We start from the raw sequence: 124,968 nt of genomic DNA, 5'->3' as shown, positions 1-124,968 counted from the left end.
GGTTGAAGGTCTGCAGGCGATGGGGGATTTGCCAAAGATTGCCTCAAAATTAAGTACCACTCAAAGAGCTTTCTATCAGCAGAGGGCCACTATTGGAGACAACCCTTCATGTTCCACAATATAACCTAAGCTGGGTTTGGAAAAGAGATGTTTAAACCATTTGCAAGTAATAAATAAGCTTTATGTTTGCAGGCTTAATCCGTAACACTGATTTAGTACATCTCATATTTATGGTACGTTAAATTTGGACCGATACCTCTGACTTAAACTAACTTCCTTCTGGGTTCTTGTACCCAGTACCACATTTAAATTCTGTGTTTCAGTTCTAGTGGGAAATTGGTTACTACTTTAGTACGAGACTCCAATCCAACCTTGATACCAAGTGCAGATTTGTCCTAAATTTCAGACTGTTGTTACTTGGAACAATTCATTTTTCTATAGTGGTCTTAAGGGTTGTTAAAACAAAATTAAAAAATTCCTTCCAGTAGCACCTTAGAGACCAACTAAGTTTGTTCTTGGTATGAGCTTTCGGGTGCATGCGATACAGCTGCAAAACAGCAGCTTTCATATGCCTCTCCATTTTTTGAAAGTGCTGCTCTTACCTGTCAGGTCATGGAAACCATCTAGGATCTTAAAGGCCTCCATATCCTTTGTGCAGTTGTGTTGCTGCACCTACTACATTTGAGCTAAACTCTGATCAAGAAAAGAAAGAGACACGGAAGGCTCAAATCTTGACTGGAAACAGAACTTTTGAGAAGCATGCTGGACCTCATAGCCATGTATGCAACAAGCAGTATATCTTGCAACATGTACAAAAACCATCCTCTAGACTAATACTGAACTCACTCTTCCATCAACCCTTATGTAGTCACAACAGCATCCTCCAACCACAAGCAGGGAGGGAGCCTCAAGGTCACATACTTATGAAGATTCCTCTGCACACTCAATGATCATGGCACACTGAGTGTTGGAGCAGGGGCAATGGCGTATCCTGGCAAAGGATGTCGCCGGTTAGTACCCTGAACACAAACCTGCCACACTGAAAAACTTTGCTGCAAGCCCTCCTTAAGAATATGCAGACTGCCTTTCCTTTATCACTGACGATTGGCAGTCTGTTCCCTATACACATAGTGTTAAAGAGCAAAGGTGCTTAGGAAAAGGACGAATTGGTGCCTAAATTCAAGCAAGTCCCCGTCTCTCTAGTTAACTACTTCTGAACTCTCCCACTAGCCAGCAAGTCCACCAGCTCCCCCTCGGCACACAGTTTAGACAACACTGTTCCCATCTCCTTGTCCCTCTACTCTGTAAAACCAGAGCCTTTCCTGCTGTCTCAAGGGAGACTTATCAATAAGCCAAACAAACTGTCTGTGGCCTCTTTTACTTAGATCTTGCCACCCTTCCCCTTGACTGCTTCCTGCTAGTCCTTCCCACCCTTGATTTCTAGGGAGTGTGGGGGAAAGGCATTCCTTAATATGGACTACAAGCATCTCATGCTGCAAAGGCTGTTTGGCGGCCTACAAGGCAAGAGCGGTTTGATCAGGAAAGGCAACAGTAACCACATCTTCACATTTCTTGTGCAAATTATTTTATTGTTATAACCTGTCCTCAAAATAGCCGAGTAAATCCTCTTTCATCTATCTATAATAGCCATTCATCAATTTTGAAATATTTCCTTCTGATACCTCTAGAGTAACACTTTGCCTGAGACAAAACAGACAACATGCACACATTCCTCCCTAACAATGCCTTGAACATTGCTGTCTTGACATCTGGCCCCAATAATAAACAACTCTGCTTCACTGGTGCTGCATGCAGAGGGTGAAAATGAAACCCCTAGATTATTTTTGTATAAATACATAATATACATCCCCCCCACACAGCCAATCTCCCAGCGTCACCCACTCCTCACATTTCGCCAAATTTAATCCTCAATTTTACACGCAGCTAGCTCATTAATAAACAATCCCTCTGTCTGAAAGTCTCAGAAGCCATCAATATGGTATACACTGTGGTCCATACTGTCACTTTCACTGTTCCTATTTCCAACTTCAAGCTTGGAGGTGGTAGGCTGATTTAATCTCAACAAAATCCATATTTCATCTCCATCCTGCCCCCTAAACTAATAAATTTTCCTGCAGTACATCCTGCCGGTCCTCAGTTCCATTACATCCAACTCCACAATTTATTCTCTTCCGAGCGCTTAACAGTCAATCCAGTTATTACCAATCTTTTTCTTCTTTACTATTTTTATTTCACAATACAAAGTTCCAAGGGGTGGTTCAAATTCCCTCAAAAGTCCCTCAAGGTTGTTACTCTCCATCCTCTTTCAGGCAGTCCTTAGTTATAAAATAAATCCATCGTAAAGAGGTATCTTTAAAGTCCTCTCTTCCCAAAAACTTTACATTCCATTGCTTTAGGGGAAGGTAAACAACGCAGATCCCCCCCAAAAAGACATGACTTAAAATATTGCTTCCCCTCCACCACTCAAGCAAAGCAGAAATTAGCATCTTTCATTCTTTCCAAAACTTTCCACCTCACCTTTTCCACCCCTGCTCACAGGCCAAAAAAGGCATTAACAAATGACCACACGTAGTGCCCCTTCAGTACCAGAGGGCAGCTTGCTGGGTTTGCTGCAAAACAGGAAGTCTGGTAGCCACGTCTTCCTGCTACTCAGCTTTGATTTGCACACCTTAAGGTCCTGGCAGGCTATAGCAACAACAAAAAAGCACCCAGTAATACAATCAATGAATAGACCAGCAAAGAAATGGAAAATGCTCTCCACTGGCATCCTATTTTTCTCCATCTCTTTCCAGGCAAGTAGCAATTCTGGTTTTAACAAATGCATTTGTGAGACTTACACTGAGATTCAAGAAGAAATCCCAATTATGCTTATGTGAAGTTAACCAAAATGCCCTTTAGACTGGAAAAGCGAGAAACCAAGTACAGTGGTACCTCGGGTTGCGGACACGATCCATTCCGGCGTGCCGTTTGCACCCCGAAAAGTCCGCAACCCGAGCAGCAACATCGTGCTTCCGCGACCTGTACAGAACGCTTCTGTGCAATGCACAGACAGCTGTTGCACGTGGCGGAACCCGGAAGTAAAAACTTCCGGGTTTGCTGCGTTTGTAACCCGCAGTGAACGCAACACGAGGTATGACTGTATGCCCAGTCTTACTTGCTTCCTTACCTCATTATCCAAGGTGAACAGTCCTGCAACTTTGTTCATAAACTGAATCAGAACTGAATGGAAAGGTCCATCTTTTCAGAGCTCAGATCCACCTTTAGCCTCATTTATATAGTGGTAAATGCTGCTGGTAGGACCCATCTTGGGCCTGGTCACAACTTGCCTGTTCATTATACACAAGTCTCCCAAGTCTTGTTAATACAATGCCTGCAGGAGTGAGTGGATGTTTTAGCAATAATACTAGCTACATGCTGGCTCCATTGTGGATACTTGTTTCCAACCCACACAGTTATGTACGAGCTGAACAGACAGCGCATCAGAATCAATAAATTCAAATAAAATTTATTGAGTGTTTCGTTTGTGAGTTCAGTTCACAAAATTATGAAAGGAAGGCTAATCAGAAGTGACTGCCAGAGAATTGGATCTTAAACAAATAAGTATAAATTCGTTTACGAACAGTTGTGTTTAAGAAAAAATTTGCATAGGTCCTACAGCTGTGCACAAAGGTTAACTGCAAGAACATCAAAATTTACATTACCATTCAAAGTGTACAGCATCTACACTGAAAAGAGTCCTTCAGTTGCAGGTGCAAGACAAACATGAAATAACTTACAAATAAGGCATGTTACTTCTTCATATTCCAAAATAATCTCTCGTAATAGTGAAATACAAGGAGCAGTACATAAAGTTGGAACACAAAGGGAAAGTCCACCTGGCTTCCTGTTTGGAATCTCTTGTTGATTAACTTTATCCAAATACGAGCCTGCACCTCTTAGTGTTGGAAAATAAAATTATGGCTGATTTCAGTAGAGGAAGCAGGTGTTTAACCAACATGAGGAAAGTAAGGTATTTACTAGAACATTAAACGGTGTTTTTTAAAACCATGCGGTGCTAAGTAGAAAAGACTCTTTAATACACCAGGAATTGTAAAGTGTTCATTCAAATGTAGCTTTATCCTGCAGTACTGGTAACCATTTTCAAATCAGAAAAGGAAAATACAACCTAGACATTCAAATTAACATTAATAATGTCATCTGAGGATGTAACAATTTCTTTGGCGAATGAGCAAAATAAAGTACTGAGAGGTGATACTTTCGGATTTCAGGTGACACTGAGAGCATTTGTTTACTACTTGTGGTTTACCAGAGACTTAACAGCTAACCTCTTTAAAACAAGAGTTTATACAAGCAGTGCAAATCAGGTTCTGCTGCAACTAGAGACCACTCAGACTTAGAATTTGAAAACAGAAAATCTATAAAACTTTCTTTTCAAAACAAGATTTGTATTACACTGAGGATGTACATTTCCCCCCTTTAAAATATAGTTTAAACACATTTAAGAAAAAGTTGCCTTTATAAATACAATGGCTTTCATATGCTGATACAAGTATACAACAAATAGGGACAAAGGTAGAGCTTGATTCATAGGTATTCAGGTAAAATGTTTGATGCTCTTCAAAGGCAAGAGCTAAAAGCAAGGATAATGCAAAGTTGTAATACATTCCTTTATATATAGATATATGTGTATAGTTTGGACTGCCACCTTAGATTTCTGCTGAGAAAATTATTAAAAAGCTAACTAATGTATCTTTCCTTTAATATACAATCTGTGAGTAGTGAATCGGAGCACACAAGGCACAAAAATAATACAAAGAAAAAAAATCAGCATTCCTAACTAATACGTAGAATGATTTAGGGGGACTGGACTGTAAAGATGATTTCATGGAGTACGCAGAGAACCTTCTACACTGATCCATTATTTTAAATCAAGCCTATTTAACCATTAGGATATACGAGCAACTGTGCTGCTACAACTGAAGCACAACTAGAATTCCTTCCTCTAACGATCTCAAGGCAAATTCACGCGACCCTTTTCCTACTCTGAAATGGATTTTGCAAATCCTTCCCAACAGGTTTTCTTCATGCACCCCGATCGCATCTATGAATGGTTCAAATGTATGTATGTGAGAGGGGGGGGGGGGAATGGCTGCTGGCTCTAACAGAGCAATTACCTATTGAAACATTCAGAGGAATACATATGCTCCCCCATCACCTCAACATGGCTATGCTTAGTCAAGCATCTGTAACGTGTCCAAGGGGCTGATGTGCAGACAATTCTACTGCCCAGTGCTTCTTGGGTTATTCCAAATCAACCAGGAAATGAGAAATTAGGGGCGGGGCTGGGTTTTTACTCTCCTGTTCTATCTTCTCACAGCAGCTGATAAACAGTATTCCAAACAACCAGCTTGGACCATAAATTTCCTACAAAACCCCCAAAAAACTTAAGATAGTACTCTGACAACCCTTGGCGTCACTTAACACTTTAGGACATCTCTCTTACACTACAAAAATTAAGATGCAAGATTTCCCTCCCCACCCCCCCCAACCTTCTAAAGCCCTTAACTTACGCCAAGTAGTATAGTCCCAGCATCTAAGTTAAATCTCTATTGTAAAGCTGATATTTTCTTCAGGGGCTACACATACGCTCCCCCTATATGGACAAGTATCAAAGCAATTAGTATCACAAAAGTATGGTATACAGAAACGAGGCGAAGCTACTTACAACTTGAAGGATCAATTAAGTGTCTCTAAAGCAGGCTTCCTCAACCTCGGCCCTCCAGATATTTTTGAGACTGCAATTCCCATCATCCCTGACCACTGGTCCTGCTAGCTAGGGATCATGGGAGTTGTAGGCTAAAAACATCTGGAGGGCCCCCGAGGTTGAGGAAGCCTGCTCTAAAGCATAGAATAACACATGTCTCTTCTGCATCAGCTGGCAAGTGACTCACCAAGGAGAACTGGGTCCTCAAAAGAAAGAATGACAAATGGGCACACACAGCATACATTTGAAAGGATGAGGGCAACAGATGAACAAGGCTGCTTAGGTATTCCTGTCTTCCTACAAGATGTCAAGAAATGAGTGCTTGAGAGTGAATCACCAAGACAGAAGCATTCTATTGTATGGATGCACAAAGGAAATTTTCTTGTGTCAGACAAAGCAAGTTGTTTAAGCCACAGGCCTGACCATGAAACTCCTGTCAGTGTCAAGTGGCCTTAAGTGCAAACCCCTCCCCCTTTTTTGGCAATGTGAAAAACTGAAAATCTCAGCTATTAATAATACTAAAAGTGTAATTACCAATATGAAGGCTGATCCTGCAAGCAGTGTGATGGACATTGTGACTTGAGTGCAAAAGAACTGAGTTTTAATCATCGTGTATTTTGGGGCGGTGTTGTGTTTCTATAATAGATGTCTATATATCAATACACTGTAAGTGCATATATCTAATATGAACAGAAAATGGCTCTTCAATAAACTTGAGCTCTTAGCTGTTTTGAACTGCATAATTCACAGTATGCAGTTTTTACAGCAAGACTAAGATCACACCTGAAATTTAAAAAGTGCATCTTTTAATGCCTTAGAAAATGGGCTCCTTTTGAGTCCAGGTGAGTTGATTATCAATGAGTCTTCCAGAGGGGATCGAAGTATATCCACCCTTCACCCTGTAAAGAATCACAGAAATTGCAAGTCAGTCTCACTTTAGTGCTGTACAACAAATTTTTCAAAAAGTTAAATACTCTGCGAAGTCCAGCATAGCTTCTGCAAAGCTTGCATGTACTGAGTCGTGATCCCAAAGTCACAATTAATCTGGCAATAAGAGCGCCATCCACACAGAAAATATTTCCTTTGATAGCCTTCTCAGACTAAGAGAGCTTGCCCCTTTGAAGCTGGATCTACAACAGAGAAAGATTTAAAGAAATATTCCCCTTTTTGATAAGGTGCACTTACAAACTTGTAACTGCTGATTAATACAGCAGTCTGCCTTGTTTCATCTCAGTGGCAGGGCAATTTTCCTACTGGGGTGCCTCTAACAGGGAATATATTCACCAGAGAATATTATCTCGGCTCCTCTTGTTTTCTGTCTGCAAGGCTAATTGCACCTAGTGGCCAAAACTACTCATTTGTTAACCTTACTTTAAACCAGGGATGAAGGAAAGTAGACCTTCAGGTGTTGGATTAAAACTCCCTGCATCCCTGAGCAGGCTGGCTGGGGTTCAAAAACATCTGCAGGGGCACAGATTCCTACCCCCGCCCTAAATGTTCTGTCTGAACGAAAAGATAATAGACAATCTGTTTGGTTTCCAGAAAAATGGTTTGCAATAAAACAGTCTTCTTATTGAGGAACCCTGATTCTAGATCAAAACAAAAATAAAAAATAAAAAAAAATCCTTCCAGTGGCACCTTAGAGACCAACTAAGTTTGTTCTTGGTATGAGCTTTCGCGTGCACGCACACTTCTTCAGATACCTAGATATTAGCTCTTCCACAAGCCATGGAAAAATATCAAACCGAGGGGGAAATCAATGAAAGGAAAAGGAAAAAGAGAAAGAAAGATGCACATTTGGCCCTGAGCTTATTGCTTTAAGTTTGTAGTGGCTCGTGACATTTCATAAAGTTGTGCAGAAGTCTCCCTATAAATAACTGAATAATTTATTTATTGTGGTAAAAGGCATCTAATAGGTTCCATCTCGCCCATTCTATTCATATCCCGGCTTCCTGCGTTTAAGCAGAATAGCCTGAAAAGTAACTTTAAATGGCATCCAAAAATAGTTTGTCAAAATTTGCTCCAGTGTTGCTGAATGGAGCATTTGTCATTCCTCCATGCAGAGAAATCTTTATCTATATTGTGTGAGTCAACATCGGAGCACTTTTCAACAAGGCATGTTCTATGGCTAAGACAAATCTTAAAAATCGACGGTCCTCGTGATCCTAACAATGCTGGCAGTGTTCAGATATCACGCTGAAGGATATCTTCCTTTAGTGAAGGAAGCTAACTGCCTCCAGGGCTTGAATGCTCTCCCCCTCTCCTTCCACACGGGGCCAGAGATTTGATGGAATGCAGAAGCAGTTACTCCCTATTTTAGTAAATATCATACGCGCTTAATGTTAACTATGGTTAGTTCCAGCAAGCCACGGTTTCTGAAGTGGGTTTGCTTAAACTACCAAAGTTAACGATAATCACGGTTCCAGGTACAGGCAACACAGCAATCTGTGGTTAACAAAAGACATAAAATCCTCCTGACCACACATGAGGAGAGGACAAGAGAGAGAAGGGGAAGGAGACGCACGAGAAGAAGAGTTTGGATTTGATATCCCGCTTTTTACTACCCGAAGGAGTCTCCAAGCGGCTAACATTCTCCTTTCCCTTCCTCCCCCACAACCAACACTCTGTGAGGTGAGTGGGGCTGAGGGACTTCAGAGAAGTATGACTAGCCCAAGGTCACCCAGCAGCTGCATGTGGAGGAGTGGAGACACGAACCCGGTTCCCCAGATTATGAGTCTACCGCTCTTAACTACTACACCATGCTGAGCACACAGGGGGATGCAAGGTTCATTCACATCTTGCTAACCCTAGTTGAGCATGATGTCTGAACACAGTTGTTTAATGCATTGCCATGGTAAAAGGAAAAATTAATAGCTGCCTGCCACTTAAGCAGTCGTCTCGTTACCTCTTTGATGAAATATTTTGGTTTCCAGACCGTATTGCTAATTACTCGCTGCCTCTCCTCTACTCGCTGCCTCTCCTCAAGAAGCTGTTTGTGGTCTGTTGCTGCGCTGATGTTGCCTTCTCTCAGGGCGTTCGTAACGTGTTGCCAAAGGTGCCTGTCGAGCAGATCAGACCAGGACATAAAGGGAATCGGAGAGAATTAAGAAAATCGCCAGTCCACTTTTTGGAATGGAAAGGAACCTCCTAACCAACAGGTGGAAAACAATTGAAGCCTAGCAGGAGGGACTTCCAAGGAATAGCATGCAACTCTAGAACCATCTTCTTGTTGTTGTTTTTACTTTAATAATTTTTATTACATATTTTCTTGGTTTACAACATGCCTTGTCTCTTTTTCGGGTTGTATAGTCTTTCTTACAGATCAGTTAAATTTGTTATGAGACATTAGTGTTGAGTCGGGGAAGAAGAGGGGGGGAAGGAGGGGTGGTGGTGAAACCTATTTTCTTTTTTATAGTGTGCGTGTGGGGTTTTGTGTCAGCGTCAACTGGACAGGTTCTCTTTCTATTCACTTGTTACATTTCCTTGGTCATGAGAGGGACTCGGGGCCCGGGGTGTGGTTGGTTGTCTGTGGTCGGTTGCAGTTTGGGTTTGTTTACATTTGGGGGAGGGGCTTGTTGGGTCAAGAAAGCCAGATTGATTCGTATGCTGTCAGTGGGTTCTTGTTGTTGTCTTGTTGGGCTGTGCATGTGATAAAGGGGAGCCATACTTGGGGGGGGCGTCCTCTTCTATTTGTCCCCGTGTCAGTTTCCGTTTGTTGGTTACCTTTTCTAGCAAGGCCGTTTCCCATAGAATTTGGTACCAGTGGCCCATGTTCACTCCTGTCAGGTCTCTCCAGTGTCTGGCTATGAGGCTTCTGGCCGCTGAGAGTAGGTGGGTTATAAGCTCTGTATAATGTGAGTGGTCATTATGATCTTGGAAAGATGTTCAGTAGGGCCAGTTCTGGGGTTAGTTCTAATACCTGTTTAGTTAATCTCTTGTTAATCTTGTTTGCATATCTCTTGTTGGACTGCTGTCCAGAAAGGGTTGGATTTTGGGGCACGTGGAGGCACGTGCCTGTGAAGGTGCAGCCTCTACAACATTTTGGTTAGCTTCCTGGGCGTACCAGCACCAGCTTCCGTGGTGTTAAGTACAGTCGTACCTTGGATCTTAAACGGCTTAGTTGCCGAATGTTTTGGCTCCCGAACGATCGAACACCGGAAGCGAGTGTTCCGGTTTTAGAACTTTTTTTTGGAAGCCAAACATCCAACAGCTTCCGCGGGTTCCAATTGGCTGCAGGAGCTTCGTGTAGCCAATCGGAAGCTGTGCTTTGGTTTCTAAACATTTTGGAAGTCAAACGGACTTCTGGAACAGATTCCGTTCGACTTCCAAGGTACGACTGTACCACCTGTAGGTGAGCTTAAACTCTAGATTCCTCTCCTGAGAGAAGTTCACCTAAGCCCAACAGTCCAGATTACTGCTGTGACGATCCCCCCCCCTTTTTCTCTGGGCTACCCATCATTCTCCATCAGTTAGTGAGAAAAGGAATTACATCTGAAAATTAGTGCAGGGTGGCAACATTTGGGAACAAAATCTCTGTGAAATTTTCATGGGTGGAGTGTGCGAATGTCACTGAGCTTACCTATAACTCTGTTTTGTCTGCACTGACTTGGCAGCAGCTCTCCAGAATTTCAGACAGGGAGTTTCTTCCAGCCCTACCTGAAGATCCCAGGGATTGAATTTGCGACCATCGCATACAAGACAGATGCTCTGTCACTGAGCTATGATGGCTCTTCCCTAAACTACAGCCCTTCCCCCCAATGATATCATTGTTTTACGTGACTTTTCTTCTTGCTTGTTCTGGGCCGTCCGTATTAGAGGGGATAAACATTCAACAAATAAAAATAACATCTACGGGGAAGCAGCTTCCAAAGAGCCTTTGCGCAACAGCAATTAGCACAGTGGGTGGAAAAAATCCCCATGCGAGCAGAATGTCAGTCAGCACGCTGATTCAGCATACAAATCACTGGAAAAAAAACCATAAACTTGGAAACATCCTTAGGGAAGCAAGATAGTTATGTTGCTCTTTCCACACAAACAAGGACAAGTGCTTCGATATATCCTTTCTTTTCCTGCTTCTCTTAAGTGCAACTAGTCGTGGTGGTTTTGCAAAAGCGCCCTCACCTTGATTCAAATGGACCTTGTTTTGCTATCGGCCTGATCCTCTTGTGGATGACGGGTAGCTTGGTGGTGTCGATTATTTTGGTTTCTCCGTTGCTATACGTAAACTCCAACGTGCCGTTCCACTCCCCTTGTGCTTTACACACTATGGTGTTGGTGGGGTTATGCTTCACCTCGGCTGTAACCCTAAATCAAAATGATAAAATAGGGAGATTAAGACACAGGTGATTCCAGAAAGGAAATCACCTGCATGCACAGCAAATATTTCCACTGGACTCAAACTCAGAAAAGGAGGCCAAGAATAATCATTTTGTTTTTTTAGAAAAACAGCAACAAGAACAATTCAGATACATTTCTGAGCTGGAGAGCACTCAAGAAACTACATTCATTATGTATTTACCACATTCTCATAAACTTGATGTCTCCATTACAAACAAAATACCAGGGACCATTGCTCTATGCAAATGCATTGCCAATTCTGCGACTCCTAGCTTAGCACTAAAGAACTATCCTGTTCTTGCACAGTGCCCTTTCTTTTCATCTGAATTACTTCCCTGTGGTTGGTGCATCACATTTCACACAGCACCCAGAGTTAGAATATGGTGATTAGGGCTGGGCGATATGGCAATATATCTCCCCAAACTGGTTTGAAGTCAATATCGTGATATCGGTCTCACAATTTTTGACCTGGTAATATATTGTGAATCATGATGTGTGTGCATGCGCTATGCAAAAATCATGATGCAGGAAAAACTGTGAAGCTAGCCAACGCTTTCCACCCTTATTTCAAACATTGTGATATATCGATATGCTGCGATATTTACTCGGTGGTTATATCGCAATGCTGAAAAAAACACCAGATATCGCCCAGCCCTGCTGTTCACCTCTACACAGTTCCACATCCTTATTTCGGACACTGTGATATATCAGTATATCACGATGTTTAGCTAGTGATAGATCGGGATGTTGGAAACCAGGTGTCTCCCAGTCCTGATGGTGATATGGGTTCAAGACCCTGTGCAGTTTCAGCCACTGGAGTGCTTGGGAGTCTCCTTCAGTTCCCTACGCTGCAGGAAATGGAACAGCCTCAAATACGAGCACATGTTGTTGTTCTTATGAAAGGATACAGGACATTGCTTGCAAAGCACATTTCTAAAGTAGTATAAAATCACTAGCAACTGCAGCATTATAAACTGTAAGCAGTTTGGCAGTTAATATTGCTTGTCTTAGGCTTTTTTTATTTTTTTGCAGAGCAATCTTAAAAAAAATAAAAGGAAAGTATGCGAAATAGCAGTTTCAGTACCTGTGTACTTTCCCCCCGTAGAAAGGCTTGGTGTGGAATGTGACTGTAGCCGAATAGCCACTCTTGGCACAGAGAATGCTCACTTTGCCTCCAAGTTCCACCCAAGGAACGGTAAGAATGGAGCGAGCATAGGCACAAGGCAGCGTGAACACGTATTCCTCCCCATGTTCCAGCAGATAAAGAATACCTATGGGTGGGGGCAGAAATGGGGGGGGGAGAATACTTTTCAGCACTGAGAATTTGACAATATTCTTTCCAGAAGGATGGTCACGGTTTACCTGGTACTGAAAAGAAGCAACATGGTTTATAGTAAGTGTTATTTATTTTTATTTTCCTTGAACAGGGGGAGAAACACCAAGACTGATATAGCAGGAAAACGATCTCCACCAAGAATAAGATGCTTTATTTTATTTTATTTTAATTTTTTTTGCAACTGCCCTTTTGTAAAATCCTCATTTTCTTGGGGTAATTTGGTTTTAAAAGGCTACAATTTTTTTATTTTATTTTTTTTAAACCAGACATGACTGGTGAATCCATTCAAGCAACACAACCTGGTCTCCACGCTCAACATAGCTGCAAGTTTAAAAAAAATAAATAGTTGTTATATTCCACCCCCCAAAGAGAAAACTGCCTAACTTCTAAAGTCGCTCTCCTGAAAATTTGATTAAATAACGTATCTATCCCACTTCCTGCCAGCTTTGAATAAGCGGCCTACATGCAATGGAAGTCCCACCATGAGAATGACCTATTTGCTTAGATTCAGCCAAAACGTCAGGTGCTACCTGTCTTGCCTAAAGGTAAAGTGACCCATGACCATTAGGTCCAGTTGTGTCCGACTCTGGGGTTGCGGCGCTCATCTCGCGTTACTGGCTGAGGGAGCCAGCGGACAGTTTACGGGTCATGTGGCCAGCACGACTAAGCAGCTTCTGGTCAACCAGAGCAGCGCACGGAAACACTGTTTACCTTCCCGCCGGAGCAGTACCTATTTATCTACTTGCACTGTGTGCTTTCGAACTGCTAGGTGGGCAGGAGCAGGGACCGAACAACAGGAGCACACCCCGTCGCAGGGATTTGAACCGCCGAACTTCTGATCTGCAAGCCCTAGGCTCTGTGGTTTAACCCACAGCGCCATATGAGGTGCCTAATACGGCAAAGTGATACCAACTGCAGGTAGCCTGGCAGTGCATCTAACAAGGCTCCCCTAAAACAATATTTTAAGACCCAAGAGGAGCCTGGTGGATCGCACCAAGGACCCATCTAGCTCATCATCCTCACAGTGTCCAAACAGATGCCACAATTTGAACTCGGGCCCTTCTACATGCAGAGCATATGTTCTACCACTAAGCAACAGACCTTTAATGTAATTACTAAACGCAGAACGGGTTGCATGATATGTCCTTTATTTTTATTTTTTTAAGGGACCATTTCAGAGATTTTGTTTCCGAGTGGCATTTTAAAAGCACCTAGCAGGATCCAAAGTGGGGGGTTGTTGGTGGGAGTGGACCTTTAAAACACAGCAGTTGCAACGCACAAAAAAGACTGCAGTTGAAAGGAAATTTCCTCCCTTCTCCGTGCATGTACAGCATGCTCAGTCGGTAGAGCCTCTTAATCTCAGGGTCATGGGTTCGAGCCCCACATTGGGCAAAAGATCCCCGCGTGACGGGGGGTTGAACTAGATGACCCTCAGGGTCCCTTCCAACTCTGCAACTCTATGATGCCTGCCTTCTGGAGAAACCTGCAAGCAAGACTCAAGTCTTGAGTAGTCAAACCAAGAGACCTTTATACTATATCCACCATCAGTTACCATTAACTAGAACTAACAGTATGAATTGAGAAATACATTCAGCACACATAAAAATTAAAAACACAGATTTGAGCTGGACATGTATTCTGGGATATAGTCCCAGCATCCTTGATTTGGGCATTTAATGTGAACAAATGCTTCCAAATTCCCTAGCAGAAAATCTGAAGCATGTCCATGTTATTGTTATTGCTCATACGAGACAAGGAAAGCTCTCACTGCAATCATCCATTATATATACTGCTAAACATGTTGTTTTCTTCCCTCTTTGACCCCATGCTTTTGAGCAACACGTTTTCTGCAGGTCACGTTGATAAAATACACAAGATGACAATGTAGGTCCAAAAACTTGGGTCGCCAGCTGTATTTGGACTAAAACTCCCATCATCCCTAGCTAGCAGGAAAAGTGGTCAGGGATGATGGGAACTTTAGTCCCCAAAACCGCTGGAGACCTAAGTTTGGGGAACCAATTAAAGAGTTGGTGACAAAGTCATAAGGAGTCAGAATCAACATTCCCTTTCGATTCTACACAGATTCATGCAATGAATGGTGCTGGAAGACGTCGGCAGTCTTAAGTGGTTTCCTACAAGAGAAGGGTCCTCACGAACACCTCTTATTTTTCAATCACATGGTACTCGCTTAGGCCATAACTTCAGTCACTTGCGACAACCAGCAGCTACACTGACTTGCAGAACGAAAGTAACTGAGCAGCATGGCGAATGGAGCACATAAGTCATATGATGGGATGTCATCATCACATGAGTATTTCCCTTCAATCCTAACAGGGACGCGCGCCCCTCCCCTGCAAAAAAAAAAAGCTGCAAGCAAACATTAAAACCGAAATTCAACAAACCCAGATTAAAGAACGAAGCAGGAAGCATCTTACAACCAGGAGGAACGGAATCAAACTTTCACGTATTAAAAACCATTAAAAGCTTTGCAGAATAGAGGCATGATCACTCCCCACCTGTAAGCAAGCAGAGGGACTGGTCCCACCTGGGAAGACACTCATAATTTATTACAAACCGCTTGTTTCCAATGATCTTAAGATCGTGACAGTCTAATTGTATACACTGCTATCCTAGCAAATAAGGATTGGGCGCATGAGGGCTTTCCCCCTTAATTCAAAACGAAGGATTCTTTCACACGCTCCCAAGGAGAGAAGAGATGAGAAAATTCATACTTCCCAGCATGAAATTAATTTCTCAACTTAGGGAGGCTCGCCATAAAGAATCTCTCGTACACTAACTTCCAATCAGCATGTTTTGTGTGCGTTTTTCCTTTTGCGCAGACCATGAAGTAGTCTTGGCCTGGGAGCAGTTGCAGATTAACCCGTTATTCGAACATTCTTTCTATCAGTCTTCTCCAATGTATTACTCTCCAAATATTGCTGAACTCCAGCTCCCATCAACCCCAGCCAACACCATTAACGGTCAGGAATTATGGTAGTTGTGGTTCAGCAACATCTGAATGGCATCAGATAGGAGAGGCGAGAAAAGGCCCACAATTCTTAAGATGAGACTGAGCAATGGCAACTATACTGTAAGAAGTAACACACAGTGAGCAAGATCCAATGTTCAAAACCATGTTACAACCCAAAGCTCGGGACGTATTCCTAGGCTATTATGTCTGCCAGGAACCCAAAACGAGAAGCTGTGATTTACAACTTGTGTTATCGTTCCATTAGTATGTTTGTGCTATGTGCTTTGAATGGGTAAGTCGGAGTATGCCATATTTACTAATATTGTAATAATATGTTTAATATGTATTTGAAAGAAATATATTAAAATCAAAGCTGGGAATGTGGCATTTCCTCACAGCCAAGGTGTGTTGTAAAGCCTGGGGTACGTACCGTATTGGCCCAAATAGAAGCCGCACCTGCAAATAAGCTGCACCTTTAAAAAAAATTGGGGGGGAGCAAATATAAGCCGCTCCCTTAAATTTGGGTTACAGGCTGAAAATCGCTGCGGTTGGTAGCATTGTAACTCCGAGCCAATTTAAGCCTTTGATCTTGCAAGCCAGCAAAAGTTACCGTACAACCGCTAAAATCGCAAATCCCTATTCAATTGCTACAATTCTGCAGGCACTTGAACCCGTAAATGGCAAATATAGAAGAAAATCCTAAGGGTACTAGAGAGGACCCCCCGCAAGTGGGTTGAACACCTGTTCATAGCACCGTAATTGCAAATAAATCAATACTGCGTTGTAAAATACGGGGAAAGCGATGAATGACATTAGAATTAATTGCACAACAGTCTCAAGCTCGCAAATTGGCAATAAAACATTTTTTGTTCCGTTTTACCGCATGTCTGTTTCAGCAGCGATATGGTAAAAGCCAATTTTTGCAAGGTCGCGAATTTAACCCACGCTTTAACTTTTTTCACAGTCAGAATTTGGGGGGGGGGGAGTGTGGCTTATATTTAGGCCAATACGGTAAGTCAGTTGGGGAGGAATATGAAGATCCATAGATATAGCTCTGTTGGTAGAGCAAGAGACTCTTAATCTCAAGGTCGTGGGTTCGAGCCCCGCACTGGGCAAAAGATTCCTGCATTGCAGGGGGTTGGACTAGATGACCCTCGTGGTCCCTTTCAGCTATACAATTCTGTGACCACATGTTAAATTGTTGGGACTCCTGAAAAGCTTATATAAGGGACATTTCCACTAGTTTTGTTTTAGTGTCCAGAGGCTGAAAAGTACATAAAGGGCTTTTGCTGCTATTACTCACAAGTATGTTTCTTAATGGAGGGTGGTAGATTTCAGGGTTGTTGTGTGTTTTTTTGAGGGGTGGGGGACTTCCTAAAATCCTGTGCGATAAGAAAGCCTGCTATAATATATATTGTATCTTTGTGGTATGTCTTACCTTCACCTACCATAGAAACACCTATAGACATCCCCATGAACTTGCTTTTAGTCCACACATGAACATTTGCGCACATCTTCTTCTCCTTGCACTCGCAGTAAAAGCAGGAGACTGGTGGGTGATGGGATACTTGTTCAGCTACAAACCGCAGCTTGTAGTTTTCCGGCGGCGGCGGCGCCTTGCCCTTGGGGCTAGGAGAGGGAGAGTTAGTCCTCGACTGCTTCACTTTGTCTTTAGGCACATCCCAAGAACAATGGAAAGTTTCTCCAATAATTGGGTTGTAGGGCTTCTTGGCGACAGCTCCTTTCCGGCCTTCGTGAAAGGCTGTTAAGTAATACTCCACAAAGTAAATTATTCTTTCCTCGGGGGTGCTTCCGGACGAAACTGTCAAAAACAGGTCAGGGTGGGCCAGGAAGTTTGCGTACATCTCCAGCAAGGACCTCTTTTCCAAAATAAAGGTTGGAAGAACTACCTGTATCGAGTGCAGGGGGGAAAGCAAATAATCATTTCTTTTTCCATGACTGCAACAGGGAGGAGTAAACAGTTAAGGCAGCTGCAAAACTTCCTGTGCCAAAATAAACGTGTGGTTTTTCCCCCCCTCGCACTGCCAGAGAGCTCGCTCTCAGGACTGAGAAGTGCAAATAATGAATGAAGGCAACACTCATTGCTTTGGTCAATTCTACAAGTCACTATCTATTTTGCCAGAGTCCTCGCAAGGTCACGCTATTCAAACTGCCTGGACTCTTTCGTTGTCTTGCTCTGCTTAGCTAATAAGTGAGCCAATTGTTCCCTGACAGCGCCCCTTGTTCACAGAAAGTGGTACATCAGTTTGGTTCAAGTTAATTGAGTTCTACTAGTGTAAGGACGTTCAGTGGTTGCTCATGAGTAAAGCGCCAGACGCAGAACTTCTAAAACTAAGTTCTTTATCGTGCACAGCTATGTACAGTGGAGCTAATGATCAAACGTCCATCTCAACCCTCTGCAGAGTCCAGGAATGACCCCTTTCCGGTCCTTTGTCCAGCAAAAGAGGCGCGGGATTCTGAACCCCCGCCTCCCCCTTCCACGTCCTTCCTGCCTGCGACCTTGGAGTGTGGGAACCTGACCCCGTTCCTCGCTTTCCCTGCAGTGTTCAGGCTCTGTGACCCCATCAGAGCTCCTGCACCGCCTTCCTGCCTCTAACTCCCCCTCCCCGCCTGAGGAATGGCCGCTTCCGGAGGAGGAGGGGGAGGGCGAACTGGTGAACAGCACAGGTGGTTCTCTATACTGTAAATGCTCCCGCGATTCCCCCAGCCATGGGGAGGGGGGTTTCCTAACAACCAGAGACATGCCAACTTTGGCAGCTGGACACCGGTAGTTCTGACACATTTCAAATCAGAGCGAGGCAAAAGCATTGCCCAGGATTCCACTCATAAGAAAAGCAAACCTGATTATAAGCACACACTGTTTCACATTAATTTCCCACCGCTCTCTAGTGTTTGCATGTAATGCTTCAGCTGTGCCAAAGAGCAGGTGTTTTGTAATGATGGCGCTCTTAATGCCTCTCTAAAACTGACATGGGGCTTCACCCAGCGGGGAGTTTCTGATCCCACCTTAATTTTGTCTTTGCCAGTTGAGGACTGGCGTTATTTATTTTTGAAAGTATTTATGGGCTGTCTTTCCAGGTCAGACCCTCTCAAGGTGGCTTACAACATGCAAATCGCCATAACGACGAGCAGTTCTATGCCCGGGAACCAGAATTAACCATTAAAAAAACATTAAGCCCAGAATACAACACTAAATTTAAATCAAACGGCCGTACTTTAAAAAGCACCAAAGCAAGCAATGGCACAACCAGTCCTAGGTAAAAGCAATGTTTTAAACAACTGGGTCATTAAAGCGTCATATGGCCACACCATCATATAAGAGAAATGCTAGTGGAAGCTTGCAATGTTCTTTAGAGATGTTACAAAAGTAGGGATGGAGAAGATTTTCATTCAATCCACATTCTAAAGCAAACGGATCCAATTCACGATTTTGCCAGAATGTGTATTTTGGAATAAAGTACATTTAGAAATTCAGACAAAATGCAACCTTAAATACATATCTTGTGATAAAATCCTGAAAGGTCCAAAGGGGAGGGGGAGGGAGAGAGAGAGAGAAAGCGGAGTTGATTTTCCTCTCCTGCTTTGATGCTTCCAAAGATTTGCTTTAGAAGGCATATGAGACACAACTGCCAATAGTATAACTTCCACTGCACTTTACTATGCAGCGCAGGGCACCTTATTTGATTGATCCGGACCTTACAACAAACCTGTCCACATTAATATTTCAATTGCACAGATGGAAACACACAGTTCTCGGTTACTCTCTCTGCGTCTTTATGGTTTAGCATTAATCTGAACCTACGTCTCCGGGGCCAAAGCCAACAATGGTGGAAATAATTAGATGTTTGCTTCTGCCTTCTCAAAACACGTTATCACGATCTGCCATTCTTTCATCTGCACTAGCCATAAGGACACTAAATCAGGGTTGAGAGATATGGAGCAGTCTGTAGGAGCATGGGCACAAAGTTACTCTACCCCCCCCCCCTCCTTAGCCATGCTTCAGGATTTACAGCATGATTCTGGAGTTTTAAGAATGCCACTAATTATAACTGGCAATTCCTAATCCAAAGCAATGGCACAAAAGAACCAGGAGAAGAGAAGGGATTCATGTGCAAGAGAGAAGGGACAGAAGGGAGAAAGCATGCAAAGCAGCAGCTTGATCTGTATACCTAAACCACAGTTATGCGTCACAGCTGTACCTGGTCTAAGCATGCATACAAATATTCGTCTTCACAAATAATCTCCTTTTCAGAGACCTGCTGATACAGTGCTGTCATTACTCATAGTGCTGCCCATTTCTCCTGCTCACTCTGCTGTTGCCTCTGGATAAATAGGTTTAGAAGGTTTTTGAAGCACTACTGAAGCCCACTTGTGTCATTCGGTCCTAGGGCTTGCCGATCAGAAGGTCGGCGGTTCGAATCCCTGCGACGGGGTGAGCTCCCGTCCACCTAGCAGTTCGAAAGCACGTCAAAGTGCAAGTAGATAAATAGGTACCGCTCCGGCGGGAAGGTAAACGACGTTTCCGTGCGCTGCTCTGGTTCACCAGAAGCGGCTTAGTCATGCTGGCCACATGACCCGGAAGCTGTACACCGGCTCCCTCGGCCAGTAATGCGAGATGAGCGCCGCAACCCCAGAGTCGGACACGACTGGACCTAATGGTCAGCGGTCCCTTTACCTTTTTAGAGGTAAAATCTACTAAAATAATTCCCTATTCTAACACACACATACACATGAAGTGTATAACAAAGGACAAATGCTATTTTGTAGACTTCCAGGCCAGATGCAACATGGAGACAAGAAGCAGCATGTGGCGGGGGGGGGGGGGGTTGGTTGGAATCTGCACATCTACAATATCAATTTCTGGTAAGCAGACGCCTGGGATTTGGCAGGGCTGCCTGTGAAAATGGAATAGAAATTGCTGGGGAGAGAAAGGAGCATAAGTATCAGCTCTGGAATAACGCCCAGCGTTGCCGGACTGATCTGACTACTACCCAACGGCCATGTGTGTGATTGATGATACTGCTTGCCAAACAGTTCTGCCTATTAATGGACAGAAATAGCAGCTCTGTGCTGTAAGAATAGCTGTGTGTTTTTATTTTCGATAACAACAGATGCACTGAAAAGGCTAAGGAACAGGGAAGCTTCAAAAAGTTTGCTGCAGGCCGATTTATACAAACAGAAAAGTCATCTGCAAATCCAATACAGACCTGGCCCTCCCCACCCCACCAGTGATGCTTGACTTTGGGAAGGAAGGCTGCCAGTGTCATAAAGCACTTTCCAAAGGAAACTCAGCTACATTCCTCTTTAACACCTGTGCAACACTCAGGGCTAATATTGACTTACAGAGAGAACAGAGTCAAAACTGCATGTGTCTAGGGGCCACTACCAGCAATCTTTATTTACAGCATGCTAAGTGATCCTACTTTTGGAAGAGCATATGAGCTTACATAATGAGCAAGTCCATCAGGAGCAAAATGCCATTACGTTTTTCTGCAGAGGAGCTCTCTGGCCAAGTCTGCACCCATGTTGCACATTCAAATTTAACGAGGAAAAGACCCTGAGATTGAAGGTACCAGCATTTAGGTCACATAAAAAGGTGGCTTATACAAGTAAAACAACAAGTGATATTTTTTTATTTAAAAAGTGGCACCCCTTCTGTAATTAAATGCTATTTACAGTGGTACCTCTGGATGCGAACGTATCATGAAGCGTCATGTCTGCGCATGTGCGCGACGCGATTCGGCGCTTCTGCGCATGCGCGAATCACCGAACCCGGAAGTAACCCGTTCCGGTACTTCTGGGTTCGGCGCGTTCGTATCCCGTGACGAACGCAACCTGGAGCGAACGTATCCAGAGGTATGACTGTATCTCACATCAGTATCAGTGTCATGGGCTGGAGGGACGCAGAAGAATGGTGGGAGGAAGCAGCTGGGGAACCCCCAAGGGAAGAAGACTCAGAGCCCGGGGTAGTGGTGGTGGTGGGACAACAGTGAGTGGTCAGAGGAGAAGAGGGAGAAGCCTGGGAAGAGGAAGTGTCAGAAGCTGGAGAGGTAACAGGGCTTAGTGAGCAGGGAGAGTCTGCAACAGAGAGAAGTCCAAAACCAGAGGCAGAAACTGAAGCAAGTGAGTGGGAGGAGGGATGGCAAGAGGCAGAGGCATGGGTGTCTCACCCTCCTGCTATGACAAGCGCAGTCTCCGGTTACTTGGAGAAAGTCCTGTTGATTTTCATGGGGGAAGACCACTGAGAATGAGCCTGACACTCAACCAAGTCCAGTAGAGGTCGTGTTTTTGCTAATCAAGATTTCGCTCCATCTTTGAACTGTGTGATGACTGACCCAGCATGCTCCTGTGACTATCAGGATACCCAGAGGTGATGCTTTTAAAGGAAAAAGTAAGCCCTGTCACAAACATAGCTTTTGATCTTTAAAATGTAACTGCTTTTTATAATACATGCAAGGTAAAGAAGGACGAATGGATGAAAGCAAGAGCAGTCCGGTTCCACTTGGTTCTGTTCCCACAGTGGCCAACCAGTTGCTTGTGAGAAACCACGGGTCATGGGTGCAACAGCTCCCTCCCCACCTGTGATTGCCACCCAATGACATTAAAGGGCATGCTGCTTCCGAAAGGCAGAAGACAGCCTTATCTTCCATCAGCGTGTCCAAATCTCCTTTCATACCATTCAAGTTGGTGGTCATCACAACATCTTGTGGGAACAAATCCCATAGTTGAGTTTAGCTATTAGAAAGTCCCAAAATATAAAGCAGGCTATTATCTGATGCCAAGACTGCAGTCCTAAACACCACTATACACAATGGGATTTACATCTGATTAAGCACGGGTAGAAATGCACAGTGAATGTGTTAAGAGCTTCCCTCCCCAAAATATAAGTGGTGTAGCAAATAAAGAAGGGCCAGACCCAATGCAGGTGGACGCTACCAAAACTGTAAGATTGTGGTGGTGGTGATTTATTAGATTTATATGCTGCCCTTAATCATAAGAGCTCAAGGATCTTGGTTGGTAAACAGATGCAGGGCACACCTAGCAGCCAGAGGAGAATGAACCCCCTTTACCTGTCCCAATAAAAATCTCTCCTCATTGACTAGCTAACAGTAGACACCTTTCCATAACTCACCTGCAACTGAGAATTGTACCACCACCAACCTGGCAGCATTTTGCATTGCGTTTTTTGTTTTGGATTCTTAAAGAACTAGGAGACACACTCAAGTGGAAAGCCCCACGCGAGAGAACAGGCAAAGCAAGCGAACGAGAAGATGGGTGACCTAGACAAGGCTTCCCATGCTCCCTGTCTCATTGCGGTTGTCGCCACTGCTGGCGGGAAGACGCAAATGACACCTCGCTTCCAGTCTCCCTCTGCCACTGGGAGATGGAAGGCTGCATTTTGAAACTGCAGGCTTCCTTCCTTTGGCCAAGATTACAGCAGTCATTGCACAATTTGATACAAAGTGGATATGCTTAGACAAAACTGTGCAAAGCCTAGAATTCAACAGCGCACTGACTAAAATCAACACAGACATCACACGATTAGCTTTAATGCTCTGGGATACTCAGCTCTGAACTCTGCTATATTTACTAAATGATTAGGGTTGCAAAAAAACAAACCTCAAAAGATCAATCAGGGCGAAGAATGAACCCAAATGGACCCGATTACTGATGTGTAAAGAATGTGAAATTTAGTTCCAGCGCTTTTGAACAGACGAGAATACAGATAGATTCTCTGCTGTGTGGACTTCCTACACAAACCTTTTTGCATAAGAGAAGAGTTGTGAATATCTAGCATTTTATCACAATGCTGCTGGGGGTTTCCCTCTCTAACCCCCTGTTATCTAAATATTGTCTCTTCCCTTTTTATTTCGGCTATGTACCCAAAATGCTGAAACCCAATACAGTGGATGCTCAGGTTGCGAACACGATCCGCGCGGGAGGCGCGTCTGTAACCCGCAGTGCCATGTCTGCGCACACGCGGGTGCAATCCAATACTTCCAGGTTCGGCGTGGTGAGCAACCCGAAAACACGCAACCTGGAGTGGCTGTAACCTGAGGTATGACTGTAAATATTTTTCTAAAATACCACAACAGATCCTTCCATTGTTACCAAGGAAAAGAATTCTAAAACAATTTCACTTAGCCATATTTATTCATTCTAGCATCATCCTTAGATAACCATTCTGATTGAAAAGTTCTCCACAATGTCCTGAAACATTCAAATGAATATTTAATAATATTCTGTTCCATGACTGCCAATACATTTAATTCACGGGGAAAACACATATTTCACTAATGCCTCTGCTCCAGCTGCCCTTTATATTTTCATTTGGTCTACGAGGTCAAACTGAGAAACCATTTTCTTTTCATGCATTATTCAGGAAAGTACTCTCTTGGTGTATTAGGTTACGACACCAATCAAAGTCAGTGGTTTTTTGACCTTCCCATGTTCAGAAAAACGACATACACTCAAGACGACAACCCAATATAATGAGAGCTTTTTGCAGTACTCCTGCTATATTTCACAAGCTAAATACTCTTCATTATTTACATATAGGGATGTGGAACATTTCCCCAAAAGTGTGGACACTTGTGTATTGGCCATGTCACGAGTGTACTGTGTTTGACAACTATTAGAGGCAATTTTGTTTTCTAACATGTTATAAAAAGAATGATTTAATATTAAATAATTTAGCCTTGCGTGGTCAACAAATTTTGGTTGGATATGGTAGTCGGTAATTAAGTTTGGTCACCGATGCCTCACTTGCTTCCCCCTCCAAGGTATGGGGTCCCCAACACAAACATGAAAGACTGCTCTGGTCTTTACAGACTACTCGTGGGAAAGAGGAAGGTCTTCGCTTTGCAGTAATCCACTTTTTATGACCAAGCGATCCCTGTCCACGAACCACTGAGGCCAGCACACCATCCCAAGCTACCAGAAGATGCTTACAGCCATTTCAGCAACTTGGCTTTCAGAAACACACACACACACACACACACACACACACACACACCAGATTATGCACCTGTTCTTCAGAAGGAGTGCGGCCTATCTGGAACAGACAAATGGCCCCCATTCACAGAACCACCTGCCAACTCTCCATTTTACAAGGAATCAACATAATGGCTCTCTTCCAGCCTACCACCAACGACCAGACACCAATACTTGCATGGCCACACATGGTTCCAGATGTAATAAGAGTTAGGTATCATCTGCATACTTCGGGTGTGGTTAACCTGTGAGGTCCCTTTAGGCTTGTCATTAAAAACAACAACAACAACAACAACAACAACAACAACAACAACTGGCTGCTCCTATCCCAGCCACCCCTCACTGTTATGCCATGGTGTCAAAAGTTTTTTGCATCCCAATTATTTAAAATTCAGTTTAAAAAAGAAACACTGACTCCCTGCTCCCTGCTATGATACTGTAAGCTTTGTGACTTTCCAAGGCCCCTCAAATGTCCATTCTTTTTTTCTTTTTTTTTAATTCTCCTGTGGGGTGGGTTCCTGATACAATTCAGTGATGCCACACGCCCCTCAAAATGTGTCTCTTAACAAAATTAAAAACTGACCCCATCTACTTCAGCCATACTCACTTTAAATATGGCTCCTAGAGGGCTGCTGATAGGTCAGTGAAACCCTTGCCCCTCTCCCCCCCCCCAAAAAAAAAGGGGTTAGCCACACCCCTGCTTTTACTTCTCCTTCTGATTTTGCCCATGAAGAAGCTGGAAGCTTCAGTATTTTCAGTCATAAGAAATGGTGTCAAAGTACATAGTATGAGTCAGATTGAACTGCAAAACCTCCCACAAAAAGGAGGATCAAATTGGTAAAGTGGATCAAATTTCTTACACTCATTTAAGGGAGGCAACACTTGGAACAAACGTTGCCATAGCAGATTTTGTGGAGAGGTTTGTGGCAAAGTCCAATGAGACTGCCTGTTTAATAGCATATGACTCTTAAATAAGTTGGTTTGAGGAAGAGGAGGAGGCGATACATACCCTAGTTAGGTCCATTCCAAGTTTGAGTTGCGAGATGAGGTGAAGAATTACACTGCGTTGATCGTCCAGGACTCCTATATCTTCTTCTTCATTATCTTCAGTATCTGTCACCTCATCTTCAACTAGGATCAAGTCACGAGTGGAACACTGGTTTCGGGGTGGAAGGGAGAGAAGGAAAAATATATAATCAGTATCACCAGCTGGACACAACAAAGAACAATATGGCATGAATTCATATGAGCTTAATTACAGAGATCTCTTAGAACACCAGATTATTTCCAAATACTCACTCAACATTGCTAACTGACTAGCATAATCTTCAGCAAGTTATGAACAATTACCAAATCCACAGCCATAAGGAGTTTGCAGAATGAATCTGAGCATATACTATGAAGGCACCACTTTCCTTTTTTTTTTAAATGATACTGTCATCTTACTCTTTGAACATTTTGGATGCTACGCAGCAGGACAAATGTTCTACTATCACCTAGTAAATCAGAGAAGGATATACAGGTAAACATTTGCAGGGCTAGGGGTCAAATAATGAATCAGCTAGCTAAGTATTTCAAGCAGACTGGTTGTAATAGATGAAAATAAATGGATCAGTCACTATTTTAAGACTATGCATCTGGCAATAACAAGGCTGCGATGTTCAGGATGCCCTAACTTCTGGTGTTAATGTTGTTCATTTTTCAGACATATTGGTGTGTGTTTCAAATACCAACTCCTGTACTCATTCAAGAAGAAGAAGAAGAAGAAGAGGAGGAGGAGGAGGAGGAGGAGGAGGAGGAGGAGGAGAAACTAAAGGATTCCTTGTCAAAAAAGCAATAATCTGTACCTTTTTAACTAAAAGTAGCAGGATTCCAAATTTACTAAGATAAAGGCATTTCCTGTTTTCAGGAGGTTGCATGCATAGTTAGTTCTTCTCAAAAGTCTACTCACTGAAAATAAGAGACATGGCTAACTTAGGTCCATTAATTTCAATGGGTCAACCTGGAGTAGAACTAGGGTTACCATATTTCAAAAAGGGGAAATCCGGACACAAAAGTTGATGAGCTTTTTATTTTATTTTATTTTATTTTATGTTTGTTTTATTTATTTAGGCCAAAGTTGTTGAGTTCCCCCCCCCCCAAAAAAAAAACTTTTTCAAAAATGACATTTTTGAGCTATTTTTAATGAAATTCGCCAAAATCTACACTTCCGACATGGGTTGCCATATATCTGGATTTCAGCGATTTCCTCCCGGACACTGTTTTCAACAACCGAATCCCAGCTTTCCAAACATAACAGAACTTAGCTGGCCACAACTCAAGGAGTTTCAGGGAATGAATCATTTGGGTTAGGCCAGGTATTTCTTGAGGCTATATTACTGCTTTGGTATAAACTAGACACCATGGGAAATCTTGCCTCATTTATATTTCATTTCATAAAAGCTCAGCAACAGTTCCATAGTGGTAACTGCGAAATGAACCAATAAATAATTTTAAGCAGTTATAAGAAGCAGTGTGAGAAGACAGTTGCTCTCTTGGTATTATGAGGGAACTGAAAGAAAAGGAACAGATCAGAGAATTTAAGGTCCAGAAGAAAATAACATGTTTTACTGAATCTTTGTGACTTCACACAAAACTGAATCCATTTTTTTTTTTTACCTCCCAAAAGCTGCTTTCTGACGTTCAGTAACTTTCTAGTGGTCAAAAACACGGAGGGTTCTCTGATCTACATTGTACCCAGTTAGGTGTCATTATATAAGCAAGTTACAGAGTAGAAATTCACTCAGACCCCTCAATACCTTCCAAAACAATATCCTTGCTCTCCAATCAACATATACAGCCTTATCTGGCAATATAATTCCATTAGAAGAGTAGCTGTAACGCTGCCTTCAAAGATAGCACTGCATTAACTACATTAGCTATATCCATTTAAGCTTTGTACATTGCAGTAGCTCTGAAAGAGTAAAACAGCAACTGTTCTCCCCCCTGCCGCCGCCAAATAATGCAAGGCGTTAATAACCAAAGGAATAATAGTCTTTCGTACGGTTATTTTACCGTACTTGTTAACTTGAACGAGTGGCTTCGATTTCAACGGGATTTAAAAGTGAGCACTGCGCGCAAACTAATGGTGCAATTTTATCCTTGGGTGTAAAATAACATTCCGCCCAGAGTTAAACACAAGAGTTTAACCTGCAAAGGGGAGGGGAGGAGAAGACAGAAAGAACTTATTAACGGAGCGTCAAAACTTACAGAGGATGTTTCTAAAGCGGGTTTGTTTATCATCCAGCTCGACCTCATTGAGCGTCCCGAGCCACGTAACAGCGCTGCTGTTTTCGGTGGCTGCTGCCTGGCTCCTTTAATAACAGGCAAGCTGGAGCTAGGAATTAGTAGTACCAGGAAGAGTCAAGAGAGGCCTCCCCTCCCTGCTCTGCCCCCACCTCCTTTTTAATTTCCACTGAATTTGAAAAGCATGATGTCAATTCAGCACGAATCTGCTGCCTACCGTTCCAGTCATGTGACACGGGATCAGCGAGCTTAAACTACAAATCGCTTACAACGGGAGAAATGGTGCTGTGCTTGGGGGGGGGGACACCCTGGGTCTCTTCCCCTCTGGGCACAGGAGCTAACCTTACAAAAAGAGCATCTTGTTCGGTGCTGAGAACAGGGACAGATTTCAGCTAGCAGAATAATAATAATAATAATAATTCCCAATTACAAAGGGCTTCTAAAAAACAACAACAAGATGTCAGATTCCAAGTGCCTCTGCAGAAGCGGAAGAGCTACCCTATACCAGATTATAAGAAGCATCTTGCAATTTTGCTACAAATTTATTAGAATTAAAGGAGAAAGGGTTACAAAATCATCCACACACACACACACACACACACACACTCACCAGGGAAGGTTTACATCAGGCTTCCTCAACCTCGGCCCTCCAGATGTTTTGAGACTACAATTCCCATCATCCCTGACCACTGGTCCTGCTAGCTAGGGATCATGGGAGTTGTAGGCCAAAAACATATGGAGGGCCGAGGTTGAGGAAGCCTGGTTTATATGAATGAAATGTGAGTTGCTGCCAATGAAGATTAGGACGTGCATAGGCAAACTCCGGCCCTCCAGATGTTTTGAGACTACAATTCCCATCATCCCTGACCACTGATCCTGTTAGCTAGGGATGATGGGAATTGTAGTCCCAAACATCTGGAGGGCCAGAGTCTGGTTTAGGGAAATGCATATAAAGCCATCAGTTGAGAACCACTTCATACATGAAACTGTCCCCACAGACTTGTGTCTGCCCCAGCAGTAGAAAGCATAGAATCATAGAGTTGCAGAGTTGGAAGGGACCGTGAGGGTCATCTAGTCCAACCCCCTGTCATGCGGGGATCTTTGACCCCATGACCCTGAGATTAAGAGGCTCTATTGACTGAGCATGCCAGTACATGCACGGAGAAGGGAGGAAATTTCCTTCCAACTGCAGGCTTTTTTGTGCGTTGCAACTGCTGTGTTTTAAAGGTCCACTCCCACCAACAACCCCCCACTTTGGATCCTGCGAGGTGCTTTTAAAATGCCACTCGGAAACAAAATCTCTGAAATGGTCCCTTAAAAAAATAAAAATAAAGGACATATCATGCAACCCGTTCTGCATTTAGTAATTACACTAAAGGTCTGTTGCTTAGTGGTAGAACATACGCTCTGCATGTAGAAGGGCCCGAGTTCAAATTGTGGCAATCCCTGTCTGAAACTCTTGAGAGCCACTGACTGTAAGCATGGACAATACTGAGGGTCTGGCTCATAAGAAAGCTTCCTATGTTTACTTTGAGCCAAGTGTGTGATGTTCAGATGCATAAAGCAAAACTGAAGTTCAAGCAGGAATTAAATTTGCAGTCCTATACTCACTTACCAGGAGGTTAAGCCCCATTGACTCAGTGCGACTTCTGAATAGACATGTATAGGATGACAACACTGCACTTTGCCTTTTTAAAAATTACACTTAGGCAAGGTCTGTGCCTAAATATAACAAGGAACAACTTTTTGCTACCATATATAAACAATTTGATCCTAGAATAAAGGGTCAAATTGGGGTTGGGGTTGCAGCCATAGTCTGTATCCAACACATTTATCATGAAAAATATGCCCCTAAGCACAAACCTGTGAGGCTTCTGATGAATTATATATATATATATATATATATATACACACACACACACACACACACACACATATATATATATATATATATATATATATATATATATATGTAAAAGTTACACACACACACACACACACATATATAAATAATAATAATAATAATAATAATAATAATAATAATAATAATAATAATAATAAACTTTATTACGGTCATAGACCAGCAATATATATATATATATATATATATATATATATATATATATATATATATATATATATATATAAAGGTAAAGGTATACGACTCTAGGGTTGCGTGCTCATCTTGCTCTATAGGCCGAGGGAGCTGGCGTTTGTCTGCAGACAGCTTCCAGGTCATGTGGCCAGCATGACTAAGCCGCTTCTGGCGAACTAGAGCAGCACACGGAAATGCTGTTTACCTTCCCACTGTTTACCTATTTATCTACTTGCACTTTGACGTGCTTTCGAACTGCTAGGTGGGCAGGAGCTGGGGCCGAGGGATGGGAGCTCACCCCGTCGCGGGGATTCGAACCACCGACCTTCTGATTGGCAAGCCCTAGGCTCTGTGGTTTAACCCACAGCGCCACCCACGTCCCTAAAAGGCAGTATAAAAGGTAGTATTCCTTTTAAAAAATAAATAAATTACAAACCTAAAACTAAACAAGTTATGTATAACCAGATTTCAAAAACTACCTCCACGGCCACTAAATTGTGTTTGATGCATCAATTTAAGCTAGATTAGTTTGCAATGATGTCTACCAACCCACAGCTCATTGAGTTTATCATGAACACTGTATTAGTGTGTACAGAAAAAACATCGCAATGATTATCAGTATAATGTCACCTTTTCCAGAGGACACTCCAGTAAATGACTGATCAATTTACTATTATGCTCTATAGAGAGGGAAATTATTGATAGTTTTAATACACTCTGTCCTTGCTCTAAGTAACGATCAGGCAGTATGACCTATTGAATTTGTCAAAGCACATGGTCAATGGCTGTGTGTTGCACTCCCAAAAAGATCCTGTTGCACTCCCAATTAAGATCCTGTTAAACTCGTATCAGACAGCGACGGCACAATCCTAGAAGTGTCTCCTCAGAAGTAAGCCCTACTGAGTTCAATTTTACCTCCAAGTGAGCAAATACCACTCACAGCCCCAAAACACACACCTGAAGCAATGTTTGTTTTTTAAAAGAGGAGTTTGCTTCTAATTGTAATTACTTGCATGTAATTACTTGGCCAACAGCCAGGGATGATGATGATGATGATGATGATGATGATGATGATAAAAAACCGGGCTCAGGGCGGCTAACAACAAATAAGACAATGATTAAAACAACTTAAAAAACAGCATAAAAAACAAGCATCAGTGGTATCACCAGGGCTAACTGGCCAGGTTAGTCATGCTAGGCCAGTAGGGAGACCAGGGTGGAATTTGAATGTGGGGACCCAGAAGGTTTTCTTCTGAAAAAAGGGAAGGGGAAAAGGAATAGGAATAGGGGATCAGGCTAAATTAAAGGCCAGGCGGAATAACTCTGTCTTACAGGCCCTGCGGAAGGAGGTCAGGTCCCGTAGGGCCCTAGTCTCATGGGACAGAGTATTCCACCAGGTTGGAGCCAACACTGAAAAGGCCCTGGCCCTTGTGGAGGATAATGGGAGTCATATAATCAAATAAATAAATAAATTCTGAATGACCACAGGTTCCCCAATCCTTAATTTAATGGGACACATTCAAAGTTTTCTAAGTGTAAAGAAGATCTTCGGTTGGCCTGCTGTTCTTTATCTTCTTTTTCTAAGTTGACACTAAAACGTTTAGACAATTATAATAATAGATCATATATTTAGCACTCTTACAAAAAGGATTCTGATACCCTTTTTAGCATTACTTCTAACAAACAATGCTGGTGGCCCAATTCAAATACATGATATATTATGCTCTCAATTCTATTTTAAGTTTTCTTCCAGCATTTTGCACCAGTATTAAACTTCAACAAATGAAAACAACAGACAACGGCGCATTCTAGAGCAGCCAAAAAGGGGGAGAAGGGGAGGCAGTTCAGCCAAGCAAGTCTAGTCCCGTAAATTCTGCATGTAACCATGCGTTAAAATGGGCCGTTTCCTTGAAATCTAGTATCAATGCCCACCAGGGTATAAACACACAACACAGTGTAACCTGCAATTAAAATTTCGTGGTTATTATAGCCAGAATCTCCCCCAAAAAGCACACCTGCCTTGTTCCACTCTTTCAGGGAGCGGTAAGGGCTAAGTGGCTTCTATTTCTCAAGCAGCAGACTTCTGTGAAACATGGCAAACTCGTTTTTAAAAAACCAAGGAGACTTTTCAAAAGCAGTTTCTGATATGGGTGTCTGGTGTCAAATATTCCACGCGGATATGCTCAAGGCCTTGGATGCACCTAAAGTACTTCTTTGGATCCTGGCCAATAACATTTGGCAATGCTGGGATGACAGAGAGAGAAAGATCAAAACTAATTACAATGTTCGTTTTGAACACACGGTGAATCTCAAGGACAACGCATCTTAATCAGAGCTGCTATCAAATAAGCAAGGAACAGACCAGCACCAAACGGAGTTGATATGAATCAAAGCAAGCAGTGGCCCTTATAGGTTTGTCCTTAATTGAAAAGAAAGAAAGAAAGAAAAAGACTTAAAATTATTGCTGCAGCTAATATTGCTGGGTCTAGATTTTTTTTAAAAAAACCGACAATACTAGAATAATCCCCATGGTTCACTACAGGTTTTTGAAATTTGCAAACAGGATTGAACACTCAGAACCTTAACAGAGTGCCTTAACAGATCAGCCTTAAATGTCTACCCAGTCCAGTATTCTTTGCAATAATAATAATAATAATCCAGAATTAAACAGTTCACTATGAATTGGTCAGTGGTCAGAGGGGGGGCGACATCCACCTTTTGCCAAACCCTGATATGCATATGCCACATAAAAATCCCAAGAATCTGATCAAACATTGGGGTCATGGCTTGGATCTTAACTTTTTACTCTGTAAAAGGAAGGAGTAGCTGTTCATGGAAGGGGGAGCAGCCCTCATGGAAGTTGGGCGAGTATAACTCAACAAGTTAGCAAAACATTAGGCTCCAAGCTTATGCAACTATTATATATTTACATGGCGATGTGCATTTCCTGTTTTTATTGGAGAGATTGTGGAAAACACACATCTTATCCAGGGTGTTCCTCTTCCCAAGAGAAAATAAAGGCAGAAGCTTTGGCTTAAAAAGGCATTTGCTACAGTATAAAATATGTACGCAAACAGGTTTACCAGGGAGATTTTACTTGCGTGCACAATGTCTGTTGCAGCAAGCTATAAAAATCAAGATTAGTTAGATTGGAATAAGTCGTTTCTGTCAATGCTGCTGCAGCGGGCTTAATGTCATTTAATTCTACTTTTAGTGTAATTGTACATTTAATCATCTGAGCTAAGCATACCTTACCTGGGACTTTCCAATTGATTATGTCAGATGTCATATTTGGGTGGTCCGATACAGCAAATAAGCTTAGAACAGCAGCATTTTGCCAAACAGATTAATTTAGCCCTACGAATCATTAGAGGCTAAAGGCATTTGCAGTACTATGCAGCCTAAAAAAAGGATTTAATCAAGCATAATGGAAAAAGACGGGCCACAGTAAGAAATCCTTTAATGTCTCTGCCACACAGAGGATGTGCCTTGCTATGTAATACTGAACATGCTCTCGTCAAAGCTGAAACTGTTCACTTTCTGGTAAGCGCAAGCAACAATGGCAAGGTATGCTTATCGTTTAGTCCATGTAGGATCATTAAAAGCTTGCATTTCATTTCAAGTGCAAGGCAAAATGAAAACATCCCGATGTCAGGTAATTCCTGTGTGTGCCTGTGTATCTCTGCAAGCTTAGCAACATGTCTATTTTGTGCAACTATTTTTTTTATCATTCATACAAATCAAGATGCCATAAAGATCAAGTCCAATATGAAGTCACCTTGCATTAAATATAAACATTCAGAATATACTCTTTTTAGCAAACTAGCCAGAGCAGCAATGCGCTTCGAGTTCGGCACAACACAGCCTAGTGCTACTCACCTGGGAGACATATGAACTGGTCCCTGGGCTAGCACCCGAGTGCCAGGATGCCATAAAAGAAACTACCACCATCAGGGACAGGACTTGGCTAGATCTTTTCTCTCTGGTGTACTAGGACTGTACCACATGATGTTAGAATCTCTGGAGCATTGGTAGCACTTCTAAACTCTAGAAAAACAGAAAGCAGCGCTTGCAGTTCCTAACATGCAGATCGAAACACAAGGAAGTGATGGGAGATAGAAGGATGAAGATGATAGTCAGAGGGAGCTAGCAAGTGACTAAGAAAGGGCCTGAGTCTGCAGTAGGGGGACAACTGGGGCCCCTGCGGATCACAGCAAGGGAGAGACACAAAAATTCCATACTGGGTAAGGAGCTAATTATCCACTAACTCAATGAGATGAGTAGGGAAGGAGGAAATTAGGAGGAAAGGAGTAAGTAGGAAAATGGGAGGGTTATTGTAAACATGTTTTTTTTTTTAATAAGTCAGCACAAGTGCTGGAACGGGAAGCAGACTAACAAGGGGAAATTGAAACAGGAGCCAAGATAAAGGATAAGGCCTAGGAGAATGGTCTACCCACCTGGGGCAGGAAAGGAGCTGGTCACTTAAAGAAACATGACCCAGGACAAGTTGCACCTATGCTGTCACAATGATCCTCAATGATGTATGCAAGTCATAAGCCATTAAGTTCAGCTTGCTCAGGACATGGGTGCTTGGGATTTGAACCGCAGGGCTAATTCACTCATGGCCTGAAGTATATTAAATTCCATCACATCCAATGCGCAAATAAAAAAAAGATTCTTTTCAAGCCTATGTAAAGAAGGTCTGAAATGAAAGGGCTGGAAGTCTTCACAATCACCCCAGGCACCTTTAGAAAGTACTGTAGCACGTTTGGCGATTATCAGGTTTTGCTTGAAGAGGTCGAAAGTATTCCCCTATTCACAAAGCACTGCCCCACACTCCATCCACCCTCAGCTATTGATAATTGCATTGTTTACAATGGGATCCTCAATTAACATTCAAATTATGATGCACCAATGCAGGGATGGGTAATCTTCTCGCTACCACCTCACAACACCACATTTGGTGGTAAGAAGCTGCATACCAGGGGCCAGAAGTGAGCTAGGCCATTCACACATGCACACACAATGGAGAGGAGATGTACGGAGGTGGCTCTCTCCCCACATGCCTTCCTCCCATCAGAGTTTTGTTTCCCCCATCCTTCCAAACAGTGATTTCCATGGAGGGAAGGTACACAGGGATGAACTCTCCCTAATGCAGCCTTCCTCTTCATCACGATCACACTCCCCACCCTGACAAGCAGCAATATTTGGCAGCACGCATGGGGAAGCTGTCTGGGCACTCGTGCAGTCCCTGCATTGAAAACAAGGACTGAGTGTGGCTTGCTCAGGTGTGCGGTAATGAAAGCAAAGGGATGTCAAAAGTAGCATCCGAAATAGGCAGCAAACAAGACCTGAGAAGCCAAGGATAAAAATGGGTGTGTGTGGCTTATTGTGGGACAGATTTTCCCCCCTTTTGACCTTAAAAGCAAATTAAGAGGAGCACGTTCAGCAGAATCAGAGCATCTCCAATGGCTCTTATCTGAAAAAGAACTCCCCTCCACACACACACACACACACACACACTCACCTTCCAAAGTTTTGCCTAGATTCAAAATAAACTCCTGCACATGTTATCATCTCGAGTCAACAAGTTAGCCACTTAGCTAACATCTGCCCAAGTTGCCTTGGCTTTGCAATAGCCTACAATAGCCTATTCATCAAACAGTTTTATGAGGGGGGAAGGGGGAAAGGTTGTGGAGTTGAGTGAGAACTGTGGAATAAGCAGAATGCATTCTTCAGACAGACACTCCCATGGAAGAACAGTTGCTCCATTCATCAAGCTTCTTCTGTCCTTCCTATCAATGTGATGTCCCCTCCAGCAAGCATAGAGGCCTTGGGGAGAGGTGGGGTCTTGCATTACTTGTGTGAAGGCTTGGACACCTGCTGTTTCTTCTCTTATCCAAACGGCAGTGGAAGCGAGAACCTGTCTGTGATTTCTGGGAGTTCCTTCTTCCTAGAGGAGCAAAGACACTCACTCCTAGCAAGCAGAACTGTGGACACCTGGAAAAATCCTCTCTTAGCCACCTGTTATCTCACTCCAGACTAGGAATTTGCTAGCCCATATAATTTGTTTGGACACACACACACTGCCCACTATCTCCCTCTGGTATGAATACACACAAAACAGGGGGGTAATGTTAGCACATCCCAAATTCAGAATAGATGCTGAATGAGACAAAATCAATGGATACATTCCCAAACCTGAGTCTCCAGCTGTTTTCAGACTACAATTTCCATCATCCTTGACTGCTGGTCTTGCTAGCTAGGGATGATGGGCGTTGTAGTCCAAAAACAGCTGGAGATCCAAGTTTGGGAAACACTAAACCAGGGGTCCCCAAACTAAGGCCCGGGGGCCAGATGCGGCCCAATCGCCTTCTAAATGCGGCCCGCGGAAAGTCCGGGAATCAGCGTGTTTTTACATGAGTAGAATGTTTCCTTTTATTTAAAATGCATCTCTGGGTTATTTGTGGGGCATAGGAATTCGTTATTTTTTTCCAAAATATAGTCAGGCCCCCACAAGGTCTGAGGGATGGTGGACTGGCCCATGGCTGAAAAAGTTTGCTGACCCCTGCATTAAACTAAAAGAGCACTAATTTTTTACTACTGGTAATATTTAGCTGTGTCAGTCTGTTTCCTCAGGGGAAGGTTCGTTCTGTTTCAAGAAACAATTCAAACCTCATTTTATTTAGTTACTTGCAATGTATATTTTGGATGTTAGCCAAAACTCTCCCCCCCCCCGCTGCCCCTCCCAGTCAGTTCATGAACTCTAATTAAGAGAGATGCAATTTACAGCAACACACAGAAGTCAGAGGAAAGCCAATTACTAGACGAAATCTGCCTGTAAATACTTAAGTGCCATGCCAACACTCCAGGAAAAAGAAGCACCCTGCCATGGAAGTCCTCCTTTTCAGGACCTATGTAAGCTCGCTTGCCAGATATTGCAAAGTCAAAAGCATGCTGATAACATGAAGCAACAAACGTTGCAATCAATGCTATATTCTGTAATTGGGACAGAAGCCACAAAGCCTCTCAAACAGTCTGCTATCTCTTTGAAAAAATACAGTGAGAATCTAATAAGGCGGCATGTGTGTGTGGAAAGTGAAGCAGTTTTAAATATGTTAGGGGTTTTTTTGGGAGGGGGGATGTTTCAGTCTCGATGATGCCCTAAATCCCTTCCAATTCTTGGGATCCTGTATTCCATGAATGTTAGACTCTAGTAGAGAAGGTTGCCAAGCCAGTCAGGCAAGTTCCTTAGTAAGACAATGACCTAAGCTGGCAATTTGACTGCCCTGATCAGCATCTAAAAGAATGAGCTAAGTTGCAATAGCTGCAGCTGAAGGGGAATAATAGGCCCAAAGTGGGGAGGGCTGGGCTAAAGAGTGTGCGAGAGAGCAGCAGGAGGCATGGATTTTTTAGTTCTGTGCTGGACTTTGGGGCTCCCCTGGCAACCAGCTAGGGAAGCAAAATCTGTTGCGGTGTTAAAGCTGCGGTCTCATGCTCGGGTTGTGTACATGTACAAATAAAACCATATATCCTAAAGACACTGCAGTCTCCGCAGACCTTCATTTCGTGGAGACCAAACCTTGGGAAAACCTTGGAGCCTCTCACTGTTCAGAGATTGGGGTAGCATTTATAATCAGAGAACCAACCCCCTGCAATGAAGGAATATGCTGCTGTCCCATATGGGGGATTGAACCTGAAACCCTGACATCATCAGCACCACGCTCTAGCCAACTGAGCTCTCCATTTCTATACACTTCATTCAGCAGCTTATGTGCTAAACTGGTTTTTAAAGCTCTTTAGGTATGCCACTCCCTACCTATTCAAGGCTGCAGAAGTCATTATTCGTGGAGGATAAGACAGGACAACCCTCAGAACATTGGAACAGGGTGAAGCAACTTGATGATGGCAAGTGCCAGATGAGCGACTCGAGTCTCACTAGGCTAAGAGGGGGAGGGAGGGAGAGATGGGTGCGACCACGTATTGACGATGCATCACTCAGGATATCCCATACACCCTCCCTGAGCAGCTCCCTGTGGATATTAAACAGAGTAAATGACAAACTGCAACCCTGTTGAGACACCAGTGTTCATTCTATGAGACAGAAGAGATGGTGGCCATATGGGATGACTGAATGAAATGGATTTATACACAGTGGTACCTCCGTTTGCACACAGGATCCCGAGGAATTCGCAACCAGGGGTGCCTGTTCTGTGCATGCGCAGGGCACGTAGAGAGCTTCTGTGCATGCGCGGGCGGCGAAACCCGGAAAAATACTGTGCGTATCCAGAGGTACCACTGTATGTACATTACCTATGTACTGAGTAAAGTTGTAAGCCAAAATTGGGTCTTTCACATGCAAAAGACCCATTTTTTTAAGTGTGTGTGTGTGTGTGTGTGAGAGAGAGAGAGAGAGAGAGAGAGAGAGAGAGAGAGAGATCCCATTTTGGGCTACAAGTAGCATCTCTTTTGCTCAATTTAGGCCCAAAAGTGAAAAGACCCATAACATATTGAAATAAATTTTGGGAGCATCACTGAAAAGATGCAGAACAGACCGTGCAAAATCTGAAAACAATGCAAGGGAAATAAAATCCATTTTTTAAAAAAGATTTCGCTTAGGGTTAAATTTGTTCACAGCAGCAAATAGGTGGTCTCTCTTCTGCATAATACAACGGGGTAGTTGAGCTTTTTGGTTCCTCACTGCCAGATCGGACACGTGGGGGGACTTGTCGATCACATGATGTCACTGTAACGTCATACGATTGACAGGTGAGCAGAGCTGCTGCCTTCTCAATATCCCTTCTGTGGCTTTAAAAAAAAAATTGCCTTGAAGCATCCTCTCTTCTACTTTAAAGCAAGGGACAGGGGCTGTTTCAAACAGTGCTTTTCAGAGAGTGCTCAAAGGTAGTCTCTACACCAGGGGTCAGCAAACTTTTTCAGCAGGGGGCCGGTCCACTGTCCCTCAGACTTTGTAGGGGGCCGGACTATTTTTTGGGGGGGTGAAAGAATTCCTATGCCCCACAAATAACCCAGAGATGCATTTTAAATAAAAGCACACATTCTACTCAAGTAAAAACACGCTGCTTCCCGGACCGTCCATGGGCTGGACTGAGAAGGAGATTGGGCCCAGGCCTTAGTTTGCCTACCCATGCTCTACACTTCCACTGAAAGCACCGAAAGATTGTCTTAAAGGAGAAGAAGAAGAGGAGGAGGAGGAGGAGGAGGAGGAGGAGGAGGAGGAGGAGGAGGAGGAGGAGTTTGGATTTGATATCTCGCTTTATCACTACCCGAAGGAGTCTCAAAGCGGCTAACATTCTCCTTTCCCTTCCTCCCCCACAACTAACACTCTGTGAGGTGAGTGGGGCTGAGAGACTTCAGAGAAGTGTGACTAGCCCAAGGTCACCCAGCAGCTGCATGTGGAGGAGCGGAGACGCGAACTCGGTTCCCCAGATTACGAGTCTACCGCTCTTAACCACTACACCACACTGGCTCCGCAGAGAGAGAGAGGATCAATTGCTGGTCAGTGTCTGAAAGCAGACTGAATGAGGCAATGTGCCTTTTGAAACAGCCTCTCCTTCCTCCAGCTGCTGGACCACTTCCCCGTCTGCTTAAAGGAGAAGGCAAAGGGTTTTGTTTTTTTACTCTCCACTCATCAGCTGGGAACAGGGTAGCACAGCCAATACAGGATTAAACCCTGCCCTCCCGCCCATCAGCTGATGTCAACAGTGATGTCACGCCTGGCAAGCAAAACTGGTCCCCTGCTGATGGGCCAAGGTTGGCCCACAACCCAGATATTCCTTACCCCAGTTACACAACCAACATTGCCTCATTCAGTCTGCTTTCAGACACTTACCAGCAATTGATCCTCTCTCTCTCTGCGGAGCTGGCATTCCTGATATAAAACAATACTCTCTCTCCCCACCCTGCACCCCCAATAATCTGCCAGTTCAACTCCTTCCAATTATGTGGGCCATGAAATCAAGCGGTCGGCAATGTTTAGAGGAATCAAAACTTATTTTCCGTAGGCTGCATATCTAAAGCGTAAAAGATGGGATATAAAAAAAGTTTTACTACGTAATTTTAAAACTGAGTCTCTCTCCTTTTAAAAATAAATAAATAAATGGGAGGGGGTATATGAAGGGCAAATGTGCATTTGATTCTATAAATATCTAGGCCAAACCTTACAATTGTGTGTGTGGGTTTTTAAAAGGGGGGGGGGGAGGCAGGGAGCCTGCTTGCAGCCTGGGAGGAGGGCCAAGCCTGAGGGGTGAATCAATGCTCAAAAAAAATCAATGGAATGTACATCTGTTCTTTTCGCAGCAAAGGCAGGGAAAAGCCTAGCTTACCCACCCTAGGAGAGGAAAATCAATGCACTCCCTAAGTGGAGTTTTAAAAGCAGCCTGGGTTGGTGGTGAACAGAACAGCTAGAAAGGAAATTCACCAGGTTTTGGCGCATGGAGGGGGAAGAGAAACAGAGAAAGTCGGAGTCCTTTGAAAAAGAAAGGAATTGTCTCTTTGGAATACCTAGTGTTGTTGTTGGCATCTGATGTCTGTATCAAGAGACAGCTATCTAGCGATGCCTATCTTAAAGGGTTATTTTAAGGGTGACTAAAGTTACTGCTTTTCTGAAGTGGTTCAAAGCACCTTGCAGGTATTCAGATACCGGGAGCCAGGCGTTAACTACAAAAGTGATCCACCGAGACTGGCCTGGTTGGCACGTAACACTAAGCCAAGCTACGGCTTAGCAAGAGCAAACAACTGCAGGAGAGGAGAGGGCAGCAGCTGACCTCCTCCCCTGTTGTTTTGCTGCTGTGCTGAGCCAAGCCATGATCTGGCTTCATGTACCGTCCAAACCCAGGCTTATGGGTTAAGCTTTCTTCAGGCAAACCATGACCTGCAACTGAGATTTGCCCTATGGCTCTGCAGCTTGTGGTGTGTCTTGGGACAGCGAAAGCATGAGCAGAGGTGTAGATGATACTAACTTAAGGGGATTTTGAGCTGATTTGATGTTTCCGTGTATAGCTTCGCAAATGACACTTGGCTGTATTTCCCCCTTTATCCATTTTCTCATTTATCAGGTTTGTTGTTGTTGTTTTGAAAGTGCAAATTATACTCCGTGAACCATGGGCCATTTGAAAGTATAAAGTAGACAAAAGTTGAGCAATTTAAAAATGTCTTGCTCATTACAAATTTTTAACTTTCATATCTTTGGGTTGTATCCAATGAAGCCACCTGCTTTGAGGGTTCCCCCAACCCCCAGATACAGTCCTTGATGTTTCATAAATTAGGGTGCTATGATGGAAGAAGGATGATCCACAAAGGAAGAAAGTTTCATAGGCAAAATGTGGCCAGAAATCTCCACAATCAGGTACATCTATATGGTTATTTACTCTAGCTTTACTCACTGTTAGGCAAAAATCACCATGATAGATAGATGATAGATAGATAGATAGATAGATAGATAGATAGATAGATATTGCAATTCAAAAATTTACTTTCAAATGAGAAACTTAAGATTTACAAAAAAAAGAATATTAATGTCTTTGAACAAAGGGAGAGAAGTCTACTTTGTTAGTGCTATATTTGTTTCTTTATACAAGTCTGAACCTGTTGTTGCTGTTGTTTTAAATTAAAATAAGAAAACATGAGTTTTACAAGTGCCTCATTATGAAAACAAAATCCTGCAAAAGGATTTTTAATCAGCATAAAAGCAAGCAAGAACTAGTAAATTAGTTTTTACTTCAATTTATACAAAACAGGGTACAATTGTGTATTAAATTTTTTACTTAACATTTTTACACGAATAAGCAAACACATCCTTGTGTCTTCAGCTTTTGACCAACTACACATACAGGTGAAACTTGAAAAATTAGAATATCGTGGAATGGTTCATTTCTTTCAGTAATTCAACTTAAAAGGTGAAACTAATATATGAGATAGACTCATGACATGCAAAGCGAGATATGTCAAGCCTTTATTTTTTTATAATTGTGATGATTATGGCGCACAGCTGAAGAGAACCCCAAATTAACAAGTTCAACTTTGGGGTTTTCATCAGCTGTACGCCATAATCATCACAATTATAACGAACAAAGGCTTGACATATCTCACTTTGCATGTCATGAGTCTATCTCATATATTAAACTCCAGTAGCTAATGAAAACAATTGCTTACATAAATGGACTTTTCCACGGTATTCTAATTTTTCGAGTTTCACTTGTACGACTTGAGTGATGCCAGGTATTGTTAGAATCTGCCCGTAATATGTTCTAATTCTTGAAGACTTTTCTATACAGTAAAAGGTTTCAAAGCATCTGACCACTAGGTGGTGATCTATGGCAACACTACACTGCTTGTCAAGTATTCTCTTAGTGTGCAGCCTAAGAGGAAAGAAAATAAACTGGGATGTAAGTGGCACACATCCAAAGGGAATCTCAATAAAGTGGACCATGTGAGTTAAGGGGAGATGGGGAGCAGGGCTGGCTGCACGAGCTTTGATTGGCTCCCAAGGAGGCAGTAAACATATTCATCTTGTCTGAATGACTAGACCAGTGTTTTTCAACCTTTTTTGGGCAACGGCACACTTGTTTCATGAAAAAAATCACGAGGCACACCACCATTAGAAAATGTTAAAAATTTTAACTCTGTGCCTATATTGACTATATATAAAGTAATTCTCTTGAATTTTTCAATTTTTCCCACGGCACACCAGGCAACATCTCGCGGCACACTAGTGTGCCGCGGAACAGTGGTTGAAAAACACTGGACTAGACATTATGAAGCAAAGGGCATAGAAAGCAATACTGCTGACTTGGATGAAGATGAAGAAGAAGAGAAGAGTTTAGATTTGATATCCCGCTTTTCACTACGCGAAGGAGTCTCAAAGCGGCTAACATTCTCCTTTCCCTTCCTCCCGCACAACAAACACTCAAACACAACAAACTGAGGTGAGTGGGGCTGAGAGACTTCAGAGAAGTGTGACTAGCCCAAGGTCACCCAGCAGCTGCATGTGGAGGAGCGGAGACGCGAACCCGGTTCACCAAATTATGAGTCCACCGCTCTTAACCACTACACCACACTGACTTGTGAAAATGAAAATCATTAACAGGCTTATGATGAGGGAAGCTACGGTGTTTATTAAAGCAATTCCTTTGTCGGCGAGGTTACCTGTGGATTATGCGCTCCCTGGGTTGAAAACGCCATTCATCACTTTCGGAAGGTTTTCATTTTTTATTTTGGCAGAGTGACGACCGAGCAAAAGCTCCCAACTTCAGGTGTCGCATCCACAAGCAACACAAGACAGAATTTATGCAACCAATTCCCACTACAGCAGCTACCCAGTAGCCACTTCAAATATGCCACAACATTTCATTCTCAGTTCATAATTCAAGGGGGCCTTTGGAAACAATTCAGCACAAGAGAGAGAGAGAACGCATTCTGCTTATGCTAGGTATTTTCTGCGGGCATTTGCTTCACTGCACAGTGAACTGAAAAATAAAGGGGAGGACTCTCACAACACATATACTTAACACATATACACACACACTTAACCTGTTAATCGAAGGGCTCCACAATCTAATAAGACTGAAAGAACAGCACCCACAGCACTTGAGCAGAGGCACTTAACTCACTTACCCACAGTCTTTATATTCTGCAGCCTTTTTCTTCACCAAACATCTAAAAGGGCTATTTAAACCTCTCTGGTTACAAGAACCAATTAACTCCCAACCTATGTACTAATAATGTTTGCTTGCCCATGTGCTGATCCGTATGCAGCCAACATGTCTGCATCCATGCACGAGAGGGTGGTATCAGTATAAAACAGCTTCCTACATTTCTGCTATAATGGGGAGGTCTAAATGCACAGTATTAAAAAATAATCTTAAGAAGTTTAAGTTCTAGTCCTGCACAGCAACTTGCATTCAAATGAGTTCATATAAACCAGAACTCCTAGACTAGGGAGGAACCTTTCAAAGGTGATCTGTTCAACTACGTAACACATAACACATATACATGATACGCCTAGAACACAGAAATACTTGGGCCAAGTGTTTTAATTGCACCACACTCACCAACAAAGACGATATGGTTTGTGCCTCCTGCGGCTTAGATGGGACTCCTGGCCACGTAAGATTGGTACTAGCAACTGTCAAAGAACTAAGGGCACCATTTTTCAGCTGCTCTGTGGAATGTGACTTTGGCCCATGCCATCCCAGAAAGCTTTCTGAAACAGAAACAGAGCCAAAGTTACCAGCAATGTCATTCCCTCAATGCATACTCATTTTTTAGGGAATGGGATCTCTCCCAACACCTGAGGGAGGTCTCAATAAAGAACATCTCTCTCGGCCACTTGTACCCCCGCCTCCCATTAAGTCACTTGCATTTCAACCTTGTTTGCGTCCCTTCTTGCTACTCATAAGAGCCTCATAAAACAGCACCAGTCTTTTTTTTAGTAGTAGTAGTAGTAGCAGTAGCAGCAAGTGCGGTTCCATTGTTGAGCGAGCACCAGCATAACAAGAACACAGCTCTCAAAACAGAATGGGAGTTAGACTTGATTCGCTCAGTTCTGAAATGCGTACGGGCAATTTCACTTCTACCTTTTATACAGTACTCAGGTGTCAAATATTAACAGCTGAGTGAGAATCACTGACATTTCCCCCAGTGACTGCATATATTATATATATGTGCCCAAAGACACCATTGCACATAGACACCCAAGGGCAGGTAGCAGCACATCATCCCTTTTATTCAAGTGTTATTTAGCTCTCTAGCTGTGAATGCTGCTGAACATCAGGTTTACTCCAAAGATTATCTTAATGCCCATATTCAAGTTATTTAAGGCTAGAAGAAAGCTCTAGCATAAACATGTACTTGAGCAACTGGCCCCAGACATTGGGGGGCAGCAGCAGCAGAAGCAGTCCAAAACCTGCTTCAAGTAAAGGTGCATAGGCATTGATAGGCTAGTTGACGTTAGCTTCAAAGATGAAGACTTGAAGCCGTTTCCACTCCATGATCAAAGGGAGGACAGGCCTGTGTGACAACACAGAATTCTACTAACCCTGTTTTGCTCACACCCAGTGTTTGTGATGGAACAAAGACAGAATTCCAGAATTTGCACACTCTGTGACCCAGTGATATCTTCAGCTAAGGTGTTCGTGGTATACTTTTTGGGCAAACACCCTCTCCACAGGCAAATTTCATTGAAAACACGGCAACCCCGCCAATAAATTGAAGGCACCGTGGACCAGACTGTCCCATACAATCACGGACGGCGGCAATTCCTCACAAGAACAGCATGTAGTAGGAGATGCTCGTCGTTTTAAAAAGGTTCCGATTCTTGTTAGCTGCGAACACATACTTCGACTCAAATCAGAACCAGGGCAGCATCATTGCTTAAAGTTGGTAATAACTCAGTAGCCATCGTCTCCTGGTCACCATTGCTTTACTGCAAATGGCCCACAAAGTCAATGGGCTTGGCTCAAAGGCAAAAAAATCCCAGATTATCATACAGATGACAAATCACGCTCCCTCTAAGGTGCAAAGAAGCCTCTGGGTCAGCATGTTCGAGGCATGTGCCGCTTTGAAAATGACCAATGGCTGGCAAGCAAAAGCCTATTACTGGGCCATATCAAGTCTAAACTGGCATACTTTTGCTTCAATAACTGTCGATCTTAAGATGATGTTCATAATTAACTTAACCTAGGGGGAATTCACCCAAGTAGATTTGACACTTGATAATTTATGGCTATTTATAGATCCAAAAGGTTAGGTACTGAACAACATTCAATGATAATGACGAGAGTGTCAGAATGCAAAGTGTTAGTTGTCTTATATATTGGCACTTCCAATGCTACGTTTGTGGAATTTAATGGATTTTGAGGATGTTCTGAAACTGTAGCTCAGATAAAAGACTGTCTAGAAATTAACTGGTAAAATTTTCAGAACTTAAAATGCCTCTTTATGACCTGCATGGGCTTAATATGCTGAAAGGTCATTCCCATTTTAAAAAAAAACCAGAAACAAAATGTGACTACAGTTTGCATTATTATATTGTCACAGTGCATAAATAAAACAAGCTAAGCTAAATTTGCATCAGCCAAAGGATTGCAACAATTTGGCAGTGTGGCAACCCAGTCTTCAGTATCTGTACTTGGAATGCAAGATTAAGGCTATGCTTTCACAATGAACTGGCAAAGAAACTAGCATGACTTTCCTGGCTGTGTTGCAAGTCTTATACACAAACATTCCAGTTTGAAACCCAACATCAAAGCTTAACTGGCTCATTTCAAGAACACACAAGCATGCAGGTTTCTGGAAATGAGATCCCAGCTGCTTTGCAGCTCCCCAGTCTTTTAGATGCTGTGCCATAATTTGGCTTAGCATCACATCCAAACCTGGGTTCGTGATTTAGCTCTCTCCAGACTAACCATCAGCTGTAACCAAGGTTTGTCCCATGGTTTGCCACTCATGCATTGTCCGGGAGAGCTAAACCATTAAGCCCAGATTTGGTCAACATGGTAAAAACCAAACCATGGGTTAGCTCAGCACAGTTGGGGGAAAGCGAGTTCACATTTCTGCAAAGCCGTGGTTTGACTTAGGCGTGATGTAAGAACCCAGAACTGTGAAGAAACTTCACAGGTGCTCCCTTTTTTTACACTTGGGTTAAATGACTCGTGTGTTCTGGTAAGAGGAGAGTCTTCTTTTTAAGAAAGGGGGCGTTACGATACTATTGGTTAACTCCCAGGGAGGTCGAGAAGGTTAGCATCGCTCACCTGAAGACAATGTCCTGTTACTGTGTTGGCTCGCTTGGTGTATGCTCTGTTGTAGCATATGTAGGCATTCTCCAAGGCAGCTGAGGGTGGCAGCAGAGGTAGCTTTTAAAAGCAGCAGGTCTTGATCCAAGGCAGAAAGAGGACCAGAACCTGGGAGGGATTCAATGGCTTGCACAAGGCTTTTCTGCTGTCCCTCCACCTGGCTCATGATCTGCAAGTATATGTACATATTTTTTTAAAAATGCATACGCGCAGCCAATTTGTCAACAGGTTACTATTAACACCGCTTGCTGACTTCTCTGTTGTACAGTACAGCTGGGGGGGAAAAGACCCTGCTCCAATCCATAATTTAATACCAACTTTCATTCTACCAAATGAACACCAAAGGGACGTGGCATTACAATATATTTAGCACCTTTTCTTTCCCCCCTCAAAAACTAGCATTCTAACCTGAAACGTAGAATTTTGTCCTGAATGTGCATACCAAATGTCATTCTGGTATCTCATAAGGGTGTATCATTCTACACACAATCTTCACTCACCAATTAAAACTTTATTTCCAGTAAGTCTGTCAGTAGCTGAAAGCTAGTCTGTTAATACAGAAATTACCATTATTAATTATTATTATTATTATTATTATTATTATTATTATTATTATTATTATTATTATTATTATTATTTGTATACCACCTTATACCCGTAAATCTCAGGGCGGTTCACATATTAATGGCAACTGCCATTAATATGATAGCAAGTCTAAATAACAGAAAACCCCAATGAACTGTACACTGTCTATACATCTTCAGATGTAACACAGCGCCCCAAAGCCTATCCCACGGAGCCAGTGCAGTAGGAAATCACAGGCCCGAACCAAGATTGGAATGGGTTTAAAAAATAATCAGTACCATTCAAGAAAGTTTGCAGTTGCCCTACCATGACCCTCTCCACAACCTTCCCTAAAAATGGGGTATTTGTGACTGGTTGGTATCTAGTTCAAAAACAACAGATCTAGAGATGGTTCATTTAGCGTTGCCTCTTTCAGTACAGCAGGGAACAGTTCTTCATGTAATCAAGTGCCAATCGTGCCCTTTGCTTCTCTGAAAGCTTTCCAGTTCAAATTGCGGTTTTCTCCACACTCAAAAGGAACTTAGGGTTGTGGCCTAGGGAGTTCAAGGTGAGTTACTTCTTACTAGAATATTTTCCATGATTGCAGGTTTATTATTATTTCGGCTGGGATAATGGTAGAACCAGGAGCCAGGATCTATGGAAATGCGACCCACGGTGTATGATCTTTAGTACGTTTTGTACCAACCATGAATCTACAATGTGCTACATTATTGTTCCAGGTTTGTCTCAAAAGCTCTATTTATGCTCTTCTAAAGATATTTTAAGTTGCTGGTCAATAACCTCACAAGTGTTCTGTCTCTTATAGCAATCCTCCGACTTTGTTTACTACAATTCCATTAGCAAAAAGCTTTCGGTGCTCCCCCACCCACCCACCCACCTTCAGAAAATAGATCGCATTTAGCACGAGTATGGCAAAATGCTTGACAAGATTAGAATTGGACTGACACAACCAGCTTCCAAAGTTCCCCCAATACAAGTTTGGGAAGTCAGTGAAGCGTCTTTGGTTAAAATATACACATTTTTCTGCCACAGGCAAGCATATGGCTGAGCTACATGTTCCTCCAGTTCAGCCCTTTGCCCAATATTGAAGCTTACTCTCTTAGGATTACGGTACGAGCATCTAGCAAAGAAGGGCAAAGATTCATCTTCTTAAAGGCAAAGTTTAAAGACTGTGTAGCGCTCTCTCACACACACAAAACACACAACCTTGGGAAGTATCCAATCCTATATAGCTCAACCCTACGTGCCACCAGAAAGGATTCATTCAGAGCTTTCTCTGATCATGCCTACCCTCATGTATTTAATGATTTTGGTGTTAAATCCGTAATCTTTTTGCAATCAACAACCAATAAATGCTGGGTGCAAAATTGAAAATCTGAAGGTATAAGGTAAGGTGAAGGTAAATGACACCTGGGTCCAGTCAAAGGCAACTATGGGGTTGCAGCGCTCATCTCGCTTTCAGGCTGAGGGAGCCGGCGTTTGTCCACAGACAGCTTTCCGGCTCATGTGGCCAGCAGGACTAAACCGCTTCTGGCGCAACGGAACACCGTGATGGAAACCAGAGCGCACGGAAATGCTGTTTACCTTCCCGCCACAGCAGTACCTATTTATCTGCTTGCACAGGCATGCTTTCGAACTGCTAGGTTGGCAGGAGCTGGGACAGAGCAATGGGAGCTCACCTCATCACGGGGATTGAAACCACTGACCTTCCGATCAGCAAACCCAGGAGGCTCAGTGGTTTAGACCACAGCACCACCCACTCCACATACATAAAAATGATTATCACTTATACCAGCAGGTGCTAAATTCTCTTACTGGCATCCTTATGAAATAGTAATAGCCAAGGGGAATTCCTCTGGGCGGTGTTGGTTTCCACAACACACCATCCCCAACAGTCAGGAATTATGGGAACTGTAGTCCATAACATCTGAATGATACCACATTGGCTATGCAGCATTAAAAAAAGGCAGTAACATTTTCATTGTTTCATCAAGACCCCTTAAAAAGCTATGCCATAAGCTTAGTGAAATTTTATCCCTGCGTAAAAACCAATTATGGAGCATATGTCCACTGCATGTAATAAAATTCAAATAACCACCATGCACAATAGGAAATTATTAGCAAGTATTACTAGTTATTTTACCCTGCTAGATTTATCTCTCGGAGGAAGCAGATCTGGCATACAATTCCTCTCTCCACACATCCCCATAGTACCACTGTTACTTACTACTCATATTATCCATCAGTGCTGAATGGAACAAAATCCATCACAGCGGTCACAGAAAACAGGGTGCACACAGAGTGGTTCTGTCTTAGTAGCCCAACTGTGCCAAGTAAAAGCATTAGAGCTTTCAGAGATCTCTATTCATCTGAAGCCACAGCACTAGCATCTCTCTCATGTAGAAGACAGCTTTTATTAAAGCTCCCGCTTTCCTTATGTACTCCGTCTTGATCAAAGCTGTTAAAACCCCTAGTGCGGAGCCATCAGCAGATAGTGGCAGCTTTCAGCCACGAAAAGAGCAGAAGTTTGATTGCAGGCAGGTTCATTTAGGGGAAAGCTCTTTTCGCCCACAAAGCTTGACCTCCTAGAGTATCTTAATTGTAAATGCACAGGTTCATAAATAATCCCTGAGAAGCCTCCTCCCTAATACAGTCCTTTCATCTTCCCACTGCTGCTAGCAAGGAGACACCACCTGCACCCCTAGGATCACTGCCTGCCTGTGCAACTGAATTCCTGGCAAGCATTTTTATCCGGAAAGATTGCACACAAGAGACAAGCCCTGGTAGAGTTGTACCCTTAGGATTGCATGGATATCTCACCTTCTACTTGCAGCAAAGAAGCAGCTCGAAAAGATGGATTGTGGCCGACTTGTGGACCAAGACTATTAAGGGGTAGAGTCATTTTTCTTAGAACTTCATGCAGCAGAACACGGCTTGTCAAGATAACTCAATGCAGTTCCTTCCAGATGCTGATGGACTTCCAACTTCCACCATCCCCAACCATTAGCCATATTGGTTGAGGCTGATATGAGTTGCAATCCGAAACATTTGGATGGTACCACTTCAGCTTCCCATGGCTGAAGTGAACTCTTTACACTGCAAAGACAGGGCGAGTCCATGCAATGCTAACTGCACCCAAACGAGAACGTCCTGTTTCATCCTCTTTTCTTGATGCTTTTACAAAGAAAAGAATTTTTGCACCAACTAGGAGAGAGGAGTCTCTATCTGTACAGGTCAATTTCCATCCCTCTGGTGGAACTGGGTGGAATATTTTAAGCTTCCCCTGAAACTCTGAATTCACAACAGCAGCTCTCCAAATCTGAACTAAGTACAGAAAACTTTCTCTGCAAAATAGGTAGCATGCTAATCACAGAATGAAGAGGACTTGCTTCCGTGAAGACAGGAGAGACAGACAGAATGTACAGGTTTCCTATTAAGATTCATTTCAGTCAATTCCCCAAGCAGAACTAAAGTACATTATTTTGAGACAGCTAATCATCCATTTACTTTAGTCACACAAACAAACAAACACACACACACACACACACAAAATGTTGCACCAATAAAAGGGGAAATTAGTATTTATCTTAAACCACAAGGACTTGTTCAAGTTAAATATCTGCATTTTTAGAATTGGAAAACCCACTTATGTCATGCTTTGCACCAACAAGAAAGCTCCATCTGTCCCTTACCTCTCTGACTTCATTGAGCTGGCCAGGACACTGGTTCTTGGCTCTTCGGGCTGCTGCAGGTGATTTGTGATGTGTGATGGTGACAACTGGTGGCCCACTTTGATTCAGGCTTTTCTGAGAACTCGAAGAAGATGTGGAGTTGGATGTTCCAGGAGGCAACAAAGACAAGCTTTTCATTCGTGAGGTTGGAGTATTCTGGAATAATCAAGAAGTTAAAAGCATAACATGACAGCATAAGGAACTCTCTCAAATAGTGAGGAGATCATAGAATTGTAGAGTCAAAAGGGATCCCAAGGAAATCTCAGCTAAATCATACATCACAGCTGGCCATCCAATCTCTGCTTTAAAACTTCAAGGAAGGAGAGTCCACCACCTCCTAAGGAACAGCTCTTACTGTCAGAAAGTTTAGTTGGAATTTCCTTTCTTGTAACTTGACTTCACTGGTTTGGGTTCTAGCCTCCTGAGCAGCAGAAAACAAGCTTGCTTCATCTTCCATGTGACAGCCGTTTAGATATTTGAAGATGGCTATCATATCTCCTCTCAGCCTCCTTTTTACCAGGCCAGACAAGATGTTTGTAGACAGTGGAAACACTGCTGTTCAACTGAAGTTCAGCAGATTATAATCTGGAGATGGCCTGTGCACAGTAAGTCAAAGCTAGGCTATGGGTGTGTAAATTGGGTTGCAGCTGACACAGCTGGTAAAAGCCAGTCCTCCACAACACCAAGGCGACCTGCATCTTCAATGGTGAAACTGGATCAAGAAGCAGCCCCAGTTTGGAAACCCAATCCTTCAAGGGACAGCAACCCCATTCAGAGAAAGGTGAACACCACTCACCTAAGCAGATGAACTTCCCGCCAAAGAGAACCTCCACCTTGCCTACCTTCAGTTTCAGTTTATTGGCCCTAATCCTGACCATGCCTACACCCAAGAACCAATTCAGCAGTTCCCTTGCCTTGCCTTGATTAGATGAAGAAGAGGAGTGTGAGAAAAGAAGAACTGTGTGTCACCTGCATATTGCTGATCCTCACCCTACACCTGTGAATGATCTCACTCAGAGTTTTCATGTAAATGTTAAACAGCAAGGCAGCTAGAACTATCCCCTCTTACAAGGAGATGTTCACCTTGAGGTCAAACCCTCTCTGCTTGATGCAACCAAGCTTCATAGGTGAAGGTTGAGCACACAAATTATAATGTCAGACCTGCCCAAGTACATTGTTTGCATCTTGAGTCTTCCAACAAGCGAAATTCACCCATGAACACTAGACTAGACAGGGCTCTGGGCGCATCCATAGACCGATTAGTAGCATCTAAGTTGCAGTGGGTGCAAATGATTTTTACCCTCACAGTGTTTTGCAAACTGTCATGGCACAACTCCAAAGGTTAGCTGCTACACTAAAATATACCACGGGCAACTATTTGTCTATTAATACTGAGGCTCTCGTTTGCTTTCTCCTACAGAGTTGGCAGCACACATCTTTTGTTCATGAGGAGCTCTCACAACTGAAGCTGGAGGAGAGATTATTAGTGTTCAAGCAGTACTTAAATCACAGAGCCTGAATGCAATACAGATTGCCTTTGTAAGCAACCCTGTAGCGGTGACAGCAAACAAGGCTTCCCTCCCCCCCCCCCACTTCAGCTGTCAAAAGGACCTTCTAAACACTGAGGAGAGTGGCAAATGACCTGGAATATTCAGGGCAGATACATCTACCCCAAGGCCATAAACTCTGCTTCAGGAGCACAAACAAATTTATCTCCTATTTTGTGCAAGAAATTTCACTTATTTAACCAGGCTCTGGACAGTGAAGTATGGAGGAAACATTTGATATGCTCTTTGTTTGCTAGGGAAGTAGGGATTGTGCACAAGAAGGAGAAAGCCAAACAGACAGGGTGGGGAAAACAGAAGAGACAAATGCAGTAAAGAGGTCCCGTCCCCCGGAGCAAGTTGAAGCCAAGGGTGCCAAGCCATTCCTCACACTTTATTTGGCTGTGGTTGGTGGCTCCCAAAAAGGACTGCCCAAGCCTCACCAGAACCACACTTTCACCCCTACAGCTTTTAAATATATTATATACTATTGTGCGTGTTGGTATATAGGGTTTGTACGCTGCAGCAGATGTTAATTTTAGTTAAACGAATCCTTGCTTGGAGCACGCCTTTAGCTGAAAGGTATTCCAGACTGAGACTTGGTATAAAATACAAAAAGCTTACGTTTGCTAAAAGAAGTACATTCTCGGAATCATAGAACTATAGAGTTGGAAGGGACCGTGAGAGCTATCCAGTCCAGGGTTTCTCGAACTTGGGTCCCCAGCTGCTTTTGGACTACAACTCCCATCATCCCTAGTTAGCAGGATCAGTGGTCAGGGCTGATGGGAATTGTAAGTGAAAAACTGCTGGAGACTCAAGTTTGGGGAACCCTGATCCTAGTCCAACCACCTGCAAATGCAGGAATCTTGTTGACAGTAAACTAGGACTTTAGAACTCTTTCCCCCCCATCTAGCTGGAGAAACAAAGAAGCCACGAGAGCACTTTTGTTCTCGGAAGATAGAATCATCAGCTCCTCTTGCCTCGAGGTTCAGAGACCGTGTGTGAGGAGCTGGAAGTTGTAAACATAATGCAACCTAAGACTTACCACTCTAAACGGCCTCGGTCCTGTATACCTGAAGGAGCGTCTCCACCCCCATCATTCAGCCCGGACACTGAGATCCAGCGCTGAGGGCCTTCTGTCGGTTCCCTCACTGCGAGAAGCAAAATTACAGGGAACCAGGCAGAGGGCCTTCTCGGTAGTGGCGCCCACCCTGTGGAACGCCCTCCCATCAGAAGTCAAGGGAATAGACAACTACCTGACATTTAGAAAATACCTGAAGGCAGCCCTGTTTAGGGAAGTTTTTAAACTGTGATATTTTAAATGTATTTTAATGTTTGGTGGAAGCCACCCAGAGTGGCTGGGGAGACCCAGCCAGATGGGCGGGGTACAAATAAATTATTGTTGTTGTTGTTGTTGTTGTTGTTGTTGTTGTTGTTGTTGTTGTTGTAAACATCAAACAGATAGAAGTCAGCATAGAGATAAATAAGGGCAGGGAGCTTATTTTATCAGTCTTAACCAGGCACCCCCAACCTGCGGCCTTCCAGATGTTTTGGCCTACAACTCCCATCATCCCTAGCTAACAGGACCAGTGGGTCAGGGATGATGGGAATTGTAGTCCAAAACATCTGGAGGGCCGAAGGTTGGAGCTGCCTGGCCTTAACCCTGCAAGCTGTGTTGTACCCCAACTTCCAACAGTACGCCACCCTACAATTGTCAGATGAAGGCAATCTAATAATGAAATAATATGATCACTATATAGCCAAGACTTCAAGGAGCCAATTGTGGGTTGATTTCCTCCAACGAAGGGAAACCCAGAATGGGAATATATTTGTTTCACCATAAGGGCCAGGCGGATTAGGTGAAACCCATCCAGGGATAACTCTGGCTATAAACCAAATCTTTGCAAATCCAACTGGTGGGCTCTCTGGCATATCACTCCTATAGCAGGCTTAGAGAGAAGCAATCCCGAATACAAGGACTCTGTAATGAACACCGAGCCTCTGGGCCATGTGCATGATATATATGAAGCACCTAAAAACACACACTAAGTATTACAAGTCCTGCCCAATTGGACAAAAACAACAAAATAGCAAAAGGGGAAGGGGAAGGGGAAGAACTGTGGGAGAGAGACTAAAGAGAAATAAATTATTTTTCAGGAGCTGGATTTAGATGTTCCTTTACAAAGAATCAAACTCAGCCAGCTGCAAAAAGAATTTCACACAAAAAGGCCCATTTAGAGAAAAGTGTGCAAAGATACAATACGTGGAAGAAATATGCGGTTTAACAAGTAGCAAAGAACTAGAAAAAATGCAGAGACGGAGAATATAGATAATGAATAAAATAGCTTTCAATGAAAATATCTTTCAATGGAAGATCAGCAGGAGCTAGAGAATGAAGAAACAGAGTCTTAAATTGAATGTGAAAGAGGAAAAGGCAACCAGCTCAGAGAAATCATAAGCATGGGGGGGGGGGGGAGAGAGGAACCCTATCATATCTGCAAACGAAGAGGAGGTAAAACGCAGGAAGCAAAATAGACCCAAGAGGCTTACCGTGGAAATATAGAAAACAAACTAAAAAAAGTGTGAGAATAATCCACTGAGACAAGATAACAGACACACAGAAAATAATGAAATTTAAGCAATATTTGACAACTGAAAATGACAATATGTAGCTACTGTCTGAGAAAATAAAAACAAAGATCTCTACCTTGATGAGAAGATACAATTGCATAACAGTTTAAAAAAGAATGGGAAGACAAGAACCCAAAGTCAAAAAAAGGAAGTATATTTCAGTCTGGGGAAAAGACTTCAAAACAATGAGGAGGAGGAGGAGGGAGAGTTTGGATTTGATATCGTGCTTTATCACTACCTGAAGGAGTCTCAAAGCAGCTAACATTCTCCTTTCCCTTCCTCACCCACAACAAACACTCTGTGAGGTGAGTGGGGCTGGGAGACTTCAGAGAAGTGTGACTAGCCCAAGGTCACCCAGCAGCTGCATGTGGAGGAGTGGAGACGCGAACCCGGTTCACCAGATTACGAGTCTACCGCTCTTAACCACTACACCATGCTGGCTCTACACACAGCCATGAGAAAACAGTGGGAAGGAAGGAAGGAAGTAAGAAAGTAAGGAAGGAAGGAAGGAAGGGGTCAAAAAGAAAATAATATTGATTGTCAGCATTTACATGAGAATACGAAGAACTGAGAGGGGGATTACATGAGAATACAAAGAACTGAGAGGGGGATTCATGGCCTTCCAGATGTTGGACTCCAACTTCCATCACCCCTCATCACTGGCCATATTGACTGTAGCTGATTGATGCTGGAGTCATACAAGAAAAAGAAGGCCACACATCTATGAGTTACATTTTAAATCATGAGTTTAAGACATGTAAAATTTCTCCTCCGTTTATATAATAATTTATTATATTAATAATCAAGCCCGGTGTCCGAACATTTTCTGGAAGAGAAAGGAATAAGCTACAAAACCTGAAGCATGATCTATTTTGGTGGAATTCACTTGTTGTTGTTCAGAATACAAAGCATTTCACTTAGAATATATAGAAAGAGAGGGAGGGGAATACTGCCATTTTTTGTTTTCTTTTTTGTACAAGGAGTAAAGCAAGGATTTCTTGGACATTGCCTCAGACATGATAGCAGGATTATTGAAGTTGTAGTAGGTGATTACTCTGACTCATGGTCAAAATGACAGGCTGACTGTAGCAGCTTTTGAATAAATGGTTTGTACTGACATTGCTTCTATTAATAATAGTCTTTATGCATGTTAGATAAGACATTAAACATAACCGCTGACCAGGCACCCCTTTACATAGTAGGTTTTCTATAAAGATGAGGAATGCCGTGGCTATGAGACTGGGCAAAATTGGTACCTAGTCTAAAGACTAGGGCATTTTCTTCACAGCCCAATAATTTTTTTACAGTGGTTATTTTGTGTGGTTTAGAAAAGCCATTTCTTTTTCTACCACCTGCAATTAGAAGTCATTGGAAACCAGCTATTGGCAGTTGGTTACGGTCATAAAGAGCTCACTCAAACTTCACACCGAACCATCTGTGGCCCTTGCTTTTATTTCAGAACCTATGGCCTGAGATTCCAAACATACAGGTGAAATCACGGTGTCCCTAGATGAACCAAGTCCTTCTCTCAGGATTCAACACATTTTTTGGCTTGGCCCCTCAGCTACCAGAGCGCTATCCTAAACCCCTCACTGCCTTGCCCAACCAATGGCAAAGTGCTACCAGAGGTATTTGAGCTCTCAGTGTCTCAAGGTAGTTTACAGAATTCCTATAATTTTACATGTAGTGAAAAGGAAACAAGTTCTTTTTAATCCTCACAGAAAATCAACAGTAAAATCCCTCCTCATTCATCTCTCTCTTGGGTTAACCCTCTTGCATTTCAAATATTGCTTTCCATTAATTCCCTGTTGTGTGTTTTTCCATGCCACTTTCCTAGAGGAGCTCACCTCTTCCTTCCTTGCAAACAGTCATATTGTGATGACCGGCATTCCTTATGGAAGAAGAGTTTGGATTTGATATCCCGCTTTATCACTAACCTAAGGAGTCTCAAAGCGGCTAACATTCTCCTTTCCCTTCCTCCCCCACAACAAACACTCTGTGAGGTGAGTGGGGCTGAGAGACTTCAGAGAAGTGTAACTAGACCAAGGTCACCCAGCAGCTGCATGTGGAGGAGTGGAGACACGAACCCGGTTCCCCAGATTACGAGTCTACCTCTCCTAACTACTACACCACACTGGAACTCTTCTCACACCTTTCTGAAATCCCAGCCACACACTCTCCAGTCACAGCAGCGACAACTATGCAAAGTCAGAAAAGTTGCCAGCCACTGCCGACTCACCTGTAGCCTTCCTCGCATAGCTTGACCCCCCCCCCCCCCCGCTTCAGCTGGGAAGCCAGGTAAACCATTCTCCTATACTCTCCCTCACCAATCTTCACCTGAGCCTCTCCCTACGTCATAAGCTCTTCCCCCCATTCCATTCTGACTTAAAGAGATATCAGACATGTTCTGTTGGACCAGCATCTCCCCAAATGTCTGATGCAGCCCATAATAATGAACAAAGGAGAAACTTAACCTAATCAAAATGCAGCTACAAGCAGCAAAAACAGAACAAAACATGGTGGAGGGTTTTTTTTCATCCTCTTGCAAATTTCAGATGCAACATAACTTTCTTGTCCATCCATTTAGCGGACTTTTTTAAGAGAAAAAATTTCATGATTCCAATCAATACATACCTCCCAGGCAGTATTCCTCAAAATAACACACACATTCCCTTCAAAATAACACACATGAGAGCCAGTGTGGTGTAGTGGTTAAGAATAGTAGACTCATAATCTGGGGAACTGGGTTCGTGTCTCCGCTCCTCCACATGCAGCTGCTGGGTGACCTTGGGCTAGTCACACTTATTTGAAGTCTCTCAGCCCCACTCACCTCACAGAGTGTTTGTTGTGGGGGAGGAAGGGAAAGGAGAATGTTAGCCGCTTTGAGACTCCTTCGGGTAGTGAAAAGCGGGATATCAAATCCAAACATACACATCCAATTGCTTTCCAGCTATCACTTGGGTTTATGTTTTAACAGTAAGCAGTCCTAAACCATTTTGCCGTTGTCTAAAAATCTGGCAAGCAGGTTGTATAGAGACAATAAAAGTGGGAGAATAACAGAAGGGCTCCACCAACTGTTTTTGTTTTTTTTACTAGTTTAATATTTCCAGGCACGACCTTCACTTACTCCAAATGGCATGCAAGAATGCAATTTCCTGCCCTATAATTATTTACCTTCAAATTATTTTCCGTGTGATACTTGGCACAGGATCGGAGCTGAGTCACCCAGTACTGCCTCTCCTTTGCGTCCCCGGCTGGAAAAAGAAAACACATACAGAAAATAAATAAATGTGTAGTTTATTCTCATTTAAAAACCAACCAATTTTCCTGCTATGCACAGTCTCTTTTATCTCAAACTCTCCCTACAGAAACAACCTGGTTATTGAGATTGATAATAATTGACTTTTTAACTTGATGCATTTTAGCATACACCTGACACAATATTTTAAGGTTTGTTTGTTACTTTCCCATGAACCGCAACTTAAACCAGGGGTCTGCAAACTTACCCGGCCTTGGGCCGGTTCCTCCAGTGCTGATCGCACGGTGGGCCGGAAGGCGGAGGAGCACACGCCCATATGCGTGCACACACACTATTTCCGGCACACTTCCAGGTCGGCGGAACACCGGAAATAGCTTGTGCACATGCGCATGGGCCTCCTCCAACGCGGAAGTGTGCCAGAAATGATGCTTGTGCATGCACACAAGCTATTTCCGGGGTCGCACTGACCTGGAAATGGGCAGCTGTGCTGCACCGTGCCGGTAAGAGCGGGTGGTGGCAGCGGGGGTCGCCGCAGGCCAGATAATTGGCTCGCTCGGGTCATATCCGGCCCGCGGGCCTTAGTCTGGGGACCCCTGACTTAAACTATTACTTATCAACCAATATACCCTGGGAAGAGTGGGGGGGTTGCCCCATAGATAAATGAAATGGTGCTCTTCAGGGAAACCTAGGTCACACGATTCTGATAATCGCCTGAACTGTTCCCTTCGTTAAAATCAACAGACTTTTGGGGGATGAACCTTTTTTCTCTGTCCTGAAAGACTTTATTCTAATAAAGGTAAAGTAAAGGACCCCTGACAGTTAAGTCCAGTTGCAAACAACTCTGGGGTTGCAGCGCTCATCTCGCTTTACTGGCTGAGGGAGCTGGCATTTGTCCGCAGTTTTTCCGGGTCATGTGGCCAGCATGACTAAGCCGCTTCTGGCGAAACCAGAGCAGTGCATGGAAACGCCATTTACCTTCCTGCTGGAGTGGTACCTATTTATCTACTTGCACTTTGACTTGCTTTCAAACTGCTAGATTGGCAGGAGCTGGAACCGAGCAACAGGAGCTCACCCCGCCGATCGGCAAGCTCTAGGCTCAGTGGTTTAGACCACAGCGCCACCCGCGCTATTCTAATATGGACCTGCAATTCTTTGCAGGCTTTGCCAAGGAGTAAGCTCAACCGAATACAATGGGATTACATTCTGAGTAAAGGTGCTTAGAACTGCACTTTAAATAAGGCAATCTAAGATTAATCTACTGAATGCCAACATTCCAGTTCAGAATCAAGGCAACGTAGGTCAGCACAATCTTTAAATAGAACAGGTATTATGCAGTGGCTATTAAATTTTTAGTTGGATAAGGAAATTTGCACTTTGCACTTTTGAGATTTTGGGACGTTCTGTTTCAAGTGGAGACTAAAACCTACATCTTTCAGTTTTGCCTTGGTTCTGCAGAGCACTGTTCAAAGCAGCCACACATACAAGCAGCACATATCACCCTGTACTGACCTTAGGACCTCTTTTTACAGATGGAGAAATATGGGCAAGTTCCCATTAAGATAATCTTAAAGGAATTCAGATCTTGTTTTATTTCAGCACTGAAACATTTCATTACTGAATATCAATTAGAAATTCTCTCCTAAGAAGAGGGGTATGGATAACAGTGGAAAGAGCTTAGGTCTTTCTTGTGGGTTTCCCAGGGACATCTTGTTGACCCTTGCTGTGGAAAACAGGATGTTGGATTAGATGGGCCTTTGGTCTAATCCATCACAGCTCATTTTATGCTCACCCTCCTATGCTGGGGGCGGGGAGAGGAAGAAGAGGGCGGATTCTTCCATCCCAGCTATATTCAGGACTTCCTCAGTTTGGCCTTGGGGAACAAGGCAACCATCAGTAGACTATTTATTTCAGAGAGTAAGCTTCACTTTTTATAAACTGGCTCTTAGGTGAACCGCGTTGCCTGGCTGAGTATACTGCCTTAAGGTAGTCATTTCAACGTTTCAAACACAAAAGCATTACCTTCTCCAAACCAATTAAAAGCTTGTCACTATTAAACAAAGAGTAGCGGGGGAAATGCAACAGCTGAAGGAAAGGCAAGTTTAAATAGTACAATAAGCCCACAACTGACACACATTTAACTTGTGTGCATCCAGCTTTATGCAATTGGCAAAAAGGAGTTTTTCTTTCATTAAAAAGGGGATGGATGTCCAGGAAAAAAAGACATTGGCGATCCCACCCAACATTGAACCCAATGTGCTTTGACTACATGCAATTTTGGCTTTAGGCGAAATCTCCGGAATGTAAACCCAGTGTGAGTTGCGGACTTACTGTACACACACACACCAAAAACAGCAGTGGTGACAAATAACCATACCTCTGAGTTTATACATTTCTCCATTAGCAGAGTATACCACCAACATGTGAGGGGCTTCATCGCTGAGAGAAACTACTGCTCCAGCTAAGGATAACAGCCCTCGTGGCTTCTGGTTTTTACTTTGTTCGTTCACAAAATATTGTAGGATTCCAGTCTCAAAATCCAGCATGAAATACCTGTTAATAGAGAGGGAAATAAACACATGTATGTAATCTCAATTTCCTATGCAGCACCTGAAAAAGTTCTCATTTTTAATATGCAACTATGTAATGCATATCAAGATAGAAGTGGACTACCGTACACATTTGTTCCGCATTTACATTTTTGCTGTAACGCTTAGAAGTGGACTAAGAATTTGGCTTTTCAAAAGAATGCAAGCAATACAGAGGATCACAGAGTTTGAAGAGACCATGAGGAATGCAGGAATCTCCATGACAGATGGCCACCCAAACTCTGCTTAAAAACCTCCAAAGAAGGAGAGTCCACAACCTCCTGAGGGAGTCCGTTCCATTGTCAAACGGTTCTTACTGTCAGAAAGTTTTTCCATGTGTTTAGTCAGAATCTCCTTTCTTGTACCATGAAGCAACTGGTTCGAGTCCGACCCTCCAGAGCAGGAAAAAACAAGATTGTTCCCTCTTCCATGTGACAGCCCATGAGATATTTTAAGGTGGCTATCACATCTCCTCTCAGTCTCTTCTTTTCTAGGTTCAACATATCCAGCTCCTTCAACCGCTCCTCATAAGGCTTGGTTTCCAGACCCCTGGTCATCTTGGCTGCCCTCCTATGCACTCGTTCCAGCTTGTCAACATCCTTCTTAAATTGTGGTACCCAGAATTGGACACGGTATTCCAGCTGAAAAGTATTACGTTATCTCCCTATATTGTCCCCGATAATAACCAAATACTGCTCAAGTTACTTTATGCCTTTCACTTTAGAAATTAACTAGACTGAGGCATATATTGATGGATGGATGAGTTCACAGAGAGAAGGGCAAGGTTTGCTGAGGCCAAGCTAGAAAAGAGCTCTCTTTCTATGCAAGAACCAAGATGGTGAGTTAAGCTTAGAAGACAGTGCAACCGGTGGATAACAGGTCCTATGTATCTCCTCATTTTCCAAACCCTGAGCAAAGACAGCCCCATGGAAAACACACTGTAGTCGTTTATTCTTGAAACTGTGGAGAAGCAGGCAATTCAAACCAAAACTCCCAAAACAGAGACTGTGCAGCACAGATTTCAAGGAAGCTGCTTGTACACAAACATTTGTAGACTAAGGCAAAATGCCAGGAACTCAATGTTAGAAATTCAAAATTAATTGGCAAATAAAACCAAGTCAGCCTTTTTCTTGACATTTTAAAAATACAGACCTGTAATGAAAATCCTGATACCATAAATGGGCTTATTCATTAAGGAAATCTTGCTTCTAAAGGTATTTTAATCTCTCGGCATTCCAGCTAAAGCAGCTATTATTTTATTTATTAAATCTGTTTCCTGCCCTTCTTCCCAAAGGGTGGCAAATATATAAGCAATAAAACAATGAAATTAAACCTCAGGCAGTGGAAACAGGATGTGCCGCCCTGGCTACGGCTCCTTCTTAGTGGTGGCACCAGTCTGCTTCATAGTTTCCCAGAATTAGTTAGCTGGCTACAACTCCACGCGATTGCTTTTCGACTGGGAAGTACTGAGGCCGCTTGAATCTTTGCTCAGGAACCTCAAAGGTTATTCCAATGGAAGTCTCAATTCTTGCACCTTAATTAAGCTAGCCAGCGCAAAACTCACTGAAACAATAAACAGTCAGTAGCGGAGCTTCATGCTCTGGGACCGGGGGGCGGAGAGCAGGCAGGGGCAGGGCGCACCGCCTGCGGGGGTGTGGCACCCAGCGTGGGCGGGGGACAGCTGTGATGGCACCCCACCGGGATCGCACTGCCAGGGGCAGTACGCTCCCCCCGCACTCCTCTTCCTCTGCCAGTATAAACAGTGGCTTCTAAACCATGAAGTGGGGCTACACCAATTTGAGTACCCTGAAGAGATGTGAGAAATCTGAGTAGAAACTGAGGGGAGAAGCAGGCAGTCACAATGATCAGCGGCCCATTAGCTTGATGCCAGCTGTAGGTGGCCAAGCTGAGCCAAACAGCTACCGTAATCCGAATTAGAACGTTCCTCAGCCTCTTTCCCATTCACTTCTGCCACAGTTTCACATTTGGATTCAACTGCTGTTGTCTTCGCGTAGTGTCCTACCCCCTTCGATTAAGCTTCTTAATCCGTAGAACAACAAACCCAAAACGTAGCCCGCATGAATTCTGAACACTATTATCATATAAGGTCCGTGCCCTTTCTCCATTGCAGTTCAAATTACAGGCCCAAATACGTTTTCCATGCTCGTGCATTATCTTGCAAACCAGACTTTGCTGGGGGTGGGGTGGGGAAGGAGGTAAACATGCATACTGCAATCAGTCCCAGAGAGATAGACTTGGTTTACATAAATACGTAAATAAATTAATAAATGGGTCATTTGGTTCTGGCCGCCTTAGTAATGTAAAACTCTCCTAGAGCTTATTTTAATGATAAAATCCTTCAGCAGCTTATTGCTAAGAAATGGGCATGTCGCACTGCAGCAGCGTAGCTCAGCTTTACAAGAATGAGCCAGTATGCGCACTGAGCTCAGGCCTTCCCCACTACCTTTCTCCTTCTCCGTCTCATACACACACACAAAATTCAAAGCTCCCCATTTTTGTTCTAAATATATTGCAGTCCTTACATCAAAACTTGGTATATTCCAACTGAGGTTTAGTTAACAAACCAGGATCTGGAAGCATGCATTTTATCCAAGTTGAAGCTTTCTATCTCCTCCTTTGGGGCAAGTCCAAAGCTTGCTGGAACTTATTGATCGCAATGTTTGGCATTATGAGGATATCAGCTGGACCAAATAGATTGATAACGTCTGTAAGCAGATACAGTCAGCTAACAGGAGATAATAGCACCTTTATCAGAACTAACCAGACTATCTCAAAGTAGTGAGCCAAGCTTTCAGGTTCCCTGAAACTCCTCTTTGAGATAGATGTTAAGTAGCAGGGGGAACGCAGAAGAAACTGCTGTTCTCCCTGTGAAAATATAAGGAACCAACAGCTATTCGGATTTATTTGTATCAGAGCTCATGGGTCCCTTGATAAGTCAGAGAGCAAAATGAAGTCCGTTAGCCCTTAGTTTTCCCAGTAGTGATGTATAGAAGTGAGAGCTAGACCATAAAGAAGGCCTATCAATTCTTAAGGAAATCAGCCCTGAGCGCTCACTGGAAGGGCAGATCCTGAGCTGAGGCTCCAATACTTTGGCCACCTCATGAGAAGAGAAGACTCTCTGGAAAAGACCCTGATGTTGGGAAAGATTGAGGGCACACAAGGAGAAGGGGATGGCAGAGAGATGGTTGGACAGTGTTCTTGAAGCTACCAACATGAGTCTGACCAAACTGCGGGAGGCAGTGGAAGACAGGAGTGCCTGGCGTGCTCTGGTCCATGGGGTCATGAAGAGTCGGACACAACTAAACGACTGAACAACAACAATACAAGCTCTTAGTTTAGCAAACCTGATAAAAACCAAGTTGGGTAGTATTATTGTTGGTGGTGGTCATGTAATCCCCATAAAATAGCCCCACATGGGGATTATGTACCCTCCAGCCACTAGGCCCCATGCACACCTAAGACAGACAGCCAATATACTCTCCAAGATCAACAGAACAGTACCATTAATTTGATAAGCCTGGGCAGTGTGACTCAGTATATGGGAGACAGATTTGGCTCTGGATCTGCCAGGGCCAAGTTCACACTCCTCTGGATCATGTTGGCAATTAGCACCATGAGGATGAGCCTCAATTAGCTTAAGCAAAGCACCATGACCCTCTCCTCTCTGTGGTCAGAAGAAGGACTTCTGATGAAGTGCTTTGTGCACCACATGAACCAGGGATCTTGGCTTAAAACAAATTCTGGGTAGTTTGATAAACCAGCTTCATAGCGCATGGTGTGGATTAGCATGGAAACTCACCAGAGCTTGTTTTAAAGCAAGATGCTCGGTTCATGTACAATGCTAGGCAGAGATTGTTTTAAAGTTTAATTGAATTCAGCAATAAGTTTAGAAGCGAGTACGCAAGCCCAACAACTTTCTTTGGACTCTTTGAGGCTCGTCCATGTAGCACTAAACCACAAGTTTAGCATCACGTAGGAACTGGGCCTGTAAAATAGGTTAGTTCTCCCATATAAAACTCCCCATTTGCACGCGATCAGCATGCACACACTGTTTTTGGCCCCGCAAGGGGGCAGGGCGGGGGCAGGATGGTCTTATGCACATCCCACCGACGTGAATGCAACCCCCACATAAATGGGGAGTCGCCCGTAGTGCAAACAGAACCAGTTTGCAAACACTGCCATGTACATATGATCCAACAGTATAGGAGAAGCAGAAGATTGCACTCTCTACTAACCCCCACGGACTACCAACCTGTGTACAATCCTTTTTACTGAACTTTGGTCTTTAGATATGCATAAACAGACGCATACTCCAGAACAGAAGTCCACAGGACCCGTGCTGCTCAATGACGGCAAACTAGCCCTTTAATCTTTATTAATACAGCAGCTTGCAGAAAACTTTGTGCTGATGACTTCATACAAAGTTTGCCTCATGTCAGAAAACACCTCCTTAACTGATTTACTGCATATTAAATACACATACAGCTTAACACCTATTAATATGATTTTAATATACAAACTGCTAGGAAGGTGCACTTTCAGGGTGAACTACTAAAACTTTTGGCACTTGCATTTCCAGGAGGTCTTTGTGAATATGATATAGATTAACAAGCTATCCTCAGTCAGCAGAGTTCTATACTGAGGCCATGTTGGTTTCCCCCCTCCTCCCCAGACCTTCATGGTTCACCCATCACTTTAGCAACACTCAGCCCTCAGCAAGAATTACTGCCAGACACCAGCAAATCTGCAATGTTACGAAGGAAATGCATTAATATCCATAGACACACGGTCCCCGAGGCTATTTGCAATAAATAAGTATATGAACAGGCTTATGCGCATCCACTGAATTTAAAGAATCTAAAGTCAGAGTGCTGTGTGTCGCAATGAAATACATATAAACATTTTATAAAGCGGCTGAGCAAACAATAAACACACAAACAAAACCACTGAGAAGCCAACATGGTGTAGCGGGAAAGCTCCACCCTCTGGGCCACATTAGGCCCAGCCATTTCCCACAAGCCACACCCACCTGTCCCAAACAGATGACATCATATGACATCAGGGGTGTGTGACAAGTAAAGAAACAGCTGCAAAAAAAAGGCCAGGATCCTTAAGGAAGACTGCCAGTTGTTCACTGAAGTCTTTTAAATTTAGCACTGAATGCAAGTGCCATTGGGATCTGCTTCATTCAGGAATGTCCGCTACAATCTGAACTTGGCAACACCTGATCAGAAGCTCCCAAGTGCAGCCAATTTGGCTCCAAGTGCATGGGAATCATGCGTTCCCAGTGTCCCAATCCTGCGAGGAATCACTAATCTTCAATTCTTTCAAAATAATTCTTTCACAATTCTTTCACAATTCACTGGGCTTATTAGTTTCAACTGGCCAACCCACACGCTGTCAGTCGATTACATCTAAAGGTTTGCTTCCTCACATCTCCTGCAGCTGGAGAAAGGAAAGGAATGTTTTGCTGTTGCATTTTAGCAGTGTCTGAAACTCAGATATATAAACTAGGCACCAAATGGCTCCTTAAAAACCAAGGTTATAATTGCCAAAACGGAATGTCTGGTTGCCATTTGGGGGCAAGGTGGCTCTAAAGCAGTGATGGCCAAACTTGGCCCTCCAGCTGTTTTGGGACTACAACTCCCATCATCCCTAGCTAACAGGACCAGTGGTCAGGGATGATGGGAACTGTAGTCCCAAAACAGATGGAGGGCCAAGTTTGGCCATCACTGCTCTAAAGCCTTATTTTTCAAATGGCAAACTGAGATTGATTATCAGTTTTTTTGATTATTGATTTTATTATCTGGCTTTGTTCAGATGACAACCTTGAGCTAGGTTAAGAGCTTTGAGAGCTTAAAGAAGAAAAGTCACTTGATCCAGGGACAGTCCACATATATATCGGCCGATTCCAAACTTTTTTTTTCTTAATGGTGAGTGCTCCTGCTCAGAAAAAGCAATTTGGTTCCAGAAATCCAATTCCAATTTTACAGATAAAATATAACTGATAGAATTTTACAGGATGTAGTATTAGTGTGTGAAAACAGTCCAGATCCAACGATCCCCAGGCATGCACCTCCAGATGGTGGAGATGCCAGGGGCCATCCCAGCACCCAGGAATCTTCACTTGGTCAAAAGTGGTCTTAAGCCAGGTGCAAAATGTGCCTTGCACCTGGCTAACTTCGAACACTGCTGGGGAAATGCACTGCCTGTGCAATATTTTGTAGATAAGGTGTTCACTGGTGGATTTCTTTTTTAACGATATAGGTGGAAAAGCAGCTTGCCACTGGTGACTACATAGGTACTGGCCAATGGGTACCCATAAATTTTTGTGCAGCCATATTTCATGCAGCATTTGCCTCCCAAACAGAGAGGAAGCATTAGCTAAGGCAGGGGTCAGCAAGGGTTACCTCGCCTGGGCCAGTTCACTCCAGCCAAGATCCCTCCGTGGGCCAGATCGCGGGTGTGCATGAGTGCAGGCACCCACGATTTCCGGCATCTGTGTATGCACAGACATGATTTCCGGTGTCGGCGCAGACGCAATTTTCGGCGCCGCAGGAGCGAGTCCCTGCGCCACGCTGGTTTAGCACAGCGCACGGGGACTCGCCAAGCAGGCAGCTCGATTCAGGGGCAGCTCATGGGCTGGTTAAACAACTCCCGTGGGCTGTTGTGGCCCATGGGCCTTAGCTTGCCAACCCCTGAGCGAAGGGAATATTGGCACTTTCCCCCCCTACTATCAACAACCCATGGTTATTTCTGTGCTGGGAAAGTGAGATCTTTCTACAAGAGACAAGTTTGCTGGGTAAGAGAGATCTGTAGCCCATTAAATAAAAACCACCTGACTGCAAATCTATTGCACAACAAAGCCATTGTCTGCATTGCAACTGCATTCTTCCCTAACCAGCTTTTCACAGTGCTGGCTTTTATATTTAGCCTCAGCCAACTGGTTTTGCTGCTCACTTTGAAGGCACCCTCCCGAGACACAGTTGGGACCAGTCCCAGGCTCAGTGTTTTATATTTAAGCAGGAAACCATCTGGGGCACCTCCCACACTTCCCTAATGTCATAGTCTGATTTAGTCACAGCTTCTAACTGGGAAATTAAAAGCCAATGCCAACTCAAACCCGTATTATCTTGCTATAAAACCGTACCGTAAAAAAACTAATGAGTCCCTGGGCTCTTTCTAACACCAGTTGCTGAACCGTGCAACGGTAGAGTTGACCATGTTGCCATAATTGGTCCAAGTCATCGCTGCCATGTATGGAAGTGCTCAAGAAAACCAGCATGTCCATATATTAAGATGCTAAATGAAGACAGATCAAGGAAGGAGATCCAATATGGCAAGTACCAGGATCATGCTACACAAAGAATGCCAATCTCCCTTAAAGGGAAGAGTTTATTGCGGGCATTGTGGTTATCTTGGTTTTAGATTAACAACGTTCCTTATTTCTTCTGCAACAGTATTAGAAAGCAGCCCTTAAGAAGTGCTGTGCAAAGAAGTCTTTTTTGTGTGTGTCTTTTTTACAAAAAAAATAATTTACAAAAATTCAGGTCCCCAAGGCAAATTCCAAGTTGAAACCGCAAAGCATAACAAATCAATTAAAGAACTAACAGCAGCATGAAAAGACACACAACTGAATCTGAATATTGTTCACACTCAACTCCAAATCCACAAGATACCTCCCTCAGCACTTTGATGTGGATGCATTAAGCATCCCTGGGTGACGTGTAAAATCCCAAAAGCAGAAGGTCCAGAACTGCCCCAGAACAGTACCTCCAAGCCCCATTCCTGATAGAGGACCCAGTTAGTTACCATATTTTTCGCTCCATAAGACACACTTTTTTCCTCCTAAAAAGTAAGGGGAAATATCTGTGCGTCTTATGGAGCAAATGGTGGGGCCAAAAGGGGATCATGCTTTTTATTTTACAAAGAGAAAAGGGAGTGTTGAAAGGACCCCGCTCAGCAGCTGATCAGCAAGAGATTGGGAGAGAGATAAGAGTCCCCGGCACCCTTTCAGCCCCGCCCTCTTGCCCAGGCCTCCAATGTTGAATGTGCTGCAGAGGGAGGTTGTTTGTTTCCCCAGCGATCTGTGATTGGCTGATTAGATTATCTGTCTGGAAACTGAAGAAAAGGCTCCCTTTCCTTTAGAAGCTGCAGAAATGCGAGTTGAACCCCATAAAAATGGGGCTTTTCCTCTTTGCTTTTCCCCCTTTGCAAAAGGAGCTTTGCTTTTCCCCCTTTGCAAAAAAAGCTGCAAAACTTTGAGCTGATCCTAAAAAAAAAAAAACAGGGCTTTTCCCTTTGTAAAAAAGCTGCAAAACTTTCAGCTGATCCTCAAAAAAACAGGGCTTTTAGAGGAGGAAAATCAGAAATTATTATTTTTTTTGTTTCCTCTAAAAACGAGGTGCGCCCTATGGAGCGAAAAATATGGTAGTTACTTACTTACTGAAGGGCACTGTGGTTAAATCTATCAAAAGCCACTGAAAGTTCCAACAGAACCTGTTGATAGACATATTTTCCCTGTCCACCAGTGTTATTTCAGTCCCAAGCTGGGCCTGAATCCAGATTCACCAAGAAATCAGTATCATTCAAGAAAGTTTGGAGCTGAGCTGCCACTACTCGGACACAGGCAGATAGTAATCCATAGGGGTGGAGTCTGATGATCAGGGTTCTTCCAGCAGAAGTCTCACGTCTTTCAAAACAGATGGTACAACGCCATCCCCAAGGGTGGTGTTCAAATGCCATCATGCAAGTCAGCGTGGTGTAGTGGTTAAGAGCAGTAGACTCGTAATCTGGTGAACCGGGTTTGCGTCTCCGCTCCTCCACATGCAGCTGCTGGGTGACCTTGGGCTAGTCAACTTCTCTGAAGTTTCTCAGCCCCACTCACCTCACAGAGTGTTGTGGGGGAGGAAGGGAAAGGAGAATGTTAGCCGCTTTGAGACTCCTTCAGGTAGTGATAAAACAGGATATCAAATCCAAACTCTTCCTCCTCCTCCTCCTCCTCCTCCTCCTCCTCCTCCTCCTCCTCCTTGTTTTGAAGTCTTTCCCCCGGACTGAAATATACTTCCTTTAGCTGCTTTGAGACTCCTTAAGGGGAGTGAAAGGCAGGATATCAAGTCCAAACTCTTCTTCTTCCTCCTCCTCCTCCTCCTCCTCATCCAACCAAGTCTCTTCTGGCTGCCTTCATGAGTCAGGATTGTTAAGGTTCAGCTGAGTACATGGGTAGCCTAAAATCCCCAAGCAACTAGTCTGCATTCTCAAACGCTCAATAAACTGAAAGCTATCTATGAAAATGAAGCAAGCAGAAAATGTGAACACATCCCTCCCTGGTCTGCTAAAATGTATTCTCCTAAAAAATGTTCCCTTTCAGCTCCTCAGAAAACCAGGGAACTTAGGATCTAGTCAACAAGACACACTGTATTTAGCACAGGCATAGGCAAACTCCGGTCCTCCAGATGTTTGGGAATACAATTCCCATCATCCCTGACCACTGGTCCTGTTAGCTAGGGATGATGGGAGTTGTAGTCCCAAACATCTGAAAGGCCGGAGTTTGCCAATGCCTGGTTTAGCAGCAGTAATGCCAACTGTCCAGGCCATTTCCCCTATTCCAGAAGAGGGAACCATGCTTTCAAATGGACCAGAAAGAGGTAGCAGGAAAATCCCCTACAGGGGTCTAAGAATAGACCATCCTAACTGGTTCTCCAACCATGTACAGTAAGAAATGTCCTAAATCCTTTCAGGAAACTAACTGTCCAAGGTACAGTAATAGATATTTCAACACACACACCCCAACATCCCGATCACCGTCATCCTTTGCAGAAAAATAAACCCAGAGAGCATCCTGCCACACAGACGGAAGCAGATATAAACAGAGACAAGACCACAGTTGTCATATGGGTTATGAAATCCTGAGCCACAGCAGACAAGGGGGCCTTGGAATGGATGCAGAAGTCACCCTGAACAACTAAGCCGGGGGGACGGACACTAAAACCATCCCTGGGACCCCCTCTGCTAGCTCAGGTAGGGAGACTGTTGATCGGGGTGGGGGGCATGCAACCTGTAGAGATAATTAACAGCAAGTTATCCAAGTTTGAGAACTCCTTCCACATGTCGGTTTTCCCATTGTCCATCTTAGATGGCAAGCTCATTGGGCAAGCTCATAAAAAAAATGAATCCACCTTAAATTCAGGAATCCTTATTTCGTTTAATTATTTATTCGCCTTCAAAAAAAAAAAAAACCTGTTATCGTTTTGCTGACACAGGCTAAGTGCTGCTTCTTTGACCTGTAGCAAGCAGAGCGTATGAGCTTGGTTTAAGCTAGCTTTAGTGACAAGATTCAACATCTTTTAATATCTAAGCACCTGATATCTGTTGGGTTTAATCTCATAACATGTGCCATGGTTCTCTTTAGAGAATGGGAAACAATCTGCAAAGAGCACCAGCAGCCTCTGGGATAAAAAAACAAACAAACTGAGAAAAGGAGCCGATAGGTTTCTAATCCAATTCCTCAGCCTCTCGCTCATATGTGGGAAACCCTTATATTAAGAATAAAAATGTACATATTTCTTCATCCATTTGCTAAGCTTCCATTTGCCCACCCCCAAAAATATCTCCAGCCTCACTGTAGCTACAGGATCATCCAATTTGATCCAGTTACTTCAAATCTAGTTACTCCTTAAGGAGGCTTGCAAACTACCATTTATGTGGCCTCCTGCAGCAAGAAAGGATCACATCCAAGCGACCAAGAACTAGGGAGGAGACATCTGAAATCAGATTGTTAAATTACTCTCATTTTTCTGCTTTCTTTCAGGCCCACTTAAGATTGCCTGCCTACCAGGCCTGGGCGATATACAGTGGTACCATGGTTGTTGAACTTAATCCATTCTGGGAGTCCGTTCGACTTCCGGAACCGTTTGAAAACCAAGGTACGGCTTCCGATTGGCTGCAGGAGCTTCCTGCACTCAATCGGAAACCGCAGAAGCTGCGTCGGACATTCAGCTTCCAAAAAACGTTTGCAAGCCGGAACACTTCCTTCCGGGTTTGCAGCGTTCGGGAGCCGATTTGTTCGAGAGCCAAGCTGTTTGAGAACCAAGGTAAAACTATATCACCCAAAACTGGTTTGAAGTCCATATTGTGATATCGGTTTCATAATTTTTGACCCGGCAATATATCGTGACTCATGGTGTGTGTGTGTGTTTGTGTGTTAGTTATGCAAAAAACACAATGTGGGGAAGAACCATGAAGCTAGCCAATGCCAGTGTGGTGTAGTGGTTAAGAGCAGTAGACTCGTAATCTGGTGAACTGGGTTCGCGTCTCCGCTCCTCCACATGCAGCTGCTGGGTGACCTTGGGCTAGTCACACTTCTCTGAAGTCTCTCAGCCCCACTCACCTCAGAGTGTTTGTTGTGGAGGAGGAAGGGAAAGGAGAATGTTAGCCGCTTTGAGACTCCTTCGGGTAGTGATAAAGCGGGATATCAAATCCAAACTCCTCTTCTTCTTCTTCTTCTTCTTCTTTTCTCAATTCCTGCAGCCCCTGTTAACTTTGCCGACTCAACTCTCCCCTGCCTCTTGTAAAGGGCAGTGAATCACAAGAGCAGGCGCCGACGAAAATCACGATGCAGGAAAAACTGTGAAGCCAGCCAATGCCACACTTATTTCAGGCATTGTGATATATCGGAATTAGCTAGTGACATATCACAATGTTGAAAACCAGATATTGCCCAGCCCTACTACCTGCACTGGTAACTATTTACAAGGCAAAATAATGGAAGGGATGGTAGATGCCCAATACTTTTTTGGGGGGGGGGGGAATCAATGGAAGACCTCCACTCCAACAGCAGAACAACAGTAAATGGAGTAATGAAAAGCAAAGGAGGTGTGGGCCCATCTGTTCCCAGGCCCACAACAGACATAGCTAGCTTTCCATCCATCTCTCAGGTCCTCTCGAACAAAAGAACACAAAAACAGGACTCCCCTTTGTGCCTGTCATGTTCTTTTGTGCTCAATAAGGCATTATAAATAAGCTCACAACAGTTACTAGCCTACTCAAAAAAGAGGAACCTGCCTTCCAATGCACATACAGTTGTACCTTGGATCCCAAACGCCTTGGTACTTGGACGTTTTGGCTCCTGAACACCGCAAACCCGGAAGTGAGTGTTCCGGTTTGTGAATGTTCTTTGGAACCTGAACGTCCAACGGGGCTTCCGATTGGCTGCAGCAGCTTCCCGCAGCCAATCAGAAGCTGCGCTTTAGTTTCTGAACGTTTTGGAATATACTTGCAGAATAGATTCCGTTTGACTTCCAAAGGTACTGTGAAGTTAAAACCACTTTTCGAAGAGAAATGAGGGTTTTGTTCTGGAATTACTTCTGTTGTTGTTGTCACAGGCTGCAGTTAATAAATGGACAGAGAGATGCAAAAGGTGGAAGAATTTCAATCCTGAAAGAATCTGGCAAGGACCTCTGCATGAAGATGGAGCACACAGATGTTTCAGGCCAGGCACAGCACTATGTACTGTCTAATATCAGGCAACATTTGCATTATATTATATTATATTATATTATATTATATTATATTATATTAGTTTGCTCATTGGAACTGATTCATAGTGAATCCTATGCATATCGGGTTCAGAAATGAGCCCTAGGGAATTTAATGGTTAGGCCTACTTACTCTGAGGTCAGTATATATAGGACTGCAGTTTCAGTCCCAGTTCCAAAATCTCTCAGTTCACAGTTGGCTTTATATACCGGAGGGGGGGGGGACTTATGAGTTCTTTGTAATCAAAGAACTATAAATCAGAGATATAAATCTTGAAAAGTTACTTCTTTGAAAGAGTAACAAAACAGGAATTACTACTCCACACGTATTTTAATATAACTTATCTGTCACAGAAATGATTTGAGATAGGAGAAGTCTAAGACATTTTACTAAGTCAAGGACAAAATGTAAAACAACAAGGATTAATATACTTCATTCTACATTAACAGAATTAAAGCAAGCTCTGCGTGAGATAATAATATTAAATCTCCACTGTGCCTATGGAATACAAACACCCAGGGACATTAAGAGTGTATTTGACACAGAACTATTGTACCAGCTCATATTATGCAACACAGATATGAGGAGGTGTGGAGAGCATTTTAATTAGCTGCCAGCTTTCACCTAAAGTGTAAAGCTGTACCATATCGTTATTGATACAAACAGAACGGATTATTATTTTTTACCTCTTGCTGATTATTTTTGTTCTATTATTAACAGACTGGGAGTGGGAATTAAATTAAAAACCAAGAATACTTTTGGACCTTATGATTTATGTGGAAATTGTTCGATTTGGTTGCGTACTTTTCGATGCTGTATTGTATATGACTGCTTTTTGTTATGTCTGTAGTTATGTAATTCCTTTATATAGGTCGTAAACAGCCTTGAGCATGGTTTTAACTTTAGAAAAGTGTTATACAAATAAAATGACTGAACATCAAAAGCGGCGATTAAAATGCTAATGCTGATAATAATAATTTTACTAGCTGTCTAGTATTTGAATGTATCACACACACCATGGTGATGTGTGAGGTATTGAAAACAGCTTCTCATAACACAAGTTTTAGGGATTGGAAGCAGGGTTTTCCAAACTTGGGTCTCCAGCTGGTTTTGGACTACAACTCCCATCATCCCTAGGTAGCAGGACCAGTGGTCAGGGACATAGCTGTCAACTTTTCCCTTTTCTTGTGAGGAATCCTATTCGGAATAAGGGAATTTCCCTTAAAAAAAAGGAAAAAGTTGACAGCTATGGTCAGGGATAATGGAAATTGTAGTCCTAAAACAGCTGGAGACCCAAGTTTGGGAAATCCTGGATTAGAGCAATCATATTCTGAAAGGGTTCTACTTGAATTGGTATATTCCATTCATTCCATTTCTGGTTAGCTGCTGGCTCACAGACTCAATAAAAGCGGACTGATATTCTACATGGACCTTTTAATTCCTGCAGTGTGGCAAACAGTTAATGCATCACAACAACAGTGGTTAATTTGTATAGAGCATGTGCCCTCTAGGGAACGGCTCATTTTTAAAACTTAACTGATAATTTATAACCAGACTTGTAGCAAGAAGCAAATTCTGAATACATTAGAAACTGAGGGGATGACAACTGAACACAGCTAATAAACAACGGTCACGTGCTTCAAACATCTCGCACTGAAATTAACGAGACCTAAAAGTGCCCATCTTTGACTAGATGATTTATTTATTTTGTTTATCCAATTTATATCTGTCTCTTCCTACCAAAGAAGCCCAGGGCAGATTGTGCCGCAAATTATGGATCTACCAGGTTTACTTTTAAAAAATGATTACGATGCGCTCTATTCTGCTGCAAAAGAATCATGTTTTTCAAAATATCATGGATCTTGAAGGAAGAAAATGTGGCTATATTGCAGTGCTGTTTTACACATCAGTTCCCACCAAGCTGTATGACAAAGGAGTTAAACTATTCACTCAGATAAGGAACTACAACATGGGTAGGCAAACTAAGGCCCGGGGGCCAGATGCGGCCCAATCGTCCGGGAATCAGCGTGTTTTTACATGAGTAGAATGTGTCCTTTTATTTAAAATGCATCTCTGGCTTATTTGTGGGGCAATTTGTTCTTTTTCCCCCTCCAAAATATAGTCAGGCCCCCCACAAGGTCTGAGGGACAGTGGACCAGCCCCCTGCTGAAAAGGTTTGCTGACCCCCTGGCCTACAAGCTAACAGCAGGATGCTGGATTAATGCCAATAAACAATTACCACGGACGGTCGCAACATCTCCTTCAGGGGACCTAACAACCACAACCACCCTCTGCACCATAAGAGACTTTCGACACCTCCCCAAGTTTCAAAAGCGGCTTTTTAAGCCAAGCACAATGGGAAAAGTCGGGAACCCCGCTGTATGTGCAGCAACTGAGAAACACAATGTATCAGTGGATATCAGGGCTGGGCAGTATCTGTTTTTCAACATTGAGATATATCACCAGCGTTCGAAACTCCCCTTGTTCTAGGAGCGTTTTGCGACAAAGAATTTCACTAGCGCAAACAGTTTCTGAGGTCTGGGCGAAGTGCTGCACCCAAGATTTCAGATTAAAACTGCAGAGTGGAAGGAAAGGACCTTCGTCTGCCTCCCCACTCTCTGAAGACTGGAGAAGAGACCCTCTTGGGGGGGGGGAGTATGGCTTTGTTTTTTGCAGTCTTCAGAGGAGGAATAGAGTCTAGACCAGGGGTAGGCAACCTAAGGCCCATGGGCCACGAGTAGCCCACGGTGGTCGTTTAACCAACCCACAAGCCACCCCCGAACTGAGGTGCCCACTTAGCAAGTCCCTGCGCGCTATGCTAAACCAGTGCAGCGTGGGGACTCGCTGGAAATCGCATCTGTCCAGACGCCGGAAATCGTGTCTGTGCAGACGCCGGAAATCGCAGGCGCGCCAGCGATCTGGCCCATGAAGGGAACTCCGCTGGAGTGAACCAACCAGCCCAGGCAAGGTAAACCTTGCCGACCCCTGGTCTAGACCAAGTGAAAAATGAATGTTAAGATTTTAGCAGCAGTTCATTCATTTTCAGCTTTGTATTCTCGTTACAAAAAAGTGCACCTAGACATTCCATTGTTGCACCGCACCCATAACCTACGTTTAAGGTGCCATTTAACTCCCAGCTTTCATATCTCAGTTTCTAACACTGTATATCACCAGCTAAGCATCGTGATACATCGATATACCACCATGTCTGAAATAAGGATGGAGCTATGTAGAAACACTGGCTGGCTTCACGGCTTTTCCTACATTGTGATTTTCGCATAGTTTGCGCACACACACACAATGAGTCACGATATACTGCCAGGTCAAACATTATGAAACTGGTATCCACAATATGGACTTCAAACTAGTTTTGGACAATATATTGATATATCACCCAGCCCTAGTGGATGTGCTTAAGACTCAGCTGTAGGAGTTCAGCTATTCATACAAGGGAGGTCTTTAATTTTCCTAGTTTTAGAAGCACAACTGTTGAGGAAGGACATGTGTCACCAGCTTGGAGGTCAGCAGCAGGCAACCTGTCCACGACAGGGGAGGATGCAATGGGGCGTGGGACTACAAACTGCAACTTCTCTCCTCCCCACACCAAATTCTAACAAGCATCTGGGAGCCCTCGCAAAAGATATACAGTGGTACCTCGCAAGACGAATGCCTCGCACAACAAAAAACTCGCTAGACGAAAGGCATTCGCTAACGAAAAGGTGACTCGCAAGACGAATTTTTCTATGGTCGTGCTTCGCAAGACGAAAATTTCAATGCATTCCTATGGGAATTAAATTCCTATGCATTCCTATGCATTCCTATGGTTGTGCTTCGCAAGACGAATTTTTCGCAATACGAAACGACTTGCAGAACGAATTAATTTCGTCTTGCGAGGCACCACTGTATGCAGCTGTGAGATGATATCCAGACCAAGAACAGTTGAATCTGGATATCCCCTCTGGCGAGTGGGGCAAAGGAGAAAAGGTATTCTCTCAAATCAGCCTCTTTACCATACAACTAGAAAGTGGTTAAAGATACCAAGAAATTGCAAACCTGTAACTTCTTCTCACCTGGTCAATGAATGATCAGCAAGGGGATAGAAGGGCGAAACAAACATGTGCTTGAGTGTAGAACAGGCATCCCCAACCTTCAGGCCTCCAGTTGTTTTGGACTACAATTCCCATCATCCCTGACCACTGGTCCTGTTAGCTAGGGATCATGGGAGTTGTAGGCCAAAACATCTGGAGGGCCACAGGTTGAGGGTGCCTGGTATAGAAGAAGCTTAACCAAAAAGAACCAGCATGGCTTTTGTAACGGGAAGCCTTGTCTAACTCAGGCTGCAGTCCTAACCCCAATGACCTGAGCGTAAGCTCCATTGAATTCATCAGGACATACCTCTGAGCATTTGTAGTCAGGACTACATTACAAAGCAGGGAATTCCTGGATCCAACATGTCATTAGAGGCCCAGGCGGATAGGGGTGCCTACTTCCAGCTATGGCTGGTTCGCCAGCTATAGTCCCTTTCAGACAAATGATTTGGCAGCTGTGCTCCATGTTCTGGTAATCTCCAGATTGGGTTATTAAAGCACATTTGACTTTGAGGTTGGCTTGAAAGCTTAAACTGGTTCAAAAAAAATATGCAGTGGCCAGATCAATGGCGGGGGTTCCATTTAGAACATGCATAACCCCCATTTTAAAATAGCTGTCCTGGTTTTGGGTTCATTCCCAGGCCCAGTTGAAGGTGCTCAAATTGGCAACCATGTACCTTGGAATATTTAAACTGTCCATGTAAATAGTCTGAAATACCTGGAATGATTATGAGCATATCCTGAAGACTTAATATTGATCAGTTTTCCTTCTTGCTTTAATCACCCTGTCATGTTTGTATTCTGGGCTGTTTTGACTGCATGCTTACTAGTGAAATGGAGGTTACGAAACATTAACTCTGAACTACTGTATTCAATACATCGGACGAAAATATCTGAAATATTTCCTCCTTCCCTTCTTTGGTGTTAAGAACAGCAGAGAGAGCCCAGGAGAGGCCTCTCCATGGCATCCCCCGAGGTGCGCATCTGTCACCTACTTAATTTAGTTTTTATTGTATGCACGTATTTACTCTATGGTTTAACACCTCAGATATATAGATTAGGACCTACTCAGTTCTCTTGGTTGTAATCTGTTTCAACTGTTTTTAATATTATATTTTTAGATTGCTGTAACCCTCCCTGGGACCTTGTGATGAAGGGCAGATAAGAAATCTGATGAATAGCAGCAACAGAAGTGTTCCATGTTATTCAAGGATGTCCCTATGCATTTAATAGGGAACATTTTCAACTTGATTTTTTTATTTTGGGTGGGGGGGGGAACCTTTTGACACAGCTCATCACAAAAGGTTCCAACGGGACTTAATAGTCATAAAAATAATAACAACAACATTAGATCCTTAACTGCTTAAGAAACAGTGTGTGTGTAGGAACAAAATGTCAGTGTCTACAAACAGTGGACTCTGCTAGGACCTACATTCAAACCAAAACAGGTGGGTTTATTTTGAGTCAGCAGTAGACAGTGAGGCAGCCAGGTGTCCAGATATCACCCAATTATACAGGATGGCGAAGATTCATGGCTGAGCAACTCCACTAATTCCTTCAAACTAAAAAAATCAGCAGATCATAAAGTACAATATACCGTAACCTCAGAGCAGTGTTTCCCAACGTTGGGTCTCCAGCTGTTTTTGGACTACAATTCCCATCATCCCTGACCACTGGTCTTGCTAGCTAGGGATGATGGGAGCTGTAGTCCAAAAACAGCTGGAGACCCAAAGTTGGGAAACAGTGCTCTAAAGTAATACACACCGGGACGATGATGTTATCTAACTTTAGATAAACACTACTTAAATATTACAAAAACAAACAAACCTGTTATCTACCAACCAAACAGATCAAAGAATCAAGGTAGGAAGGAAACAGAAAGAATGATATCCGTGTAAATTTATAAAAGTTAACAAGGAAACTGATTGAAGAGCAGGTTATCATCATATCATACTGTGCTAGAAATAGTCCTTCCAGTCTGTATCAGAAAGGAAATTGCAAAGAAACAGAAGAGGCACATCGAAGACCATTGGTTCTCGCAAGCTTTTTCAAAATAATTATATTTAAGATCGTTGTGTAGAATCTATGTTCCCCATCAGAAATTTAAACAATGACTTAGAAAATCCCAGTTCCCAGTAAGGAAAAGAATGACTATAAAGATCAGCAACCAGTAGTTCCTGGACCAAATGCAGCCTCCTAAAAGGAGTTGCCTGCCTCCCTTTCCCAAGTTGCCATTTCAAAAATCAAAGAGACATGGAGTATACATGACAGCCAGCCTTGCTAGCAGGTCAGACAGGGAGCAGGGTCAGAGTCTTGGCCACCATAAGAAGAGTCTGGATTTGATATCCCGCTTTTCACTACCTGAAGGAGTCTCAAAGCGGCTGACATTCTCCTTTCCCTTCCTCCCCCACAACAAACACTCTGTGAGGTGAGTGGGGCTGAGAGACTTCAGAGAAGTGTGGCTAGCCCAAGGTCACCCAGCAGCTGCATGTGGAGGAGTGGGGAAGCGAACCCGGTTCCCCAGATTACGAGTCTACTGCTCTTAACCACTACACCACACTGGCTCTCAACCCCTTTTCTCATGTTGCCTCTCCAGCAGAATGAGTGGCTGGCCAAGGGTATACTGTACGTTCTGTACTGAATCGAGTAAACATTTCTGCAAATTTACCATTTTCAGCAGTTATTAAAGTTTGCTATTGAAACAAAGGAAGAAACACACACACACACATATGCATTATCTTACGAAAACAGAAACCTCAGCTCTGATAAATTAAAAAGAAAAAAGCAGCAATCAGCATTACATTCTCCTACAGATGGCTGCAAAAACATGGCACACATTCTTCCCCTTCACAGTGGCCGTCTCTACCTGCATGCCCACGAAAGTCAGAGTGACTTTGTAAGGGGAAGATTGCTCTTAATAATGCACCAGGAAGTTATGCAAACCAAAAGAATCAATATTGTCAATCCCTACAGCTGTTTATGCACATGAAATGCAAGGTTTTTTTCTCCTTCACCCAATGAGTATTAAATGGAACAAGTTTTGTTTTTCCCCCGGGAGTGGGGAGCGAATGGGCAGAATATTGTGTTGCAATATTCTGTATACCTAGGAGTAAGCCCTATTAAACTAGAACTCTATGAAGCGGCATGTACAGGATTGTGCTGCGGAACGTTGAATATTTCCTTCCATCTTTCCACTAATACATCATTTGTAGGAGAAATTGCGCCATTTTGCGCAAAACAAATGCCATTGGTCTTACCACCAAACCAACAAGTCCAACTCCTATTGTCAGTCAAAATGACAAAAAAAAAATCAAACAAAAATTTTAAGTTGCTAGCATCCAACCACGACCATGCAAAAGTCTAGAAAAGTAAAAATAAAAATACAGTTGATAGCACAATCCTAACCTTGTCTACTAAGAAGTAAATTTGACTGCAGGTAAATTGGGGTTAGGATTGCAATTACCTACTTCCAGGTAAACTAGGGTTAGGACTGCAGCTTTCAACTCTAAAGAAAACATGACAGGACAAACTTTTTGACAGTGTATTGTCCCAGAAGCGATAGGATAATTAAACACAGGAACCCAAAAACCGAAATTTTTTCTGCTGCATACACAACTGCACAGTCTCTGCTTTCAAACTGCAAATTGGGGAAACCATGAAAAACAATACTGTAGTTCCTTTTCTTCTATAAACTTGTATAGACAGGGTTAAAAACCCACTACTCATTCCCCTAATCAATCTGAGAGTGAAAGAAGCAGTTAATGCAGTCTAATCTTAACTAAAAAGAAAAGAATATCACAACGATGTATTGAATAGTTCAGAATTAACGTTTCATAACCTCCATTTCACTAGTAAGCATGCAGTCAAAACAGCCCAGAATACAAACATGACAGGGTGAATAAACCATACCAAGAAGGAAAACTGATCAATATTAAGTCCTCAGGATATGCTCCTAATAATTTCAGGTATTTCAGACTATTTACATGGTCAGTTTAGATATTCCAGGTACATAGTGGCCTTGGGAAAAGCTTGCTCACATGTACCACTTCCACATGCAAAATTAAATTATCAGCATGCACTAGAAAGCCTCAAAAGGCAGAGTCCCGCATACTAGAAGCATAGAACTCTGCCATTGGAAGGGATCCTGAGAATAATCTAATTCAGGCATAGGCAAACTCGGCCCTCCAGATGTTTTTGGACTACAACTCCCATCATCCCTGACCACTGGTCCTGTTAACTAGGGATGACAGGAGTTGTAGTCCCAAAACATCTGGAGGGCCGAGTTTGCCTATGCCTGATCTAATTCAACCCATTGCAATGTAGAAATATGCAGCTGTCCCACACGGGGATCGAACTTGCAACCTTGGCATACAACACTGGGCTGCCTACACAGCCAATTTCCCAAGAGCCGGGTGCTACCAAACACATGGCTCCTCAAGCTCTTGTCCTGTTATTATCCCATTGCCACTGGAATCACAGAACTGTAAAGTCAGAAGGGACCACTTGAGTCATCTAGTCCCACCCCCTGCAATGCAGGAAATATTTTCCCCAACATGGGGCTCAAACCCATGACCCATGAGATTAAGGATCTCCTGCTCTACCGGCTGAGCTATCCCCCTGCATATGGAACAGGTCCAGAGAGTTCAGATTTGGCATATGAGTGCATGCTGGAATTGCAACTTCTAAAAAAGAAAGGAAGATCAGGTAAATTGGGGGGGGGGGGGTTGTTGAGGAACACTTGGAACAGCGTTGGACACCTCATCCAGCAGCCAGCAGGGGGAGACATAGACACCTGCCCTGTGGGAAGCGGCCGTGGGGAATCCCACGGGGAAGCCGTCGCAGGGCAGGGGAAACTTCCACAGTTCGCCCACCTTACCTCTGAGTCAAAGAGGGCGGGCTTGGGAGCGAGAGAGGCCAACACCGAAAGAAGGGAGGGCGGGAAGAGGGGGCAAATCCTGTGGGGCGGGAATGGGTGGGGGGCTGAGGAATAGGGAGGGGGGGAAGGAAGTAGGTCGACCCACTGAGCCCCCCCCCAAAAAAAAATGAGACTGAGAAAGGAGGTTATTCCCACAACATTTACCTGCTTTGCCAGCCCTGGATGAGGTTGGTGTACTTGCTGAGAGAGCCCTCGAGCACCGCCTCCGTCGTCCTGCCTGCCGCCAGCCCCCCGCTCCCTCCCGGGCTGGCCGCGGCTGAGCTGGGGCTGCTGCTGCTGCCTCCTCCTCCTCCTCCTCCTCCCTCCGGCCTCCCCGCTGGTGTAGCCGCCGACGCCGACGCTCCTTGGCGGCCGGAGAGCCCTCCCCGGCTGGCGGAGGAGGACGGCGAGGAGCCCGCCGAGGTGGGGCGGCTGCTGCTGCGGCTGCTGCTGTTACTGCCGCCGCTGGACGGGGCTGCTCCGGAGTCCCCGCAGCCGCCGCCGCCGCCCTGCGCCGCTGCCGCCGCTGCCTTCTCCATGGAGCGCGCGGGGAGAGCGCGAGGAGGCGGCCTCGGCTGCCGACGGCGGGCTGGGAAATACCTGATTCATACGCAAGGAGGGGGAGAGAGAGAGAGAGAGGAAGGGCCGGAGAGAGACCCGAGGAGGAGCAGCCGCCGTCGCCGTCTCTTCCTCCTCCTCCTCCTCCTCCTCCTTCTCCCGGGCTTGCGAAAAGCAGCGGCGTCGGCGACGCTTTGTGTCCGGCGGCGGAGAGATCCGCCCCGTCCCTCGATGTTCCCGCTTCAAGCCCGGCCCCTCAGCCCAGGCGCGCGGCCATGAAGCGCTGCCTCGCTCAGGGAGCGAGCGCGAGGAGACTCCCACCCCAGATGGGCGATGCGAGGAGGAGGAGGAGGAGGAGGAGGGTTGGCCGCCCCCGCGCCCTTCCTACGCCCCGGTGCCGGGGGGGGGGGCGGGGCTCGCCGCGCTTAATTGCGCGGAGATGTGCGGAGAGGGAGCTCGGTCGCTGGCTACGCCTCTCTCAGAATCGTCGAGTTGGAAGCGACCCGAAAACCCACCGAGGGTCATCTAGTCCAACAAGCCTTCTCAAGGCAATGGCTTCCAGCCAGGTGTCACAACCAGTGCTTTTTATCTTTAAAAAAAAATGTTTAGGGGTACTCTCATTTTCACTCAAGGAAACTACCATTTTATAGTTCAAATCGGGAAAAATAAATACAGTAAATGGACAAAAGTACAAAGATTCACAAAATGTTTAGGGTGTGCATACCCCTGCGTACCCCCAGGGGGAAAAAAGCACTGGTCACAACTACTTCAGGGCATAGGAGCCAAACCCCCAATAAAATATGTGAGGGGGGCTGAAACCAGGAATTTTTGGGGGGGAGGAGAACCTCTGATTTGCATTGATTTGTATTGATTTGGGAGGCAGCTACCCCCCCTACAGCTATGGACCACCACCACCACCCCCAAGTTAATGGGCATTGCCATTCAAATAATGGAGGCACACCCCATCATGTGATCGATTATCTGGGGCGGGGCTTACCTGGGTCTCCTCCCCTCCCCAATATTTTATTCAGGTTGGCACCCCTGCTTCAGGGGATGCTTTAAAAGCAGCCTTCCTCCTCACCTTGCCAAAAGCAAAGCCTGCATGCACCTGAAAGGTGTGGCCAGTTGCTGTGAGCTAATCTTGCAGAATACGATTGTAGAGTTGGAAGGAGCCTCCAGGGACCCCTTGAGATGCAGGAATATCAACACTAGGTCCTCCAAGTTGAAACCGGACCCTGCTTCGCTTTGCACATGTGCTGGCAGTTTTGTTGCTGCGCCACTAGGAGGCCTAAATCCGACGTAATCTACTGCGCCATGGGCTCTAGACGTGTGGGGTATGTTTCCCATGGGGCATGAAGCTAAGCTGCTGGTGGGAGGCACATGACTTGAATTAAAACTGAGATGAACAGGGGATCTGTGTTTATGAACTGCAGTATGCACTGCTACCACTCTACATAATTTGAACTGGGAACTGAACAGGTCTGGTGGGATACAGAGGGTCATAAATAACATTTGATTGCATGGATTAAAACCAAACCGCAACCGCTTCTTGAGCATAGGTTTTTGAAAGCGTTAGAATAATTCCAACCCTGTGACTATTTGGGCAGCCCAATCCTGTGCTTGTCTACTTGGTGTAAATCCCAATCAGGCTCTGGTCTTCAGGCTGCCTATGTGCCTATAGCACGTAGCATTTCTCAAGTTCAGGCTTGAACAAAAACTCCCTGCAAGTAGAAAGCTACCGCAGCAAGGAATAAGCTAGGCAAATAGTCCACTGCGGTGAGTTTTCCAGAATAACTGCAATCGTGGTGCTGTCCTCCACACAGTCGTATGTGTGAATCAACACCACGTAGATAAACATGAGAGTGAGTAAAGGAGTTGTTAGTCTGTATTTAATAATGTTTTAGTGCTCGTTGTTTTTTTAAAAAATGTGTTTGAACCCTGTAGCATTTTTTTTCTAAAATAAATACCAACAACCTCGTATTGTTCATACCGACGTATATTAATGTTCCTGCTATGCACATTGCTGTAATGTGCTTGCTGGCAACCTGGTTCCAAGTACTGTATTAGAGTTTCTGCTTGCAGTGCCTTCTTACTGATGGTGCATTGCACTTAAACACTTAATGGATCGATCTATAAGTGTTTTAATTGAAGCAGAGGTAAAAGCCTGACCCCATTAAAGCACACAGAGCTTCATGTCAGGATTTCTCCTTCGTTTTGTCTACAGTTCTGGTCTCCCCCATATGTCTCATGATGTAGCTCGATCCAATCAAATGAGATGTGGGAGATTTGCAGTTTCACAGCAACTCAGCATTGCAATATATGCTAATACAAATGTTTAGCATAAAGGTGCCATTCTGTCAAAGTACATAAGGAGCACAATGCAGGACCTATCTAATTCTTTTCCAAGACCACCTGTGCCACTTTATGATTTAAAAGGTAAAGGTAAAGGGACCCCTGACCACCAGGTCCAATCGTATCCGACTCTGGGGTTGCGGCGCTCATCTCGCTCTATAGGCCAAGGGAGCCGGCGTTTGTCCACAGACAGCTTCCGGGTCATGTGGCCAGCATGACAAAGCCGCTTCTGGCGAATCAGAGCAGCGCACGGAAACGCCGTTTACCTTCCCGCTGGAGCGGTCCCTATTTATCTACTTGCACTTTGACGTGCTTTCAAACTGCTAGGTGGGTAGGAGCTGGGACCAAGCAACAGGAGCTCACCCCGTGGCAGGGATTCGAACCGCCGACCTTCTGATCAGCAAGCCCTAAATGGATTACTCAGCTTTTGTGATTCATTATTTTATATTTAGAAACTTCTCACCCCTTAAAGCTAATAGCAAGCATACAAATATTGGAAGCTGCCCAAAATGTAAGTCAGTGCAATGATAAAAGCCTTCAAAGATGAAGAAAAAAATACTGTACTGAAATGCACCAAGAAAATAAGCCAAAATTATTTGCTGGGTCGTGTGATGTATCTGTTATTGTAGGATTGCAGACACAGAGAAAACAATGCCAAAAAATGTGGCCTTGAGTTCAGGAGCCCAGCCGCCCATGCCTAATAGTTTTTGAACTCAGATGAACTGGTGCACACTTCCAAGTGAATTCCTTTTTCAAATCTTGCAAGAGGAATCCATTATGTCCAATTCAATATAAAATGAAACAGATTTGGTCTTTGCTCTTTCCTCCTATACAAAGACCCAGATGGTGACAATGGGATATTTTCTCTCTCTCCCCCAACACAAGTTTAAAATGTTATTTGCCCATGATCCTAGGCAGGTTTACATGGAAGCAAGTACTTTCAAGAGCATATATGCACACAGACCTTACCAGTGCAATCCTATATAAAAAGAAGTGTGCCCTGTTCTTTTCAGTGGGGCTTACTCCAAGGTAAGTGTGCATAGCGAAGTGTTTCTGGGAAACTCAGTCCTATCCTTTACTATAGCTGCTTGTAAACGCAGAGATTTGAGTGGGGGGGGGGAACCTACAGCCACATTCTCTGCGAGTTTCAGAACTTTTACGACCCTCTTCTTTCCTACATCTTTGTGCTATTTATTTCTTCAACATATTTATGCCCTGCCCATCATTAACCTACATTTCGAGGAAGCTAACAAAGTAAAAACAAAACACTGTAAATCTGAAATTAAAACAGAACAGTCTGAAATGGGAGGGTGGGGAGATGGAGGTCAAAAACAGCCTCAAATAATTAAATAGCAAACACCTGGAAATATATCAATTCCCTGTATAGGGAAGTTTTTAATGTTTGATGTTTTACTGTGCTTAATGTATTTAATTTGTTGGAAGCTGCCCAGAGTGGGGCTGGGGCAACCCAGTCAGATGAGTATCATATTATTATTATTATTAATTAATTAATTAATTAATAATATAATATAATTTGTCTGGTTTGAGTGCAGATACCAGGCAAGCCTTCTAGAGGAGAGTGTTCCAGAGTTGGGGTATGACAACAAATGAAAATACTCTCCCCAGTCATCACCTGCCTTACTTGGGAAGGCAGAGGGAACAGATCCTCCAAAAGTAGCCTAGATGTTTGGACAGGTACAGTAGGTGTTCTACTGCCAGAGGCAAATCAAAAGCTGGCAACCTCCAACCCTCTGTCCTCCATTCCATGTACAGAGGCTAGCAGGACTGGCAATTAAATCTCACTTCAACCCCGGTGACAGCCAGTGTGGAACTTGCTCCTACAGGGGCAGCGATGGCCGCCAACTTCAACAGAGGAGTGGATAAATTCATAGAGGGGGGCAGGTTATCAATGGCTGCTAGCCATGGTGGCTCTGCCCTGCTTCCACGGTCCGAGGCAGCATCCTTCTGAGTACCAGTGATCCCCAGAACCGTACAGAGCTTCTGCGGCAGATATCTTGATGTAGGGAAGGTTTCCTGTGGGTTGAACGTTTGAAAAACTCCAGCCATTTGAAACACTCCTGCTTTGTTCTCCAGCCTTAAGGCTTGCTATGTTGCCAGACTACAACCTCCCATCAGCACTAGAAGAGCTTAGGTCAGGGAGGACAGAAGCTCTAGTCCAGCGATATCTGGGAACCCAAGGTTGAAAAGCACTGCCCTGAGGGATACTGCTGAGAGAATGAATCTCTTGGTCCTCTGCATGCTACCCGTTCCCTGGCTCTTAACCAGGGCCAGATTTAGGTTTGAAGAGGCCCTAAGCTACTGAGGGTAATGGGGCCCTTTATATGTCCAGCTGTCCTTTGTCAACAACAAATTGTCGCTGTTTTGTTGTTGTTGAATATATGCCATATGGTAATTTATGGACCTAATAGACATCTAAAGCCATTTGCACATGCAGAATGTAGGCACCCTATATATAGAAATGAGCAAACCAGTGATGTTTTAGGGAGCAGGCCAGCAGGCAGGGCCCATTACTTACATCATAGAAGCCTACACAACACAAAACACTGTTGCTGTATGTAGGCTTTATTTTATTTGTTTTTTATCTTATATTTTGGAAATGTACATCCAGTTTTTTTCCCTTTAATTTTTTTGGGGGCCCTAAGCTATAGCTTGTTTAGCTTACAGTATATGTAAATCTGGCACTGCTCTTAACCAGCCATTCCTGCATTTCAAATGCGTACAAAGCACACCTGTGACTCATTTGCTGCTTGTAGAGAAATGGATTACACAGAGAGGCAAGGAGGGAATTCTTCCTCCTCCTTTTCTTTGTTACGTTTCCCTTTTTTAAAAAAACAAAAATGTTTTTGAGTCATACTTTTCACAAGAACATAGCCGTCCACAATTCAGGAAACTCCACCCTAAACAAACATTGCAAATAAGTTTATTTTCCAACCCATATGTTCCCGGTCCATTTTCTTTCAACATTTTCCCACCATAGTTAATGTTGAGTCCAATGCACTAACGTACTAGGAAACTTGGAAATGTAATGTATAAGAATTTGATACACCAGCGTCTTCTTGCAGAATCTCCCTCCTCTTCAGGCAGTTCTATCCTGACCCCAGGAATGGGGGCAGAGCTCTTTCTGATTTTCTCCAGAACTGGGTTGGCATTGTTTGAAGGCTGGGGATGGGATTATCATAAAATATTTCCTCCAGGGTGTGGCCTCCACTCCAGCAGTGACAGCAGCTATCTAATTATGTCATTTGGGACAGATTACACTGGTGTGCATTAGGGTCAGACTACACTAAGTGTGTGTTAGGGTGCTTATTTGGTTTGTTAAACTATTTCTTGTTGTGGAAAAATACAGATGCTCCTAACAAGTCCTCTTTGATATGGGGTGAAGGAAGGGGTAGCCCCTGACCTCCACTTCCTCCACCCTTTGAAAATGCAGTTGTGTGAGAGGGCAAGAAAGTCTTGAAAGGACCCTCTATATTGTATAAATCTCCATCCCAATGAATAACGGCAAACATGCAACCTAGAGACTACAAGGTCAAGATGAGGTTGGAGAGATATTGCCACTGGGATCTGCCACTGTCTTCCTCACTTTTTATGTTCACGGCTTAGGGTTGGAACATCTTTTTGGGTTAACATCAGACATTTGACCAGGCAAGTCCTTTCTCACATTTTAAGTCCTTCTTCAGTGACTTCTTTCAGAGACTCTCTCAGCCGTCCTTCTGCTCCGACTGGAGATCTGAGCTCAGAGGCATGTGCTACAGGGCACATTTAGCTCACGATACCTTCAGGGGCTCCCTATCAACCTGAGTGAACTGAGACGAGAGTGTGACACAGAGCATCCCCAGTATTTTAAGGTTGAATGTTGGAAACTGCCTTACACTGAGTCAGACCATTGGTCTAGACCAGGGGTGGCCAACTTCCAAGAGACTGTGATCTACTCACAGAGTTAATAATAATAATAATAATAATTTATTATTTATACCCCGCCCATCTGGCCGGGGTTAAAAACTGGCAGTGATCTACCCCCTTTTGGGAGGTTCAGGTCAAAGTTGTTGAGCTTCTTTAGGGAAGAGGAAAGCGACATTGAGCTTTTTTTTTAGGAAGGAAAGCCCTATTTTTGGTGGTTCAGGTCATTTTAGGGGTGCAGGACAAAGATGCTGAGCTTTTTTAGGGGGGCAAAGTTTTTTAGCTTCTTTGGGGGGAGCCACTGATCTTCCGGTGATCTACCACAGACGTCCAGTGATCTACCAGTAGATCACGATCTAACTGTTGGACATGCCTGGTCTAGACTCTAGGTAGCTCATGACTGACAAAAGCTCTCTGCAGTTTCAGTCATCCTCCACCCCAGGAGTCTTCTTCCATCTTGAACCTCTCCCGAGACTTCTTCTGGCTTCTGGGAGGAGGCCAATTTCAGTTACCGTCCCCACTTTCTTTCCATGTAGTTCTCCCTAACCATAATTCCACTTCTCCTGCCTCTCTCCTAACATTAGTGCTCTCTTCGTTTCAGTAGAGAGAAAGACCAAAAAGGAAAAGGTCACGGGGCTACAGTTCTCCAGGCAAATGCACCTACTGCTCAAATAAAATTAAATTAAATTTTAAAAACTGTAAGACAGGCCCATAAAAGTGTCTGCTTGCACTTTCCCATGCATGTCATGTCATCTGTTTAATTTCCTCTGCACTCTGGATGAATGTAGAAAGGTAAATAACATCTCTATAACAACCACCAGATAATTAGTACTGTCAGAGCTGAGTGAACAAATGAGTCTAAATGTTAAAGATGATAGGGGGGGAAACACACATATTTTTTATTATTATTACAAAGAAAACTTACTCTCAGGTGACTATGCTTAAGAGTGCAGCTAAGTACCACTGATTTACATGAGAGTAGTTTAACAGCATGACTAACTTTAAGAATAAACCGAACAGCACTGAACTCAGCTGAATGAATCACATCCTTAGAACTAACATATTGAGTCTAGCCAGGAGTCAATACTAGACTAATGAAACTTGCTTTCTAATGCACACTTCCTTGAGAGTAAGTCCCATTGCATTCAGTGAGCAAATATGCAAATGCTCAGGGTGCTAATGATGGAGACATATTCATATAGAGCAGGCTTGCCTAACCTGATGTTCTCCAGATGTTTTGGACTACACCTTGCACCATCCCAGGCCATTGGCCATGCTGGGTTGAGCAGATGTGAGTTTCAGGCCCAAACATCTGGGTGGCACCATCTTGAGGAAGGTGGATATACAGCAATAAGATTACAACATGGCCATTTATAAACCTACTCAAAGTAGAGGTTGTTGTGTAAGAGCTATTTAGCCTTGACGTTAGCTAACAGGGCATACCTGTAAATATGCAATTAGGAAATGTCTTCCTCCTGCACCCCACCCCTAGAAGAAGAGACAAATCTACATAAATGTTAATTGCATTTGCTCTTGGGTTGCTTGTCTAGATTTCTAATACACACCTCTATCTTCCCCCCTGCCCTTTGACACTTGAGATGTGTGTACTTAGGACCCATCCTCTTACTGTGATTGTAGCTTGTTTTAGGCTGTTGCTAATGTTGTGTTTTAAACTGTCCTGACCGTCTGCAGACCCTCTGAGTGTCCCTATTTTCCAGGGACAGTCCCAGATTTACAGAAGCTGTCCCTACAGAAGTTTCTGACTTGATCCCGAAATGTCCCTCTTTTCCTTAGGACGTCCCCTTCTTTCATCAGAGAAATGTTGGAGGGTATGGAGTTATGCGACCCCTGAGGCAACTGAAGGTATAGGGAAGTTTTAAAAAAAAATGTTTAATGGTTTAATATGTTTTTATATATGTTTGAATCTGCCCATAGTGGCTGGGGCAGCCCAGTCAGATGGGCAGGGTATAAATATTTTATTATTTTTATATTTTTATCCAACAGGACATCCCTATTTTCCTCAGAGAAATGTTGGAGGGTATGCTGCCATGGGACCTAAGGATAATGGATCAAAATAATAGTGTCAGTCAGTTGGAGTATATGGAGCCTGCAGAAAAGTTTTTCTTTTTCGAAAGATCAGTTTAAAAAAAAAAAAAAGTGATTGATTTAAATTGGGAAGTTACGTAAAATGTTTGGTAAGGGACGCAATAAGGGGAAACAGGGGGAAGTCCAATTAAAGATGTGAAGAAAATTGATATTTTTAATAAGGGAATATTTTTGTTTTTATTTTTGTAAAATGTTTTGTTTTTGTAGTTTTGTATTTTTCTTTTTTGTATGTGTGTGTTGTGATTGTTTACAAACTTTAATAAATATTATTTAATAATAATAATAATAATAATAATAATAATAATAATAATAACAATAGTGTCAGTCAGAGCCAGACTGCAATCTATTGAGAACCCAAAAGGAAATCTAAAATTATTAACATATAAAACACAAAGATAAAACCTCCCAGATAAGCCAACACTATTACTGTACACTGTTGCGTATTTTTGGATCCTCATTGATCAGAGGGGAAGCTTTCTCTGTTGAAGGGGCTTAATCAAGCGAAACCTCACGAGAGAACAAAGAAATATTACAAAGATGATTTCATGGTGTCACTTATTGATCCAGAAGTGAGATTTGTAGGCTCCGTCCGTGAAGGTTCCTACGCAGACTGCATACAGAGCAAGTGTCCAGTCTTGATATGCAAAACAAGGAAGCGCATTGTGGAAGTTACAGGTTAGCGCTGCAGAATCTGTTTCTTCCATAACAACACAACTATTGCTTGTTGCTCCTAGCGTACTTAATTCTGCCTCGTATAAAATCTTTGCTTCCCCGCATGAAATGAGTTTCTGCCTTCCCAAGTGCTACTGGTATTAGCAGCTGCCCAAGATAAAGAGCGCAGCAGGAAACTTTTTAATAATTTTATTTTACGACGGCTCTGGGGACAAGCATATGCTGTTGCAACCACTTGAAATACCCCAGCAGAGGCGCCAGCTTGCAAGGGCAATTGTGTGTGGGGGGGGGGGTGACAGGACAATGTCGTGCATGGCACCCCGCATCGTGCGCATGACATCAGGAGTAAAGAGCAGCCCAAGTATCAATTTATGCTGGAAATGTAAATAAAATGAAGGTATCTTTCATCATATGTGGTGGAACTGCAATGTAACTAAAAAAATTCTGGGAAATGATATATAATGAAATGAAAAAAAAAGTTTAAAACAACTTTTGTTTTAAAAAAACAACAGAAGCTTTTTTATTAGGAATTATAGGTACCAAGACTCCAAAAGATTAGAGGAAACTGTTCATGTATGCTACAACAGTTGCTTGGATGTTACTAGCCCAGAGATGGAAGGAAGAGACAGCTCCGACCAGAGAAGAATGGCAAATCAAGTTGATGGACTATAATGGCAAAATTAACCAAGAAGCTCAGAAATCAAGAAGAAAAGAAATTTTAAAAAGAATGGGAAATGTTTGCAGTGGTACCTCGGGTTACATACGCTTCAGGTTACAGACTACGCTAACCCAGAAATAATGCTTCAGGTTAAGAACTTTGCTTCAGGATAAGAACAGAAATCATGCTCTGGTGGCACAGCAGCAGCAGAAGGTCCCATTAGCTAAAGTGGTGCTTCAGGTTAAGAACAGTTTCAGGTTAAGAACGGACATCCGAAACAAATTAAGTACGTAACCAGAGGTACCACTGTATAATGTACAGTGGTACCTCTGGTTGCGAATGGGATCCGTTCTGGAGCCCCATTCGCAACCTGGAAGGTCCACAATCTGAAGCGCCGCATCTGCACATGTGCGCGGCGCGATTCGGCGCTTCTGCACATGCACACGACATCATTTTGCATGTCTGCGCATGCACGAATTGTCGAACCCGGAAGTAACCCTTTCCGGTACTTCCAGGTTCGGCATGTTCGTATCCCGTGACGAATGCAACCTGAAGCAATCGTAACCAGAAGTACGACTGTATATACAAACAGGTAGCAAGATTTTAAATACGCTTGTAATGTAACAGAATGTATAGATAACTTAAGAAAATGAAAAATTGGAGAAGTATTGATATGCAGTTGAAAACAGAATAAAAAGGACCCATGGAAGGGATGGGGGGAGGAGGTCAGGAGATTCAGAGCAATCTCGATATTTGGATTTTGTACTTTTTTATTTATTATTATTTTATTATTTTATTTTTCTTTCTCGCTTTTCTTTTTTGAAAACCAAATAAAAATATTTTTTTTAAAAAAAGGAGCCAGGAGTGGAGCTGAACATGGCTTCAATGGCCAATGGCTCTTCCTCCATCTCCTCCTAGCACTCCCACCAGAAGGAGGCTGTTTCAACCCTCCTTCCCCCTCATGGCAGGAGGAGAAGGAGCTGGCCACTACACCTGCACCGCAGTCTGCACTTCACCTCCACACTTTTAGGGCATGGGGTGGCTTGGCCCCCCACCCCAAAAATATTCCGGGACTGAGGAAAGGGGCTCAGCCCTCAGGAGCTAGTGCCCCTGCCCCATGGTTAACATAAGGAAAAAGTACCAGCCAGCTTGTTGAGCAAAGCCAGGAATCTCCCTTACTGCACACAACTGGACTGTGTTGTTGCCATTGTGGTCTGTAGGTGGCACTATTTTATTTTGCTACTTTATTTAATTAAACCACAGAGCCTAGGGCTTGCTGATCAGAAGGTCGGCGGTTCGAATCCCCGTGACAGGGTGAGCCCCTGTTGCTTGATTTGAACTTGAGTCTCCCCAATTGTAGACCAGAATGCTCTCACTACTCCAGCACACTGGCTTTTTAGCTACCTTTACATACCCTCCTGGGAAGGGGAGGTGGCTCTGTGAGTTAAACCACTGAGCCTAGGGCTTGCCGATCAGAAGGTCGGCGGTTTGATTCCCTGTGACGGGGTGAGCTCCCGTTGCTCAGTCCCAGCTCCTGCCCACCTAGCTGTTCGAAAGCACATGAAAGTGCAAGTAGATAAATAGGTACCGCTCCAGCGGGAAGGTAAACGGCATTTCCGTGCGCTGCTCTGGTTCGCCAGAAGCAGCTTTGTCATGTTGGCCACATGACCCGGAAGCTGTACACCGGCTCCCTCGGCCAGTAACGCGAGATGAGCGCCGCAACCCCAGAGTCGGACACGACTGGACCTAATGGTCAGGGGTCCTTTTACCTTTACTACTACTACTACTAATAATAATAATAATAATAATAATTTTATTATTTATACCCCACCCATCTGGCTGGGCCTCCCCAGACACTCTGGGTGGCTCCCAACAGAGGACTACAAACAGAATAAAACTTCAAACATTAAAAACTTCCCGAAACAGGGCTCCTAGTTTTCCACCGGCTTCTGTTCAACCTGCCTTTGATTTCCTCTAATTGCAACTAATTCCCGTCCCTATCTCCTACTCAGTGAAATGCCAAGATTTACAGAAATGCAAACTTTTTTTCCAAGGGGAGAGGAGCTCTAAAGGGGATTCCTTTACTACCAACAGCTGGTGTGGGCTTTATCGTCTTATAGTACAGCAGCCACAGAACGCAGACTGACTTTGTTAGGAGCAGCGGGCAGGGGGGGGGACAGAATAGAATGGACTGGCTGAGCAGCAGCAGCCCCCACTGCGATATTTGGGTGAAGCGCCCTCTTGTCAATCATCTCAGTGTCAAGATGGGTTTCGTAAATGTAAACAAAAGACGCTTCAATTTCAGGCTGCCATTTCCTGAACATCTACTACATACATCATGATGCCAGGAGACACAATAAATTAGCGTTTCGATTCTGAAAGAAAAGTTAAACGTATGCTGGGGTTATTTAATCCAATTAGGCATAGAATCCCAAAGGAGTTAAGAGCCATTAAAAGATTATAAGGGTTACGGTAGTATAATGTCATGTGCAGAGTTAATTACTACATTCCCAGTTATCAACTTAAATGTGATTTAATATGTCTGAGAATGCTGGATCTCTTGTAATGAATTCTGAGTAGTTTTGCATCGTATCATCTTCAATACCTTTTATTTCGAGCTCTTTAAATCTTTTAAATTCTAGAGTGCAGAGCTGAAGTCTAAAGACACCGCTGCTGGGTCTCACTAATATCAGTTGTGCATGCAAATAGGGGCAACGGATGTCCTCTTACATAATCAGTAAATAGGGACCCTCTGGAAAATGGTAGAACCTCAAAGTTAACCTTCCATTCCAACTATGTTGTTCCAAGGCACCAGCCTTTGTAGGCCACAAGAAACAGCTGACCATGTAATATGGAACTGTTTGAAGTAAAGCAGTGAATAGTGGGGCAGGAGAGCTGAAAACAATGCCAATATATTTCACATCTGGCAACCAATGTGCCCCTTTGGTTTCAGGTAGTACATGGGTAGAGGAGTCTAAAAAGCCCAGGACACAAATTTTCACATCCCTCCAATGGCAAAGGGGGCTCATTTACCAGAAGCAATGTTATTTAGTGTTAACTCTGTTCAAATCCCTGCCACGGGGTGAGCTCCAGTTGCTCGTCCCAGATCCTGCCCACCTAGCAGTTCAAAAGCACATCAAAGTGAAAGTAGATAAATAGGGACCGCTCCAGCGGGAAGGTAAACAGTGTTTCCGTGTGCTGCTCTGGTTCACCAGAACAACTTTGTCATGCTGGCCACATGACCCGGAAGCTGTCTGCGGACAAACGGCAGCTCCCTCGGCCTATAGAGCAAGATGAGCGCCGCAACCCGAGAGTCGGATACGACTGGACCTGATGGTTAGGGGTCCCTTTACCTTTACCTTACTGGAACTATAGAAGGCTTAGTTTTGTCAGAATCAAGGATGTACTTGCGGAGTTAATGCTAAATATGGTACTTCTGGGGTGCGGGTGGCACTGTGGTCTAAACCACAGAGCCTAGGGCTTGCTGATCAGAAGGTTGGCGGTTCAAATCCCCGCGATGGGGTGAGCTCCCATTGTTCGGTCCCAGCTCCTGCCCACCTAGCAGTTCAAAAGCATGTCAAAGTGCAAATAGATAAATAGCTACTGCTCCGGCGCAAAGGTAAATGGTGTTTCTGTGTGCTGCTCTGGTTCGCCAGAAGCGGCTTAGTCATGCTGGCCACATGACCCAGAAGCTGTACGCCGGCTCCCTCAGCCAATAAAACGAGATGAGCACCGCAACCCCAGAGTCGTCCACGACTGGACCTAGCGGTCAGGGGTCACTTTACCTTTACCTTTACCTTTACCTTTACCCTATTACTATCTGAAACCAAAACAATGCATTGATTGCCAGACATGATCTCTCCCCGCCCCCCAACTCTCCTACCCCAGTACAAAGAGAAACTCTTTTAAACAAAATAAAAAATAGTGATTTGGATATTGCAGATTTGTCTAAGGGTGCTGCACTTTGAGACTAAAAATATTTGGGGCTCAGGGTTAGAGACGATGGCTGTGTATACACTATATGTTTAAACAAAAAGGCTCCCAGCCCCTCAAAAAAAAAATCCTGGGAATAATAGTTTGTTAAGGGTGCTGGGAACTGTAGTTCTGCGATGGATAAACTACAGTTTCCAGGATACTTTGAGGGAAAGCATGTACTTGAAATCTATGGTGTGTATGCAGCTGTCAGGCAGCAGAGGAACCACCCCCACCCTCCCACGGCAGGTTGCCAGGAACGGGTAAGACAAGGAAAACTCCTTACCACCTGCTTTTTATTCACAGCGAGGAAAGCAGCCTCTTGGAATAGTGGTGTTTCCCCGAGTGGCTCTCCACCCGCTTTTTCTCCCACTTCCTCATTCGTCATCCCTTCTACGGGTGCCACTGAGGGCCCTTTGCTTCTTAGCCCTTTGCTCTCCTACTTTCAAGGCTCGCTGGGTTCTGGGAGAGGGTGGGGTCTGGAATGCTTTCTAAAGACACTGTGCCCAGCAGCTTTTGCCCTCCTGGTGCGTCTTCCTCTTCCTCTCCCAGCTTTCCCCCTCATCTGCCTCTGAGCTGTCACTTCCCTCAAACCCCTGTTGTAATTCTGAATTGTCTTCTTCTCTGGGAGGGTCAGGCTGGGGAGGCAGTCTCCACCATTCCTCCTCTGCCCAGTCTCTGACAGCAGCCCATAGAAGCTTTTGAGAGCTGCAGGGCTTTATGAGCAGAGGCAGGATAACATAGTATACGTGATGATGGCAATGGGGTATTTATTCTGGCCTTGCAACACACTCTGGGTGTGTTCACATTACAATAATAATAATAATAATAATAATAATAATAATAATAATAATAATAATAATAATAATAATAATAATAATCACCCATCTGGCTGGGTTTTCCCAGGCACTCTGGGTGGCTTCCAACAAAATATTAAAATACAACAATTCATCAGATATTAAAAGCTTCCCTAAACAGGGCTGCCTTCAGAAGTCTTCTAAAAGTCAGATAGTTGTTTATTTCTTTGACATCTGATGGGAGGGCGTTCCACAGGGCAGGCGCCACCACCAATAAGGCCCTCTTTGTGGTTCCCTGCAACCTCACTTCTCACAGTGAGGGAACCGCCAGAAGGTCCTCGGCGCTGGACCTCAGTGTCCGGGCTGAACAATAGGGGTGGAGATGCTGCTTCAGATATACTGGGCTTTACTTTACTTAGTGTCAGTAAAGTTGTGTTTCACAACTCTTCCCCACCCTAACTGTTCACACCATAGCTTTAAACCATTTATGTTTTAATTGTCCTTTCTGTTAGAATAATAGGGGCATAGATTGGGGCTCCATAATCTCTTATTCCAGCTTTATATAGCTGTACATGGGTAGTCTTCCACATGACTAGAAGTCTGTGTGTGCTGTACAGAAGTAATTTTCCCTTTCCCCCCAATTTAACTGGCTCTGTCCAAGAGGCCTTGAGTTTTACCCAAGGACTAACCACATCCCTTTCCCTGCATATTTCTACCTCTCGGGACGCCTTTGTGAGGCAATGCAGCAAGAGAGACGCCGGCTGCGAGTGGAGCAATAATATTGCCTCATTGCTAGCACACCAGTGCAACTTCCAGACAAAAGTTTTAAGGCACCAACCTTAATACCACACATTGCACCTCCCTTAGCTAGCAAGGGAAGACTCTGGCAATTGAAATGCTTCTCCACCGCCATACGGAAATTAAAATATCAGTATGCCCAAATGACGTCAGCTGCAATGTTTAAAACCCTGTCTCATCCACAGCTTGTTATGATCAAAAAAGGCTTGTATTCTTCTAAATGCACTTTCTCATGCTTTGAGAGTAAATCCTTCAAGCCAATATATCTTACTCTTCTTGACATACTCCATTAAGCCTTCAGTGATCCATGCATCTCCCAGCTTTCATGTATGGCTGTATTTTTCTAGCGTTGCATTGTCCTCTCAAAGGAATTGATGGTTCCAATCTGATCCGATTTTACTCATGACATTTTGCAAAACATTGGAAAGAGGAGGAAGAGAGGGGGGGGGTCTCCCTAAAGAAAAGGATGCAGGATCGGATTTAAGGTGGGATGGGCAGCATACCTGTCAAGTCTCCCTTTTTTGTGGGAAACTCCCTTATTCCAAGCCGTTTCCCGCTGCTATCCCTGATTTTTTATATCCCTTAAATTTCCCTTATTTCAAAGGGAATAGTCCTCTCCCCAGACACGTCTCTACCCTGTGGCGCCAGTGGCACGGGGAACCAGGGCCGGGCGGCAAGCTGAGTGTCCAGGAAGGAGAGTTGGAGTCCAGGGAGAGCAGAGCTGCTCCATCTCTGCAATCCTAGAGCGCCGCTGAGGGAGGAGGAGGAGAGTCCACCACCCACCCATCTCCCCGCCCGCGCAGCTGGAGGACCATGCTAGGGAAAGAGGCCATGCTTCCCAAACTTCCTGCCCCACGTTCCTCAACATCCAGCTGTGAGGAGCGAGGAGAGAGCCATGTCAGAGACCCTTAAAAGTTCTCCTGGATCTGAAAGCGAGCTATCGTGCAGCGCAGGAGAAAAACACCGAGAGGTGGGCTCCCTGGGTTGCCCGTGAAGCCGCCTGGACCTTTAACTCCCACCCCACCCGAGCGCGCCTCTTTCTCGCTCCATCGCCCCCCCATCATCTTCACAGGGACAGCAAGAGCTGCGTGGCTCGTCCGGGGAAGGAGACAGGAAGAGATGGCGAGGGAGGCTTTTTTATGGGGGTGACGTAGAGAGCTTTCTCTCCTTCCTCTGGTGGGTCTCTAACCCCCACCCCCACCCCCACCCCTAGATTTGTTCCTGGTGAGTTCTGGCACCTCTTTCTCTAGAAAAATAGCACTGGGAGGACATTAAGCATCATATTGTTTGGTCTACGTAGTAGGCAGAAGACCGGAGGCCTGCCTTAAAAGGAGTGGTGAGGGACTTTGTTGTCCCAGAGTGGTTGCAACTCAATGCAACTCTTCTCTGAGGGGTTGTCCACACTGGAGTTTAATGGGAATTTAAAGTTGCTTATGTCTCTGTTTATTTAGCAATGCCCTCATGATGCCCTTCCCCACTCAGCCCCTATCTCACACATTGAGGCCCAGCAACTATTAGACTCAGGGCTACTCAGTGGGGCCCAATTTGAAGCAGTGGGGTGTAACTTGATTTTTTTTTCTTGTAGCACCTCAGTTCACACCCAAAGTCTGCAAAATCTTATAGATATAAATAAAATCCATCTAGATTGCCTTGGTGCAGGGGGCCCCTTAGGAGCAGCCCGTGGGGCCCAAGTTGGCCCAATTGCTCCAATTGCCTTAAGGTCAGCCCTGATGAGACTGTGTAGGGGTTGCAATGACAAGCCCTGCACCTTCTAGGTCCCTGATATCACCATTCAGAGTACAGACTCAAGGACATGTTATGGAAATAAAGGGGGGCACTTATTGGAAATCAGTTTTGTCACCTCTTCCCACCAAACCCTGGGACAATGAGCCCAGCCCCCTTTTATTCACAGTCGCATAAGCACTATACTACAGCATGGCCTACACCCAATGTTGTTTTTGTACAATCTTGTTTGTCCTCAGTAACCAAAATTATATTATCAACGTATACAAGCAGAAAAGTTGTTTTCCTTCATTTGCAAGGAATCATACAAAACAAAGTGGTACTAATAAAGAAACATTCCAGTGTGGCAACAGAAAGCAAACTAAAAATGCTTTTGCAGTTGATCAAAACTATCCAGCAACATCAAGTTATAGGAAAACTGGTGCTATTAACAGTAATCCTTCTGGTTGGTTAATTGGTATGGCAACTTCCAGGCACATGGTGTGTGATGCTAATTATTTCCCCCAAGAGTTAAATGATAATTGATCAGAGGCAGCTACCAGAGAGCTATGAGATTCAGGTGAGGCTGAGGATCAGATGACTTGTCAATCCCAGCAGGTATATAAGAGGACGAGCTAGGAGATTCAGGTGAGGGTGAGGGTCAGATGACTTGTCAATCCCAGCAGGTATATAAGAGGACGACCCGGCCTGCCCAGGCCAAGCCCATCTCTTTCTTACTTAGGGGTGAGCTGCATTACACAGCTGCAATCATATGCATGCTTATTTGTGATAAACCCCATTGACATTTTGTGGCTCAGTTGGTTAGAGCATGGTGCTGGTAATGCCAAGGTTGCAGGTTCGATCCCCATATGGGACAACTGCATATACCTGCATTGCAGGGGGTTGGAATAGATAATGCTCAGGGTCCCCGCTCCTGCACATGCAGGCCTAGGCATCAGACTTGTGTTTCTGAAAACTCTGCTTTCTGCTGTCACCCGACGCCTCTTACACATTTTCCCCAGCTGTGTTCTGCTAGCTAGGCTTTGCCTCTGATGCACAGAAAATATTGGGAGAAGTATGTAGATTTTCAGAATAAAAACACACGCACATGTATGTATGTATGTTATATTTATTCTGCTACAATATATACAGTTGCTGCTACAGCAAAAACCTTAAATTGCCCTTGTTTAATCCTGTGTTACAGAGGAAATTAATATGAATAGCAGCGTCTGATCCACAAGAGGGGCAGGATCCACTCCCACATGGAATTTCTCTTTCTTCTGTGAGTCAGTGTGCCTGCTAGGGAATGTCCTGCGGCTCCTTGCAGCGCTTTCATTTTCTAGCAAGAGTAATCCTCTGCACAGACAGAAATAAGCGGATTGGATCTGCCAAGGTTGCAAGCCTCACCGTGCCTGCCTACTCAGAAGTAAACCCCCATCGAGTTCAACGGGACTCCTTTCCCAGGTAACTGCAGCGCTTTGCCTAAACTCGATGGGGGCTTTTCCTCGGGCTTGCAAAGAACAAGCCGCGCAAAGCAAATCCGGCGCAACGGCGCTGCATCCTCAGCAAGGTATTAAAAACGAAATACTGTAAAAGCAATACCCGTGTCTAGCCTAGTCAGTCGGAAGAGGACTATAATTCCCAGCAAGCTCCGGGTGAAGGAGGAGGTCCCTGGGTCTTGCTGGGAGGCGGGATCGTATCCTGCGCCGATTCTGCATGGGCGACGGAGGACTGCTGGCCGCTGCCATTGGAGGGTCTCCAGGTGCCGTTACCTTTGCGCTGCTTCTCTTGTCACTGCCGGCGCCCCCATGGCTACAGCGTCGCCCTTGAAAGTCAGCATCGTGGGCTCAGGAAACTGGTGAGCGCAGGGGGCGGGGGGCGCGATCCGCCCAGAGGCCACCGGGGCACCGAGAGGAACCTGCGCTTCCTGGTCCGCTCAGCCCTTGTTGCTTAGGATGAGCGGGTTAGGGGCGCAGGCAGGGGTGGAGAATCAGGCGTCTCCCACCCTTCTGGCTTCTGGATCGAGGTCTGTTTTCCCTAACAAAGAATTCCCTGCAAAATAATATATGCAACGGTGATGGGCGGTCATGTTTGTTCTACTTCCTTGTTGGGCGGGAATAGTCGACACCCTTGATCACCCTTTTGCCAATCGTAGCTACAGTTTCTCCTTTTTTTCTGAATGGCAACTATTTTCTTCTTCTTCTGAATAGTTAATCGCACGTACGTAAGGTTTGCGTTTCGTTTTAATACCTCGGGGGCTGGACCTGATCATCCGCTAATTTCCCCCCTCTTTCTTGTCCTCGTCCTGGCTTATGATAGTGGAAGAATGATGACGGTGACGGTTCTCTAGTTTGGGAGGGTTTTCCTCGAGGCAGGTGGGGCACGGCCACACGCCACCAGAGAACAGCCCACAAAACTCCCATTGTACTCAACCTTAACTCCTTCCCCGGGTCCATGCAACGCCAAAAGGGTGCCATCCGTAGAATAATAGAATTGTAGAGTCGGAAGGGGCACCGAGGGTCATCTAGGCCAACCCCCTGCAATGCAGGAATCCTTTGCCCAAGGTGGAGCTCAAACCCACGATCCTAAGATTAAAGAGTCCATGCGCAAGAAAGAAATAGCTCTCCAAGGTTTGTGAAAGTACAAATAAACAGGATTGTGAGGTAGGGAAGGTAACTCAAAACAGATTGATGAAGATGAAGACTAAGCATGCTCAGTGGTTGCAGAATGCTGACTGTTTAGGGAACCAACAGGGGTCTTGAACCCACAACCCCAAGATTAAGAGTCTCATGCTCTACCGACTGAGCTATACAGCTACACATACATAACATTTTTATTTTTGCAGGAACCAATTGTTATGTATGCTTTACATGCATATTCTATTCTTCCTCCAAGGGTGAAGTGAGTGGTTCTGTTCTCTCCCTCCATTTTATCCACACAGCAGTCCTGTTCTGTTGAAAAACGGTCACTGACCCAAGGCAGTGAACTTCATGTTGGAGAGGGGATTTGAACCTCGTTCTCCTGGGTTCTGGTCCAGTATGCTAACCATTGCACCACGATAGCTCCTTTTGCATGACAGTGTCTAGTCCTTCCAGCAGTTGTGCTTAAAGCTATCAGATGAATGTGTGCTAGTGAGATGGAAGCAGACCCATTATGCTCCACTTTCTGTGAGACGACCATGTTTCTGTTTCCTATGTCCCACAACGCCTTAAATGCTCCACATACAAACCAGAAGTGTCTGTTTCAGAATGCTACTTATTTCCCCCCATCAGTAACAAACTTTGTCCTAAGTTCCTCTTGTCTGCCACCTGAATGTGGCTAAAATTAACATATTGAACCTGGTTCTTCTGGGTTCTAGTCAACCGTTGAACCACAGTGGCTGCCATTCCTTTTTGCATGATGCCTGTTGCATATTCATATTTCCACTTTCCATACTGCATTAAGAATACCTTTTGCTCTAGGAAGTGTTGCCTGTAGAATTCCCTTTGCTCACCTTTGTCTTCATCCTTTCACGGAATGTACATAGAGGGAGAGGGAGAATCACAATAGGTGGTTCCACTCCCTCCACCCAACCTCCGCAGAACGGACAAAGGAGAGAATGCACATGGGTGAATGCTCAATTTACGTACATGTGCATGGAGTGCATGGTTTTTCCAGTAGTAATGTATGGAAGTGAGAGCTGGACCATAAAGAACACTGATCACCGAAGAATTAATGCTTTTGAATTATGGTGTTGGAGGAGACTCTTGAGAGTCCCATGGACTGCAAGAAGATCAAAATTAACCATCCTTAAAGAAATCAGCCCTGAGTGCTTACTGGAAGGACAGATCCTGAAGTTGAGGCTCCAGTACTTTGGCCACCTCATGAGAAGAGAAGACTCCCTAGAAAAGACCCTGATGTTGGGAAAGATGGAGGGCACGAGGAGAAGGGGACGACAGAGGATGAGATGGTTGGACAGTGTTCTCGAAGCGACTAGCATGAGTTTGGCCAAACTGCGGGAAGCAGTGAAAGATAGGCGTGCCTGGCGTGCTCTGGTCCATGGGGTCACGAAGAGTCGGACACGACTGAACAACAAGCATGGAGTCTGTATTCAGGACTGGGAGACATAGCCCTGTTCTCCCTGTTATCTGAACAAGTGGAAAGAGAAGGGGAACATGCTAGCCAGCCCCAACGTCTCCACTGATCTGCCAGCCCCACCCTCTGCGCATTCAGCTGAAGTTTGCCCTCTGGGCATTCATCCTCATGTGCGTCACTGGTAAGGGTGAGGCTCCTGTGACTGACTGCAACAAGTAGCCAAGCCTTTTAGTGTCACCTGCCCAGTCTTGTGGAATACTCTGCCAATAGAAATTCAGCAGGCACTTCCTGTGACAGCTTCTAGATGCCTGCTGCGCTTATGCGGGTATTTCACCTTTCCGTTAGCTGATTTTTTATTTTAACGTTTTTGTATGGCAGGTGGGTGGGGTACACATAGTATTATTATTATTATTACTACTACTAAGCTTAGTGTATGGCTGTATGTATAATTGATATTTTTATGAACAGCGGTATGTAAATATTTTTATACAAAAAAATAAAATAGGCAAGTTGTCAACTGCACAAAGCTGCATGTGTATACAACTGAAATTGACTTCAGAAACCCCCGATGTGACTAAGGGTTACAGCAGGGGTCCCCAAACTAAGGGCTAGGGGCCGGATGCGGCCCAATCGCCTTCTAAATGCGGCCCACGTACAGTCTGGGAATCAGCATGTTTTTACATGAGCAGAATGTGTCCTTCTATTTAAAATGCATCTCTGGGTTATTTGTGGGGCCTGCCTGGTGTTTTTATATGAGCAGAATCTGTGCTTCTATTTAAAATGCATCTCTGAGTTATTTGTGGGGGCTGCCTGGTGTTTTTACATGAGCAGAATGAGTGCTTCTATTTAAAATGCATCTCTGGGTTATTTGTGGGGTCCGCCTGGTGTTTTCACATGAGTAGAATGTGTGCTTTTATTTAAAATGCATCTCTGGGTTATTTGTGGGGCATAGGAATATTTTTTTTCCAAAATATAGTTCAGCCCCCCACAAGGTCTGAGGGACAGTGGACCGGCCCCCTGTTGAAAAAGTTTACTGACCCCTGGTTTACAGCAACACTCTCTTCTTACCTTTGGCTAAGCACTTATTTATTTATTTATTTATTTGCAAAATGCTTCCTGTGAAGCACCTCAAAGCAATTCTACAATGCAATAAAATCTAGAAAAATTACATACCAGTATATAAAAATAAGTTCAAATCCAATAGAGATATTACTGGGATAGCATTTTTATCCCTTCAAATGGAGCAGCTTTTTGCGGGGAGGGGAGCAGTTCAGATTGCTATTTAAGGAGACTGGATGATGTTTTGGTCTGTCTACAGAGGAGGAGGATAGGACTGGGCGATACCTGGTTTTCAACGCTGTGATATATCACCAGCTAAACATTGCAATATACTGATATATCACAATGTCTGAAGAAAAGATGGAGCTCTGTAGAGGCATTGGTTGGCTTCACAGTTTTTCCTGCATTGTGATTTTTGCATAACACACACACACACATCATGCTTCGTGATATATTGCCAAGTGAAAAATTATGAAACTGATATCACAAAATGGACTTCAAACTGATTTGGATGATATACTCATATATCTATTGCCCAGCCCTAAAGGAGGAGGAATTATATTTCTAAACTGCCCATAAACTGAGTCCTCTAGGTAGCTTACAGAAATCAAGAAAACACAAAATGCAACGCAATCCCATTAAGAACATTCTCATCAGTGGTTCCACTGGTCATGTTTGGCAAGAGTTATCTGCCTTTGGTTTCATTGAGTTTCTCACTTCTGGTAATATATGGACACCCCATAGCTTGTGACGTTTCTGAAACATGTCTTCAGTAAAGCTTTGTTATCAGCACATCACAAGACGGGTTTGGGTCAATAGTTCATTTCTATATTTCCCCAGGGTCAGTTGTACAATTCAATACCATCCCCATGGGGGTGCTTAGTACTACTTTATTAAAAAAAAAGGGGGGGTTATGTCCAGGCGGAATAGTGGGATATTTTTAACCTCCTTTTTGTCTTGCACCCACTGAGATATCTTCTGCAATGTCAGCTGACAGAGCCTGTTCAAATTGCTGAATGTTGGCAGCTGATCAGTACTGACTTTGGTGCCTGAAGGGCATAAGTTTTACATGCGCTCCAGTTCAAACTTGCAGAGATAAAACTTTATTTCAGTTTACGAACACCAAACCTCAGTTTATGAAAGAAAGCCGAATGGTGGAAGGGCACCGGCGGCGGGAGGCCTCATTAGGGAAAGCGTGCCTCTTTTAAGAACGGTTTCGGTTTAAGAATGGACTTCTGGAACGGATTAAGTTCGTAAACCGAGGTACCACTGTAAATATATTCAGTGACACGGCTGCTTTTTAACATGGGTGCCTTATCTTTTTGTTTTGTTTCCTTTGTTGTAAAGGCTCTACGTGAATACATTACTCCATTTTTTACAGGTAGCATATTGGTCAAAGCTTAGCATTGTTGACCTACGTATTTTATATATTGGCCCGTTGGAACCAAAATTTATCATATAGCTTTTATGAGGGCAAACTCATGTTCACAATGCACGATGCAATATTTTAAGTTAAACGGGGCTTTCCTCTGTTGGGGATGTCCCTAAGGAATTTAAAGAGGGAAAGTGTATTTTTAAGTGAGACTGAGGTCTTAAGCCCTGTTTAATCGTTTGTTTCAATCTTAAATGTACAAAATATCTGAGGTAGAGCAAATACATGGTGGGACAGACAAGCAAAAAGAGGTTCCCAATTGTGGAAATACAAAATAAAAATAAAAATCAAGGTGGTTACAAATGCAGCTCCCTGGCATGCAACAGGATTATGTATTTCCAAAGAGATCGACCATTTGGGGGGGGGGGCCTGGAAGCTCTCTCAGCACACCCTGAACATTAGTTCTTCCAGTTGAGGATTTGACAAGTACGTGCACATAAGCCTAATTTTAGGAACTGCTGGTATTTGCCTTAAAAAGGTAAAGGGACCCCTGACTGTTAAGTCCAGTTGCGGACGACACTGTGGTTGCGGCGCTCATCTCGCTCTATAGGCCGAGGGAGCCGGCGTTTGTCCGCAGACAGCTTCCAGGTCATGTGGCCAGCATGACTAAGCCGCTTCTGGCGAACCAGAGCAGCACACAGAAAAGCTGTTTACCTTCCCACCGGAGCGGTACCTATTTATCTACTTGCACTTTGACGTGCTTTCGAACTGCTAGGTTGGCAGAATCTGGGACCGAACAATGGGAGCTCACTCCGCCACGAGGATTCAAACCGCCGACCTCCTGATCGGCAAGCCCTAGGCTCTGTGGTTTAGACCACAGCGCCACCTGCGTCATTCAGTTTAATTTAAATATATTAAGCTACGAATATTAATAGCTGTTTTGGTAATTGTTTTAAACAGTGTCTTCAAGCGAAGTCACTGTTTGGCTTAGCATGACATTCCAACATGTTCAGTTGGTTCGCCCAGAGTCACTAAGTGAGCTTCGTGACGTGAGTGATTTGAACCTAGCGGTAGTGTGAAAGTCTATGATCACTGCAAAATACTGGAAAAATACCTCCTGATAAGAAAGAATTGATTCATTGATTGCTTCCCTAGCAATTACCTACCACACCCAAGAGAGCGCATAATTAAAATCCAGTGGCTTCGATGGTCTTGCATTTAGCGCAGTATAAAGCGTCAATGTTTCATCTGTTTCCACAGGGGTCCCCCCCCCTTTTAAGGCAGCTGATACGAAGAAGAAGAAGGAGCTGTATCCTCAGTGCATTGTTTTAATGATCCATAAAAGCCTTCATTATATAGGACCTCTTCTATTTCTAAATTTATTCTAGCCCATGTGACACTTCCTAGGCAGAGGTCATGAAAGAGAGTTGTGTGTGAAAGAGACGGTTGCATATGTAAGAAAGAAGAAGTCTCTTAACCAGATGCATTTTTTTAATTTATCCGTTGCCTCGTGGCTCAGTGGGGCCTTGCGTCAAAGAAAGCACACGCAGTTTAAATACCAGTCCTTATTATCCTTAACATATAAAAGACATGTGACAAGTACAGAATGACTGGAGGCAAGTTGAGAACATAAAACTGCTCTGCCTTATGATACAAAGCTTCAGGCATTTAGGAGTGTCAGTGACTTTGAGGCACTTGTCATTGTTCAAAGGGCATAAATTTAAACTCTGCACTGGGGCAGAGTTTTATACTTCTCAAATTACCTTGCTTATTAGTTGAAGAAGTTTAACTGCCGCCTCACCGAAGGTGCCAAACTACTGCTTAATGCAAAATGCCTTGCTGTGCAATTTGCCCATGTAATTGGGCTGCTGTAGGCACAGAGTTTTGCATACACTAACCACACTAAGGTTTACCTCGCCTGGGCCGGTTTACTCCAGCGGAGATCCCTCCATGGGCTGGATCGCGCATGATGCTTGAAACAAACTTCCTTCCTCTGTCTTAATGTGGCATATTTAATAAGGTGTCATGTTTTCTCTGTTTATTACAGGGGTTCTGCTGTGGCTAAAATAATAGGCAACAATGTAAAAACGCTACAAAAGTTCGCTTCTACAGTGAAAATGTGGGTTTTTGAGGAAAACATTGACGGGCGGAAATTAACCGATATCATAAATAATGATCACGAGAACGTAAAGTATCTCCCTGGACACAAGCTTCCAGACAATGTGGTAAGACATACATATTAGTTATCTATGTTTATTTTAAAAACAAAATAAAAATTCCTTCCAGTAGCACCTTAGAGACCAACTAAGTTTGTTCTTGCAGTTCACTATTCTAAAAGTATTGTTTTAAAAGTTTTACTGTTCCCCTCACACTGCTGCATTTCCCAGAGTTCTCTGGGAAGAGGGCTTGACTGCTCAACCACTGGGAACTGTAGTTCTGTGAGGGGGAATAAGGGGTCTCCTAACAAATCGCAGCACCCTTAGCAAACTACAGTTCCCAGGATTCTTTGGGGGGAAGCCATGCCTGTTGAAGTGAAATAAGAGAGCTTCAAATGCAGGTGTGACTTTAGTGTGGGTCCAACCCCATTGGGCCCAACTAACAAACTTCTTCAGAACCTGGTTTTTGTGTGAGGAGAGGAACGGCGCATGGTAAAAATAATAGCTCTTATTCACATTTACGTTTTGTTAAATTCCAAAATAATAGCTGTCAGTCATTCACAAAAACTGGAACCCAGTGTGCCCTGCCAGTGAACAGAAGTTCTGCCATTTGTGGAAGGGGCCTGGGTCTGGTAGGGCTTCCAATCATAGAATTGAGAGGAGACTGTGCTGCGTCGCAAAACAAGTTTGTTTTTTCTTCTGGAAGTTGCACCAAAAATCTGGAGCTGATTTTCATTGAGGCATGAGGGAGCTAGTGTCAGGGCGACAACAAGTTGGTGTGCTGCAGCGCAGCAGTCAGGACGAGATAAGCCAAGGTCAACAGTCCAGGTCAGAAGCCAGCCGAAGTCAAGTAACAGTATTGGGGTCAAGAGAAGCCGAAGTCAGAAACAGTCCAAGTCAGAACAAGCCAAGTCAGTCAGATACGAACCAGGAACACAGGAACAAGACGAGTACAGCAACCACGCGCCCAACACAATTGTTGCAGACGCAATGGAATAGGGGAGTAGCTTTCTTAAGTAGTCGGCTCACTCCCACGCTTCCTATGAGCTACAGCTGTCTCTAATTGCCGCCTTCGCTTCTCAGCTCGGCGTTCTACAGCTGAGAAGGGAGGAGGAGAGGGGATCGGCTGATTCCGCTCTGGACTGGGACCTGCTCCTGCCCCCACTTCTTCCTCTAGCTCTGGTCTTTCCTCCTCCTCCCTATCAGATTCCTCCTCTTCTGAGGAATGCCGCCACCAGTCTTCCCCAGGTACGAATTCCTCAGATTCCTCTGTGGGTGCTGCCTTGTCAGGGGGGGCTTGCCACCACTCCTCCTCATCTGACTCGACCCTGACAGCTAGCTAGGGGAGTAGAGGGCAGAATTTGTTTCCATTCTGTGAGTGGAATTCTGCTCACAAACCTCTGATTCCAACCCACAGAGAATAGTAACCATTTACTATCCGCAATAAGTATTAGATTTCCCCAAATACGACATAAATGTATCTTACTTAATTCTGGTTCCAACTTTAGAAGCAATCAGAAACTTTACTCTCATGTTTTTATATTGTAAACCGCCCTGTGATCTTCGGATGAAGGGCAGTATAGAAATTTGATGTAATTTGCCATTGGTTTGTTTAAAATTTGGAAAACTAATAAATATTATTTGGCAAAAAAATAACTAATTGAAATAATAATAATAATAATAATAATAATAATAATAATAATAATGATGCTTTGCTAGTTTACATTGGGTGGGAATGAGTTCCAAATTTGCTTGTGCCTTTCTACTTGCAATTTGCTGCCATTATCTGTTGGCTCGCCAGGTATTAGCTTCTTGGCAGTACAAAATATTTGCTGTGCAAATAAGTTTTCCGCAATTCCACCTGGATGCATTTGCCAATGGTCGAAGCCAGCCAACAGAAGTGTCACTTTTGGAAAAGAACCAATCTGTGCTTAGTTTTAATTTAATCTGTGCTAGTTTAAAATCTTTAAATTTTTACGGCCATTGTGATAATAAAAAAGAGCATTTCTACAAACAAAATAAAATCGGCGCATTGAGAGAAATGTCTTCTTTCTTCTCTCTTTCTCATCTCTTCCCTTCTTCATCCCTTGAATAAATTTCCATAGGTTGCTGTCCCAAATCTGAAGGATGCCGTACAAGACGCAGACATGCTGGTTTTTGTCATTCCTCACCAGTTCATTCATAAAATTTGTGATGAGATCACGGGGCGCGTAGCCAAGAAAGCTATCGGCATAACTCTCATTAAGGTACAACAGATACAGATACAAGCCTTACTTTGGTGTCAAGGAATCCTTTGGAATTGTTCAATGGGCTGTTGAATAAAAACAATTCCGAAGAGTCAAAGAGTTGTAAAATGCCTTGACTTACAGCTCATTTGGATCAGTAGTTTTGAGTTCTGAAAGGCGCTGTGCATCATGTAATTATGTAAAGATGATAACATGGCGAGTCAGTGATGCTGTGGCATAATGCCACACACACGTGGCAAACATGCTGTGACTGGAGCTCAACATTGTAGCGATGTGAGTTTTCTTCCATTAGAAGTGAAGCAAACCCTACATGGTTCTGTTTTTGATGTTGGTGGAAACATTTCTTTCCCCCCAAGCATTCTCAGATTAAAAGGTAAAGGTACCCCTGACCATCAGGTCCAGTCGTGTCCGACTCTGGGGTTGCGGCGCTCATCTCGCTCTATAGGCCGAGGGAGCCGGCGTTTGTCCGCAGACAGCTTCCGGGTCATGTGGCCAGCATGACTAAGCCGCTTCTGGCGAACCAGAGCAGCGCACGGAAACGCCATTTACCTTCCCGCTGGAGCGGTACCTATTTATCTACTTGCACTTTGACGTGCTTTCGAACTGCTAGGTTGGCAGGAGCTGGGACCAAAGAACGGGAGCTCACCCCGTGGCAGGGATTCGAACCACCGACCTTCTCAGATTACTCCTATTTTATTTTATTTTATTTTATTTTATTCTCAGATTACTCCTATTTTATTTCTGAATTTGTTCATTGTTCATTTTTAATACTGCTCCTTGATTTGTGTTGTGTTCTGTTTTTCATTTCTGCACATCTTCTCTGCAAAGCAGTTTATGAATTCTGATCGGTTTAAAAAACAACAACCACCACCCCACAGCTTTTAAATGGTCATTGCAGTTCTATGGATTCAGCCTAATTTTTGGACTCAGCTACACAGCTGCAAATGAAATGTTTTAAATGTGTTGTAAAGTGGGGCAGGACGCAGGTGGCGCTGTGGTCTAAACTACTGAGCCTCTTGGACTTGCGAATCAGAAGGTCGGCGGTTCGAATCCCCGTGACGGGGTGAGCTCCCGTTGCTCGGTCCCAGCTCCTGCCAACTTTGCAGTTCGAAAGCACACCAAAAAAGTGCAAGTAGATAAATAGGTACTGCTCTGGCGGGAAGGTAAATGGTGTTTCTGTGCGCTGCTTTGGTTTTGGTGTTCCGTTGCACAAGAAGCGGCTGGCAACATGACCCGGGAAAACTGTCCCTCGGCCTGTAAAGCAAGATGAGCGCCGCAACCCCAGAGTCGTCTGTGACTGGACTTAACTGTCAGGGGTCCTTTACCTTTACCTTTTTAAGTGCAATATACAAATGTGACACTAGATGGCGAAAGTGAGCTATGCAAAAAATCAGTGTATTTTTCAAACCATTTTAAAATCAAGCATTTTCACAACGTTTTTTTAATATGTGTCTAGATTCCATCCAGATGGCATATAGACAAAATTTAACCCACTAGTGATTATAATTATCAGTCCGATGTTGATTACTGACTATAGTGGTTACCTTTTAATGTTTACTGCAGGGAATAGATGAAGGTCCGGAGGGTCTCAAACTCATATCTGACATCATCCGAGAGAAAATGGGAATAGACATCAGTGTGCTGATGGGAGCAAATATTGCCAATGAAGTAGCAGCGGAGAAGTTCTGCGAAACCACAATAGGTAATTTTTAAAAGATGCTTCAAATAGGGACTTCTCCCTGCTGTCATCTGGTACCAATCCTCTACGGACTTTAGATTTTATTTATGACCTTTTTATCCCATCCTTCATCTAAGACGCTAACAGTAAAATCTGATTCCTCTGTAGATTACCCTTAGGAATGGTAGAGATCCGGGGAATAACAGTGATGTCTTGTGTAGGGGGTGAATGCACAGGGGGCGTGCTTATAATCAATCAATCAATCAATTTATTTATTGCATTAGCCATATGGCCATAGCACATTGTGAGAGACCAGATTATACATAGAATACTACAAATACAGTTAGAACATTAAGTGTAAAATCATGCTGAGTAATACAGATGAGATAAAGAGCAATAACAGGGCATGTTGACTGTGTCTATGTCAGGAAGTTACATAGGACTAGGGCTGAGGTAAGTTAGCCAAAATGGTGGCCACGAGTTTCAGGGCCTGTAATATATAGATGGCCACTCCACGTGATATCAGTGGGTTGGCATACGCCAGTAAGTATAATCTATATTTATATATTCCTGGTTGAGTTTTTAAAAGTTGTTTTTATGAGGGACCTATGTGTATAAGATAGCATTTTGGATGGAAGACACAGTCTACTGAAAAACACAGTCATGCTTCATTAATATATTCGTGATCGTACCTGGAATTTTATTAAAATAGAGCAGGAGTGGGCCAAATTATATAAAGGCCTACTAGATTATGGCAGGCATCTTGTGGCCCATGGATTTCTCAATCAGGTTTGTTTTCAGCATCCCGTAAGGCATTGATCCTCTCACTTTAAGAGCCCATATCCCAGTATGTGCAGGGAAAGCTTTGAAGCCGAGCATTTTTGATGGTGCATCTGGCTCTTGGATGGGGGACGGAGCATGTTGAGAAGACTTGGGTTCAAGTCATGAGGTGTACTGGATGGGCCTTGAGCCCAGGTCACTTGTCTCTAGGCCTATCGTCCCTCTCAGGGTTGTAGGCCCACTTTGGATTCTACGGAGGAAAGATGAGAAAGAAGTACAGTGGCACCTCGCTAGACGAGAGGCATTCGCTAGCGAAAGGGTGCTTTGCAAGACGAAGTTTCCTATGGCCGCGACTCGCAAAACAAACACGTTTTGTGGGGGGTTTTTTCGTAAATCCGCGCTTCCTCCGACCATGCTTCGTAAGACGAAATTTCCACTATATACGATAGCACTCACATAACGAATTAATTTCGTCTTGCGAGGCACCACTGCACCATATTGGCCGGAATATAAGCCGCACCCGCTAATAAGACGCACCTTCAAAATTCGGGGGGGGGGGGGGAGAGAATAACCGAATATAAGCCTCTCCCTTAAAATCAGATTACAGGCTGAAAATTGCTGCGGTTGGTAGAATTTTAACTCCGAGCCAATTTAAGCCTTTGATCTTGCAAGCCTGCAAAAGTTACCGCACAGTCGCTAAAATAGCAAATCGCTACTCAATTGCTACAATTCCACAGGCACTCACACCCATAAATGGCAAATGAGAGCCAGTTTGGTGTAGTGGTTAAGAGCGGCAGACTCGTAATCTGGGGAACCGGGTTCGTGTCTCCACTCCTCCACATGCAGCTGCTGGGTGACCTTGGGCTAGTCACACTTCTCTGAAGTCTCTCAGCCCCACTCACCTCACAGAGTGTTTGTTGTGGGGGAGGAAGGGAAAGGAGAATGTTAGCCGCTTTGAGACTCCTTCAGGTAGTGAAAAGCGGGATATCAAATCCAAACTCTTCTTCTTCTTCTTCTTCTTTCAAGCTTGCAAATCGGCAATAACTTTTTTTTTTGTTCCGTTTTACCATATGTCTGTTTCAGCAGCGATATCGTAAAAGATAATTTTTGTAAGGCCATGGATTTAAGCTGCTCTTTTAACTTTTTATGGTTGTAATTTGGAAAAAAAAGTGTGGCTTATATTCAGGCCAATACAGTATATGCCTGATCAAAGGCTTTAAAGGATATAAAAGTAGACATGAAGAGTTGCCTAATTCCTTGTTTTGAACAATTCGGTCTTGTTTCTAAACGCAAGCATGCTAGCTAAAATAAAGTTGACCATTCTCCTCCTGCCCTTCACCTCCACACCCCCCAAAAAAACAGGCTGCAAAATTTTGGAGAACGGCTTCCTCTTCAAAGAACTTCTCCAGACTCCGAACTTCCGAATAACAGTGGTGGACGATGCCGATACTGTTGAGCTTTGCGGTGCTCTTAAGGTAATACTTGTTTTTGGGCAGGGATGATATTAAAAGCTAAAACAAATCACACACACTAAAACTAGAGAGCAGAGGGCTATGTGAAGTTGGGTACTAGGCGAACACCTGATGCTTGCTTCCTCTTGATGCTGGAGCTCAGTTAGAGGGTGATGACAAAACTCCACTCAGCTTGCCTTCTCTCAGACGGCTTCCTCATATTTTGTGAGAAGTACTGTGATGCCATACTCAAGATCTTCCTTTCTTCCTATGCAGCAAGAAACCCCAAACAAACCACAAGAGTAGGGATTAGGGAAGCATGCGGCCTTCCCGAAATTGTTGGGACTCCAACTCACATCGACTCCAGCCAGCTGGGCCAGTGGACAGGGATTATGGGACTTGTAGTCCCAACAACTGTCTCCTTTGTGCCAAAGCAGAATCATAGAGTTGGAAGAGACCCCAAGGGCCATCCAGTCCAACCCCCTGCCAAGCAAGAAACACCATCAAAGCATTCCTGACAGATGGCTGTCAAGCCTCTGCTTAAAGACCTCCAAAGAAGGAGACTCCAACACACTCCTTGGCAGCAAATTCATTTTGGTCATGCTTGGGACAGTGACCCAAGCATAGACTTTATCTCTTTGAAAAGGGGTTTGGTGGTTAGGGGCACTTCCTAATATGTTTTTCGTTTGCATTTGGCTCGCTTTATCTGCATGCCGGATTTCAAAAGATGAGCACCGGAGAAATAGGCATGGGGCAATACTCCAAAGTCCTTAAGTATCAAATGAGTACCACCAACGTTGCCCCATTGGTTGTTGCCGGACATGTTATCTGACTAAATAGATCCAGTAGCAGAAGGATTTCGGCTTGTGCAACAGATCTTCTCCTCCCTCTCCTCCCTGCATATACCTCAGCGTTCTCCCCAAATCCATTCCAGTGCGTTGGGGGAAAAGTACGGAACAAATTTAGTTGGGTGCATCAGGATAGGAGACGGAGGGGAAGTTGTTTTGCACAGCCAAAACTCCTTGTACTCGCATATCTGTTTTGTGGGATGTTGCGCCCCACCCTTTTAAAATTGGCTGTTCTTTTTCAATTCCTCTAAAAAGAGGGGAGGTTTCCCTAAGGATAGCTGCCTGAGGACTGAATCAAGTGCCAAAAAAAAAAAAGTTCTGCAGGTGGGATTCATGTGCCAATCATGATAATTTTTAGCTCACGGCATTGCTTAAAAGCACATCTAAACGCAGTGCCTATAATAACGATTGCAGCTGGAAGGTGATGAAAGAGCATCTGCTGCATATCCACTTCCATTGGATGTATCTTTATCGTCTCTGGCAACAGGCTGGGGTGGAGATGCAGCTCAAAGGCTCTGCAAATAGATTTTCCCCCGTTTCAAAAAAATAACAGATGTGTTAGATTGTTATCATTCATTACTGATGCCATAGAGACAAGGCACTACTAGAAACCAGTGCCCAGCGACAAGAGCTTCCTGCCTTCTTTTGTGCACTGGCCGTTCTCATTGCTAGGGACCAGTCTGGTGAAAAGCATGCATGAGCACTTTTGAAAGCAATACATTTCCCTTCTTTTTAAGAGAGTGAAGTGCCACACTTCAGATGCTGGAATCCACTAGAGATAGATTTAAAACTTTCATAGTAAGATCTGAACATCTGTGCACGATAGAGGCTTCTTCTTGTACTTGGCCACAAGTGTTGCTGTTGCTGCTGCTGCTGCTGCTGCTGCTTATTAATTAATTAATTAATTAATTACACCCCAGCCATCTGGCCAGGCCTCCCCAGCCAGTCTGGGTGGCTTCCAACAGGATTTTAAAAAACACAATAAAATATCAAACATTTAAAACTTCCCTAAACAGGGTTGCCTTCAGATGTCAGGGAAATAAACAACTACTTGACTTTTAGAAGACATCTGATGGGAGGGTGTTCCACAGGGCGGGCGCCACTACCAAGAAGGCCCTCTGCCTGGTCCCTGTAACTTCACTTCTCACAGTGAGGGAACTGCCAGAAGTCCCTCGGAGCTGGACCTCAGCTGAATGATGGGGGTAGAAACGCTCTTTCAGGTATACTGGGCCGAGGCCGTTTAGGGCTTTAAAGGTCAGCACCAACACTTTGAATTGTGCTCGGAAACATACTGGGAGCCAGTGTAGGTCTTTCAGTGATTTCAAACCCTTCCTTCCACGATATGCGAAAGCAAATAGGGAACGGCAGATCGTAAGAGGAAGAGAAGGAGTGTGAAGGTCCAAGTATACTTTATTCTTTCACTCCTTCATGGTGAGTTCCTGTTCGCTCCTTTCTGCACACTCTCTTCGGCAGCAAAAGGGGATCACCTGTCCTTTGCAGCCAATAGGATCAGCCAATGCAAGGGGCCGCAGTACAGGAGGAGACCCCTGGGACATCTCCACCTGCCGCGCAAAAGGGCTTGGTCCTGCTGAAAGGATATACAGAGAAGAATTGGTGTCTTTGTGTCCCAGTTCCCCTTTACTGCCAAAAAAATACCTGTTAGAGAGACAATTGGGATATACTGTGGGAATTATAGTTTAGCCAGGCGCTGGCATGCCACGCCCTTTTATCAAGATAGAATAATTAATATATAAGTGTTGGCATACCACACTTAATCAGTCAACCTACAGAGCCTCAATTGGCACACCATATGGCTCTGTGGGCATTGTGGGCACCAAGTTGGGAAACACATGTTTAGGCAGAGCAGGAGAACAAAGGAATAGCTGGAAAAGTACTGGGGGATCATGAGGTGTTCAGCGGGAGGGGGTGAGTAAGTGAGAGGAGAGCACGTACACAATGAAGATGTCATATGGGTGTAGCCAAAGGAGCAACTTCCATATTTGGTATTAGAAGGCACACCATTCCTTATTTGGTCTTTGGAGTTCTCTCTGTATGTTAATGTTTAACCTAGCTGTGAGTTGTCAATAAAAGGAGCCCCCAAGAATGCCTCGTGGCGGCCTTCCCTTCACATCATCCTGTTCATCGCGTCAGTTAATTTCCCACAATCAACAATATCTAATATTAGTTTTAATATCTAATATTTCATAACAATATACAATCCCAGTTTCGCCACCCCTTTCAATCCTTCCAGCAGGAGCTTCACTCTTCTTTACTGCCTTGCAGCGTCATTTTCCAGTGAACTAATTGACGCAACACATTGCTCATTCTCTTGTGGCCCAAGGCTATCCTGGTGCTTCTGAGGCCATTTCCATGGCAACCAAGGGAGGTGCTGGTGTGACACCCAGAGCTAATTCTGTGCTGGACCACACACTGATTTTCTAGCCTGCTGCTATTCAGCCTCCTGAATACCTGCAAGTTTGTCATCAGGGGGAGCGATGGTACTGAATCTTTTCATATAAGCAAATTTTTATTCCAGAGAGGTGGAAAGTGCTCTCTTTAAGGTCAAACTCGCCACTTGTACCTCCATCTCCAGGCTAATCTCTCACCCACTCATTCCTGTGTGTAGGCTCCCTTTTGAGTTCCCTCACGTGGTGCAGATCTGCGGCTGCTCCATACTAACGCAAAACGCTGCCAGATTCTTTTAGGATAATTGGGAAACAGAAGCAAATATGTGATGTACAGCACTGTAAATATATATCTGCCCTTCCTCTGCTGTTGAGATTTCTTTCTGGCTGTTCCGTGCCCTGGAAATGAGGGAATGCAAGCGACAATCCATTATTCAACACCGGCACTTAGCTAAGCTTGCCAAGGAGCACGTTGGCCATCTATTCCAAATTTATTTCATTTCTGGCAAAGTTCTCTGCGGTTCGTTGAATCTGAGCTCAACCTTGTGATCCATTGGCTGTCTCCCTGAGCTATGTGCAGTCTGAACGGGAAAGCCAGTCTCGGGCAGCTATAGATATCCCCACGGTATTTACATCATGAGCATATGGTGCTGCTTTGTGAAGAATCGGACCATTGGTCTTGCAGTAGAACTCCCAACATCTCACGCAAAGGGTTTCTACCTAAAATACTTGATTGAACTGGAGATATCAGATTGAACCTGGGCCTTTTCGCATGAAAACAGCTGTCATCTCAGTGTCTGCTGGGATAGTTGAGTCGGTAGAGCATAAGACTCTTAATCTCAGGGTCGTGGGTTCGATTCCCATGCTGGGGAACAGATACTTGCATTGCAGGGGATTGGACCAGATGACTAGCATTTCTAGCATGAAGATTTATTTTCCTGGTCGGAGAACTGCAAAGTCATTGAGTTCTCTTGGGCAAGTCAGTGTTTTGCTTGGCATAAGAGTAGGAGTTGTAGGTATAAAAAAAGAATTGCACATCTTTTTTGCATTTAAAATTGCTTTAAAACTTTCCTACTGCTGCTTTCTTGGAGCTAAGGATGGCGCACATGGTTCCCCCAGGCACATACACTCACAACAACCCTGTGAGGTAGATTAGGCTGAGGTCACCCAGTGAACTCTGTCACTCAGCAAGAGCCCTTCCACCATCCTTGCTGCTTCAGAGTCTTATTTCTCAAACCAGTTGTTTTCCCCTCCCTTTTTCTCTTCCCCTCCTCAATCCTCCGTTAGAACATTGTGGCTGTGGGAGCTGGTTTCTGCGACGGCCTCCGCTGCGGCGACAACACCAAAGCAGCTGTCATTAGGCTGGGGCTGATGGAAATGATTGCCTTCGCGAAGTTCTTCTGCAAGGGGCAGGTGTCCACTGCCACTTTCCTGGAGAGCTGTGGCGTGGCAGACCTGATCACCACGTGCTACGGGGGCCGCAATCGGAGAGTGGCCGAAGCATTTGTTAGAACAGGAAAGGTACGGTCCCTGGGACTCGCTCTTCTTCTCACTTACTTTCTTTCCTGTGGCTGACTCTCAAATCTCTTCCGTTGTTTGGAACGGTCTTGTGACAGGTGGACACACAGAGTAAAAGAACTGTCTGTAATGTGGAAAAAGTACAACGTGGGTCTCGTGGGTGACTTGCTGGGGCCTTGGGATGACAATAATGGCAACCACAGCCTTGTATCTCATTTTCTTAAGTAGCGTTCCATTGCAGGATGTATCAGATCGGACCTGACTCCATTACCTAGTCTGATGGGCTCCTTAGATAATTGGTTTTAGAAGGGAACAGGAGGGCCAATATTATTAGAGACATGGGAATTTTCCGAAGGTATCCTCTACGATTCCCTCTCCCATCCCTTCAGTAAATCCAGCACTGTACTCTACAGCTTAGACAGCTCAATTGGTTACATCAGAGTTTCCCAAACTTGGGTCTCCGGTTGTTTTGGGACTACAATTCCCATCATCCCTGACCACTGGTCCTGCTAGCTAGGGATCATGGGAGTTGTAGGCCAAAAACACCTGGAGGGCCGAGGTTGAGGAAGACTGGGATAGCTGCGTATTCCTGCACTGCAGGGGATTGGACTAGATCAGCGACAGCCAAACTTGGCCCTCCAGCTGTTTTGTGACTACAATTCCCATCATCCCTGACCACTGGTCCTGTTAGCTAGGGATGATGGGCGTTGTAGTCCCAAAACAGCTGGAGGGCCAAGTTTGGCCATCACTGGACTAGATGTTCCTGAGAGTCCCAACTCTACAGTTCTGTGATTCTGTATCCTGTGGATTGTTGCAATAGGTAGGGCTTTGAATTCGGAGCACATCTCCACTCTTCTGATTTGGGGCATGGACTGTTCTGTTTAGGTTCAGTCTGCACTGGTTCTCCTCTTGGTCCAAAGAGTTGTTAAATTTCCCCTCTAAATCAGGAATGGGGAACATCCAGCCTTCCAGATGTTTCTGGATTACAGCAGCTACCATCCATAGCTGAAGACAAAGTGGTGTGATCTAACAAGGCAATTTCTGTGTTTTGTGGGTTAGCCTGGATACGTGTAAATCTGGGGTAGCCAAAGTGGTATGCCCCCCAAAAAAGATATTGCTTATCTACATCTTATGAATCATTAAAAGATACACCTTTTTATTTTTTAAAAAATTGTTCAGTCTATTGAAGAATTGGAGCAAGAGATGCTAAATGGACAAAAGCTTCAAGGGCCGCTGACATCCGCAGAGGTGTATCGCATTCTTCAGCAGAAAGGATTAGTGGAGAAGTAAGTGAGGTCGTGTTTAGCCCATGGTTTAAAAATGTTTCCCTTTTCAAATATGCTGGCACTAGCTTCTGGCAACTTTCTTTTTGGGTTGTTTCCCCCCGGCCCCAAATTATTCTTTAACATAATCTCCAGAGCAAATTATACCCCAGTATCCTGATGCAGGTGCAGTTTGCCATGAGCTTGAACATTTGATGAACAGGGTGGGGGGAAATAGTCTGCATGGATCCGCTGGGGGCTTATGTGCCTCTGTGTGTGTGTGCTTTGTCTGTGTCTGAAAGTGTGGGTGAGCACATCCACGGCTAGCATGCGGCCCTCAGGTAGTTGGCTGAGCGCGAATGCGGCCCTCAGACGAAAAGAAAAAAGAAAAGAGGTTAGCCATCTGTATTACAAACGGAACAGCTACCTCGTGGTGCCTCTCACTAAATTATATTCACTGTTTATATCAGGCATAGGCAAACTCTGCCCTCCAGATATTTTGGAACTACAACTCCCATCATCCCTAGCAAACAGGACCAGTGGGCAGGGGTGATGGGGGTTGTAGTCCCAAAACATCTGGAGGGCCGAGTTTGCCTATGCCTGGTTTTTATGCAAATAAAAGAAACATTTCTACAGAACCCACTGGCTTTAATGTATTGATGAAAGATTAATCGCAAAGGTAAAGTTAAAACATAAGTTGCCTCTTCATGCCTGTCTCCTCCTCCTCCTCCTTATTATTATTATTATTATTATTATTATTATTATTATTGTTAAATTACATCCATACATAGTCATCAATACATGTCTTATTATATATGTACATGTTCTTTTCTTATAATTTTAAACTAAACAAAAGTATATCAGAATATTAAATCCTATGAACCAAATTTCAATAAACTAAAACATATACAAACAGACTTCCCATCATTTCCTGATATAAGTTACATTTACGACGTTGAATGTACTTGTACTCTATAATTTCTAGTACTTTCTTACAACATATCGTACCGTATTTCCTTATTTAATAATATATAATTTACACAAGGGCCATTCAAATGCTGCCATAGGTTTTATATCGGTGTTATATTTCTGTAGGTATTTATTAAACATATCCCATTTTTGTGTGAATGACTGTTTTGTATTTCCCCTTAGTCTGTCTGTCAGTTGAGCCAATTCTGCATAATCCAATAACTTATTCTGCCATTCCCTTACTATTGATACTTTCCCCCACTTTCCTCTTCATGCCTGTCTCGGTGGAAAACATGAGCACTAGCTTCATTGTATTCAAGTAGTATTGCGTTTAATAGATGGCTGCTTCCAATGATGGAATAGCCTTTTGAATAATCATGAGAAATTCCCAGGGAATTTTACCAAAAGACCTTAGAAATTGAGTCTGCCAGATTATTGGTGTGTTTGACTGGCAGTTCCTTTCAGGAGTGCCGCTTATATCCATCAGCTTTAAAAGCCAATTCTCTTGGGTTGTAATCTTTTTCTATATTACAGGTTGCTGTTGTAGTTTTTCCAAGGGACAAGATGTGCACAGTAGCTTATTGGAGGAACTTGGAAGCTCCCACTGAATTTGGTTTTCCGCTCTAGTTCTTGTCCCCCCCACAAAAAAAGAGTTGAAAAATGTTTGGCCCTCCCACTTACGCCAACTCAGATCTCAGTATTCTTGTTTTATCTGCTCCCATCTTTTAACACCCAGCGGGAGGCAAGGAAGAGAAATCCATAGATGCTGTTTGTTTTGTTCCTAGGAGGAATAAGGAGATCCATGAGCAGAACTGCTTGCTTGTGGAACAGGGCACATTTGGCTACCATAAAGAGAAGGTGGGGAGACTATGTTAACCAGTTCCCCATGCATCTGAAAATCTGCTCTGGAGGGTTGAGGGACGATGTTACAGGTGGCTACAGGTATAAGGTGGAACTGAGGAAGATTGACTTCTCAGCTCGGTTTACAAAAGCCTTTGCCAAACTGAAGTTCCTTCCTCAAATGGAAGGACTAGGTCAGTTTGCAGAAGGATTCTGCTAGATCCAACCCAGATTTGTTGAGAGGGCCATGAAATTGAGGGCTGCCAGCTGAATAACAGTGCCTCCTCATAATTAAGATTTCATTTATTCTTGTTTTAATTGTGCCGAATCCCGATTCAGCTCATTTTATTGGTTATATATGGTTTTTATCAGTATCTGTAATATGTGTCTTTCTGATGCAACGGCCTGTGGGCTATGCAAATAAATAAAGTTTGTTGTTGTTGTTGTTATCTGGTGTTAGTAACAGCAACACGGTATGCTTACCTTGCTCACGTGATTCCAAGGCAGCATTTTTATTGCCACAAACGAAAATGTTACCCGGTTCCCAGGAATGGCAGCAAACAGATGAACACGTTCTTAATAGCAGCCTAAGCCTCGTTGCAAAGATTTCACACTTGCCTTTGAAGGGGGAGGAGGGATTATTTAACATCCACCCATGCTTTATTGTGTCATAGCGTTTGCACAAAATAACTTCTAGGGATCTACCTGATCTCAGACAAACCCACCACGGGAAAGATGCACCCCCTGCTTGCTTAGGGGAAAGGGCAAACTACAGAGAAAAGAAGTGTGCTAAAGGGATAATAGCAGCTCTTCAGGACCCTGGAGATTCCTATGGCCTGGTGTCCAAAGAACTCACTTATTAACCACAACTCGGACTTCACTCATTGTCTGAAAACACTGACACGTGGAAGCAGCCAGGTTGGCTCATTTCACATAAATAGCTTAGGATACATTGCATATTTTGCTTCCTAACTTTCTAGAAGGGTTAGAAAATAGGGGGTAGGGAAAGAAAGCTCGGAATATGGGCCCTTTGGCCCACTTTTCTTGGGAGATGAATTTTTTGTTTAGATGGGCAGTTGTCTAAAATGTCCCATAAAGAACTCTTCTCTTGCATTAATTCGTATACTCAAGCTGTTTCAGCAACAAACCTCTTCCCTAGATAGATGATAGATAGATAGATAGATAGATAGATAGATAGATAGATAGATAGATAGATAGATAGATTTGTGTATCAAATTTTGTTCTGCCATCAATGCATCATGAATGCTAGGCATTCTTAGCTTTTCTCCTCTCCATCTACTAAAACGTTTGCCTTTCTCTCGTGTCTGTTTTTTTTTTAGGTTTCCACTATTTGCTGCTGTCTACCAAATCTGCTACGAAGGGAAACCCGTCCAGGATATGATTTCTTGTCTTCAGAGTCACCCCCAGCACATATAACGCATGCCTTGCCATTTGTTCGCAATTCCTGCCTTCTCATAGTAATATGTGGGTTCAAATGGATATATATATATAATGAAGTTTTGCAAAGCGTTAACCCCGTTAAGCAATCATAGCAAAATGAATGTCAATTTGTAGGTAATTTTCAGTTTGATGTAATAGTGCAATGCCTGGAATGTCAGCGGTCTTTTTTTTACTGGCTAAGATTTTTGGTCGATTTCAGAATAACGCCAAGCAGGGCTATCACACTCCTCTGAGTATCCATGTATGTGTCTTAGCAGTATGGAAAATGCTTGATGTTTTTGTAGCCTTCATTCTGATGCTTTCTTTTTATAAAGAGACCCATCTGGAGCACTCCAGTGATTATTGTTGGGGGCGGGGGGAGACACAGGGACACATCCTTTTCCTTTTTATGGGCATTGTTAGATGGCCTGAAATGCATTCTCCATTGAGGCTCTTTGCTATTAAAACAAAATGAGCTTCTGTAGTGTACGTCCAGCATTTAATCAGGGTTACAGGCCTTTTCTCGAGAATGTTTCTTTTCTTTAACAAATGTTTTGATGATAATCAACTTGATAGCATTTATTAGGCGAGGGAGGAGCACTTAACTTTTAACTTACTTACATTTTAAAAGAGATTTTAAGAAATTGAGGGGGGGGTTGGGAATCAAAGGTGTTTAAATAGTTGCAATATCTTTCTTCTTTTAAAAAGGGGAAGTAATGTAGACAGGGCCTGTGTGCCAAGCAAGGGGGTTTTATAGACATGGCCTTTGTGCTTAGCACA

The 124,968-nt window shown here is 43.9% G+C and overlaps 2 protein-coding genes across 4 annotated transcripts; one reads left to right on the top strand and one right to left on the bottom strand.

The window, feature by feature from the left end:
* Positions 1-6,569: 6,569 nt before the first annotated feature.
* OSBPL10 (oxysterol binding protein like 10) lies at positions 6,570-83,190 on the bottom strand. Of its 3 annotated transcripts, XM_033165377.1 has the most exons (12): positions 82,700-83,185; positions 60,763-60,938; positions 58,304-58,383; positions 50,916-51,110; positions 46,597-46,807; positions 43,897-44,048; positions 25,454-25,600; positions 16,868-17,339; positions 12,207-12,393; positions 10,907-11,089; positions 8,691-8,844; positions 6,570-6,684 (listed from the first exon to the last, which is right to left on the bottom strand). In XM_033165377.1, the coding sequence occupies exons 1-12, from the start codon at positions 83,071-83,073 to the stop codon at positions 6,640-6,642; spliced, it is 2,376 nt and encodes a 791-aa protein (XP_033021268.1). In that variant the 5' UTR covers positions 83,074-83,185; the 3' UTR covers positions 6,570-6,639. The 3 variants fall into 3 exon arrangements, with proteins under 3 accessions (XP_033021268.1, XP_033021269.1, XP_033021270.1); XM_033165378.1 differs by lacking the exons at positions 43,897-44,048; positions 46,597-46,807 and having other exon boundaries at positions 82,700-83,186; XM_033165379.1 differs by lacking the exons at positions 6,570-6,684; positions 8,691-8,844; positions 10,907-11,089 and having other exon boundaries at positions 12,233-12,393; positions 16,878-17,339; positions 82,700-83,190.
* An 18,603-nt stretch (positions 83,191-101,793) lies between these two features.
* Positions 101,794-124,587, top strand: GPD1L (glycerol-3-phosphate dehydrogenase 1 like). The gene is made up of 8 exons (XM_033165688.1): positions 101,794-101,948; positions 108,643-108,820; positions 110,857-110,997; positions 112,561-112,699; positions 114,818-114,930; positions 119,447-119,680; positions 120,857-120,963; positions 124,089-124,587. The coding sequence occupies exons 1-8, from the start codon at positions 101,899-101,901 to the stop codon at positions 124,183-124,185; spliced, it is 1,059 nt and encodes a 352-aa protein (XP_033021579.1). The 5' UTR covers positions 101,794-101,898; the 3' UTR covers positions 124,186-124,587.
* The last annotated feature ends 381 nt before the right edge of the window (positions 124,588-124,968 follow it).

Source organism: Lacerta agilis, chromosome 12, assembly GCF_009819535.1.
Source record: "Lacerta agilis isolate rLacAgi1 chromosome 12, rLacAgi1.pri, whole genome shotgun sequence".
In the NCBI taxonomy this organism is placed as follows: Eukaryota; Metazoa; Chordata; class Lepidosauria; order Squamata; family Lacertidae; genus Lacerta; species Lacerta agilis.
Note: the sequence above shows the minus strand (reverse complement) of the source record. Positions and strands in the feature narration are given on the sequence as shown.

Excerpts from the sequence above, each read along its gene's own strand:
- OSBPL10 (XM_033165377.1), bottom strand. The coding sequence starts at position 83,073 with ATGGAGAAGGCAGCGGCGGCAGCGGCGCAGGGCGGCGGCGGCGGCTGC. Across the intron at positions 51,111-58,303 it reads ACACGGAAAATAATTTGAAG|AATACTCCAACCTCACGAAT; the intron begins GTAAATAATTAT and ends TGATTATTCCAG. Across the intron at positions 12,394-16,867 it reads TGTTTCTATGGTAGGTGAAG|GTATTCTTTATCTGCTGGAA; the intron begins GTAAGACATACC and ends CCCCACCCATAG.
- GPD1L (XM_033165688.1), top strand. The coding sequence starts at position 101,899 with ATGGCTACAGCGTCGCCCTTGAAAGTCAGCATCGTGGGCTCAGGAAAC. Across the intron at positions 112,700-114,817 it reads GTTCTGCGAAACCACAATAG|GCTGCAAAATTTTGGAGAAC; the intron begins GTAATTTTTAAA and ends CCAAAAAAACAG. Across the intron at positions 119,681-120,856 it reads CATTTGTTAGAACAGGAAAG|TCTATTGAAGAATTGGAGCA; the intron begins GTACGGTCCCTG and ends AAAATTGTTCAG.